General features: G+C 41.7%; 10 protein-coding genes across 13 annotated transcripts; 4 read left to right on the top strand and 6 right to left on the bottom strand.

The window, feature by feature from the left end:
• The first annotated feature begins 15,510 nt into the window (after positions 1 to 15,510).
• On the top strand, positions 15,511 to 35,917 carry LOC106642768 (uncharacterized). The gene is made up of 6 exons (XM_023390171.2): positions 15,511 to 15,565; positions 25,748 to 26,064; positions 26,143 to 26,369; positions 26,452 to 26,796; positions 26,884 to 27,262; positions 35,495 to 35,917. Exons 1-6 carry the CDS (start codon positions 15,511 to 15,513, stop codon positions 35,759 to 35,761), a joined length of 1,590 nt encoding a protein of 529 aa, XP_023245939.2. The 3' UTR covers positions 35,762 to 35,917.
• Positions 35,918 to 39,381: 3,464 nt separating this feature from the next.
• LOC106642769 (alpha-amylase-related protein) lies at positions 39,382 to 44,815 on the bottom strand. The gene is made up of 6 exons (XM_089593299.1): positions 44,536 to 44,815; positions 41,558 to 41,988; positions 41,237 to 41,474; positions 40,220 to 40,624; positions 39,842 to 40,039; positions 39,382 to 39,672 (listed from the first exon to the last, which is right to left on the bottom strand). Exons 1-6 carry the CDS (start codon positions 44,803 to 44,805, stop codon positions 39,658 to 39,660), a joined length of 1,557 nt encoding a protein of 518 aa, XP_089449425.1. The 5' UTR covers positions 44,806 to 44,815; the 3' UTR covers positions 39,382 to 39,657.
• A 5,895-nt stretch (positions 44,816 to 50,710) lies between these two features.
• MED1 (Mediator complex subunit 1) lies at positions 50,711 to 58,133 on the top strand. Of its 3 annotated transcripts, none has more exons than XM_014357688.2 (12): positions 50,711 to 50,923; positions 51,014 to 51,238; positions 51,339 to 51,484; positions 51,599 to 51,732; positions 51,823 to 51,970; positions 52,042 to 52,261; positions 52,345 to 52,570; positions 52,648 to 52,879; positions 52,958 to 55,363; positions 56,065 to 56,784; positions 56,986 to 57,121; positions 57,269 to 58,133. In XM_014357688.2, the coding sequence occupies exons 2-12, from the start codon at positions 51,172 to 51,174 to the stop codon at positions 57,274 to 57,276; spliced, it is 4,443 nt and encodes a 1,480-aa protein (XP_014213174.2). In that variant the 5' UTR covers positions 50,711 to 50,923; positions 51,014 to 51,171; the 3' UTR covers positions 57,277 to 58,133. The 3 variants fall into 3 exon arrangements, with proteins under 3 accessions (XP_014213174.2, XP_014213173.2, XP_014213175.2); XM_014357687.2 differs by having other exon boundaries at positions 51,011 to 51,238; XM_014357689.2 differs by having other exon boundaries at positions 50,711 to 50,986; positions 51,089 to 51,238.
• Positions 57,999 to 60,693, bottom strand: LOC106642808 (sterol O-acyltransferase 1). The gene is made up of 7 exons (XM_014357690.2): positions 60,258 to 60,693; positions 59,984 to 60,154; positions 59,704 to 59,852; positions 59,489 to 59,628; positions 59,178 to 59,353; positions 58,807 to 59,080; positions 57,999 to 58,720 (listed from the first exon to the last, which is right to left on the bottom strand). Exons 1-7 carry the CDS (start codon positions 60,329 to 60,331, stop codon positions 58,265 to 58,267), a joined length of 1,440 nt encoding a protein of 479 aa, XP_014213176.2. The 5' UTR covers positions 60,332 to 60,693; the 3' UTR covers positions 57,999 to 58,264.
• Positions 60,694 to 60,920: 227 nt separating this feature from the next.
• LOC106642770 (uncharacterized) lies at positions 60,921 to 69,210 on the bottom strand. The gene is made up of 6 exons (XM_089590598.1): positions 68,903 to 69,210; positions 68,594 to 68,790; positions 68,340 to 68,531; positions 67,988 to 68,260; positions 61,497 to 67,912; positions 60,921 to 61,259 (listed from the first exon to the last, which is right to left on the bottom strand). The coding sequence occupies exons 1-6, from the start codon at positions 68,920 to 68,922 to the stop codon at positions 61,116 to 61,118; spliced, it is 7,242 nt and encodes a 2,413-aa protein (XP_089446724.1). The 5' UTR covers positions 68,923 to 69,210; the 3' UTR covers positions 60,921 to 61,115.
• A 1,347-nt stretch (positions 69,211 to 70,557) lies between these two features.
• On the top strand, positions 70,558 to 77,109 carry cert (ceramide transfer protein). 2 transcript variants are annotated; one of them, XM_089590658.1, is made up of 8 exons: positions 70,558 to 70,998; positions 71,168 to 71,471; positions 71,557 to 71,676; positions 74,033 to 74,599; positions 75,227 to 75,394; positions 75,467 to 75,895; positions 75,968 to 76,100; positions 76,178 to 77,109. In XM_089590658.1, exons 2-8 carry the CDS (start codon positions 71,211 to 71,213, stop codon positions 76,303 to 76,305), a joined length of 1,806 nt encoding a protein of 601 aa, XP_089446784.1. In that variant the 5' UTR covers positions 70,558 to 70,998; positions 71,168 to 71,210; the 3' UTR covers positions 76,306 to 77,109. The 2 variants fall into 2 exon arrangements, with proteins under 2 accessions (XP_089446784.1, XP_089446788.1); XM_089590662.1 differs by having other exon boundaries at positions 71,118 to 71,471.
• A 45-nt stretch (positions 77,110 to 77,154) lies between these two features.
• Positions 77,155 to 78,597, bottom strand: Gas41 (YEATS domain-containing protein 4 Gas41). Its single transcript, XM_014357700.3, has 5 exons — positions 78,405 to 78,597; positions 78,117 to 78,179; positions 77,706 to 77,987; positions 77,448 to 77,628; positions 77,155 to 77,363 (listed from the first exon to the last, which is right to left on the bottom strand). Exons 2-5 carry the CDS (start codon positions 78,177 to 78,179, stop codon positions 77,191 to 77,193), a joined length of 699 nt encoding a protein of 232 aa, XP_014213186.1. The 5' UTR covers positions 78,405 to 78,597; the 3' UTR covers positions 77,155 to 77,190.
• A 374-nt stretch (positions 78,598 to 78,971) lies between these two features.
• On the top strand, positions 78,972 to 100,368 carry nudC (nuclear distribution C, dynein complex regulator). Its single transcript, XM_089589195.1, has 7 exons — positions 78,972 to 79,151; positions 79,288 to 79,365; positions 79,456 to 79,677; positions 79,754 to 79,927; positions 99,505 to 99,699; positions 99,793 to 99,995; positions 100,078 to 100,368. The coding sequence occupies exons 1-7, from the start codon at positions 79,077 to 79,079 to the stop codon at positions 100,127 to 100,129; spliced, it is 999 nt and encodes a 332-aa protein (XP_089445321.1). The 5' UTR covers positions 78,972 to 79,076; the 3' UTR covers positions 100,130 to 100,368.
• Positions 80,219 to 84,888, bottom strand: LOC106642816 (uncharacterized). The gene is made up of 4 exons (XM_014357701.2): positions 84,653 to 84,888; positions 81,293 to 81,481; positions 80,954 to 81,218; positions 80,219 to 80,868 (listed from the first exon to the last, which is right to left on the bottom strand). Exons 1-4 carry the CDS (start codon positions 84,722 to 84,724, stop codon positions 80,837 to 80,839), a joined length of 558 nt encoding a protein of 185 aa, XP_014213187.1. The 5' UTR covers positions 84,725 to 84,888; the 3' UTR covers positions 80,219 to 80,836.
• Positions 100,369 to 100,418: 50 nt separating the features above from the next.
• Positions 100,419 to 104,843, bottom strand: LOC106642813 (uncharacterized). Its single transcript, XM_023390170.2, has 12 exons — positions 104,545 to 104,843; positions 103,101 to 103,182; positions 102,728 to 102,858; positions 102,525 to 102,641; positions 102,306 to 102,442; positions 102,084 to 102,214; positions 101,823 to 102,001; positions 101,680 to 101,738; positions 101,511 to 101,586; positions 101,194 to 101,418; positions 101,011 to 101,119; positions 100,419 to 100,930 (listed from the first exon to the last, which is right to left on the bottom strand). Exons 1-12 carry the CDS (start codon positions 104,629 to 104,631, stop codon positions 100,740 to 100,742), a joined length of 1,524 nt encoding a protein of 507 aa, XP_023245938.2. The 5' UTR covers positions 104,632 to 104,843; the 3' UTR covers positions 100,419 to 100,739.
• Positions 104,844 to 106,172: the final 1,329 nt, after the last annotated feature.

Raw genomic sequence — 106,172 nt, 5'->3', positions numbered from 1 at the left:
GGTCATTGTCCAATGAGTTTTTTTTTTTTCAACGTTGGGCTGATGATGATTCGATCATGAGATTAAATTTATGCGTACCTAATCTTGAACAGAGAAGGACACGTTGAACTTGCAGACAATACAAATATCGGGAGATCTTCCTTTGATGATACTCCCAATTTCTTGCCCAACAGTCCATCGGTAATCACGATTGTGAGTATCGTTTCACTAAAAAGTATAACTATCGAATTAAAAAAAAAATGCTGCGTATGCACCGGCTCTATTGTTTGCTTGCTCTGCTTGTGCTAATTGTATAAACAGAAAAAGAAAAAAAAAAGAAATGTGTACCCTTTACTCGGAAGTTGTATATTATACGTTTAACTCTATGCACCGTCTATATGCTCAAAATGGTCCACATGGCGCTGTATCACTGACATCGGTCTTTTCGTTTATATATTGCACGCAATCAGGGGATATAATCCGGAATACGATGCGCATGTAAAATATTTATACATCGGTAGCCAATGCCGGAATGTGGATGAGTGCGCTCACACACACGAGCGGCCTATAATTTTATTTGGCGCTCGGTCGCGATATTTCACGCGGATTGCCCGTTGAGCGCGCAACTATCTCACGGCTCGATCGCCGTATCTTGATCGGTATACTTACCACCGGACGCTACCATACATGTATATAAAATACGTATACAGTAGGTGTATGTATACATATATATCTTTGCACGCTGCCACCTCAGCAGGCCCACATTTTTTCTCTCAGCTCCACCCGTGTGCAGGTATATAGGTACACACACATATATACATAATAGCAGGCGCGTGCGAGCTCGTGCCTAAAAATTATTCAGCTCATCGTGATGAGAAGATAAGCTGGTAGCCCCTCGCTTTGATAGCTGCACGTGCATAACGGCAGGAAGGGGGGTCGAAAGGAACGTATGAAGCGTATAAACATGCACGAGCATCCAGATAACGTATTACGGGGGACAAATTACTATTGTAACACCCTGCATTGTATACTAGACTCCGTATGGGGATGATGTTTAAAAAGTATCAAGTATAAGGTCCTGTGTGTTCAAAGCTTTTTTTTTTTTTTTTTTTTTTTCAAGGCTTTTAACAAGTTGTTCATATCATGTTACTCCATACAACGTTTGAAGTGGATTTTTTTTTTTTTTTTTTTTTCAATGCAACAGTTTTACAGAAGCGACGTTTTACAATGATTCGAGAACAAATTTTGCTCAAAATGTTGAAAGAAAAAAAAAAAAAAAAAAAAGAAAAAAAAAGTGGTATATGCAGCTTTTGTACATACAGAATGTAACCCCTACGGTATACAACAAGCTTCACCGTTTTTACCCAACACAGCTCTCGGGCATACTGTTACAGTCAAGAATGTGATATATATATACGCTCGCCAACGTTATTGTAGTGGCACATCGTGATCTCTGACTCCTCTTGTTGCAGTTATATATACCGACTCCCATGGCCTCTGACTCTGGGCTCCACTTGTACATTCAAAAAAAAAAAAAAAAAAAAAAAAAAAGAAAAAAAACACCCAACTCTTACGACACCTCGGTCGTCATGATCGTCCGACCAACCGACACTCGACCTCTCTCTCGCGTACACAAGCCAACAATATATTTATGCGTATCACGCTTATTGACCTCGCGGAGTCGTCACATTACGTATAAATATATATACACGCGTTGTTCCCTGCCGAGAGTTCAAAAGAGCAACGATGAATTATTTCCATCGATCAATTGTCGCGAGTACCCTATATTATACCTACCACTTTTTTTGTACATACAATGATACATTATTAGGTATTATGTATAGTCGTGAAATTATCAGAGAGGAGGGGAGACGATAATACGCGGGCGCGCCATGCCCGAGGTAAAGTAGCTCTAGGTCGAGGTCGTTATAACGGCGCTAATCTCGGGACTGCCTCTCTGGACGCAGCGTCGCGCGCACACCAGCTTCTTCTATATTATATGTATGTATATATGCTTAGGTACTCGCGCGCTCTCGTTGCAACGTATATAACGACTTCCTAATCGACTCGGGTCTATTTATATATACCTATAACACGTATAATCTGATACGGTTGCGAGCGAAGGAGTTAAAAGAACGCGGGCATAAATATATGCAGCCACCAGCAGAGCGAAGCGGTGTGTATACGGTAGACGCGCGCTTATTATACATATATATATGTGATGGGGTCAGCGGAGGTGCGGTGCACGCGAGCAGTGAACGCTCCGACGCTCTCGTTCCTCATTAAGATCATTGTTCTTTTGCGGCTATTTTTTCCTCGCACACGTACAACGTGCCCGACGCGCTTCTTCCTACATACTTTGCGGGCACCATCGTCCACGGGGACGCAGAGAAGTAAGTAACAGCTCTTTTAACACGTAATCGTATGGGTGAAAGAACGACGGACGAGATCACTCAGTTTCGCAGACAAAATTAATGATCGAAGGAAATAAAGGAAGGAAGGAAGAAAAACATTCGCTCTCTCATTAGCTTCGAGTTCTTATGCATGTCGCGAGTCCTCGTATATAGGTATATACAAAAGCTCCCGCCAACAAAGGGCCAAAGAGAAGATAAAGGCGGAGGAAGAGGACGATGACGAAAAAGAATGGGTGCATGGGGTGGGGGTGGGGGGCAAAAGTGTATCGTGGTATATTATGTATACACAGCACGGAGAAGGAGATCGGCGGAGCAAGGATTTCGGGCATTATTTCCGCCGAATCAATTACTATCGCTCCTCCTCGCGGAGGGAACGTATATATATATGTAAGATTCTGCTCGTGGGAGGAAACTGCAGGAGGCGGCTCCTCTCTTCTGCCCCTTCCCCAATGGATCGGGGGTGGGGACATGCGAGTATATATACGGACGCATTGTGCCCGAGAGAGAGAGAGAAAGAGAGCCAAAAGGGAAAGAAGAAGAAGAAGAAGCCGGCGCTGCTTTGCATATACACAGGCAAGTTCGGCGGGCCTTTGTCGGGGGCCCTTTGTCGCTATAAAGTCGCGTAGCTTCCGATTTCGCTCGATTCCCTCTCCCCAACCCCTTGGCACACACACGCACATACACGTACTCGAGACGATACAATTCTTCCGATGTATGGCTACTGGTATTACCTTTGCCGAAGGGAGACTCCGTGCAATGCGTGTGAGGTATATATATATATGTATATGTATGTAGGGGTAATCGAAGCCCAAAGGAAACGAGATCAAATATAATGAGTCTCCGAACAATATAGCCGAGCATTTATGTATATATGTATATATAGATGCCCGTAGACAATGTCATTATACAGAAAAGGATATCTACATGTTGTATATGTATATACGGGGACTTATATAATTATACGCACGTGCCTATACAGTTAGCTCCGGTATATAGTGATGATGATGGGTAATCGTCGAAGCGTACAGTATAAGGTACAATATACCGGGCACACGTAAAAGTTTCTATACTTGCAGCTCCCTAATGAGCATCAAAGTATAGGTATATTGTATGTGATACTCCTCGCGGTGCAACTCCTCTTCGTAAGTATTATCGCTCGATAGAGGATTGCGCATCATCAGCAAATGCGTGCAACAATATCGGGCTAATATATATACCTCTACTTATGTGTACGCATGCCTTTCCTGTCCGATCTTTTTTTTTTTTTTTTTTTTTTCTTTTTCTCTCTTCTCTCCCCGGTGCTTCGATTGATCCATCTACACCCGAATTTCGGGCACCGTTTTTTTTATTAACGTTTTTGGGTGTCACCCGCATGCGTGTAATATACCTCTATACGGCTGAGCGAAAAGTCAGCTTTCTGGTACAACGACGTGTATACCGATATAAACGATGTGTCGACCACGAGAGGTAATACTTAGACAAATGTGTGCAAAATTTATCTAGCGAAAAGTGTAATAATAATAATCGCGTATACGGCGTATAAGAAAGAAATGCATATCCTGCGTACACCAAACAGTACATCATTTCTATCTCATGTGCACCCATTGGAGTTCGGCTATACACGCGCAGATATAAAACGCGTCCGATGTGCACTCGCGAAAATCGTATAAGGTACATACATATATATATGTATACACACACACTCCATCTACCCAACTAGCCGTGCACCTCCCCGTTGGCTCGATCTTAATTAGCTGCGGCAATTTAATTAATACGTGCACGTCCGCGGCTGCGTGACGGTGTGGTTTTAGCTTCCTCGGATGCTATATACCTATCATACATACATACATGCATGCATGTATACACAATAGGCACATAAACAGGTACTTACGATCCTCCTCCTACTCCTATACTCCTTCGTATCTCTTGATGTGCATGGCCGCGATAATTGAGATCCTCCCTGACTAATGTATATAGGCACGACCGCGACTTCTCTCGGCTCATCCGTACCTATATACATATATACTTGTTACTAACGAATTCAGATGTCTTTGTGCAGCGTCTCGGTAACTTTTGCATATTTTTTCTATCTTTTTTTTTTTTGGTGCCGGGTATTTAACCCTCTGACGTGTATAATATGAGTACCTCGTACATAAGAAAGAAGAGCAAAGTTGGGGTGGAGAGAGGACAGAGAGGGTATATAGGGAGAGGTGAAGTGCATCAAAAAGAAAAACAGCAAACGCATATATATATATACATACATACAATAATATACAAGTATGCGGGGATCGGCATCGGGAGCGGCGACACACAACCGGTTGGACCGGGGAGAAGGAGCCGATGCAGCTGCTCCCTCCCTGTGTATATATACACGCGCACTCTCGTATATAATGTGTATATATACATATATTCTTTATCCCCCGAGATCCGCAGTATCCTATATCTATATGCACGCCCGAGATTTGCTATCGCACGCACACAGATATAGATATAATATGTATGCATAGGTATATAATAATTGGCGTGCGCGCACGGGTTGCCGCGGTGCACGGGGGGATGAAATGATTGTCGCGATCGCGGAATCGATCGCCCGCTGTTGTAAGTATGTGTATACGGTGTCACCGGGGCTATTATATATATGCCTATAATCCTTTCCCCCCCCCAGGGGCAGACAGAGCCAACCGATACGATGTACATTATTAGATAAATGTATATGATTTGCCGACAAGCTCACGCGTCCAAATATATAATGTATACGCGCGCGTACACCTATAATATTGGATTTTGTCGTTGAAACGTTGGAGTCACGAGGGGAAGAAGAAGAAGAAAAAAAAAAAGAGAAAAAAAAAGAGAGAAGCATATATATGTACATTATACCCATATAACGTGCGTGCGGAGGAGCCTGGACTGCTTATATGGTGCGATGGTCACTGCGTGTCCGAGAGGATCAGGGAGCGGCCGCGGTTAGGTATATATATATATTTGCAGGTACACGCACACACAACTTGATAAGTCGACAGGATGAGGGACAAGGACCCGATGCGATATTTATATACAAGGTCGAGGCATTTTTCCCCCCCCCTCTCTCTCTCCCCTTTATTTTATTCACACACAGGTATGTATATATATGTAAGATGGTCCATATGCAACAATATCACTCATTCCCGTTGCTGTACATAGCAGATAATATAGGATCGAATGGGAGCGAAGAATTTAGATTCTGTGCCCAAATGGGTATAGGTACCTACTTGTATAATATATACATAAAAGTAAAACAGTATTGTGGGATTGAGTGAATCGTTGTAGGTGTACGTATATATAGGTATATATACATAAATGCAAGGATATCGGCGCATATAAGTTAGTATATATATATATATATATATATATATATATATATATATATATATATATATATATATATATATATATATACAGGAAAAAGTGAAGGGAGGAGGGGTTGCACGGCCGAGCGCCTGCACGTCGTAGCAATACTTAATGCCCGGGACGCCGATTGGTGAATGAACCCCCCCCCAGGGGGGAAGCGAGCGAGCGAGTGTGTGTATACCGGCCCGCAATGCCTCTCGAGGAGGAAAAGCTCAATGGGCGCGAGCCGAGCTTGAATGGACAAGCCAGCTATATATACTCCGGTACTCCCCGCGAATACTTATAACTCCGGTACTCCTGTGTATAACTGCATGGGGTACTTGTACTGTACTTAACTACTGCTGATATGGTGCCTTGTGTACACTTTTTTTACGCATGGTACAATTTATTATAATATGGCTTTGCTCTCTCTGCGTAGGAAAGACATATTATGTGTAGATATAGGTAGCTTTTTTCCCCTCTGTTGACGTTTATAAGTCAATCGATTTACAGCAAGTTATTGATACAACAATATACATGCCTGGCGCGTACGTTGAATGAGTTCAAACAGCTAAAGGTCGATATACCAATTGTACAACGTATAGTATATACATGTATGTATAGAATTACGTTACCGTGCATGAATTACGCATATGTAATACGTATGTGCTCACTCTCCCACAACGAGAGGAGAGGTGTATAGGAGAGGAAGAGCGCATATATGCGTACACTTATTGCCAGCGGAGCACGAGACGGAAACGGAATATAATGTGAGTTGTGGGGAGCAAAAAGGAGGAGGAAGAGGACGCCGGATGGTACAGAAAATTAAGAAGAGGAAAATAGAAGAAAAAAAAAAAAAAAAGAGCTGACGAGACGATGGCGAAGTCTATAATGACGTTGCCCCTGTACGGTCAAGAGTTGGCGGAGTTATGTTATATATACACACGTGTACCATTATAACATATACATATAATATATGTTATGCACGGATCTTCGCATGGGGGGGCCCTCACATCCATATACAATATTAATATATTACGTCCTGCGTTTCGTATATACACGAATTTCTATTTCTTTTCCTTTTACGTGCTTTATACTTATTTGCATATAATATATAACATATGTATTTTATGTATCCCCAAAGAGAATGACTCTGTTTTATTATTATACGCGATCGACTCGCGGCTCCGACGATCGCGAAATCGGAGAAAGCAGGAAGAAGGACTTTTTTATCCTCCTTTTTTTTTTTTTTATATACATTGATATTATAGTTTAACCGCATTAACCGCTACCGCTAGTTCTCCCGACTAATGGATCAAAGGATTAATGTATAGTAATCGGCAATCGGGAGCGCCGAACTCGGGGCGAAAGTCGTCGCGTGTATGCCGAGGAGGAGGAGGAGGCGAATGAAAATCTCCGCGGTGTGTCTCTCTCAAGATGCTTGCACTCGTGTATATATGTATACATATTGTTATTATATATACATACATATGTATATATACATTAATCGAAGGGGAATAAAAGATATAGTGGGAGGAGAAAACGCAAGGGCGGGGGAAGAAAGAAGGAGCGGGCAATGAGGGTCCATTGGAGCACGCGGCCGCTGCAGGGCGGGATCTGCGCCAATAAAGGCGTACATATCGGGAGGGATACGCGCGTGGACCGCTGCATCGGCTATACTGCGTCGGTGGCCTTGTAAGGTGTATATATACATATACAGTGTCTGTACATAGGTTGCTCTCTCTCTCTCTCTCTCTCTCCTCTTGGAACAATAGATCCTCTTCTGCGTGCTGATCCAGCGGATGGGTGTGTGGTTGTACATAATATACACTAGTAGCAGAGGAGGAGGTAAAGTGCGTGCGGTAACGAGGAGCTCCCGCGCTACCCATTGCATATCTCCGGATAGGAGAGAAAACGCTCCGTTAGTGCACAGGACCGCAACGAGAGAGAGAGAGAGACTCGCTTCTTCTTTATACGTGTCCAATGTATACATGTATATATACACACGTGAGAGGGAGATCGCGGCGAAATCGAAAGAAACGACTGGCTCTCGGCCATATATCAAGGCGTGTACCGAGCGAGAGAGCGCGATAACGAGCTCACCCTCCACGAGCATGCAGCTGCTTGTTGCCACCACCACCACCTCCCTCTCCTCGGCCCTTTTTTCTGTTTTTTTTTTTTTTTACTCCGTGCGTCCTGCGTGCGTCCGATACTCGGCCAATTTTTCTAGCTGGTGATGGCAATAACCGGTATATATGCATACCGATCTCTTCTGCCGTATACCGATCTTGCCGATTTTATACGGGTACACCGCGGCTCCTCGTGCGCCTCGTTATTCGAAGTGCCATGCACGTCCTCGTATACGTCATTCGCACCCTCGTGCATTGCATATATCTATGCGCAGAGATATATGGTTGAATAGGTACAGAGACGCGGCGGCGAAAGCTCTGAAAAAGCTCGATACGATGATGATAATCACCCCGGCTGATATGTATGAATTTATATTAAGGAATAAACGAAGCTGTAGGTAATACATGTAAAATATATGTGCGTATGGTATACCTACCAAACAAAAAATTCGTGTATGGAAAAATTTAAAAGAAAAAAAAAAAAAAAGCGAGAATGCGATCATTTATACGATTATATACACGGGTTGTACGTAAAATATAATGCTCCCTGGAAATTGAGGCAGAATACTTATAGCTGTAGGCACAAATCAATGCGCGCATTATTATACGTACGCGATACGTGCATAATATACAATATATACAGCAAGACAATGTGCTCGTGCATAATATAATATAATATAATATATAATATATATTGTACGTATACCTTGGCGATTAAGGTGTCGTAGTATGCGTATATAATAACATATACCATAAACACTGCACACATGCACTTTTACACATATATATGTATATGTATATATGTGCAATATAAGTAGCTCTGCCTCTCCGCGAAACGGTTAAAGCTCGTCCTCCTCGCTCTGGTGCACTGCATGCACACACTACTTATACACCCGTGACCGTATATACCTATATGTATATATAATATATCTTACGTGGAGTGCGCGCAAGTGGTACACATATGTAGGTACGGAGTAGGTACGGACCGAGCAAGCGGCAATTATCGTGCTTCGCCCGCGGCTTCTGCACTTCCCCCCTGTACTATATAGTCTTTCTCTCTCCCTCTCTCTCCTCGCTTCTTCCGTGCAGCTCTTCTCTCGTGTGTCCGGTCAGTATTTCAACACATACAAGTAGGTACCCAAAGCCCTCCCTTTTACTTGTAGCCAACAGCAGCAAAAGCAGTGGCTATATAATATTATGAACCCTGCACCTCCGTAGGTATATACATATATATATATACATATATATATATAAAACAGCATGCGCGGCCGAGGAGGTGATATTACTGCACGGTATACATTATGTATCATATAAATATATACTATATAGGTATATAAACCCGCGCCATTAAAGGGGTAGGAGAGAGGCTCTCGTCCTCGCTCACAGCACTTTGGACCCCCATCCCGACTATAGTCACCCCTTCTATACAGTTATACATACCTATACGTACACCCATATGTATGTATGTATATATATATATATATATATATATATATATATATATATATATATATATATATATATATATATATTTATATTGTAGTGCTCTACGTCCGGCTCCTTTAATAAGGGCACTACTATGGGCACTTAGCACTTGGGAAAGGGATGGGAGGCCTCCCATTACTGGGAGGGGGGTAGGGGGAAATTAGACAATTTTTGCTGCGAGAAGGTCGCCTAAAACCCTCCTCGAGGAGCATTGCGTGGTGAAAAAGCACATATGAAAAATCACATACTTAGGTACTTGCCCGATAAAGTCGCACAGGCCGGGAATCGAACCACGTTCTCCCCCGCGTGCCAATCCACGACCTACAGTCGACCGAGCCACCGCGCACTCAAATGTATATATGATTGCCGTATTAGGATTGCCTATATATATGTATGGGTGAAAAGTAACGAAAAACTAATGAAAAGGGGGAATCGCGCGAGAGTCGAGCTTTCGGTGAAAATCGGCGTCGAGTGTATACGATTGTAAGTATAACATAATATAGGGTGGACGGGCCCGCGTACAAGTGGGAACCGGTAGAGCCGCGGATCGGCCGATTGTCCTTCGGTTAACTACCGGCACTGCGCAAACGAACAAACGAACGCAACGAAAAAAAAAAAAAAAAAAACGACGAATCTCCCTGCTCTCGTTCGAAGCCGCGCTGACGTAGAAGAATTTAGGAGCGACGGCGACAGCAAAGGGATGCGCTGCACCAGCTATATATACATGCAGAGAGAGAGAGAGAGAAGTACGGGAGCGTGTGTAGCGCTGTGGACCCTTTGAAGTCGAAAAACAATGGCATTGTCTCTTCACTCCAACTCTCGTCCGGTGGCGCGACTCCTCCTGCCTCCCCCCAGCCCCTTTGGCCGCTACCTTGCTCCCCCCTCCCTCCCTCGTATAATCGTCCAGTTTAGGGAAAAGAGAAAGGCCTCGCTCCTTCCTCTTGCTCGGACGTAAGTATACATGTATAATCGGCCGCAAAAGTATACGCACACGTGTAGCGATCAAAAGCCCGACCCTTATTTCGCCCTCCTCCCTATTATATTATACACTTTCCCTCCCCCCCCCCTAATGCTGGTGTATATGTATATATACTCATGCGACTGACTCTCTTCTTTGCGGGTATATATTAATTAATCCAGCCTAATATATACATTAATAGCGCAGTGTGCATTAGATATGGTTTTATAAGGTGTTAAAGCGATGTTTTTTGGGACGTAAACAGTGCGCTGGCTCCACGCGACTAGTCGCCTGCACAGCTCTTGCAAGTATATACATAAGTTCGGTGGTGTATCATGCAAATCGGTTCGCGAGAGGAGAAAGAATCGACATGGGGGACGGTCGGGGACAGGTAGAGTCGGCGGAAAGAAGGTAGATATATACACGCGCGAGTGTGTAAGGAGACAAGGGGGGGGGAGGGTCGTTGACGGACTCTCTCGCTGACAGAGAGAGTATACCCGGTGATCGGTCGATGGTTCAAAAAGATCGATACAGCGGAGAACTTAAGTATAGGGAGGACGCGGACACGGTAGGCTGATTTGCTATACCTATATACTCCTCCTCTTTGTCGTGCAGTTGTCGTGTCTGGGGTATTCTTCGTTTGTTTGCCGGATGGCAAAAAAAAGAAAAAAAAAAAAAGGACCGCGAGAAAAGAGAGTGAGAGAGGAGACCATTAAGCTCCGCGGCGTAGTGTCTTTCTTCGATTGCGCGATGGCTGATCGGTGTACGTATCAACGAGTGTATCTGTTGATGTTGGCGCTGTTACTTACTGCTGATTTATCGGGTCGAAAGTATTATCCAAAGTTATAGCCACGTCGTGTCAAAAAGCAGGGAAATTTTGTCGAAAATTGATTTCAAAAAGTATATATTAACGCAAAACGAGATGATCTATTTTTTGACTGTACAAGAGAGGAAAAACCATGCATCACCAATTAAAAAAGTCGTTAATGTTTTTTTTTTTTCTCCTGGAGGGGGGTGTAATTTTTTACCTGATGTTTTGCTATGTTCGGGGGAATATCGATAATTTTAAGTGTTGAAAAAATATCATCGACACGTTTGCCATTTGTGTTTTTTCCTTCTGACGCAGGAACATTGGAAAACGAGGAGACAGGCCGCGGTCCACGACATGACGACCAATCCATCGGCTTCCGGGATCGAGACGCCGGTAAGCTGTATATACATAATATATTTACAGTAATTCGCACTTTTAGCGTGCCTATATATACAAAATTCCTACGTAAGTATTTATATATATATATTTGCAAGGGAGAAAAAAAAAGTTAGGTATGCATACTATATACACCTATTGTAATCGAAGTATATGACCGTCCGTGTCTCGTGAGCTAGTAGTAACAGCACAGTACGGTAGTACATATTATACAAGTAGTATCAGCACGACAGAGGTAGGACCCGTAGGACATCAGGTGGTTGCACATCGAGACGTATGTATACGCACCGAGTCCCCACACATACGCACGCACACACACACACATATATATATATATACCAAAGTACTCCTCCGAAGGCAGGTTTCCGTGGACTTGTCAACTGGTTTTTGCTGCCATATGCGCCATGATACACTGCACACCTCGAGAGTAACCTCTCCGCTCTTGTATATAGATGGGGTATGGGTGAGCGGCCGAAGGAAGCCGATGAATTTCCAAGTTATACGCGCGCGCGTATACCCGTGATTCTATAGGGTTTTTTGCCACTCGCGTGGCCAATCCCCCCCCTCTCGCGAAGCTTGTACTTGTACTGACCTAAGCAGAGAGACTCGTCACGGGTTAGGAGTCGGCTCGCGCGTGCATTAGGAGGAGGAGAGAGCTCTCTCGTTTCCGCAACCCTCCCCCCCCCCCTTCTTCTGCATCGCGCTTTTGTCGGTTATATACTTACCGCGTGGCTTTTCTCGCGAATTGTTTCGAGTATTGATTTTGTTTTTTTGTTTTTTTTCGTTTCGTTCAGTTTCCGCGCTATGTAGCATGTATTGGTTGCAGTTTCTGCCCTACAGACAATTGCGTCCCAAGATAAGGTGGGATTCATCGTTGAGCCAAAGACGGAGAAAAGACCGATACACATTGGGTCCGGTCAACCGCTGATGGATGACACGAGCAAAGATAGGATCTGACTCCAAAGTTACGCAGAGAGAGAGAGAGAAGAGTCATATATGTATAAACCCTTTACACCGACGTATCATATATAATATATTGTACGGGAGGGGCACAGCAGCAGCAGGAGGAGGAGGAGGGTAAAAAAACGAAGGGTTTCGTTGGTATGGGGCTCGTGTGGCGACCGGTGCCACTGGTTGCACGCGACCGAGCAGCGAATAGAAGAAGGATGCCTGCGTGAGTCCCATACATGTATATATATATAGATGTGTGTGTGTATGTACGTGCAGGGTATAAAACACGCCGAGGGCTAGAAGCTGCATGTATGCACACAGCGGAGCTTATACTTCCTCCCCCCCCTTCTCATCGGGGGCTCATCCTCTTCTGGCCCCTCCTCCCACCCCCCGTGTCCCCTGCATCTCTCGCTGCTGCTTTTATTCTGCCCCGGGTGAGGCATCTCCTCGTTCGCGTGAGCAGCTCCGCATCAACGAATATTCATCTCTCGATGCTGCTGTACGGTCGCGTTGCATTGAAATCTCGAGCTGCTGCCCTGCCGAGGTGGAACAGCCATCAGAGAAGAGGGTATAACGTATACACATCGGAGAATGCGCGTGTAGCCACAGGAGGAGTAGGAGGCAAGGCCGGTCACAGGATGTGTGTTTGCGAGGGGAGGGGGGGGGGCAGCTTGGGCGGAGGCTGGGCGAGAGAGGAGCGAGAAATAAAAGGTGGCTGCGCGTCGCACGAGAGGAAGCAGCGGCAACGGAAGGTTGTACATCGGGAGATACATATATATATATATATGTATAGGTGGAGGGAAGAAAGGAGCCACTGCTTCTTCCTCCTCCTGCTCTCGGTGCGTCTCCGTGACACCTGCTCTTGCTCTCTCTCTCTCTATACCGCTGTCCTCTGGCCTCATATAGCTGCGGCGGCGGGGAATTAAAATTCCTCCCGTATCTCCGCTTCGAGATCCGACGTTGATTTACTCACTTTCCGTCCTGCTCGAGTTAATCGAGTTTTCGTGTCTTGCCGGGGCTAAGCTCCGCGCGACATTTGCGCCCCCATGTTTTTCTCTTGCGCACAATTGTTTTTTTTTTTTTTTTTTTTTTCTCTTTTTCTTCGTTTATTTTATGTATTGTTTGCCACTCGCGAATCCCGGGGAGAGCAAAAAGGGACCACTTCCTCACAAACAAATGGACAAACTATGACTTTTTCTTATACATATACGGCTTGCAAATTTCATGACAACAAATATACAGCGCTAATCGTATGAACTCATCTTAAGCTCTGGATGTCACAGTATATGAACTAGAGTTGCGTTCACGTTTTTTCCAAAGACCGATTTTTTTCCGATTCACAGATCATGCAAGAACCATTCGATAAATTGAAATAACAGCCAAAGCGTTTTTTTTTTTGTTTTTTTTTTTTTTATTTTACCCATGTACGTACACGCTACGAAACAATACGAAAGTAGATCGGTATGCATTTACAACGCCGATTTCCGAGTAAAGCTTTTTTGTCCATCGGTAACCTTGCGGACGAATGGCGAGCAACAACAACACCGGGGTAAAAAGTCTGCGCCGTAATGCCTCTCGGTCGGCTTTTACGAGGTAAAAATTCGAAAATTGCCCTTTGCACCGAGAGAGAGAGAGAGAGAGAATACAGTGGGTATAGGTTGCCGCACTTACACCTTGTACTTTGAACCTCCCGGCACCGGGAATCGCAAAATTACGCGCTTATATACTTGCGAAGACATGGGCCGTCAAAACAAAAGGCTTGTAAATAATCCTGCGCAAGTTTTTGCAAAACAATTTGTAAGTGGATGATATATAACTCTACGGGGAAAAAAATCGGCAAGGAATCGGTACGTATACTCGGTTGTGAAAGAAGAAAAAAATACCATTGGGCTGCGGTACAAAAGTATATTACAGGCATCGGGTCACGGAAGCCTGCAGTCGTAGGTACATACATATATGTGCGTATGGACGCGTCCGTGGATCGTCTCGGGGTTGACACTCGAGGTAAAGGGGGATGGCCGAGCCAAACTTCAACTCGGATGTACAGCACATCCACATACTCATATTGCGGCAAGTTATATACGCGACGCGTACGTAATAGCAGCAGTGGCGGAGAGAGAAGCGACTTCCACCACCTTGTGTATACCCATCATATATCTCTGCACTCTTTGGCTTCGAGAGTATTATATTATAGAGGAGTCGAGCGAGCTAAGCAGGAAGAGCGAGAGAGGGAGCAAAAAGTCTACACACACACCGCTCTCTTGGGCGCTACCTGCGGTGTAGAGCGAGAGAGGGCATTCGGCATGTGACTGATCCCCTCCCACCTCTCTCTCGGAGCTCCTCTTCTCTCTTTCTATCTCGTCAACCTGAACCTGTTGCCGCCGAGAGAGAGAGAGAGAGGGGGGACTGTGTATAGAGAGGAGGGCCCCGTGGAGGAGCTCTTCTCTGGGGTCCCAAGCTCTACAGCCATGCCGGCCTCTGGCCCGCTCCCATTACGGCGCGGACAACTCGCGCGGCAGGTGCACGGCGCATACATATATACCATACAACAGATTGTGCTCCCGATTTCACTGACGATGACAGTTCGCGGCTACGTGGGCAATTGAACACACGTTTGTAAGTAATTACGTCGTATATCGGCAAGTGCGCAACTCTACTTTTCTTTCTTTTTTTCTACGCGAAAATACGTATAAACGGCAAAAATAACGTGCCGTGTACACAGTGTAGCGTGTATAAACACACGATTTACGCGTATACTTAGGGAGGGAGCATGTGACGGTGGAGTACCGATCGGTTGGGATCGGTGCGATCGATCGATCGGTCGGATCTTGTGCTGGTGCCTTTTTGACGCAAGAAGAGGAGGAGGAGGAGGAGGAGGCAAGTAAGGGTGGTTAGTAGTCGCGGGTGTGCCTGCACCCCGGAGTATAGCTGGACCAGCTGGACGTCATTCTGGCGCTGAGGCCGGCCGGCCGGCCGGACGAGTGGCGATGCCCGAAGCGCCGGCGCCGGCTCTCTGAGAGGATGCGCGAGCTCGACACCGAGAGCCCAGTCGTCTGGCCTGCGTGGTGCTACACCGGTACGTTATACACATTGCCTTATTCTCCAACCCGCCTGTCGCGCCGCCTGATAACGATCGTGTGTCCGTGCGTATAACCTGTTGACGCGTCTGTTTGCGTAACCGAGATTTACAACTCTTTTATTTACCCACGCGGTATAACTATACGCATACATAGGTATACATCTGTTGACGATTTACATCTTCCATACGCTACGTCCTTGGAATCGCAATGTATACACGGGGAGTAAATTGAAAATCGGCAGTGGTCCACCGAGAGATGATTTGCAAGCAAAGACGGACATGGATGGGTGATACGAGCGCGCGAACAAAAGTTGGCGATTCGAGCGTCCATGTATAATATATATGTATACCTGTATAAGTGTTATTTAAAGTCCGTAAGAGCGAGCACGTGCTGCGCGCACATTTATATTATGTACAGGTATTAATGCAGGAAGGAGGCATCACACTCGGGAGCAACAGCGCGCCGAGTCATCTTCCTTAATTGCTAGTTCTCGCCGCCTATTAGCGCACGGGTGTACCTATACACGTTCACTTGACCGTTTGCCTCTTTGGTTCCCCTCGATTCGACCGGCGTACAAAATGTATTATAATCCCCTTTCAACCTTTTTTTCTTCCGCAGCTTCTTTTTTTTTTTTTTTTTTTTTATTTTTTTTTTATTACTTATACTGGTGTCCCGAAAACGCGAGTCTTTTAACTCACATAAATCGTTGATCGGTACATGTCACTTTGATTGTTTCATTCACACTAGATACGATGATCGATGGGTAGATACATGTACTTATATTCGTAGTTGTCCTGCGTGATGCAAAAAGCCCAAGAAGCTGTACAAACGGTGGGTAAAAATGAGCCATCAACGAACAAATTTTAAAAACGCCGAAAAGAGAGAGAGAAAAGGGGAGATGGAGTCGTCAAACCATACACGAATGTACCACCTATACGTATATAATATATATGTACAGGCTCTCATCGTTTTAGTATATATACTTATTCCTTCTTCTCCTTCGATTCTTTAATTGAGCTATCTAATGGTATCACCGCCGACGGTATATGTATATACATAGGTATTTATACGAATGCATAAAACGCGCTGTTTATGGGGGATACGCTTATATACATAAGCTTCGGGTGAGGCTCGTCTCCGCTGCCTCGTTGTACCAAAGGAAGGACCACGTATATACAGGGGAGGGAGGAAGAAAAGCCGGTTCGCCCCGATAGAGACGTGTTTCCGAGCGTTATCCCGCTCGCGGGACAGATACGAGCCTCTTAGTGGCAAATCTTACGAGCCCATGTTATTCGAGGAGGGGACGAGCCTCCCTCGTTCCTCGCTCATACCCTCGGTATACACACGCACACACGTCAAGCTTTTTCATTCCTTTTTACACAAATACAAGCTTTTTATTTCCGTAAGTGCAGTGTGTGTGCGAAAAGGGAATATCGAGCAAAAGCCATCAGGGGACACCGAGACGCCATTATAACAACCTCCTCCTCCTCCTCCTCCTCCTCTGGGCCCGTTGTGTGTATATTAAGTGCCACGGTGTTAACGAGCCACACCGGCCAATCATCTGTTGAACTTGATATTTTTCGCTTCGTATATCCTTTGTACGGCTGCCGCCCCAATACTGTCGTGTATGTACACATCACCGCGAGAACAGATTCTGGCTCTATACGGCCAGTGCCGTAACGACCGGCAATAATATTCATTCCCATATATGTATAAGTGTATATCACGACGTGGATAACGTAATTCCTTTCCAACTGAAATCACACGTTTGCCCGCAGGTATCTCCGTTTTCGTGTTCCACCCCGTACATAATATAATATACGCGCGTAAAGCGATCATCCCCACGTGTGTGTATAGCTGCGGTAATTTGGCCAAGAGCACACCGACCTTTGTTACACGTACAGCAAGTGGGTTTGGTATATACGCATAAATTGTCCGCTTTTTTCCGTCGAATAAATAATATATATATATGTACATTGTATAGGCGTACAGTGTGCCTAATACATGTATAGAGTTGAGTGAACGCGAGGGGCATAAAAGAGGGGCATCCGTTACCAACGGCCAGCAATAACAATAACGAGGGAGAGAGATCGAGGCTGCGGTCGTATCGCCCGACCGCGACTGTGTATATACCCACGCAGCAATGGACCGAAGCCAGCGGAGCTACTCGTGCGTGCGGCCTTTTTTTTTTTTTTTTTTTTTTTTTCTTTTCGTCGAAACTCTTGACTTTCAAGTCCCAAAGACGGATCTCATCGTATAGCGGATGTGTGATTGAATGCACTCCTTTGCCCGAATAATAGAGACGAGTAATGGTCTCGGGTGTGCGTGTACCGATATAATATAATATATATACACTGATACATCGGAACGAGAGCGAACGCGGATCGGCGTCGCTCGGCCTCCCCGTAATAATATTATACGTACGAAAGTGGACATTGGAGACATCGGTAGCCGGACGGACGGGCGGTCGGGTGCACACGGAAGGGGCAAAAAGTCGGCCGGGCCGGTGGTGGTGTAAATATGCAGGCACCATGAGAGATTCCTCGGGTCGAGAGAGAGAGAGAGGGGCGGGGGTTTTCTCGGAGAGCCCGTGATGTATACTCGTATAGAAGTTGACAGACGGCCGGGGCTGCCGCCGCCACAGGAGCAATCTCCCGGACAATTAGCCCGCAGTTCGTGACGGTTCGCTCGACCTCCTCCTTCCCCCCACCCCCTTCTCTCTCTCATCCGCGAGTTCCAGATCTCGTCCCTCTCTCTCTCTCTCTTACCTGCCGTTTATATACCTAATGACCCGGCAGGTGTGCACCGGTGAGCAGCTCTCTCGCGTCATCTTTCCTCATCTCATCCTCGAAGCTATACATATATACATACTCCGGCTTGTACCCGTACACATACATACATACATACAGGTGTACCAAGAGCGCGAGGCCACCCGGCCGGCGTTCATCTATATACTGCAGGTCTCTCTTGGGTTGCGATCGCGAATATATATATATACATGTATATTCGGCCGAGTCACTATATATGTATGCAGTGGTAAAGGTACATCGGGTAGCGAATCGCAGTCGGGAGCGTCAACCGATGGTTCCAGCCTTTATATATATATAGGGTACATACAGTTGTACGCCCCAACTCGATGGCTCTGATCCCTTTTTTTCATCCTGTATACGTAGCAGCTCTTGTTTTTCTTCATACCACCACGAGCGAGGATAGTGCGGGTAGGGGGTGTATGTATACACAAAGTCCAGCCCGCCGGGGGCAATCGTCCCCGTCATTTCCTCCTTTTTGCTCCGTGTAACGACATTACACGCCTCCGCGCGTCCAATCGGATACTTGCTTGCTTGTATACAATACAATACACCTGCGGATGGAGTAATATATATGTATACCTATCCCTATAGGAATCGAGTTTGACCATTGAACGGTGAAAGAAAAAAACGACAGCTGGCTGTCTCGGAGCAGAGTTTTCTCGCACTCGTGGGTTCGTGTCAAGTGACGCTTAAGCTATATTTTATACATATATATACGTATATATCTAACTTGAACGATCCGCAATTGCGTACCCCCGTGCATATGTCTATATTAGCTCTGATGCCGTATTGTATTGGAGACATCGTGATTTTAAACACCGTTAATAATTCCAAACCGAGTCGAATCGTTGTCGAGGCTTTTGTAAATATATGTATATACAAAAACAGTAGTATACACCGGCCGCTCTCGATGCATACAACGCGAGGTATGTGTCTTTTCTTTCGCCCGGAAAGCGAGCCCAAGAGCTGCGACACGAGTCGGTCTACCTTCACTATAGGTGATGATAAAACAGAAGATTAGATAAAGCTTTGTGGCGTTGCTGTTGTTGGTCTAGAAAGCCAACCGATTCTTCCAAAGTAGGTATATATAGTGTATCGTGTATGCACATATTATAATACTGGAGCGATCGAGAGAGCTACGAATGGACGTTACCGATTTTCTTTATTTTAGAGTCACCAGATGCCTAAATATAGAATACGAAAAAAAAAGAGAGCTGGGCGTTCACATTTTCTTCGCTGCAGCTCACCCAGGGGCGGGGGGGGGGTCACAGTCTCTCTTTCTGCAGCTGTGCAAGTGTATACGTATATAGTGTACCTTGTACCTATACCGATCTCTCCGCGAGCTAATTTTAATCGGCTACAGGTATACATCTACGTGCGCGCCTCGGAAACCAGAGCAAACTTCTCCGTCTTGTGTATATACGTATATGTATAATATACATATAGCGCGAACGGACGTCAGATGCATCGCCCGCAGCTAGGACGAAGCTGTATCCGTTCCGTTGGTACATATACACGTATATACGTGGGATGGGGGAGACGAGCCGACCGCACGGTAGGCGCAAAGCGCATTCCATCGCCTTTAGCGGTTATCACGTACATATATATACATACATAGCGTATAATACACGTATATATGTACGCGCCCACTCGGACTCCTGCGAGTGTATACATACTTTTAACGCGATCATCTACCTTTTTTTTTTTTTTTTTTTGCGTAAGTATTTATGCACCGGGGACTTGTACATTTTGTTACATGTACATAATATGTTTGTAAAATCGGTATCTACTTTACGTATAATTTCCGTCCACCCTATGTACCATACCACACAGTTGCATTGTCATTTTATTTGACAATCTAAAGAACATTTAATGAAAATTAAAAAAAAGATAATGTACAATATGTATGGATACGTGTCCGCTGTTACATATAGAGGACTCTCTTTGGGCGCGCAGCCACACGTGTCTCTTTTACCTTTTACCTGTCTCGTGAGAGCCGTGTCCAACCGGGTATACCTACTTACCCACACATTTTTATTGAAAAACGCGCGCCTAGACACATACGTTATATATGGTCATCGGACACATGCACGTAGGTATTTGTGTATATATATATATTATATCGTAGACAGGGGACAGAAAAGGTGGAATCGGGTTTCGAGTGTGCGTGTCGGGGACCCGCTCCCCGGACTACTATATACTCGACCGGTCGTACACACGTACATTATGTGAATCGACGACCCGAGGAACTTTCGTGACCCGAACCGGTCCGCCTAAGATCGGCGTACTCCCAACTCCCGAGCATAATCAGGAACACACGAATCCAGTGATACTCAACTTGTGTGTATAACCCGCCTGCTCCTCGGCACCAAATATTAAGTTGTCAACGGATGTAGTCTCGACTGTGTGCACTTTTTTAAACGTTTTTACACCCATGCAATCGCCCTCCACCTCGATCGTGTGCCATATAATATATGTATACCTACGTATAAAAAACCGACGCGTCGTAACAATTAATCCCAAAAAACCAAAGTGTTGAGCAAAAGAATAAAGGAAACGAAAAAAAAGGGCGATTGGAAGGAAATGATAAAATAAGGGGGGGGGAAAGGCACTCTTGGCAATAATACTTAATGAGGATGTGCGAACAGGGTATATACATATACATACCCACACGAGAGAGAAAGAGGGAGGATAGCGCGATGGGGGAAGAGGATAAGGAGACGGTGATCATCGCGACGACGGCGACAACGGCGCGAGGATTGTCGTAAATGTCTTCATCCTTGTATAGGTACATACATGCCGAGTGAAAAAGAGAGGAGGAGAGATGAGCTGCTGAACTTGTGGTGGGCGTGTGTTACCTGCACGTATATACATGTATATATATATGTTGGCCATTGCCGCAAGCAAATAAACTCTCGCACCTACGTATATCTCTTACGCGTTGTATGTATACCTTTTTGCGCCGCTTATTCCTGCACATAAAATACACATAAGTATATACACATAATATAGGCTAACCGAAGCGCTTGTGCTCTTTTTTTTTTTTTTTCTTTCCGGTTCCTTATTTCCTCGGTCAACTGCACCTCTTTTTTTTTTTTACCCTCGCAGCCGCGACTTTATTATGCACGCGCGCATCGTGTATAGTCTCGATTAAAAAATAGGCATATAGGTATATAGGCATCATGTACAAGCTATACATGTATAATGATTCCTAGTCCAGTTGGGGAGGGTATCGGTAATATATACGGGTGTATAGAGATCGGTACAGGTATACAGCGGTGGTTCGACCTGTTTCTTCGTCGCCGTCGTAATGCATAAATTATATTTATAAAAGTTGTAAAACACACTCTTACACGCCAGCCTATACGCATACATACATGTATACACATATTGTACGGGTGTAACGAATGAGCTGCACCAATAAACCTGATTGCCCGGGTGTGTTCAACCGATAGGTGGAGTATACGCGTGAGTATGGGTATATGTATGTACTTACGTATGGGCAGGGCATTGCCTTGATACGGCCGGGGTCGTCGAAAATTCCGGCTCGCGTTGGCGTCGCCGGGAACCTCGGCAGACGCAGGACATACATATTATGTACACGTCGTGGGCTGCGAGAATCTTTCTCTCTCTTTCTCAAGATTAGGTGTAGGTATATGGGTGCGCGCGTGGAGTATACGTATACGGTTTATATGTACAACGTGTTGCCGTGTCAAAGGTGAGTGGAGAGCCGCGCCCTGGCATTGTGTAGGCTGTCCTCGCGCGATCGCCCGATGGGCTGCGTCCGTATAGCAACGAGTCTTTCAAGTCTTTTTCCTTCGTATCGGTATACTTACAACGTGTCGCTTCTACAACCCATCCTGTATGCATATACAATGACACTGCACACACACACTTACCAGACGTATGGGCTCTTGTGAAATATTATACATGAGATTGCCCTCGTGTGACACTCTCTCCCTTTGGTACTTATTATCGGGCATTTGGGCTATATTGCATAAATAATAAACAACGATATTTTATTCGGTCGATTTGGTAGTGCATACACATGTGTGGTAGTTGAAAAAACTCTTTTTTTTTTTTTTTTTTTTTTTTTTTTTGGTAGGACCAATTTTTGGAATAAAGCTCGTAGAGAATGGAAAAAAAAAAAAAAAGTAAAGAAAGAAAGAAAAGAAAGAGGCAAAGGTATACGAACTCGTGTCTCGTCGCGGTGGCACATGCGCGTCCGGCATTCCTGTACATCGGGTGGGATGGGATAGTCAAGTTCAAGGTGAAAAAAAAAAAAGGAGGGACTGGCATCGGTTTCCATAGCCATCACCCGGGCGGTGCTTCTCGACGTATCGACATACCCATGTATATATCTCAAAATCCGTAACGCGTCTATTCTTTCGGCGCTCGATCGTATACACGTTGCACGGGATGATTTTTTTCCCGCGGGTTGTATATATATATACAGGACAGGAGCCAAATTGTCGAGGGAAGAATTTAATAATCTCGCGCGTCGCCTGCCACCTGCCGCGGCTACATTACACCTTTTGCGCTTCCCCGGCGCTAATGAGAGAAAGAGATACGTATACACGCGCATCCGCGAGCTATTAGAGGAATCGCCGGGCTTCACTCGAACTTGCCGCAATTAAATTCGCATTGCACGTAATGACACGTAATACGTGCAGATGCACAACACAATGTAACTACTATATAAATATACATACACCTGCACGACGGCTGCGGTAATCGTTTGTATCTGGCAAGCAATATTACGGCCTATATGCGTCCCCTTTCTTATTATTGTCGACTAAAACAGCAATTATATTGTAACTTATGCCGTACATGTATATAATAATCGTGATGGGCTTAATGACGATGTATATACGCGATGATGCCGGTCAACAATTATTATCCACAGTAAGCTACATTGCAGACCTCCAGCTACCTGTATAAGCGTATATATTATATAGTATAATTATATGTATACATGAGTTCGCGCTTAATTAGTTTGCAAAGTGTACAGAATATAATATGGCGTATAGCAGATCGGGTGTAAGAGGGGGCGACCGCGCATATGCGATCGGCAAGGACGGCCGGACGTATATATATATATATATATATATGGGGAGAGGAGGCCATGCAACAGTGTCGCGTCACGACATTGAGGAGAGATTAACGCGCCCGTAGGTGTACATACATACATATATATATATACAAATGGTGGATTACCGATGCTACGATCGGCCGTCGGGCAATCGCTATTATCGCTGGTTATATATATATATATGCACACGTAGGTGCAGCAACAGATTCCAGGGCCGTACGTATTATAACGTATATGCTCGCTTTCGTCCATCATGTATTAGTTATACATACATATATCTACTCACACATAATATTATATTGTTAGTATCGATGTTACATATACACGTGCTGCTTGGTGCATATGCATGAATGATCCCGTCGCGGGTGGTCTATATACGCAACACATTTAGCTCAACTATATATATATATATTCGTAGAGCCCTGTGTACCCATGGTGTACACCAGAGAGACGATCGATTAATTAGCCCAATCTCGTTAGGTCGCAGTCAATCACCCATACATCATCATACATAGGTATATAGAGTTATGATCATGTCCTTGCGCTACGCGCTACCGATCTATTTATTACACGATACAGTGAAATTTCGCGATTCCGATTTTCGGCGGAGAGCTCTATAGGTCGTAAATGCGAATTAAAGAGCACCCACCTACACCCACACACACACACACAACCAACCTTATACGTAGGAAGGAGAGTACAGAGATAATGATGGGCTCGTTTCGCGGTGGAGGGCGCACGATATATACATATACACAAGGGGGTATACGCGAGGCGCGTGCCGGTGGCACGTCGGTGGCGCGGTGATGTTAAGGCCCCGATCTCCGCGTGTATTAAGCAGGTACGGTATATAGCATCTCGGGTGCATCGGGGCTGCACTTATATGCATTACGCCTGGCAAACGATCGGGAGCTAACGAGCTGGCTGATTAACGGAGTCGGGACCGCGTTGAGACCGCGCGCGTGCTGCCGCAACGCAATGTATACATACATGTATATATGGATATATACCTATGTATATATAAAATATATGCTCTCTCGGGGGAGCCTACTTAACCAGCCTGCCGATTTATATACGTATATATACACGCACGCTCGCCAAGGAGTTCTTATAAGGAGGAGGAGGAGGATGTGTGTGCGCGCTCGCTCGGGTTCAACACGCGCCGGGCGCGCGAATCGGCTCTCGTGCTCTCGTCTTGTGTGTCTTACCTATGCATATATATATGTGTACTTATATACACGTGCCCATCACCTACCGAGCGAGAGCAACCCCACTCGCTTGTAAATTATTTACTCGTTTACGCCGCTGATGCTGATGCACATCGGCCAGTCTCGCTCTTTGGTTAAGCGTACGCGCGCTTATATACCTGCGTGTGTATATGTACCACGGGGCCCACACTCTGATCGCCCCCCCCCCCAACCCTCATTTCTCTCGTTCGCCGACGCTTCGTCTTTATAAGTACAATATATACGCGTTTGATTTCATTACCGTATTGTCTATGATAAAAATGTACATGGTAAAGGAAAAAAAAAAAAAAAAACAACGTATACAACAAGATCATCGTTATATCAATTGACCCTCTGCACCTGAGTATAAGTACATGCGTAGGTACATTCGGTGGAGGTGAACGACGAGCATTTTTGGCACTTTCCTATTGGGGGTTTCACTGCACATCACGATCTGTGCTCCTCGTCGTATATAACATTATGTCCTTTTACTCTTGTTGAACATAATATGTTGTGCGCTATGGGTATATATACAATATACTACTGTGCACGTGATTTATGCGCTTAGTCTGACGACACATTAGGGGGGAAGGAGGGTGAGAGATGAACAAAATACATACGTGGTATAACATTGATACACGAAGTGCACGGAATCGCTGATCGCGTAATCTTACGAAACTATACTCATTTAACTTTTTTATTTTTTCTCTCGCTCGATAATCCAATGTTATTAATTTTTTTTACACTTGATTCGATGTAATTGCAGAGCTGTACGATTACGTTGCAAACGTCAATGATACCTACTCCGGATGTATACTTTGTTTGTTTGTCACGAAGGTGGAAACATTAGCTCGATCGATCGTATCATCGGTATCACAATTATAATTTCACCATACACGAGTTGTCCAATATAATAAATGTACAACGATAACTCAATATTTTTACCGTAGAGCAATAAGTAATTTTTTAGCCGTGGCATGAGTATATAATAATAATATAGTAATGAGTAAAAGCATAGACGTGACGTCTTGGGTATACCTACTTGTATAGGCGAAGTGCCCAGCGAGAATAAGACGACGAGCGGGAGGGCGAGCCGCGGCGAGGCGGCCGATCTAGCGACGACAGGGGCCGCGCGCTCGGAGCGCAACAGCGCAAGCAGCGCCACACCGGCCGGCAACACGGCGACGGCAACGCCAGCGGCCCCGGCCCTCGAGAGCCCCCAGGGGGCCAGCCAGACCACGACGACAGCCACAACGGCCCTCGTAGCTGCCACCGCGGCCACGACCCCGAGTACCAGGCAGCCCCGGGGCCGCGGTAGGCGTCCACCCAACAACCAAAACGGCCTCGACGGACCCACCGCCCTACAGGTATTGACCTCTCTATATGTTACACGCACACTATAGCACTATATTATACGTTTCTCTCTCTCTCTCTCTCCACCGCAGGTGAAAACGGAGAGGCTCACCCCCGACAACAACTCGACCTCCTCGAGGAGCGTGACGCCCTCGTCCTCGGGCCACCCGGCCACGCCGCCCAACGACCATCACCACCACCACCACCACCACCAGCAACAACAACACCTCAAGCACATGGAGCTGATGATGGGTCGCAACTACAGCGACTTTATGCGCAGCCTCGCCGCCAAGTACAACAACGCCAATCCCCCCACAGAGTACGTATATATTATAATCTATATACCATTCCAGCCATATATTTATAGTAGGTATATTTTCTATTTGTGCGTTTGATGTTAGGTTCCAGCTGGGCTGTGGCTCTCGAAACGGGTATCCGGGGGGAGGTGCCGCGGCGTTGGAGACCCCGGTGGCCGGGCGCTTCGCCTCGGGCTTGAAGACAGTGGCGGCCCAGTCGCAGCCGGGCAAGGAGCCGCGCGAGCCCAGAGAGCCGGCCGGTGGTGTGTTCGCCTGCGGCCCGGGTGGCTTGTTCCCACCGATGCTCGACATGTCCTCGACCCAGACGCTCCTCTACATGGTCCGCACGGCCAACGCCGCCCAGAGCGCCGCCGAGCTCGAGAGCTACCTCAAGGGCGCGAGCAAACGCGAGCCCGGCCTCACCACTCCCCTCGATCTATCCAGTCCGAGGTGCAAACACAAACTATACCCTCCGAATTTCCACTTTTTCCATTGCTTGTGGCTGTATGTGTGTTATGCAATTCGTTTTGTTGGCAGCCTCGTGCCTCGGAAGCGCGCGAGAGGTCAGGAGCCGCGTAGGCCAGGCAGCGTCTCCCCGAAGCCGAGCAAGTTGGCCCATCTGTCGGTGACGGCGCTCGTCGCGGCTGGGACTGTCGCGACGACGAGCCAGGGGACCTCGACCACCACCACCACCACGACGACGACGACGATGCCGACGACAGCCCCAACGATACCAACCACGACGACTACGAGTACGTTGGCTACGTCGGCAGTTTGCGGGACGCCTACGCCCGTGCGCTGTCCGTCGCTTTGCGGGCACGCGCCCTGTGGTGACGGCCAAGCCGTGGGCCGTTGGAGCGTCGAGGAAGTCGCCGCTTTCGTCTCCTCCATCGACATCTGCTCCGAGTACGCGCAGGTACTTGTTGAGCCCCCTTTCTTAATCTACCGGCGATCCTTTGAATCGTTCTACACGAAATCGGCTGGCAAAACTTGAAATCTCGACTAAATAGAGCATAATGTATATACCGCATCGGCAAAAGTGTATATATACAGTTGTCGGCGACGACGCAACCGATCGCGAGAATCGGCAGTGCATAAAGATTTATTGCCAAAGCAGCGTGTGTACACGGAGGCGCGTGCACGATGTGCAGATCACCGCGTGAGATATTTGCTCTCGGTTAACGCAAAACCCCATACGCGAGCGACTTTTGGCTTTTCTCGATCGGTATACATAATATATATGTAACCCCCACATCCTTCGATCACGACCTCGTGCAAATCCATCGTATACCCGCGACTCCGTTGTACATTATACATCCCGATGTAAAAGGCATCGCGAGGCTCGCTTCGGAGCGTCGACACGCGCGCTCCATTTATTATCCTGCGCCTACGCGTTTGCATCTCTGCATAATGTATAACATATAGGGGAGAAATTAACATTTTTTGCGAAATAACATCGGCAAACGGTCGATGCTTTGCATTTTCGAGTATTTCGTTCAAAAGTATAGATTATATATATATACGCCGGTTAGAGGGGGGTGGAATCAACAGCCAAAGAGAACAAAGGCCCCCGGGGCAGGGGGGGAGGCACTCAAAATGCGGCTACGGAAGAGAGAGAGAGAGAGAGGCGCGCGACTAAGCATTTAAAAAGGCGAAGGTTAAAATTACGGGTCGGGGGGGTGGGTGGAGATATGTCCAAGGGCGTGTGTGTATATATATATATGGACGTGGGTATACTTACGGGCACACACAAAGCTAGGAATTTGGTCTCCCCGTTTTTTTTACCTCCGAGCGAATCTCGGACTCGTGTATGCGATCGGCATACACATATACACATGTACTAATAGCCTCGAGTGCGGCTTTTTTTTGTTGTTTTTTTTCTCGAGATAATGCAAAAATATCCAAACACGGAGCTGGAACGCGAACAAATCATCTTTTGGGTCCGATTATACAACTTGCAGGCGTTGTATGAATGAGTAATCATCGCTTGTTACAGATGTACGATCGACTTTACGACGGGTGCTCTCGTAAAATCAGAAAATACCCCTTGAAAGGGGAAAAAATAGAATATCGTGGGAAAGCGCAAACGAACAACCAAAGTAACGATGATGATAAAAAACAAGATGCCAATAACTTTTGTCGAAAGGCCGTTGTATAATATACATGCGTATTATAATATATACGAGAAGAGGGACGAAAGAGGGAGGCAGTAAAAAAAGAAAAAAAAAAAAAAAAAAAAATATGCAAGGAAATAATAAAAAGAGAGCGCGCGTCGGGTACCTGTAAGAGGTCTCATGCACGGGTTGGTTATTGGGTTCAGCGGGGGGGGGAGGGATGCTGCTGCCGGCGGGGACAATTACGCAGATGGCAGGCAGAGCCGAGAGGGAAGGTCCCGATCGCCGCTTGGCTGCATTTTCTGCGCGGCGCGTGCGTGTTTGCTATGCGGTTGTTGTTGCGGCCGAAGGCTCTATACGGTCCCTAACGCCCGTTCGTCTGCGCACACCGTATACACTGCACACTGATTATAGAGAACCAAGTCCCCCGATGCTCTCTCGGCTCGCACGCATACGCCTTCAAATTTCCGACTCTCCTTTTTTTTTTTTTCTCTCTTTTTCTTCCATCTCTCGACGACTTTAATAAAACATTCGGAGCAACAGGGCATTCTTCTTTTCCCTCCTATCGATCAAGAAAATCGGTTAACTAGCACCACTAGGGGGGCATTATATACATGTACCATCACTGTACGCGGTATACGCTACATGGAATGCAGCAGCCAAATTCTCGATCCGATTTCGCGATGACCGGTACATATATCGCATGTGTGGTACAGCGCGTCACGTCGACATTTCGCGTCGCAGGAAAATAAAAACAAAAAACCAACTGGTACTTGTATAGAGATGCATCATACCCATATCAAGGATATATACATATAATATATATGTATGTTATCGGGGAAAGCTTATACAGCCGCGCGCACGATTCGCTCTTATTTCGCTCGGTGGAGCGGAAAAAGATCTGTTACGACGTTACAGGTATACATACAAGTAAGTATATGATAAAAAAAAAAAAAGGAGGCGTAGGTATACATGTATATATTATGTAGAGGCAGAGCGGGATTTGCCTTCGGTTGATGCGTATCGAGGACGGGTTGTTCTACATGGGATCGTCGCTCACCGCCTCCCGGAATGCGACTCTATAATATACAATATGCATGTGTATATATTATACCTACACCTACAAACAGCAATAAGCCCACGCGCATATATAATTTGCACGACAAATCTCGTATGTATATGTACATACATGTACCAATGTTGTATATTGGTGCACGTATGAAATATACATCAGAGGCGGCTTAATCCTGCAGATCGGTATTAAGTGTGGCGCACCGCAACATTAGCCGGTCTAATGGTCTACGCGTGTTTCCGTCCAACGGCGGCTTATCTCGCGACCGAGCGTCACCGTATGCTCCTCTATTTCGAGAGCATCTCGTACGTAATATATATATATATGTGTGTGTGTGTATGTACAAGTAACGGCTAACGGCGATTGCACCGCGTGTATGTATATAAGGTACGCGCGGTCGTGCCCACATTATTATTTGTTTATCCGAGTTTCGGAAGGTCACCCAAGACGATTTAAATGGATTTATGTAGAAAAGGGGAATAAATTATTGTTCGCGTTCGTTGTAACGTTGCATCGCGCCTGGGGTGTGAATCGGGAGTGCGCGATCGGTCGAGCATAACCGAGGAAAGGTCGATATACGTATGGTAATATGCTACGTCTCGTGCGCCGCGTGCCCGGTACATGCTCGGTATGACGTATACATACATACATATACAAGTACAAGGATATGCCTCGTGCACTTACATTAATTGGCAGATGTTGAGGCCTTACGGGAGTTGGCGCGCATCACCGCGATATACATATACATACCGCGATATATATAACCCCGCGCGCACGCGTTCGCTGTTAATGCGCGCTTGCTGTGTTGTTATCATATACACATTCCTTGTGCCCTTGGGTTTAGCGTAAAGCAGGTATATATTATGGTATATATACGCGCTCGGGGGCACGCGTGCGTTTTCGTTTATACGTGTTTACGCTCGGGTGGTGCTCGAGGGTATAAAAGGTAGTTTCGCCCTGCCGATCTGCCCGCTGGAGGATGCTAATCACTGCACGGCCTCGCTATACTTATATGTATATATACATAATATGCACGAGTGTATACATAATTCCTGTAGGGCACGCAACAGCCGCGTGCCTTACGTCTTGTACTTGTATACACCCGGGTACATTGGGTATACTTTCCTCTCCTCCCCCCTCCCCCAACCCTGCAGTGGGCCGGCATTCTACACAATACTCTACGATTCTTGGGGTTGCTCCCAATATAAATATATTACCGATTTTTTGTACATCGTAATATTATAATCATACCTATATGATCATACTGTTTGGTCGTTTATCGTATGCGTCTTTCTTCAAAGATCGTGCTCTGTTTGTTTCTTCCTACAAGTATCGTACACATATATATCTATAATGAATCAATTGATAATTTTGTATGCATATACGTAATTATATATATAACATCGGAATAATAACAACGGTAGCGTCAACCAATAACGGATGATCCAACGAAATCGCGAACTACCGATCTCTTCTTTCGTATATATGCGTTGCCATCGACACAGACCGGTAATTACATATACTGCTCGCGCACACACATACACCCAATTTATATTATCATGTACGGGGACGGTATATTATGTACCTGTAACGTGTAATACAATAATCCGAAATAACAATCACAATGATGATGACGAAGGTGAGCTTGAGAGTGGGTATATATAGCTTATAAACGTGCGACGGCAGCGAGATGAGCAGGAGCAGTCGCCTCGATGGCCGCAAACTAGTAATTTACTGCTTAATTATATATACGACGCGATACTGGCGTGGATGGATATATATATATACACACGTGTGCTGATGAACTGTACACAATATATAAGGGGACTCGGCGTATACGTATACCTGCATGTACATATACGCAGGTACGTACCTATATTAAAAGGTAGTGCGTGCAGGGGGGAGGGCCGCGTGTGTGCCGACGCGTGCGCGATTCGGGAAGCCGCTCTTGTGGGCGGACACTCCGGGGGCGAACGTGCAGGTATGCGTGCCCTTTATTTTATCTCTCTCTCTCTCTCTCTCTCTCGTGTACTTAAGGCGCGAGGGCTCTCCTTCCTTATATATATATACATACATATTACTTTCTTGCTGGTTATGCGATATGATACCGCTACCGCACGTATGTGTACACCTGTACTCAAGCGACTTTCAACCAATTTTGCAGATCTCGCGTTGCAAGCTCCGTGGGGAAAAATAAATCGGTTGGCGGTATAGGAAAATCGGTATGATGGACTCGACCGTTTGGACGTTCCTTTGTACTCGTTATCATGCCAACTCTGGACGATGAAATCGAGAGAACCAAAATTGAGGTAATCAAATAAATTGAGAACGAAGGGGGGGGGGGGAAATTGGGAATAATCGTGCCGAGGGGGCGTCTTGTCGAGAGAAATGTAAAGGGAAAGGGCCGTGTTGCGCTTTCGTATTACACGTTACCCGCGGTGGACAAGAGCCATGTCGTACAACTAACGTGCATATACATATATATACGTGTAGACATTCAGTTACATGCGAATACGGGCGCGCTTCGTACGTATACATGTATATACTTAATGCACGAAAAGTGCATGAATTAACGAGGTTGCAACAATTTATACACCCCGGTACGGCCGGTCCTTCGAAAGGACTGGGCGGCGCAAGAGCTTATACCTACTTACACGCTTGCTCCTCTCGTTCGAAATGACGTTAGGGACTCGATGCGTGCATGGGGGATATTTTACACGTGTAACGTGGCCGATGTATCAGTGCGCTCGTGCTTCTTGTCCTGATAATAAATATCGACGTGGGTACTTGTCGAGAGCGCAAATTTTTTTTTTTTTTTTTTTTTTTTTTTTTCCCTTACTTTGCTTTCTTGCGTAAAATTTTCAGACTACCCCGGGGTCGAGCACACTTTGACTGTTTCTTAATGGTTTTGTTTTCTTTGGTAATTTAACGTAATTTACGTGCGTCAGATCAACCGGAACACATATCCGTGCATCCGATTTTTACGTGAAGTCACGTGTTTTAGAAAAAAAAAAAGTCTATCAAACTTTTCCAAACTTGCAAGTGTTTATACTCGATACAACAATTTTTTTTTTTTTTTTTTTCCATAAAACTCGAAAATCCTTTAAAATCACTAAAATTGCCTCTATATTCGACTTCCCTTGGAAGGGCAAGCTCATATAGAGGATCGCGGTCGAAATGTGCCCAGCTGCCGGGTGAACATAGGCGCAAAGCAACAAAGGGTCCACGTTATAATATATGTATATGTGTGTGTGTGTGTGTGTGTAATAAATAATACAATGCAAGCCGGTATATAAATATACGTGTGTACGTATGTATATACACACATATATATGTATAGAGGAATGTCGGCTTGAGTTTTCTTCTGGTGGCGAACAGCGTGTAACAAGTGGCAGTATCTTGTATCTCCCTTATACACCACCGTATACATACAACGTGTATATACGCGTATATATAGGTATGTAGGCCTGCCGCTGTGTTGTTGCTGCAAAACATACGGTAGGAACGAGGGGGCGAACTCTCCCGGCCGCGCGCAGATGTAAGCGCGATGTAGATATGCCGTGTATGTATACCTTTTGCAAACTCCCTTCCTCCCCCACCCCCCACCCACCCTCTCTCTCCTGCACCTACCTACTACTTCTCTTAAGTATATACACATCTCTTTCTTTCGAGCGACGCAGATTTTTACTCTGATAAAACGACGACATCGCGGAGGTCTTGCTGCTCTCCTCTCTCGCGTGCTGCAGGACGCCTCTCGCCTCTGATTCATTTTTATGTGTGTGTATGTGTATGTATACATATTGTATACGCGTCGATTAATTTGATTGAGTCGAGCAAGTCTGCATACGTACACGACACGCTCTCGGATGACGACGCCTACGCCTTCAGTATACATATATACTTACACATTATGTTAATCTCTGCTAAACTCATTTGCGTGAGGATTACACGGGTGAACGATTTTTTTTTTTTTTTTTTTTTTTTTTTTTTTTTTCTTTCCTTTTTTCAACTCGATCCAAATATTAATGGCAATCAAATGAATAATACAAGTACTCGTATACTTACCCAATGCAGTACAATTATTGTTATCATTACGGGGTACATATTTATAATATACGATAAATCGTCGTAGCTTTTGCCAATACACCGATACACCCTATACATATGAAACATCATATATGTATATTTATACCGCTTGTCGCTGGATCACCTGAAAAAGTATGTAGGTATAGATATAAAACTGCAACAATAACTTGTCATTAGGCCATAAGTGGGGGGAGGGGGGGGTATGTAGCGGGGCCCCATAAATTATCCCCTGCAATTCGACACGTGTGCGCCGCCACCGCTGATGCCGCTGCTGCCGTTGTTGCCGCCTTCTCTCCTCTTGTATACGCTCGTCTTCTTGTTTTATCTTTCTCCCGTTCTGCTTTTATATATACGCCGTACATCATAAATATACATATATATATATTATACCCACTGCTTCCTTCCCTCCCTCCTGTTTCCCTTTATCCTCGCGATGGCTTCGATCTTATTTATTTTCTTTAAAATTTCATCTCGCCTCCCAAGAGAAGGGCTCACTGTATGCGCATGCATACAGCATTATACTACAGCACCCTCAGTATGAAAAAAAAAAAAATAAATAAATAAAAAAAATAAAAAAAAGTGCGGTACATTATAATAGTTGTATATATAGAAGAAAGGGTATACGAGTATATAATAAATGGTAGAACCAGTGCAGTATATATAAAATACGTAACGCGGCAGGGCGTGGCTGCAGCGCAGGAGAGAGAAGACGCGTGCGAGAACGGCCTGCAAGCCCGAGCTATAAGGTCATCGGACAGTCTCAGCCTGCGGTTGCTCTTCCTCTCTTTGCTTCGTTCCCTCCCCATACGTATATACTTACGTGTACATATATATACCTTCGGGTTATTCAATGCTCATTTCCAACACTTCCTACCGTGATTTTTATGCCCTCCCATGTTACACTGTATTATATTCTACGGACGCTCGATCCACCCGCAACTTTGGCCAAACTGATAAATGTATGCGGCGAAAGAGCCGTTTTTCATCATGTAGCTCGAATTTATTTTGCAACGGGAACCATTGCACATCTTCCATTTATCCTAAAGATCGGCAAGAAAATCGGTAAACTTGTAGGGGAAAAAAAAAAAAAAAAAAAAAAAATCTAGTCAACGACACAAAAACTGCCCGTTGTACCAATTGTAAGGAACATTGCAACGTGAAAATATTGATGAGTAAAATTATTTGTCGAAGATTCTTTTTTTCTCTTTCCCACGTCGCTGCATCGGCGACAGGTGCTGACGTGGCTATATACGTGTATATATACTTATAGCTGTCAGCGCTCCGAGCGAAAGTGGAGGACAGGAATTCGCGGTCGGTCGATCGAGGCTGTGGCGATCCGCTCGAGTTGGCTTCTGCCTCCCCTGGCTGATGCGTATATACATACGCACACATTATATATATAAAATGCTTGCTGATCTGGCTTCGATTGCCATGATGCGTATGATGCATTATTTCTCAGGACCCATGGGAAAGGGTTATTATGGGGAGGTCAGCGACTACGATGATGTATTTTAGCGCTGCTGATGTGCGACATGTTTAAAAAGAGACTTTGTGTATATTGTACGGTATGTCGTAAGATCATTGAAACGACAAAATATGCATATGTTGTATAACAGCCGATTTTTAGCAAGTAGGTATACCTACGAGTGAGCTAAATGCTTTGTATACTACAAAACCCGGTGCTCCGCTCTCGAATGACAAATCATCTGTAGTTTTGTTGAAAAAAAAAAAAAAAACTATATTATCCTATTAATTTTTATTTTTTGATTGAATTGAACTTCTCCTTCGATAAAAAGTAGAGCATTGCATTGTACCCCTTTCATACACGTGCACGTGGTATACAATACCATATAAAAGGGCTCTCGTCTGATTTCAGAGTTTCCGCGAGCACAGGATCGACGGATCGGCTCTACCCTTGCTCTCGGAGGAGCACCTCACCGGCCCGATGGCCATGAAACTGGGACCGGCCCTCAAGCTGCGAGCCATCCTCGCCCGCAAACTCGGGGCCTGCACGGTCTGCTTGCACTGCGTCCACTGCCACCAGACGCCCCTGTCCCCGGCTCTAAGCGCCGCCGCTGCCGTGGCCGCAGCTGCCGCGGCAGCCGCCCACGCCCAACAGCACCAGACCCCCGTCAACAAATAACGAACAATCGCTCGTATATGAAAATTACGAGTACGCCCATGTGCATTTAACTTGTTGTCAAACCTGCCTGCACTCGCTATACTGTACTTACGATTATGTACAAATGACTCGTATGGGTAACTTGCAGCCCGCGCGTGCTTATATGTTTTTGCATACGGGTGCGTTATGATGAGTCGCGCGCTCTTGAAGCCGTTAAAAAGGACTTGACGAGTCCTCGGACTTTTTACAGGGAATACAAGAGTGCATGTAGCTTAAAGTCATTAAAAAAGACTACAAGTCTTGCGAAGATTTCAGAAGTCTCCAAAAGACTTTGGAGCGCGCAACTCCTCGTGATGAGGAGAGAGAGAGAGAAGAGGACCGAACGACTGCTTTGTATTTACATTTGCAGTAGCGAGCGAATGATTGTATCAATGTGCAATAAAACAGAACAAAACAAAAAACTGCCATCGCGCGTTATTTGCGGTGGTGACGAGGATTTTGCCGTCGTCTCGTTTGAACGAGATTCGGTGAGGAGCGAAAGTTGACTTGTTGGCCATCCAACGCTGGTTTACCTATACTTATTTCACAATGACACTGTGACGTACAAGTGTAGGACTTTTAACAACTACGTCCTCGTGAGCGGCGAAAAACGTTTGATCAATATCATTTGGGCGACGTTTTTACTCGATGCTGATGTTTGTGCGTCGGTTGCTATTGGTTTTTTTTTACTTTCCATCTTTTTATCATTACTTACACGTTCGGATTGTACGATTTTTTAGTGTTAAGCTCGAGAGAGTTATTTTTTATGGATGTCGTTCATGTGATCAAACGAAATCGTCGTGTAGTCGTAATTACTTCATTTCACTGCTTGAATGAAATTTGCAGGTCAGGCGTGTATAAGATATGCACGTAGGAATTTTTGAAAAAAAGGATCATTGTAGGGCGCCCTCATTGTTATCGAAACGAAGGAAATCTGTAAAAAGACTACTTAATAACGAACGAGCAGTATTTTTAGATGTACATAATTTTTTTTAAAATATTTTATTCGATACTTATGTGCCTGGGTTTACTATATATTGCATCAATTGTGCGTAAAAGTATATATATATTTATATTTATAGAATAGGTCAATATCTTGTAAATGAGCGAGTTATCGGGCGCGTGAGTGCAAAGACAATATATATAATAATATTGGAGTAATTGCTTAAGCGTGGAATGTGTAAACGCATTTATTTATAGAATGTTTTTGAAGAAGAGAGAAAGCGGTTGCTTTTTTTATTTTTACGACTTTTCAACTGCCGACATCGAGTTAAATAGTAAAAAGAAAATTTTTTTTAAAACACTCACATGTATACATACTTAACACTATTGACAATCATTAAATGCGTAAATGGAAAAAATTTTAAAAAGCGATTTTTGTGATACTATTAAGCGCTCCTATCATAAGTTTTCGCTGTATGACTGCCGCGGTCTTTTACGATGTCTCAATCTGTCCAACTATGGTAACTATATACGCACATATAGTTGACTAATGGGTGTTCTCTTATTTTTGTTTCGTTTTTATTATTATTATTGGGCTCGTACAGTCTAATTTGTGAAATTTTATGAGGACACCTACATCTTACTGTGTATATTAGCGAATGAAAAAAAATGACAAACAGCTATATAGTGCATTGTTTCTGTTGAAATAAATTTGTTGAAAACTAGACAAAGAATATTATATACCCTTTCGATTCCCTATTATGTTTAAATTCACCTTTTCCTTCATTTTTGATTCTGGAATAGCTTATAATATAAATTGAAATTGAAAGACGGACAACGAAGAGAAATTTAAATTTCAATGTATTGTTTATTTGGTTGTTCAATCGTTACAAAGTTGTTTTACAATAATTTTTAAAAAGGCACGCTATCAAGTTTGGCCAGATCCTATGACTTGCAATCGCAAATGGGCACGCGACCATGCTTGTTGCCATTTAAGTCGCGATAAAACAAATCTGATGTGTAACATTCGCCTATTTCCCCTTTTATTATACACTTTTTTGTACAGTCCTGGCGATCTTTGTCGAGACACGGCAAACGCAGTGACATTGCTGTAATCAAAGATAAAAGTCATCGGAGAAATTAAAAATAATAAACTCCATGACTCAATTTTAATACACTTTTTTTCATTCAACCGAATTTTTTTACGAATTCAACCCACTTATTGTAAAAATTAAAGTTGAACTGTACGCACTTGTTGAAAAAATTACTCTACTCGTGTATAATTGAAATACAACTCGTACTTAAAAAAAAAAAAAAAAAACTCCGTATTTAAAGAAAATTGTGTTGAAACAATTAATTACACTCGTTATTCAGAAAAAATTTTATGCAAAATAAAAATTACTTACAGCTTGATATCAAAACACTCAGTATTACAATGAATACCAAGAAGGTATTAATTTTTCTTGTTGCACCCATTTTAGGCTACTGTTGAAGTCTTTCTCCAGTACTATTCTCTGTCGAGTACAGCAATAACTGACTAGACGTGTTTTTTAACCCAATATATATATTGCCGTGCGAGTCGGCTGTACCTGGTACTACGAGTGTAACAAGTTCCCACTTCTATACGGATTCAAACGAGGATGATAATAAAAATAACCAGCCGTACGCGCAGGCTATTTCATCAAACTCTAATTAACTGATTAACGTTCAGCAATTTGTTTGCAAGCTTGGGCTACACTTACATTCTATCATTTCTCTTAGTGTCACTATTCTATTTTCTCGCGTTACTATTTACACGGCATCGGAATGAGCTCATCCGATTGCTTTTTAGTGCTCAATTGCTTCGTTGACATCATGCTAGGAAAGTAAAATATTCAAATGGTGACGCAAGTGTTTATTTGAACAAGCAAATAAAAACAAATTTGAACTCTTTCAAAGGTGGCTTAAAACCTTTGCATTTTCCGTAATTAGATAGCTTCGTGAAATCATTAAAAATTTTTGAATAAAGAAAATGCAATAATCGCACATAGTGTATATTCAAACGCACCCACAGTTTCCGTAATTTTACTAACAATAACTTACCTTTGGAAAACGTTTATTCAACAGTAGCGATTCGAAGGGTTCGGAAAGCACGGGGAGAAGTGAACTTTGCTCTTTCTCAGACGGAAGCCGCGATTTATTTGTTAGTTGTTCATTCCATATATTTTTTTTTTTTTTTTTTTTTTTTTTGTTAACTTGGGTGCTATGACAATTTTGAATATTCAAATAGATCCTCAAACGATTCCCAGGGATTATTTCCGTGAAAGTCTTGCGAGTAACTCTGTTATGTGTAATACAAGAGACTCAACCTTATTCGGAGTATTTTAAATAAAAAAAACCTCACTCTCAGTCGTTCGATTCATTTAATTTGTAACAAAGGTATACTCTCAATTGAAATATCGCGTTATGTCTGCCTCGGAGGACGCGCATTCTTATCCTTATCAGGCAAATACCTGCATCCTTACCGTATAAATTGTACAGTAATTTTTTTTACTCGGTTAATAAACAGAAAACTGGCTTGTTTTTGACTGGTTTTATAAAAATTTTTCATACAAGAAGTTGTTAGCGCAGGTTTTCCTTTTTTTTTTTTTTTTTTTTTTTTATCATACGACGTATTTTAGATACGTCTACCAGATAACAACGTTATTTAAATATATATTCGATATCAAAGTACTGCAAAAGCATGAATTAAATTGTTCGATACTACATCATCATTCTCCTATTTTGAAATAAAATAAGTTCATTAACAAAAATTGGTCAAAAAAAGATTAAATATTCGCTTGGTGTAAATATTAACGTTGTTGATAATGCGTTGAATTTAAAAAGCCCTAATCTTGGACAAAGTGAACAATGTTGCTGCTGACTCAAGTGGAGATGACATCACCAGTCGGGTCGTGTCACGATGCTTTGGCCTGGAAAAAAAAATATATATATATGTATAATAATTTACTTTGGTCACAGAGTATACTATAACGAGGTCCTAAATGTCATGATTTTCCAACCATTGAAATTAAATAAGATCAGCAATGGTAATTAAACCACACGAAATATTATGGAACAATATTTGTGTTGATGTATTACCCCAACGTGGATGGCAACGACGCCGTCCTCGTCCCTTGGTCGGATCTGTATGTGGGCGGTGCCATTTTCATCGACTTTGATGGACTTTCCGGTACAACGGCCATCACGCAGCTCACCCGAGATGACGTCGCAGTACGTACCCTTAGCCACACACACCTTCAACCTCTGGCTCAGCACGGCGTCCTTCTCACCGTTTATCTGGCAAATTCATACACCCCCATGAAAACTTATGTAAAAATGACTAGGGATGCATAAAATATAGAATATGGTAATATTCGCACGATTCCATTATAGGATTAAGTAAAAGTGAAAGTAACGATTGCACGAAATATCCCGTGAGGTGGAGAATCGGGGTGAGCATGTGTAAGGGGAGCTTACAGCCAAGAAGCCCCGGTCGCCCCTGCAGAAGCTGATCTGGTTGGAGCCGTTGTCCCACCAGGAGTTCAAGTCCGCGTTGGCCACGCGATTGCGAAACCCGACCATGTTGTAGATCTGCCGCCAGCGGTGCTCGCAGATCCAGGGCCCGGAGCAGCTGCCGTCGGGGCGTATGTTGGGTGAGGTGGTAGGTGGGCTGAGGGGGCCGGATAGGTCGAACGAGCTCATGATCCGTGGCCAGCCGTACGGGTGGGCCAGCATGAAGGCCACGGACATCTTGTAGAGACGGGAGCGTTGGTAGGTCAGGGGTATCTCGTTGCCGGAACGCTGCGTGTCGTGGTTGTCGATGAAGACGAGCGCGTCGCCCGGGGGCATGAACCCCCAGTCCTGGCCCCAACTCACCAGCCACTGTCGACAGACACCGACCACTTTACCACTTTCAATCTCTCGTCTCGTTGATTTTCGTACATTCATGTGTATTTACATATATTATGTGATCGACGCGAGTTTTTTTTTATCATTCATTCACGACCCACTTTTTTGTATCTTCAATTACGATGTTGTACCGCCAACTGAGAGAAAGAAATACAATAAAATCAATTAAAACTATCGAGAAATTACCATTACGCACAGGTAATCGGATGCAAGTTGGCAAAAAAAAAAAAAAATTTTTTTTTAATGCGGCTAAGTAAAATTGTATCAACCGACCCTTTTAAGGTTTACCGTTGCAGCGTGGTCATTTTTACTGTTTAAAATAACAACTTTTCCCGTTTTCACCACCAGCTTTCATTCAATTTACTGTGCACAATAGTTATTTCTCTATAATACTTGTTATTGTTGTTTTTTTTTTTTTTATCTCAGAGTACCGTAGCGATAAAAGTATATACGATTGCCCAGAATCGAGTGCCGATTGTCGCATGTATCATTAAAAAATTGCTTCGAGCGTGATCATCATCAACAATCATTCATGCAAGTCGATAATGATCGAGAGGTGTAAGTATATATATGTATATTATGTACCTTGAGCTGGTTGTTGCCGATCATGGCGTTGCTCAGCTCGTGACCGTAACGGAACTCGGTAACCACCCCGAGGTCGCTGTACTCGTGGTTCTTGATCCCCTCGCCGCCGTAATCTATCACCTCTTGGAAGAAAAACGCACGGCTGTTCTCCGGGAAGCTGTGACTCGTGTTGAGCTCGCGCGTGCTCGAGTAAATGTACTTCAAGTCGTTCGGCCACATGTGCTTGGCTGCGTCGACCCTAAACAATCGACAATTGTGTTACTAGTCCATATACACATATTATGTATATGATTTATGCATTTGTATGTTGCAATGATTTACCGGAAACCGGCGACCCCGGCGCCGATGACTCGGTTGAGGAACTCGAGCTGTTTGGCGCGCACGTGGGGGTGCCTCTGGTCGAGGTCGTGTAGCCCGACGAGCTCGCAGTTGCGCACCTCGTGGACGTTCCCGTAGTCGTTGATGGAACAAGTGTCGTGAAAGTGCTCGCGGGAGTAGGGCACGGCGGGGTAGTGGCGCTCGTGCGGCCGGGCCGGGGAGCCGGCTGTGCCGGTCGCGTCCTCGTGATCGGCGCTCATGTGGTTCAGGAGCACGTCCACGTAGATGCGGACGCCCACGCGGTTGCACCGCTCGACCATACCCCGGAACTCGGCTTCCGTGCCCGAGCGCGTCTCCATCAAGTAGCTGATGGGCTGGTAGCGCTCGTACCACGGGCGGCCCTTTATTATCACGTTTTCCTGGACCGGTGAGACCTGGGGCGTAACAGAACAATGACAAACTATCGCCACTTGCCGATTCATCGTTTTTACGAGCAAATATTTTGTTGGGACATTTCGGCGATCGTTTGAAAAAACCTCCGAGTGCAAGGGTGTTTTCCGAAAGCGTCACGATTTTTTACATTTACATTCAACGTTAAATATATAAAAACAAAGCAATCGTAACTAAAGAGTGAAAGCAACAACAACAAAAATCGATTATATCTCAATCGAAGAGTAATCCGATCGATGGTATCACAATTTTCGTAGCTACGATAATTGCATTCTGGTATGAAAATAATAAGCCAAAAGGTTTATCGAAATCGATCAAGGAAATATTAAGATATATACAATCGCTTACGTGCGTGTACACTCATGCGTCCACACACGTGGATCAATTCTTGTCTTAATAATAATATTTTTGGAACATTCCGATAAAAATTTATTTCTCTAAATCGGTAAAATCAACATTTAAAAACCGATAAAATAAAGTAAAAATTTTATTTTTCAGTGGTAATGAGTGTGCAAAAACAAAAAAAAATGAGCCAAGGTTGATTGCAATCGGTGTCTAGGGAATCCAGAAATATGACTGCATGATTACACACACACACACACACACACACCTCAATAAGTGATGTTCCGTGCATTACAAAGCTTCTTCTACCCCATGAAAAAGCGAAAAATCTATTCTCGTAATTTCACTTCGAACCCACATTTAAAATCCTACTATACGATACCTCGGCGAAATTTTTAACGTCAAACAAACAAAATACAATATTTATTCAACGCTTCAAAAGCGCTAGACATTGAGGATAGTTTCTATTTTAATTTTGCAAATTTGAATTTGGATCAATACACCTAAATGTCAAGTCGATTATAATTATCTTATCTACTTGGCCAAAGTGGATTTATGTAACACTGATCTTGCACTTGATCTCTGCATTATGAGATATAACGTTAAAGTCCTCGTAAACATGAAAGTTTTAAAAAAAAGTAACTGCGATCGCTAGTGTAAGTGTTTAAGCGAAATTATAACGATTGAAAAAATAAATTATCAATTGTAGTTTATCGATTAATAAACATTGTGAAATTAATTTATAAAAAAAAAAAAAAAAAAAAAAGAATTGAAAATATTTCCTTACATAGACTTGGAAGTAAAAGATTGGAATTGCATTGCCATGGAGATAAGATCGAGGATAAGATAATTGACCTGCAAGTTGTTAATCCGAGTTCAAGGCCATGACATTGAATGATATTTTTTTTTATCGCATTATTTTTTTCTTGCGAACAATATGTTCACGTTGCGAAATAGTAGATTTGCGCCCATCAATTACTTTGTTTATATACGGAGGGACTCAATTTTCGGCCTAACTGGTATATCGAATGTAACAGTAACTGCTTTATTGTCATTGGCAAATCTTACATCAAATTATCGTAAACAACCGCGCATTGTAAAAATGAAAATTTTAACAGGGTCAGAAAAGTTGAGAACAACCTTATCACCATGTTATATCGAAAACATGTAGAAAATTGTTCTGAAATTAGAATATATCTTTTAAACGGTATGGTATGTTTTAAAGTGTAGTGTAATGTACGATACATTCGTCTTTTGGAATAATCGTAAGAATGATGACAAATAACCGTATTAGTATAAAATATCATCTATTATACCGATTGAAATATCCGATTGGCATAGAGATTAGGTGAAATTTTCAAGTCGAAACATCCTGTGAATTTTTTTGACAAAAAAAAAATATTTACACCGTTTACATGTTTTTAACGCGTTTTTAGTGTAAACAAGTCTGTTTACGATTAAGAGAACATTGATACGAAGTTATGTGTTTCGTTACAAAATTTCGATTATCATAGCAAATATGCTGTTTATCGGAGTCCAAGCATAATATGTTTTCCGTACGAAGCGTCGATACTACCGACGCACTTTTATGTCATAAAAATTGAATAAATGCATAAAACTATTTTTTTTTTTTTTTTTTTCACTTTTCCACTGAATTTTCAATGCTTGACCTAGCCAATTTCTTATTCGAAAAAATACATCTACAAAGGCTCCATTCGGGAACGAGGAACCAGATATTACCATTCCGCACAGTAAATCGGATGCTAGCTGTCAAAAAATGAAAAAATTATTATTTTAAATTGTAAAGATTATCGTTTTAATAGTTAAAATTACGGGTTTTAACAGTTGTATGGTTAGAACAGTAAACATTTCTGTGCGGGATGGTAAAATTTATCAACCGATCCTTATAAAATTTACTGTTCCAGTATGGTAATTTTTACTGTTTTCACCATAATTTCAACTGTTAAAACCCGTAATTAGAACTATCAAAACAATAATCTTTCAAATTATAATTTTTTTCCTTTTTTTGCCAATTTGTATCCGATGGAATGGTAATTTTTGCTGGTAATTTCTCTATGATTTTTATTATTTTTTTGCTCATTTCCGAATAGGGCCAGAATGTATTATATAAAAAAAAAAAAAAAAAAAAAACTCTTGAGTACCGATCAGATGGAGTAGTAAGTGTATACCTGCACACCAGCAAAGCCCTTGGGCCCGAGAAAGTTCTCGCACTCGTTCGCTATATCGTTCCACTTCCACTCGAAGAGATGGACCATCGTTGTCCGATTGGCCGCGTAATTCGGCACTTTTTGGGCACCGCCGGCACTCACGAGAAGCACCAGCAGCGGTACAACCGCCATGGACGCCCGTCCGGACATGCCACCCACTTTGGATTTAGACCTTGTGATTTTTGCACTAAAAAATATATTTTTACGTTGCCGTCTGTTTACAGTGTACATGCGTACTTGCTCGGCCGCCGAGAAATTGACTGATTTTATAACGCGAGATAAAAATGACGAGCTGCGTCAGCCGGTTTTATCTCGGACACCATCGACCCGCTGGTCTTCCCCTCGACTTCTGTCAGGAAATGAGAAGAAGGTAAGTATATTTTTTGCACCTTTTCTTTCTTTTCTTTTTTTTTTCATTTGTATATATTCATTCTATTTGGTTATTCTCCTTTTTTAATTAATTGTTTTTACTGATTGCGGATTACGATATTGTACTTGAAGTGAGATTTATCACCGCAGTCATGATAATACGTGCGTCTGTTAATTCCGGGTGGAGTATACAAGCCAATGTTTATTATTTGCAGCCTCAATAATACGAATTATACATTTTTTTTTTTTGTTTTTTTTTTCATTTTTTTTTTTTTTTGATAAATAAACTCAAGTCATGTACGAATAATATTTACAATGTGTTGGATAAAACAGCGAGTATTTATTTATTTATTTTTTTTTTGTGAAATTGAAGAAAAACATCAAATAAACAATTGTTATTCTTTAGTATACAAAAAAATTAATTTTTTTATGTTTGAAATCAAATTGTGACTACAGCCCCATACCAAAAATATTGATGATTGGATCCTTCGTATACAGTTTTATTGTGTTGGATTCTAATTGAAAACTAATTTGATCAACAAATTAAAATTAATCTCATCATTGTGTGCCATTTTTCACTAAAAACAATTAATTTTTTGGAGCTTGAGTAAAAAATGGGACTCTTTTTTTGTAGAGTTACCTTGTAAGCGTTAGGTGAGATACTATCAAAAAATACCTTCAAAGCTCACATTGTTATCGGGTGATGACAATCGATTTAGTCATACATATGTGTGTGTGTATAAAATCAGTCGTGTCTCAGAAATTCACTGACCGATTATAATCATCCAGAGTTTCAGATTTCTGTTTTTGTATCTTTACAGGGGTTTTCATGTCATTCGCTTCGAATAAGTGCAGTTATACATATGCACCGTATTTAACAAAGTTATCACAAATAATTATTCGATTATCGAAAACTAGTTTTTTTTTTTACAATTAATGTGTCAGTGAACAAATTTTTAATAGGAGCATAAAATCAATGGCGTTTTATAGAACAGAAAAAAAGCTCCTTTTTTTTCATTTTGTTACATAAAATATTATTTTCAGTGTAAATTTCTGGTGATTCCATTTATCGATTATTAATAAAACTAGTTTTTTTTACAACTTACAATAGATTATTTACAAAAGAGTTGAATGTATGTATATTACAATTTTTGTGTTTGTAGGTATCCCGCATAATCACGAAAGATTATACAATTTAATGTATCTGTTGATCAAATTAGAAAACTACAAGTGACAAATACAATAATAAAAAATAAACAAATAAAAGAAAACCCAGAGCTTTCGGAAGGCTTATTTGTTGTGAATATACGAGTGAGGCGTGACCCGATGTGTAGGATTTAATTAGTTGATAATTTAATTTTTTTACTAACAATAAAAGCGCTAGTTATTAAAAAAAAACGGAAATAACTTGTAAACCATTAAAATGGTATTGGTAGGATATGAAAAAATAATGAATAATTGAAATAACTCGATTAGCTTATAAATAAAAATTATTAACAAGCATAAACTTTCACTCCAAATCTCTAGAGCTCCTTATAGTACTTGGGGTAAAGGTTTCGAGGGCTTAAGAGCTTAAATTTAAGTTGATTGATTTTAGAACGTTTGAATTTTCCGCTAAGGCGTGGCCACGCTGACTTGGTTATCAACAACGAATGGACGCTGTAATGGTATAACTGAATCTTCGACCGCGTGGCGGCATACGGTTAACACTTTTCGACACTTTTCATGAATATCATCGTTTGTGAAATACCGAACGGTTCAAACGAAAAGAAAAGTTGAGAGGAAATTAGAAAAACGTGGTTTCTGCTAGATGCATCCACTTTAAACCCTCCCAACGAGTCCTTGATTCGATCGCTGTTTTTCCAGTTCGCTCCCGCATGTGGCGAAAAAAGTGTCTGGTTAGTATATAAAGACCAAATTGTATGCAGATGTTCAGAGATGTGTGCACACTGGCTCATGACGTAAGTCTACAGTCACCCACGTGGACGGACTTGGTTTGAATAGTTTGCTATCGTTGTAGTAGCTCACCAATCCTGACCTACAGGTAAGTGAGGTAAGTACATAGAGATATTATAAATAGAGTAGGCAAGCCGCAGAATGTCCCGTAAGTGAACGCGTTGACACGAAAGAAAAGGATGCAAGATTGAGCTTACCCGTCTGTCTCTGTCTTTCGTCGCTGTTGATTGGCTGTGGATATTTCGCATATATATATATACAAGCATTGTACAATACAGCTGAGTCCTAAGGAGGGAGTCGTAGCAGAAAACTATTAACAACGCGAATTATTTGTATTATTGTATATATTTGTATTATTTTGTATATTGTATTATTTGTTGGAACAGCCGGTAATCCATGACGTAAATTATTTACGACGTTTGTATGTGTGTTGTTAAAAATGATGATTCAAATACAAAAATGATTGTACGTAAATGTGTTCTTCTAACTCCTGCAACAAAAACTGGTTTTCTCGGACTAATCATTTGTTTAACTAATCTTTACTCATTGTGTAAAACTGTACTAGAAAATAAAATTTCTTCATATTTCTTATCGTATAAACTATCACAAGATCATGTGGAAATGCTTTTTGCTATTATTCGACGAATGAATGGATTTACCATCAACCCAACAACCGTTCAATTTCAATCTGCCATTAAAAAACTATTGTTGAATAACATGGACGTTATGATTTCTCGTAATGCTAATTGTTTGCCCCAAAATGAAAGTTCAACGGCATCTAATTTTTCTTATAAAGGCTGTGTCGAAAAAATAAAAGAAAATAAGCATGATATTTGTAGTAATAATAATGAATTGAAGTCGATAAATAAATCACATGTAGAAAAAGCCACGAGTAACATAAAGGAAAACAAAGTTACACTTTCTCATGTTGAAAAATATTTACACTTCAACTCTAGTATAATAGAACATGATTATGCCAAAGAAGATACATGGGTTAAGTCTGAGTATTTAGAGCACGTAATGAAACATACTGCTGGAGCTGTTGTATTTTCAATAACAAAAAAAATAAATTGTCAACATTGTTTGCATTTGTTAAATGGAGATGTTTCATCAAAATCGAAATTGACTGATTTGAAAAATCGTGGTTCATTGAAATATGCTTCCGATGATGTAAATTACATTTGTCGACTAACCGAAAAAATTATAAGACAAAACAAAAATTTATTATTATCTAAAAATATTAATTTTAAGCTGGTGACTGAAACACTAAAAATTATTCCAATGCACAAATTGGATGATAAAAATCATTTTTTTTATTATGATCACCAAACTGCATGCGAGCATCGACAAAAACTAATTCATCTTATTGTACAAAACTACATTGATAAACGCTTAAAACACGAATCGGATAAGTTGGGGGACATTAAGTATAGAGTAAGAATGTTATACAATAAGCTCACTATTTTCAAAGGCGAATAAAAGATGTTAGATTTGTTATTGTACAAGTTTTTACATTATAACATTTTTTCATTGAAAAACATTTTTAAAAAAATTTTTAATTTACTTCTAATTTAATGCATGTAATAAAATGTTTTCTTACAGAATCTTCCTTCGATTGTAATAATTTATTTATCTTAAACTTAAGTACACTTTTATTATTAAAAATTATTAAAGATAAAGTTATTATACATACATTGTTTTAATAAATCATACGAAATTCCTAGTTTCATTATACGTACAACTTTTTTTACTCTTATTTTAACTACAGTTAACATTTTTATAATTTTTTTTTTTATTGATAGGACAGTTTACAAAATATTTTTCAAAAGTAAAAAAAATGTTACAAAATTAGTTTGTTATTATTAAACATAAAGTAATGTATGTATGTATATTTTTTTTTGTATTGGGTTCTGACCTCAACTGAGATATGAACTATATATATATTGTCCTTATTAAAAACAAATTACTCTCTTACATATTGTTTTGTACTTCATATAAAAAAAGATCAGAAAAAAATCATGAGTACACAATAGATTAATAGTTGCATTGCAGTAATTTTATCTAAATATATATTACAATTTTTAAATTGATAATTAAATTATTTATATGCGACTATTAAAGGCTGTAATTAGAAAAAAAAAAAAAAAAATCGGCGAAGATTCGAAGCCACTATCTTCGCGCACTCAAAACGATTAGTCCTCTCAGCTATCGAGTATACTCTCAGAAATTGTGTGAATGGCATATTTAAGGTGTGCCCCAGGGGGGGAGAGGTTTAGGTTAAATTTGGGTGGGGAGCTCTCCCTCTACTCCTTGTCCGTTGGAGTTCGAGCCCCATCCCCCTACTCTGGCTCAACGCGCGTCTCCCGTATATCTATATATACATTTGCGCAGCAGCCAATCAGCGTAAGCCCAAGAGAGAGACAGACGGGTATCTCGGTCTAGCATCTCTTTCTACCATGGCAACGTGTTTCTGGGCTGCTTGCCTACTCTATTTATAATATCTCTATGGGTAAGTAGGACGTGGGTGACTTGCTGGTGCGCACATATTTTTTTTGTTTTTATTTTTACATTTCTGTTAAAAAACCAGTGTCCTGCTTTATTATTTACGTTTTTCCAAAGCAAATTCCTCTCTTTTTTTCATTTTTTCTTACAAAGGGTGAAAATTCTGAGAAATCAAGAAAAACATACGCCCGCTGCTTTAACTTAATATAATTTTCCAACATTAATCAACTTACATATTGTAATCTGCCCATTTAGTGTAAAATTATTTTTTTCCAGTTATAATTCGTTTAAACAGCTTATCATATATTTGCTCTTTTGTTTGTTTTCTCTCTTGAAAAATCCTTTTGTGTCCAACATATTCTTTTTTTGTATACGTACTAAAAAAACGGCTACTGAATATATTATCGTTATTATTTAACATGCCTTTAATTTAAATCAGATGAGATTTTTAATAAAGTCTTAAAATTTTATATTTTTGAATCATTTTTGTATACGTACACAAAGTAGCAACCTAAATAAACTAATTTTCCAAAAAAAAATGCTAGAACAATTTTATCAAAAAAAATTTTTTATCTTTATGCAGCATAAAATTTTTAACTTCGATTATTTTTAATTAAACCATAACATTATAAAATATTAACACATGTCGTATACCGATATCAATTTATATGGTTACTGTCACTTTTTTATTTTTTTATTCATTTTTTTATTCTTTTTAAAACGTGTAAGTTATTTCTTTTTTTTGTGACGAGTAGCTCTTTTATTGTTAATAAAAAAATGAAATTATTAACTAATTGAACTCTACACCTCAGGTCATTTGGTTTAAAGGCTCAAGAGTACAGGAATATGGGGTTAAAGCACTCGGGGTAAAGGGTTTAAAAAGCTTGAATTTAAGTTGATTGGTTTTAGAACATTTGAATTTGCCGCTAGGCGGATGTCCCATTTGGCTATATATATTTGCACGCTGCTTTTACCATATATATATATATATGCTGCTCACAGTGACAGCTGGAGCAGTGTGTGGCGTCTGCTGTGCGTCTGCTCGACTGTTTGTTATTAATATAAAAATAAACTATTTAAAAGCCTTGAAAGATTGTTAGTCATTAATCTTTAAAGATTCTATTTAAAAAAAAATATTACTATTTATGTGTATATATATACACATATTCTTGGCAAAATATTATGATCAGACTCTACCTCCAGGACTCCACATAGTCCACATCTAAACGCGCCCTTATATACTTTTACACGCAATTAAGATCACCATCACCAATTGGTATAGTTCGTGTGTGATGCTGTGGAGTGTGGACACTGGACGTAATGTACAAGTTATAGTATAAGAGATACACCATCCCCGAAGTTTCGTTTTCTTGTACTTAAATTTAAGTATAGTTCCTAATGTTTCTATCGCTCTCCTATTTTTTCTGCTCAGTTTTATATACTTCAAACTGAATACTCATAGTGCAGAACTATTTTTATAGTTTAAATCATACTACCTATGTAGTTTATACTTTGCAAGTAGGTGAGTATAGGTTATCCGAATTGACTCTTGAACTTCCTATTGACGCATAGGCGATCATAGCAGGTAATGCATACATATAATAGACAGTAGTTTCTTGGTGCTCGAGATTGCAACGTGGATGGTTATAGGCTATATGTTAGCGTTCATTTTTTTTGCACTACGAAGGATGATGGCTTCGTTCTTCGCGCTACGTCGTCAGCTCCATCGTCAACAATAGCAGCAGTGCTGAAGCTGAAATTGGAGACATCATGACCGGGGCCTTACCACTCAACGGTTTCATGAATCCGGCTACGGGTCAAACGGCCCCGTCTCTTGGTGAGTTAGCTGTGCGATGAGTATATGTGTACTTACTTTGCTGTTGCATCTATTGGACCCACAGTTTGTAACACCTCGATATACTTACGTCTCTTTGCAGCCGATCAAACGACTGGTGGAACAGCCGTTTCCTCGAGCAAGAACAAAGAATGGCAAATGGAGCTACTTATGGAAAAGCTACGCTCAAAAGCGTCGAGTTTCAAGAGTCTCGTTGAAACTGCCAAAAACATGCGCATGACCATGCTGGTGAGCAAAGAGATCAATATTGTTAATACTCACAGCTTACATCAACCGCTATTATGTATTCTGAATGGACAGTGGCTCTTTCTCTAGCTTAATTTATTTTTCTTCTTGTAACAGGATAAAAGGTTTGGCATGGACAGTGTTGAGAAAAGCCAGCTTCAAAAATGCTTGGATGCACTACAACACTCCATCAAAGTTACTTCTCTGCAGTCTATGATAGAAAGATTAGAAAGTCTTTCTCGACAGTTGGGGTAAGAGTTCTGCATGATTAGTAATCGCTGTCTACTGATAACACTAGCTCTTTCACCACTTGCGTGACTTTTTTTATTATGCTGATGCAGATTGAAATTCATGATGACTGGACCTCCAACGGGCACAACCACTGAACTATTTATATCCTCTGACATGTTTTTTTTGGAAGTCCTTTTAGAACCATCAGGGGCTATAAAAGACGTCAAAATTCATCACGAAGGCAAAGCCGAACAACAGGTGATTGACCAATTTTTTATTTACATTATTTTTTTCTTGGCTTGTTCATCACATATTTTATGAATTTTCAGAGTTGTGAGGAGTTAGTTGCATGTCTCTCGCGTGGTGATTTCGTTGATTTTACCAGTCAACTAGAAGGTTTAGCATCGATTTACCAATTGAATGCTGATAAAAAAGTCAAATGTAAAGCATTTAGTGCTCTGCAGTCTCTAGAAACTGATTTAGGAGTTCTAGCACAACTGCAAACATTCATGAAAGAGCCATTTAACCTTGTACATAAAAGCCCTGTTGGTGAGTCGTTTGAGTCTGCAAAAATTGTATTTAATCTACTTCTTTTTTAGAGTAAGCATTAACAGTTAGCATATATCTTTCAGGAATACTCGAAAGGAGGAAAGGTGGACATGCCATGAAACTAACGTATTTCGTGTCACCTTATGATTTAATTGATCAAGACAATAAAGGCTGTGATGCTTTAAGTTTAGAGGCTGTGATATCTAAGAAAGTTGGACATTCAGTTACAGTTTGCATGGAAGGCTCCACATCTCACAAGTTGCCAACCTCAAGTATTATTACCGTTAATAGAAGTTCCACCGGAAAAAGGTATTTCTAAAGAAGGAAAATTACTTTATCGCTCTTAAAATATGACAAAAATACTACAACAATTATTTCTTTTATAGTACACCTTCGTATGCTCCGTTAACAAGTTCTAATTCGTCGATGCTGCCGGCATGCTTCGTTCTGAAGTTGGCTAAAAAAATGCCCATGTGTTTAGAATTAATTCGTCGTATACAAAAAGTGACAGACCTCGAGTGCACTGATATATCAGCGCCCTATCCTCTTCTTAGTATGATTGTTCAACACGCGAGTGACAAACAATTAGACTGTCAAAATAACAGAGGACTCGCAGTTGTGAGTATTTAAATCATTATTTTTCTCATCCAATTATCAAAGAAAAATTTCTAAGTTAGAATTTATTAACATTTTCAGAGTCTCCCTGACCAACAGCACTGTTACTTTATGACGGAAAATAAAAGCATGGAAGGGGTGTTGGTGGGCAGCATACCCTTCACTCATCCAGCGCACGTTCCGCAAATTTTGGTATTCCTTCGTCAGCAGGCGCTATTTAATACTTTGATCTCAAGTTGCGTGAGGCCCATGGCTCGTCAAGATCCCGAACACATGACAATTTTCGAAGTAAGTGCCTTGTCTTGGCAGTGCATATCCGTCAGTTTGGAGCATCCCTTTGAGGAGACCCTGGCTACCGCCGAATTAGATCTATCAGACATATCCGCCTTGAAATGTAAACTGTACGGAGTCAGTATTACTAACACAGAGCAGACCTCGGAGCTCGCAGGAAAAGTATTGCAACGGTGCTTGAGCATTCCATTAACAATGAGAACCTTACTCAAAGTTTGGGAGGGCCGCACTTTCATTTTGAACACAATGAGCACGGGAAACGGCAATTTCAACAACAATCTTGGCTCCGGTTCGCATCAGCAAAATAATCACCACAATGGCTCGGGTATGTCCGAGTTTGGTAACGAGGACGACAAAATCAAACAAGAACCAAGCACTATGAACGGCACGGGAATGCAACAACAGCAGCCATCTCAACAACAGCAGCAGCAGCAGAGGAACCAACAGTTACAACTGCAGCAACCACAGTATCAACAGCCGCAGCAGTCTTTTTTTGAAGCCGGAGACGGAAATTGTATCGGGTTTCCGTCGTTATCCGGCCCCTCCGATACACCCTCGGCTGCCAGTGCTGGACCACTGCTGAGTTCCTCGATGCATCAGAATGTACTCGTCGGTGCTCTGACTCCCCCCGGCATATCGCTAGACGTCAAAGCTAAAAAATCTCGCAAGCGCAAGGCCGCCGCCGATGGCGCATGGAAGAGCCCGAAGCGTAAGGGCGAGTTCGATGCCGCTGAGATCCTTCTGGAGAGTTCGAGCTCGGACTCAACGCCCGTGGGCACGCCGACCGGAAGTAGAGACGCAACCAGCGACGGTCGCACGCCAACGCCTGCGTCGTCCGGAATAATAACGGGCCTCGATCTCTCCGGCCTCGAAGGTCTCGAGTTACTCGGCACCGAGCGCACCTTGGACCCCGACGGCGTCACAGAGCTCATGCCGGTGGAAGCCTCGAGTACCGAGGAGGCGCTGCGTCGCGAGCGCAAGCTCAAGAAGCGCGCCGAGGAGAAGGCCGTGGTAGCGCTCTTCGAGGAGGGCAAAAGCCTCGTCTCGCCCTCAGTCAGCATCACACCCATCACCCCGAGCGGCTCCAGCAACCCAAGCTCGAGTACAAACTACAGTGCGATGCTCTCGGGCATGGGATTGGATCGACGACCTGGAATAGAAATCATTCCCATTAGCTCGCTCTCGCAGACGCAGCTGCCCAGTTCGATCACGATAACGGCCATCTCGAGCTCGAGCACCAAGTCCAGTCCACTTGGTGACGAGCGTAAAGAACGCAAGAGCTCCAAGATGCGGACGCCTGGTTACGACGACAGCAAGCTGCGACTCGAAAAAAAGCGCAAGCGTAAACGGGATACGAGCCCAATGGGGCCCCCGGACAAGTTGCCGCTCAAACAGACGGATCCTCTGTCCAAGCCAGTGTCGCTCAGCATAAAGCCAAGCTCCGAGTCTCCGCCCAGGCACTTTTCGCCTTCCTCCAATTCGTCCTCCTCCTCGTCGTCGTCGTCGTCTTCGTCGTCATCGTCATCCAGGCCCTCCTCGCCGGCAGGTATCCAGCGCAAGTTCAGCCTCTCGCCAACGCAATCGAGCCTCCTGGTGGGCAAGTCGAGTCCATCCGCGCTCAGGCAATCGCCATCCGGGGGCTCCGGCAAGTCCACGCCCAGTCCCAAGCACTCACCTGCCTACAGAATGAGTAAGCAGGACACCCCTAGGCCGAAGCCAGTGCCATCGCCTGGTCTATCGGGAGCACTGAGCGTCAGTCCGGTCTCCTCCGCAGTCTCCCCAGCCACCGCTGCAACGGCCTGTCCGCCTGGCAAGGACAAGGAGCGCAAGCTGGCTGTGACAGAGCCACAGCAACAGCAGCAAGCGAGGAACCGGAAAGGCTCGCTCAGCGCCGTGATCGACAAGTTGACGAGCGCTCGGCACTGCAGTGACGATGGTTCGAGTCCCGGGGCGAGTTTGGGAGCCGGCACTGACTCGAGCTACATGGTGAAACCGAGCTCGGACGGGATGAAGATAACGATCAACAAGGCGCGCGCGAAAGATCTGAAGTTGGGCAGCGGTGGTGGACTCAAGCTTCCCGGAATGGGGCTGAGCGGCTCGGGCAATGGGGCCTCCAGCAAGACTTACACGGGACTTAAACCTGGTGTGATATCTGGACCAGCTTCGAGGAAACCGCAGAGCCAGACTTCGACGAAGGTCTTTACTTTACCTTTATTCGTTCCTTATGATCTCTTATACTGTTGAGTTTAACGGCACGATCGGCCCATTAAATGTGATCCCGAGCGTTCGATTAGTGTTTAACTACACCACGTAAAATTACATTATTCAAATAATATCGTGCGACTCGCATTACTTTTATATAAGATTTACCTTTTTTTTTTATACATATATTAAGATTCGTCATCTGGTGATACAATATGTCAACACAGTTGATTTTTCTCAAATAAGTATTTTTTTTTTTTAACTACTGATAACTAAATAAAATATTTTAAAATAACTCATGTATATGTTTTATTCTCTAAATTATAAAGCGCACGTATCAAAATTACAAGATTATAAAAATACTGCACAAAATTTTTATTTTCTGTGCAATTTATTTGACTAACATTATTTACGAAACGCGGTCAATAATTTACCAGTAAAAATAATCGTGGTACAAAGCAAAAGCAAAATCACAAAATAACAATAGTAATAAGTCGATACTAGGCCTTATTTATACTTGTTATTCAAGTCAAAAAATCAGTACGATGAATGAACCATTTCAAAGTGGAATGGCATAATTACTTGAAAAATAGAGAAAAAAAAAAAAAAAAATCATTTACCAAGTTTCTGTGTACAGCACGAATACGTGTGTATATAGCTTATAGCGGTTAAACGATTCTTAATCAATGAATCAGGTGCGTTCGAGTCCACCTTTGGCAGCATCCAGCAGCGGTATCAGCGTCGGTGGTGGACTGGCGGGCAGTGGTAGCGGCGGCACAAGCTCATCAGGCGCCAAGACATCACTCGCATCCCTGCAAAAGCAGCTTGGCTCGGCGGGCCTTAAATCCGCAACCTCCTCAGGTGGCACTGGTCTCGCCGGCAAATCGAGCGTTGCCAAGAGCTTCGACAAGGCCCGCTTCAAACCTGCCAACACCGCTGCCGCCGCCGCTGCTGCTGCCTCTGCTGCCTTGGGTGGCCTGGCTCTCATGAAGCAGCTCGACACCAGCTTCCAAATCCCCAAGATCTCGGCTCGCCAGCACGCCGAGGCTGCTAATCCGGTTGAGAAGCGCGACATCCCACCCGCCAAGGAGTCGCTGCCCCCGGCCAAGCCGGCCAAACTCGACGATCTTCCGGATCCGACAAATCTGTCCCTACAGCCGGACGACCTCGCGTCCAAGGACCCCACGGCCACGGAAATCGAGCCGCGAGAAACGAGTTCCACGAGCCTCGAGGGCCTCACCTTGATCGCAAAGCCACCGGTCCCGGATCACGTCGTCGTGGATCAGTCCTCGTCACCCCTGCGTAAGACCGCGACGTCCCCGCCACCGCCACCGCCACCACCCCCACCGCTACCTCCACCGCTGCCGCCGCCCTCTTCTTCGATGGCTGCGACTTCTCCGATGCCACCTGGCCTGGTAACATTGGGTTTTCCACAAGCGACATCTCAGCAGACCGGCTTCAGTCGCCCGCGCTTCCTCGAGAGCAATCTGTCGAAGCTAAATATTACTTGGCAAAGACAATCTGTCGTCAAGTTCTGCTGTGATTCGCTTGAACGCGACGAATTTTAGCCGAACGGCACACACACGCCCAACTTGTGAAAACCCTTTTGTTAACAGGGCTTCCCGCAGAGCCCCTCAGTCAGCGGTCAATTCATCGTCAAGAGTCCGGCGCCCTCGCCGCGGGTCATCCCACCGTCCCCCCACTCGGCTTCGCCCTGCATCACCGACGAAGAACTTGAAGAAGCTCTAGTTGGTACGTTCTATTATAACTCTCTTCTGAGCTTCTTTTGCTTTTTTTTTCCCCCTCCTCGTTACCTTACCTTTATAACGAAGAAAAAAAAAAAAGAAAAAAAAAAAGTGTAGTGTTTCAACATTTTCATGCATGTTTTTGTCAACGCAGGGTCTTGAAAATCCAAGTTGACAGTGCACTTGCGACGTTCACCGCGTGCGTGCATCACGACACTTCCAGAAATGATTATTCCACAAGAATCCGGAGTATTGGTAAATTAAATGAAATTTTGATGTAAGTCTGTTATTGACGCCATAGGAAAAACTTTACCGTGATGTTGACGATTTCCCAAAATAATTGTACGATGAAAAATAGTGTGTTCAAACGATTAGTATAATTTATACGAATGTACAAACAACGTTTTACTACAGGAGTTGACCGTAAGTATAAGACAATCATTATCTTTCAACGTGCTTCTCGTACATGAATTTGTAGCAAAACAATTACAATCAAATTAATGATATTTATGACATTTAATAATTTTTTAAACAATTACTCGTTAGAATACTATTCCTTTGCTTTTTTTTTTCTTTACAAGTGTGTAACTATTTCGTATTGATCGTGTGAATTAGCTGGGCTATCTGATACCAGTGAAAAGCGTAATTGCTGAAGCCTTATTGTTGAAAAACTACTTGATGGATATGACATTTGTTGAGATTTTGACAGTCAAAACGATTCGGTATTGAAAAATTTTTTTAAAAAAAGGGATAATTATGGATTTGTTCCAATCAATTATAAGGAATCCGTTCTTTCGACAACTTTGCAATCATTGCGTCTAAAAAACAAAAAAGTTCCAAAAATACCGGATCGCTTTGTGCTAAGCACAGAAAAATATTATATATATTATATATATTTAATTGTATAGACATGTACATACATACACATACGCATTTAATGATACATCTCTATATATTATAATTATTGAATTGCGTATACACGTATATGAAAAACACAATAAAATAACTTTTTTACAAAATTAATGTTAAATCTTATTTCACAAGGTAGTATTCGTAGAAAAAAAAAAAACCTTATGCATATAAGTACGCGATGTGTGAACACCTAAATGATAAAAAAATAAAAGACAATAATATAGTTAGGTCTTATCTTTCAAGCGTGTAGGTGCGATGATACGTTATTCTTAATCTCCTGGCAAATCCAACTTCTCGGTAACAACAAGTCTTGCAGTTTATCGTTGTAAGGCGGGCAACGTAATCTTGCGTAATACTCCATCGAATAAAGAGTTATCATTATACCGTTCCCGGTGATAATACTGAACCACACGAACATGTTCCCGGCCATTTTTGGAAAATTCCTCGTGACAAACAGAACAAGCAAACCAATTCCTCCGAACATAAACGTCATCACGGGGTAAACGAAACGCAGAGCGAATCCTATGATGTATTCGTGAACTACTGCCGAGATGAAAAAGACCGCTACGGTGGAAATAATTTTGCTCCTGTATAGATCGTAAACATCTCGGTATATGTAATGGTAGAGCCAATCTTGGACTAGAATATTCCAAGATTTGTAAAATGCGCTGTAATTCGTGCAATTCCACCAGTCCTGCAAAATAGTAATAATGATAATTTTTTTTTTTTTCTTTTTTTTTTCAATGCTGAATGTATACACATAGAGAGTTTTCCCCAAACCGTGTAGAACAACTTGTCGGCGAAACCAAGGAGCTCTGCCATAGCATTTTGCCAAGAGTGTAGCAAGACGTAAAATCCAAAAATGTAGATGCAAACGGAAGGTAAGGTCAGGCTGAATACCGTGAGAATCACGGTTTGCGACTCGAAGATGCGGATGCCGTGTCTTTCAAAAGCCGATATCACAAAGTGCTCAAATATAAAAGCCGAGTACAATATTACAATGGCCACTTCTACGAGGTACCACAACACGTTTCGCCAACTGATGCACTTTGTTCTGAAAACGATTCACGTGTCATGTAATAATAATAATCTCGATTTGTTTACAAATGTGTTTATTACGTAATCGTCACGTTTTGCAATTGCAAACAAACCTTGGGTACTCGTCCCTGTATATCAAGGTCGGTGCAAACATAAAGTAGAAAAACTTTGAAAATTCCGGACAAAGATTGACATTTGCGCCACGATTTTTGTCCCCATCAGCTTTTCGTTTCAACACGTTTGGCGCGTTACTCCGCACAAACGCATACAATTTCATCAACATGCGGACCTTTTGTCGTGCAACACAACGTATGAGACAGTCATTTTTATGTATTTAATCGAACATCATATGTATATACTGTACGATCGATCGATCAAGTGTATATTATATATATATAAATAATAATATAATATAGACACATACTTGTTCCATCATGATGATGAAGCTCGAGGCCGGTGGGAAATATTCCTTGATAAGAAGTTTGGCCGGCAAGAGAACGAACACCACCAGACTCGCGATAAAAATCAACAAACAGCCGTAATCCAAGATAGTTTTAACGAGCGCTGAAACAAAAAAAAAACGAAAATGGGCCTGTATTATGCTATTTCGCGGCTGCCTTGGCCAAAGTAAATATTTACATTTTTGAGGAAAGTTGACGCGCGCTCGGGCCCAAACGGAAAATCCCACGTACACGAGGAACGTTGATATTTTCATGAGGATCCATACGCGGCAGACACCCGACAGATTTCCAAAACTGTACCTCACCGTATTCAAACCAAAATTTATCCTGTTGATGAAAAAAAACAAAAAAAAAAAAAAACAGTACCATCATTACATCGCATATAGTTACATAAATTAGATGAGATGGCTATCAACGACTGGAATTCCAAAGTTTGTAAGTAATTCGCTCATACTTACTGTCCTTTTTCGATGTAATCGTGAGTAATAACGGTCATGAAAAGTATTATAAACATGACCAGGAATATGTTGTAAATGGTCTGTATGTGATTTATTTTGAAGAGATCGGTAAGCAAAGAGTTTCGCGGGATGAACTCTTTGTCACGTGCGATCTGATTTCTTCTTTCTTTTCTGTGAAAATAACACGACATTGTACAACCGAGAAGTGAAACACTATATATTCATCAGCATCGATAAAATACAATGTTGAATGATCGTGAACATATATACTTACTTGTTGTCATCCATTGATTTTTGCCCATCGTTTTTGCGAGCATCCACCCGTGATTTTTGAAGTGTCGTCGGCATTTTTACTCGATCCACTTGACGTTAAATTACACACGTTTTATCCGCAATGATATATTTAAATTTATATAAATAAAAAAAAAAACCGATATGTCACTGTAAAATCGGAAAAAGCCTTTTCATATTTATTTCGACGTGCACTCGCGCTATTGCTTTGCTTTGTTACGTACACCACCGATCTCGTTCACTTTTCCTATACTCGTGATAATTTTCGCCTCTGCAATTATTTATGACCGGCCGCTCGGATGGTTGCTTTGCCCCCGACTGTGCGTCGATAGAGTTTTTTTTTTTTTTTTGCGCTCATACCGGAAAAAATTGTACAAGAACGACTCGTGATAAACACGACAGCAACTTTACTCATCAATGAAAAAGGTCGTTCATCTGACTGCGAGTGCACGCGTACTCGCTTCCTTCTTTTGTAATAAATCGTTATGATCGATGCGTACAACTGTCTATAGCATTGCCAACTTGTTTATTGTAGGAGAACACACGCATGCGGAATAACGATTTTATGAAGAAAGTTTTTCAACAACAAACATTATTTTTGAAAAGTATATCAAAATAATTAGACAGGGTTATTGTGTTGCTCGTTTATTTACTTACAATGTAATAATTTTTATGTACAATTTTTACAAATCACTTGCAACACTTGTAGTGATGCTGGATGATAAATAAAGTTTAATTAACTAAAGGCAATCGATCGACAGTAATGTTGCTATGGTACATTATGAGGTTGACGTGTCCGAGTCGAGGTCGAGTGCCGATTTATTTTTTTTACGGAAAAACCTCAATGCCGATTGACCATTTGACCCAGTGGATCTGTGTAATTGTTTCGATGCGAAAAGTTGCTGTTGGATGCGTGACTGCTCGCTGGTTGTGTTCCACTTGACGCCATCCCGTTTGATGACGACTTGTAACCCGAAACTTGAACCTGTAAATTTAATTTTTCAATAATCACGTCATCAGAGCGATGCTTTCAATAACGAAGAGTAGTAAAAAAAATACGAGGCGTGAACTAGAATGATTTCACAGGGTTCAAGCAAAGTACTTTCAGTTAAAATCAAACCCGATGGTTTCTCGTAAATAAATATTAATAAGACCGAGGTGGCAAGGGTGTTTTGAAAAATGTTAAAGATAAAGAACCACAAGTACGTGAAAAAAGTCTTACCTTATCATTGATCTCTGGAAAAATGGTACTGAGGTTGAAGTTCGTAAGACTAGTGGTGCCAGGCGGGTGGTGGTGATGATGATTGTGTTGGAGCTGCTGGTGCTGCTGTTGCTGTGCCATAATCATGGCGTTGGTCCCCAATGAGCTCGCGGTACTACTTGTAGGCACTGTAGCAGAGGTTGACGTCGAGGAGGACATCATTGGAACCGTCGGTGGAGGTGGTGGTGGTGGTGGTGGTGGTGGTCCGGACAATGTCGTTTTACCATACTGATTCCCATAGAGGGAATTTGGCGGCGCCAAGTAGTTCGGGGCATGCTGATATTCGTCCAGAGGTGGAAAATCCAGACCCTGTGCCGCGCCAGCAGTGTTAGTGAGTTCGGGCCTCCGTTTGCTCTTCCTCGACTGTTGTTGTTGTTGTGGCTGTTGCTGCTGCTGTTGTTGCTGATGCTGTAACGGCGTCTGGCCAAAATACATTCTCTTGTCGGAGCAGCCTTGTTGCTTACTCGAGGCGTACGACTGCTGCTGCTGCTGTTGCTGTTGGTGGTGTTGCTGGTGCTGCTGTGAATGCTGCGGCTGTTGCTGTTGATGATGATTACCGTGGTGATGAGAAATACTATGGTGGTGGTTGTGATGGTGTTGCGGCTGAATTTGCTGCTGCTGCTGTTGACTCTTCGTCTCGGCCACGTTGCTACTCTGCAGAAGAGGTGCAGTCGACGTCATCAACGTTGACGTCGACGATGGAGCGTTGGTCACCAGCAAAAAGTTGTTGGTCTCGAGATAATCTGCAGCTACATTATCGTGCAACGACATCATGTAGTTGCCCGAAGCATTGCCCGGAATGTTGCCAATGAAATTGCTCGTTGGGTATATGTTGGCGTTGGAGGAATAGGCATACGGATGATTAAAGTTCTGGTTGACGACTTGTCCATACCCAGCAGTCGTGCTCGTCTCGTCCACATTGGGAAAATAATTGAAGGACATGGTCGCGTCCGAAGGAGGCATAGTCGCCAAGTTGCCCGTGAACTTGTTTTGCACGTAATTCGGGAACTTGGGTGTGCCCTTGTCCACGTGACTATTTGTATCCGATGGACCTATCAAAGCTTCGGCCGTGTAATTACTCTTACAATTTCTACTTCTCCACTGAACCTCGTTTTGTTGATTGTACTTTGGTTGTTGTTGCTGTTGTTGCTGCTGATGAGGCTGCGGTTGATAACTATTGGTAAGATCGGCAAAACTAGAATTTGCTTTCGCATCGTCGTGTTGACGATGAACTTGCTCGTTGCTAGTCGACTGCTGTTGCTGCTGCTGCTGCTGCTGCTGCTGTTGTTGTTGCTTGTGCCTCATGTCCATTTGCCTTTTACTACTTGCTCGCGGGCTACTGCTACTTTTTCGTTGTTTACGCGAGGGCTGCTGCTGCTGTTGTTGTTGTTGTTGATGTTGCTGCTGCTGTTGCTGGTGATGGTGATGATGAATCTGATGATGGGAGTGAGTTGGCTGATGAAGGTGTACCTGCTGATGCTGTTGGCTCTTTTCAACCTTATTCTCGTGCTCAACGAGCTGGCTGACCGACAAAAACGCCATGCTGTGCGATGAATTGTTCTGAGGATTGATTTGAATTTGATAATCACGAGTGGAATCTTTGCCTCTGAGCGAGTCCTTTCTGAGCTCGTTCGCTCGTAAAGTCGCCGTTTGGGGATACGTGAAATTCTGTTGTTTATCGGTCGTCGGGGTATTGGCGCTGAGAGCGAGATCGGCAACGAGAGTCGGTATCGTTTCGCCGGACGATGAGCTCTTGACTTGACTTTGTTCGCTCGACTGGGCGAGATTTTTCGTTGGTGACCACGAGAACTGCTGGTCCTCTGAGTAGTAAGTCGCATCCGTGGTCTTCCTCGTCTCAGCGGGTAGTACCGATATGTTTGGCAGACCATGGCTGACGTTCATTTCGTAGTTACCGTAAAATTGATGGTTCGAGCTGCTCTGGTTGTAATTTGACGTTTGAGAGAACAAATTGTTTTGACAAAATTCCAGCTCTTTCCCAAAAGGCGGCAGAATAATATCGACGTTCAGGTTGTGCTTGACGTCGGGTGTCATCATCCAGTTGACCGGAGGCCTTACCAATTGAGTCTGTTGTTGTTGTTGTTGTTGTTGTTGTTGTTGTTGCTGTTGTGGTTGGTGGTGGTGTTGTTGTTGTTGTTGCTGCTGTTGTTGATGAACCTGTTGATGTTGATGGAGTGTTTGTTGTTGTTGCAATTGTTGTTGTTGTTGTTGTTGTTGTTGTTGTTGTTGCTGCTGTTGCTGCTGAGTCTGAACTTGACTGCTCAAATCGACTTTAGTTTTGCCTTGGCTGGAGTGGGGCTGTTGCTGCTGTTGCACTTGCTGGATTTTATTTTTGTACATTGAATTCTCTTGCGAATGATGCAACATCGGCGCCGATTGTTGCTGATTAACTTGATATTTTGGCTGCGCTTGCAATGTTTTTTCCGCGTATTTGAAATTCGTTGTCGAATAAGAATTTTGACTGGTTGAAAATCTGTTTGACGCGTCGCTGCCGTCTATCGAGAAGTTAGCATGAGTCTCGAAATCCGTGACCGTAAAATTTGTACTGGACTTATTTGGATTGGGTTTTACAGACTGATGCGACGAAGATTGACTTAACGTACTGGGCTTCGTGATTGAAGACTCGAGATGTTGTTGACTTTGATGCTGATTTTGATTGTGCTGGTGTTGCTGGTGGAGATCGCCCATTCCGCCAATGGAATAGTTATTTGCTGAGTAGTCAACGTCCATCGGATATTTATATTTGTTCTTGTTATCCATGGAAAACTTGTACGTTTCAGCTGAAACTGCAGATTGCTGATTGTAAGAGCGATTTGATTTATTGTTTATCGATGTAGCTTGTAGCGTTCGCATATTCCTTGATTTATTGGTCAAGTCACTCTGCGATCGTTTCGATGCGTCGAGCGGAAATTTGACTTTGGACTTGTCGAAGACAGGCAATTGGGAATCCACGACGGAGAATGTCGTTTGGGTCAAAGCATCGACATTGCCTGCAGGTACGTTGTCCTTTGCCAAAGAGAGATAATTGTAGTTGTCACAAGCAACTTTTGAAACTTGATCGGAAGATAATGATAAATTATTGGTGGTGCTGGAAGATGGAATTTGCTCGCACTGTGGAAAACTCGTACTGTTGTTGTTATTGTTGAGTGGCGAAGAGAGCATGGTCCAAGACAATATACTGAAGTTTGAGTTGTTTGCTACGGTAGTCGTTGACCTACTCGTGTCTTCGTAATTCGTCGAGGTATTGACAAATGTTTCTGGCTGTTGGGAAAATGTGTTACTAGATCTGCTACTATTCACATTACCGTTGTTGTTGTTGTTGTTGTTGTTTGAAAGAACATTTCTTTCTGTTGGCTGATTGGCTTGCAAAGAAGCAGTTGTGTCTTTTTTATTTATTTTGTTTGAAATGTCACCACAAATATCATTAAAGGAATCCGAGTTGGGAAGATCATTGTTCTTTGGATGAATGTTCTTATCCAAACTGTTATGACTGCTGTTGCTGCTATTATTATCATCATTGTTTTTATTGTCAATTTTATTTTGGATAATATCGTTACCATTATTGTTGTTGCTGTTATTAGTATTATTATAATTTTTCTGGTTTTCAAGCTTTTTCGAGGAATCAAAATTTTCAGTGTTGCTTGTGTATTCAGCTAAATGAACTTTGGAAAATTGTTTTTGTTGACACGTAATTGAATTTGCCTCTTGAATTTGATTTTTGGTCAAAGATCCGGAATCCGCGGTTTGAGAGGATGGTAAAGTTGAAAATGATGGTGTTGGATTTTTTTTATTTTGTGAGGAATTCACGACACCTTGTTCCGCAAAATCATCCATCGTACAAATTTGAAGTTTGGAGAGATCATCCCTATCGGAAGGAATATCACTGGAAGTCTGACATCCAAAATTGAATTGACCACAAATACGATCGGCACTCACTTCCTTTGCACTCGTGCAGCTGGATACAGGAGGTTGGCAGTCTTGAGTCACGTACTGTGAAACGGTATCGTGATACTTGCCTAAAGTTTCCGTGGTTGATAGCGAAGTCGTCGAAACATATTTGTTTATCATCGCATTTTCCATCGGATCGTGGGGTGCAGTTGATAAAGATACGTCTTTCGCATAACTATAATCGACATCTGATTTACCTTCTAATGGATAATTTTGGAGTTTAGTATCAGTCGTCTTATCAATACAATTTGATACTTCTGAAGTCTTTAGAGATTGAGTCAAACTTGAGTTGTCGACTTTACCGGTAGAGGATGGATCGTGATTATTTTCACTACTTGGAGCAGATGTTACACTTTCAAGATTGTTGCTAACTTGACCAGTGAGTTGTTTATCATTCAGCTGTTGCTCCAAAGGTACAGAAACAATTTTAAAAGGCTCTGTGAAAGTTTGATCGCTAATAATTCTGGGAAGAGCTTTTGGTGCAACCAAAGATGTTTCTACAACAGGTGCTGAGCTTACAACATTATTACCACTGGTATTTAGTACTTGGTTGGTTGCATCAAGTTTAACCAGAGATGACGAATCGGATGCATCGGTTCCTTCAGGAACACCTGTTTCCACAACGTTTCGATCACTCGACGAATGTTTCGAATGGATCTTGAAATTATTTGGTTCTATAGCGCCGATTTGTAGCAACATTGGTGGTGTTTGACTGCTGTACTTAAACTCATCTTTCATATCGTCATCAAGTACTTCCGTCTTTCCGCTAATGGACGATACAATTGGAAAAGCCATTAAAAATGCAGCTGTTGGAGATATTGACTCTGAATTATTGGAACTCGAAGGTACGTGAAGCGATGCAAAAATATCATTTGATAAGTCGGAGTGTAACGAGTCGTTTTTATGGTTTATCGGTATGAAACTATTGTTAGGACTATACGCAATTGTTTTTGTTGCGTGAGTAATTGCGTTGTGATTATCTTTTAAATTTTTTTTCGTTTGAACCGATTCATCTTCTTTGGACAGTTTTACTGACAGAGTATTAGACACATGCAATGCTTCGTTTTTATCTTCGGTAGGATCCAGTTTCATTGTAGTTGTCGTGTTGGTGTCTAAATTTAGAAAAACTTTGTTATTTTCAGGTGGAATCGTTGTTTCGTACATTATCGCTTCAACAGAACTTGAACTATTATCTAATGTACTGTTAGTTTGAGCAGCAACGCTCTCACATTTATGATTATTAGTCTCACTTGACAATTGTTGGTCATTTGTTTCGATATTAGAAATTAATTTATCGATCCGAGTTTCAATTTCCATTAAACTCGAAGGTTGTTTTTTATCGACGTCGTCTATTGTTAGTACTTCTTCATTAGTTTTTACATTTCCAGAAAACTTTTCAACATTCTCAAGAGCGTTTGAATTTGACGACTTTTCAATGCACAGTTTTTCTTCTTTACAGTTACCACAAGCCAACGAAATGTCGTTTGATTCATTTGACGAGCTGATTTTTTCTTTTTCCGATAAAGTTTCTAAATTGCTAACAGTTTGATCCTTTGATTGTAATTTAGTAAAAGATGAATTTTCGCCAATCTTTTCGACAACTTGCTTTAAATTCTCAATCGACTTACACGTTACAGTATTGTTATACTGTACATTTTTTTGTTCCTCAACATTTGCTTTCTTTTCATTCTCGTTAGGTTTTAGTTTTTTCTTTTTACTTTCACTAACGTGACTACAACTAGAATTCAAGTTTCGTTTTATCGATTCACTGTTTGTAACTTTGCACGAGGTATTATTACTATTTAAAGCGTTTTCTTTGGTATTTTTCGCAACTTTTTGATCTTTTGTTACAGACGTTTCATTTGATTTCGTTGTTTTTACGGCATTTTTCGATCTTACTGATTTTTCGTTTAAAGACATGGCTTTGTTAGCACCATTACCATCGATTTTTTCTTTATGAATTGCCGGTATGGGAACTTTGTATGTCATGGTTGTTTCAGTAACTTCTCGTATTTTAGGTAAAATCCCCTTAGTACCTCCAATTTTACTAGAATTAATAATTGTTTTTACATTTTTTGCCCAATCTTGCGGGTTCACTAGCACATTCGTTTGAATACTTGGCACGTCATTCATTGTCATTGTTTGCACTGTACTAACCGTTTGAAAGGGCTGAACCACAATCATTTGACCTTGTTGTGGACTATTTAAAATAATGGAATTGGCAGGACAAGTTTGAGCATTGACAAACAGGTTTGATGGTAAACTTTGCATAGGTGTTACTAAAGGCATTAATTTACCTTTTGAGAGCAACAGAGTACCTGATAATGGATTATTTATCTCCATGACATCTTGAGTAATTAGTTGCTTCATTTGTTTATTTTTCTTGTTCAATTTCACCTTGTTTTGTTTTTCTAAAATGAAATTTAGGAATAAAATACGTTTAATTATGAATTTGGATGAAAATCAAATTAAAGTTGAAAATTTACTTGTGGTAGATGTAAAAGATTTTCCGCTTGTCAAACCATCATTAGTCGACTTTTTACTAGGCAAAACTGAGTCATCATTTTTTTCTGATTTTTCACTAGAACCGCTATTAATATCGTTTTCTTGATTTTCACTGGTACTTTCCTCAGAAACGTATTTATTACGATCGGGTGACTCTTCAATTTTTTCATTCTTTAGCAATTTTTTCTTATTATTAATTTTTAAACTTTTAACGTTTCTTCCCTTTTTCTCTTTTTTCTTTTTTTCTTTTTTATCTGAACAAAGAATAATCAAAATTGCATGATTGTGAATTAAATAAAATTAAATTGAACTACCATAGAATATTAATCTTACTTGTTTCCACTTGGGTAACGATTCTAGAACCAGGTGAGACATTGATTCTATTGGACCACTTGAGTGGTGAAATTTTTTCCAAAGCAGGTTCTTCTGGAATGCTGATGCCTGCATTTTTCAAAAGTTCAGAAAGCAAGTGAGTTCTGGATATGAGTTGAGTTACAAGTCTTTTCAAACGAGTCAATTCTTCTCCTATTTAACAAAAAACAGTTTAAAAATATCTTAAAATCTGTTTACCAACAACATGTACTTACTGTGAAGGTCTGATGCTTGAGCATTGAACAATTCGTCAGTTTTACTTTGCAGATCTTTGATGTACTTAGATGCATGGATAAGTATGTCAATTTTATTTCTCTTACGACCTTCTAAAAGAGGAGGTAAAAGATCTGACAAATTTTTGAAGTAACCATTCATGCGATTTCTTCTGTCTCTTTCCCATGTCTTGGCTTTCCTAAAAAAAAATAATAATAAAATAAAATAAAATAACGTTTTCAATGTTTATTCAATTATAATAGCTCTTCATCGTTAAAAACGTTTATAAAATAAAAGATTTTTTAACTTACGTATTTTCCTTTCGAGGCATAATATACTCGACTTGGCCTATCTAACATTGTTCTCTTCTTACACGAAAATTCTTGTAAAAATAGTACTTTATCTACACATTCTTGTTTATTAATGTTGTGCTCAGTAGGTTATGTATAAGTATGCAAGATAAAAAACCATCGAGAGGCAGCTTGTATATTTAATAAAAAAAAAAAAAAAAAAACCATTATTTACATTATCACGAGGTCACTTTTATTTCATTTATAATAAAATTTATTTCTAAGTAAGTAGCTACCGTACGGATCGACCAAAAAACTCTAATCTTTCAACAAATTATACCTCCATATGTGTATCTATACTAGGTATACCACATATATACCAGCAAGCAGACTACCAGTGTGGCAGTGTGGGGCACATCACTTTTGCACCTTTAAATTAATAAAAGAGGGGGGGTAAACGTGGTATATATTGACTGGAGAGGGGGGAGGCTTTGGGATATATATCAAGAAGTGGTGAAGGGGCCATTTGTTTACGTTTTGGTCTTGTGGTAGTATAGGTGAAATTGGTCAATGAACTTTTATATGGCGGTCATCAACTAATCATAGTAAATTTTGATATTTAGCTTCATTTTTCTCTGCGTAAATGTGTCATACCCATTCCCAAGCTGCCATTTCGTTTAAAGAGATGAAAAAAACGCAGTTGTCTAACAAAAGCAACTTGTAAAATGTTCATGTACTTTACTGTTTTGGAAACTAATGGCGTTACAACCTGTATACTAACTGTCGGTGGAACTTCCGCTTCCGCATGTCAACGAAATATCGGGTGGCATTCCCATGCCAAACAGCAAAAAATATATCAAAGTTTGTTGACATGCGGAACCCACCGATAATTATTACAGGTACAGTGGGTGTATCCGTAACTTACTAAAAAAAATCCACACTGATTTTTGAAATTATGTATTAAAATATACATACATTTTAGGGCAAAATGTAAATGCTACAGGTATGAATCAAATGATTTACAAAAAATAAAAAAGCGTGGGTATCACTGTGATTTTCTGTAAAATCAAAAAACTTTCTATGCGATTAATCCTAATCTATAGCTGTACTTTTCGAATATTTGCAATTGAAGTACTTCTTTCATATATTACGTACACGAAATGTTTAATTCTTTATGCATGGCAAGTATATACCTGCAACCTGAAAAATTAAATATTTTATGCCCCACAGCTCGAAGTAAAAAATGCCACTAATAGGCAATTTTACATTTTTATTAAGTAAGTACCGACCTAATGGCTTTCAGCCTCGGAATTTGTAATTCTTGTAAATAAGTACGTAAAAAAATAACTTTAATGTAATAAGTACATAGCAAAGTGATGCATCATACTAGATACTGTAGTAAGATTTGCTCATACCTCATTACATACTTATCATTGAAATCAACTCTAGCTCATATATAGCTATATTAAGTATAGCATATTTCATACATTACGTTCATACTATAGTTCATATTCATATAGCTCGGCACTCGGCAGCTCCGCAGCTCGTTCGCACAAAACACACCTCTATATAAGTACACGTAATGCAGCTGTCTCTTTTCCTCCTTCAATTTCTTCGTTTCTTCTTCTTTCATTCCTTCGTGTGTGTACAATTTGTATGTTGTTGTGCAGATTCACTATTCGCAGTATTCGCAGTATTCGCACTGATCGCAGTTTGCAGTTTTATTGCGCATAAATAAAAATTACATGGTACCATTTTATGTTGGATAAGTCGATTGCTATAACTTTAATTGTGCATAAACAAAATTGTTCAAGTGCGATAAACACCATTAAACGAAAAATGATTGTGTAGTTACAATTGTAAATTAAATTATACGTTCTACAATGGCTATAGCAGGCTAAATTTTTTGCCAACTACCTCCATAACAAGTGGCTGAAGTAATGGGTGGAGTTGATAGTGTATCAAACGTTAATATGAGTTATCTATTACTCACCTTGGTTCGATATTTTTTGCAACTTTGAAAAACTACTTTTACACGGCATTCAAGTGAATGGCTCATACATTTATTATTTACCTCCGTCATTTCAATTAAATGATCGCAACGTCATTTTTTTGAGGTTAGCTCTCTTTATTTATCTTTTTCCTTTTCGTATACTTAGGCACTCCTACATTTACGTCATTTTGTTATAGACAATTACTTGCCTTTTCTAACATTTCATTTATATTCATCAAATAGGTAGCTTCTCGTGTCGAAGCCCACTAAATTCAGGATCTGTCTCGTTGCAGATTAGTGTCTGGTGCTGAATATTGAACAAATTGAGTATAAGAAATGTCTGACGAACCAGAAAAGGTGATACATCAAAATAATGAAATAGATTATGGTGATGTGACAGCAGATGACGATGAAGGCTCTGATGGTGTCGTTGTGCCTGAACTTCAGGGAACTCTATCAAAATGGACTAATTATATTCATGGGTGGCAAACTCGTTTTATTGTTTTGAAAGATGGAACATTATCCTATTACAAATCTGAACAAGACAGTGGTTTTGGTTGTAGAGGTTCCATCAGTCTTTACAAAGCAGATATAAAGGTACCTACATAGAAACATTATCTACATGGTTTTAATTTTTTTTTTACGGCTCCATTAATCAACACGAATTTTTTCGTTTCACTAGGCTCACGAGTTTGATGATTGTAGATTCGATGTATCTGTTAATGATTGTTTGGTGTGGTATCTAAGAGCTAGTCATCCAGAAGAAAGGCAACGTTGGGTAGACGTCTTGAAATCGTACAAGGTAATGCTTTTAATTTGAAATCATTTGGTATAGTATACGTAAATGTTATTGACACAAATTTAGTGGTTTAAATAGGTGTGCTATCGTATGTAACAGGTGCATGTTGATAGTTAGCTTTAATTTTTGTGTTTTAAAAATTTTTTTAATTGTATTAATGTAAAAAAATTAAGTAATGGTGTTATTTTTAAATAAACTAGGCAGTGTTTAAAAATTGCAATAAAGAATATTTTCAAAGTAGTAATCAGAATTCTATTGTGAAACGTTAAAAAAAAGGCAATTCGTGCTCTTTGTAGTTTGCAATTTTATTTCTATGCTCAATACACAAATCTACAGTTATTAATATTGTAAATAAAAAAAATCAATTCAAAACAAACTGTATATCATGTACTGTTTTATCAATTGATAAGCAAAAAAGTTTCGAAAATATTAACTGTTAGTCGATCGAGATATCTTTTATAATGATCGATATCTGCAGATAAAAAAGATCTTGATTATCGCTTTGTGCAACTCCGATTATGTAAACAAGATTTTTCTACAAAAAAGTACTGAGTCTACATTAAATTGCCCAAAATATTTAAATACTTGCAATCATGAGTTTTCAAAATTAAATGCTACGTCAACGAAAAAACAATTTCAACTATTTTCAGCCGAAGGCTCGAATGTTTGTTTCGTTTTTCAAACTATTCTTTTGATGCCTATTTTCTTTTTCAGATCATTTCTCAGTTTCCATTCAATCGAAGGAAACAACAACACTAAGCTAATAATTAATTTTTTTTTTGTTATTGATGCAAGTACGGATTCTGTACTTTTTTTTTTCATTCCCGAATAAAATATTTCATTATTTTTGTCTCGTACGTAAAAGCTGTACTGCTACATATACTATGAAAAATTCTGGCAAAAAAAGCTAATTAAGAAACTGTTGCTTAAAAAAGCATTGGTATTAGAGTCTTTTATACAAGTATTTTCTACAAAACGCGATTGACGTAACGAGGAGTAAGTAATAACGATAAAAAAAATGTTAGATGGAATAAATTAACGGTGGACCACGACCAAAGTGAAGGAACCGAATCCAAAAGCTCGCCGTGTCGAAAGAGTTTTATGTAATCTGATTTTAATGGTCGAAAGGAAGAAAAACAAAATATATACACATGTGTCAATTTATGATGAATTTCAAGGCGCAATGTCGAAAGATCGCGCCCATGTATCCCGTCCTCCACACTGGTGGTGGTTGCCGGCCAAGCTGTATGGGCCTGTATATATCGATTTTTGTGTATATTGTATATATATAATTTGCCTACCATCGTGTTTTATGCGCACCTGTTTGATCAGATCCGTATCTTGTGTGCAGATAACATAGGTATACATGCCCACGTTAAATTGACAAAGAGAAAAAAGGCTTTGCAATTTATTGTGCCACAGTCGATTTTTCCGTCCCGTTCGCTCATTCGATACAGTTACCTATATACATACCGAGACATGTATGTGTATATATAAAACATAGATATATATGTAACGTGTAGTACGTATACGTCTTTTACGTAATAAATATCGCCATACGTATTACGTATGTATACTTGTATCGGTAATGGTATCTCACAATGACTGTACTTATTAGGTGTGTGTATATACACATATGTATACGTTTGTTCCTCGCGTGAGCTCAAGAGGCTCATCAAGTACTTGCACGTAATATGTAATGTACAAAACTGACACTTGCTCGCGCTCGTGTCCTTTCCTCGTACCGGTCGTCAACCGGTGTCCCCTATAACATGTATGCCAGATTTAAAAGGAAAAATTAACAAAATAATAACCACACCTCACGCAAAGTACACCTAGGGGCTACAGGAAAGCTCTTGAAATCCAATGAAAAAGGTTTTTTTTTTTTTTTTTTTTTTTTTAGATCTCCCGTATTTTTTATTTGACGAACGTGTGAAATTTTCAGCGCAACTTGGGGTAATTGTTTGCCTTGAATCGAGCACTCAAACCCCTGTATTTCTTTGTACAACTGATGATATTAACTGATAATGAAACAACGTGTGTGTACTTTATTGTACGTATACTCAAACTCAGCTTGTGCATAATACGCATTCATAGGTACCTATACATGTCACGGACGAGCTCGTGAATGTTAAAACGTACACTTTAACGCACATTGTTTGTTTCTTTTTTTTGTTTTTTTAATCATCGAGTCCCCGGTTAAAAGATAGTATTTTAACACACTCGATCGAACCTGAATTTCCCCGTATTTATAAATAAACGATGACTTTGAAACCCGACGTTTGATAATATGTATATTCATAAAAAAAAATAAAAAATAAAATAAAAATGTAAACGCAGAGTTGATGGTGTTTTGCAGGCCGAGTCGGGCTACGGGAGCGAGAACAGCCTAAAGCGCCACGGGAGTGCCATTTCCCTGGTGTCCAACAGCCAGTCGACGGCGAGCGTGGGGAGCTTGAGCCGACGTGGAGCCCGGGGCCTGAGGGAAAAGCTCGCCGAGATCGAGACCTTCAAGGACATCCTCGTCCAGCAGGTCGATGGCCTCCAGAAGTACTTTGACGAGTGCGCGGCCGGCAAGCCCGATAAGAGCGCGGCGGATCGCGACGGCCAGCCGGAGTCGGCGGGTAGCAGCAGTAGCGGCGACAGCTGCGGCGACGGGAGCACGGCGCTAGAGCAGGCCATCGACTTCAAGGGCGAGGCCATCAGCTTCAAGGCGACCAGCGAGGGGGTCGTCGCCACCCTGCAGCACTGCGTCGAGTTGATGCTGCAGCGCGAGGACGCCTGGCGCAAGCGCTGCGAACGGGAGATGGACAAGAGGCGCAAGCTCCAAGAGATCTGCAAGTCCCTCAAGGACCAGCTTACCGCGGCCAACCAGGGACTCAACGCTCGGCCTCGGCTGATTATCCGCGGTGGACCCGACTACGAGGTACGGGGCCTTTTTTGTTCACCCCACCCGTCGGAGACACGCGTAACTGCTTTTTTTACATTTTCTAATCAGTACCATACGTCAGGTTTATATTCGAGTCGCGTGAATCGAGAGATTGTCAACAAATGAACTGGGCAATGAAAAGTACCCAAAGCGCGTCGATCTATGGTGTGTACGCGTATATGGAAATGGAGAAAAAACAAACAAAAAAAAAAAAAAAAAAAAAAACGTATTAATGAACTTGAAAAAGAGACGGAGAAGCCAAGTGTAATACGTAATAAAATGAACCGTGTATATACTTAGTCCCCGCTGTACTCGTCGCGTATGTTATGACGTATGGGATTGCTTTCCCAATCTCGCGAGCGAGCGAGCGCTCCTTTGAATTCCCAATGCTTGCCGGGCTGTGCTATTCCCTCTCGTACCATGTGGTCCGATGAGCCATGTTTCTCAACCGTGGCTTGCCTCACTCCCGAGAGTGCCACTTATGCACGCCTTGCCAAAGGAACATATAACTTACTTACTTGTCCGAAAAAAGCAGTCAGTGGTTTTTCGACCGCCGGGGCCATGTGTACCCGGCTCCATCGTCGTCGTCGTAGTCTCCAGCCTTGTTCTGTTTACCGTTCGCAGGAGGGGCCACACAGTGCGCTCTGCGATGAGGAATTCTACGACGCCGTGGAGACCGGCCTCGACAAGATCGACGAGGATAACCAGATCAAGGACAGGCTCAAGCAAAAGTCCGTGGCGATTCCCGCGACCCTCAATACCCCGGCTGTCAAACACCGGCTTTGGCCCGAGGTGGGTGTATCAAGTTCGTTGCTTCCCTCGGTGTTTTCATCCTCCAGAGTCATTCGTTAATTTGTAATGCAGATCGACAGGATAACCCTTGAACAGCTGCACTGCGCGAGGTTGGGTGTCGGAGCTGGGGGCTGGCAGTTGTTTGCCGAGGACGGTGACATGAGGATGTACAGGCGGGAGGAGGAGGCTGACGGACTGGTGGTCGATCCTCTCAAGGCGTGTCACGTGGTCAAGGGTGTCACCGGCCAGGAGGTTTGTAAGATATTCTTTAGTCCCGAGTACCGCAGTGGCTGGGAAACGACGTTGGAGGACATGACCGTTATTGAGAACGTGTCCAAAGATACTTTGATATTTCTTCAAACTCACAAGAGAATCTGGCCCGCGAGCCAGAGGGATGCCCTCTTTTGGTCCCACATACGCAAGGTACCCGATGAACAGGATTCGGACGCTCAGGACTTGTGGATTGTCTGCAATCACAGTACCGAACACGCGGACTATCCGGTAAGATGTCGTGTTTTTTTTTTTCAGTGGTTGGTTGGGAAATAATCGCAATGAAAATTTTTTCGTTGTTAGCCAAACACTGGAAAGTGCGTCAGAGTCTTTTTGACTGTTTGCCTTGTCTGTCAGACACATGTCAAACCTCCAAAGGAAAATGAAAAAATCAAAAGGGAAGATATTACCTGTAAAATAACTTATTGTTCAGTTGGTTGGTACAATTTTATTATTTTTACTTGCCAAGTGTGTAAATTTAAATATTAAATCTTTTTTTTTTTTTTTCCTCAGTCAATCCCGGTGGATGGGCTCCTGCGGCAGTTCTCCGTGCTGTGTACAAGAAGGAGTACCCAAAGTTTCTCAAGCGCTTTACTAATTTTTGTATTGAACAGTGCAAAGACAAGCCAATTACATTCTAAGTCTTTAACAACCAACATTTTTTCATTCTCTCGCGTGATGGTGAAGCGCAATATTGCTAAGTATGCCTACACGTTACAATTCTTATTTTCAAATTATTTTTTCACTTTGTTATTAATTACAATTATGTACAATTTTCAATCATGTCAAGTACAATATTGACGTTTACAAATAATGCACCAGTAATATAAAATTGTGACTAGGGCACGAATACAAAATGTAGCAGAGTAATTTTTTGTACAATAATGCTGAGCACAAACATTTCCAACATTTTACCTTACGAATTGTGTTACTGCCCCAAAAAAATTTACTCATTTAAACATTTAGATGAGAAAAAGCACCTGCCTGTGATCAAATTGACATAACTTCTCACTTCAAAATTGAGGAACTCAAAAGTGATGTAAATATGAATTTCGATGAAACATTGAATCTGTGAATTTTTTATTGTAAGAAAATTAATGAAATTATTCATAATGAATGTATTACTCTGCTTGATTTTTCAATTCGTATCCACTTCATAGCGTATTTGTCGTTTTTGTACATAAACTTACAAGAACATTTTTCTATCCCGACTATAAGAATTCTTTTTCTTATCATACGTCGGGATGATGTCCAAGTTGTACAAATTTTCTGATCTAAATACATAATATATGCACTATGTGTACCTATTGTTACACTTTGCCATACACAAAAAATTGTATTATAAAATATTGCGAATTAAATTGTTATTTTTATTTATATAAAAAAAAAAATGTATGTATATGGAACATATAATAAAGACTGTTAGCGTATTGCTTACTTTTTAATATAAAATTTTATTACATTATAAATTTATTTACATTAAACTGAATATTAATTCAAATGGTTTGTAAGTAAATACTGAGTCATCAAGTTACAGTAGAAGCTCCACTGTTTTTCGAAATTTTTGCTATTTCGTCTTTAAACTTAGCAATTGTTTCCTTTGCTAGTGTCAATTTTTCTTTAAACTCTACGATCTCGTTTTTTATCTTAGTCTTAGCATCTAATATTTCCTGGAGAGCTTGTTCTTTTTTAGCTTCAACTGAAAAATTTTGATGTTTGAGCTAGTTTTTTTTTTTTTGAAAGACAAGAATTGTATCATCTGTAGTATATTAAATATACTTACAGTCAGTTTCATGTCGCCAGACACCGTTGGTCAGTGGTTTTGTTGAGTTCAACAAATGTTGCATGAGAGCGGTAGGATCTTGAAATATGATTTCATCGTACGACTCGGATACCAAGCTCTTTTTTATGACTTGGCCATCAGGTGACGTTTGAAATAATTTTAAGACGTGGTAGGCCGTGATCTGAAATGCAATAAAAAGGTCAGTAGTGAAGAAAATTTTCAAACAGGAACAATAGATCGGACACATGTCTGACTAACAGGTCTTTCGTTGGGATCATGAAAATAAATTTTGATGACAATTTCGAATTCTCCCCAGCCAGTTTCCGTCAATTCGTAGGGTGGCTTTGTCACTATCCTATTTGGATTGTTGTAACTCTCGTGAAGTTTGAAATGAATTTTCTTAACGTAAGCCGACATATCCTCATTGTTGTAGGGCTTGACGTAAACCGTCCACTGATGGGTATGGCCATCTTCTTCCCTTTTTTTGCCAAAATAGCGTGCAATATTACCATACACAATTGGCTTAACAATAGTCACACCCTAAACAACGATATATTCCATGTTATCACAACTGGCATTGTTATTATCAATGAATCATAGTAAAATGATAAAAGTGTAAAAGAAATACTATGTGGAACAGATACTTTTAGATAATAAAAACATATTAACCTTTACTCTGCCTCCCGAGTCGGGACCAAATTCAGTTGTACATGACATTTGTGAATATCTCATCTATTTGCAAAACAAACAAAAAATTACTTGTGCTTTATATGATCACCATTTGTGGAGATGAGGATAAATGTTGGATTTGTAATAATCAACATGTTTATTGTTTATCGGAGTGCTTCGAGTCGTTCGGTGTGTGTTATTTTCTCTTGCACGAATCGCAGCAACCCCAACCAACCCCTAAGAATAAATATATAGATATACAGAAAAATAAAACGACAATATACTTACCCTGAAGCAGTAGAGATAAACTCTCGATTCGACTAACGGTAACGAAAAGTTGCAAGGTGAAAAGTATATATGTATGTATAGGTATTATGTTTATTAGTTGCTTATTTGAACACCGTATCAGAGATCAACTGATCAGAACTATCCAGTAAATCGCTTCTGCAGTCCCCGTCCTATACCACTCCAATGTCCAATCTCCAATCCACATCAGCAAATAAATAATGCAGCCGCTGCAGTTTCAGACAGCCAATCGGACAATTAAAATATTCCATTGCCGACTGCCAACATGTTAGTATTGGTGGGGTCTTTTTTTTATTATTATAAAATAACTATTCTCCTCGGTACTGTTGCAAAAAAAAACCATTATCATGGCTACTTACAATATTGATTCATGTATATATATAATGGTGTAAAAATTATTTCTATTATTCACCTTTTTTTTTATCGGTACACGCATTTGGGTAGCTTACATTACCGACTGTCAAGTGTCAGGAAGGTTGCGATCGATCGCTCGACGTGGAGGGGGAGGGGCGAAGAGGCAAATATAAATGCTACCAATAGCAACTTCTACAGAGGTAAGAAATAAACATCCGCATGCGTTTGACTTGATCAAGTATTCATTTCAAAGGGAACGTCTTGTGAATTGTTGGATTAAATACTTGAAAAGACCTAAACATGACGACCGACGAGCAAAAATTCGATGGGTTATTGTTGTCGTTGGCTCAACAGCACGAAGGAGGTGTCAAAGATGTAAGTTCAAATCGTTTAAATTACGTTTACCGGCTTTTTCACATTACTCTTTGTAGGTTATCTTTCACTTTTTGTTTCCTCTTTTTACTCCTTGATCAACAGCTCAGTTTTAACAATAAGTCAATTCAATTTTCAGCTGCTTGAAACGATATTCAGTTTTTTGGCTAGAAAAACAGATTTTTACACAGGTGGAGGAGAAGGAGCAGCAGAGAAGGTATTATTGCATTAGCCAATTTTGATAACACAATGTGGTACTTTGAGGCTTTTGTGCAGTTATCTTTCAAACTGAGCTATTTTTTTTCAGCTTGTTATGAGTATACTAAAAAAGTACGAAGCCACAGCAGTAGCTAGGACAGAAACAGAAAAAGCTGAACGAGCTGAACAAGAAAGAAAGAGGAAGGAAAAACTTGAAAAAAAGAAAAAAGAAGAGCAAACTGCATCGTTTGAGAGTCTAACTGATGATGCAAAAATTGTAGAACTCACGGATGAACAGGCCAGCAAACTTCAAAGTGAAATAGATGCCAAAGTATGTGATTTTTTTTTGCGTTCTCTATTAACAGTTTACATACAAATGTATCTTGATCCTTGTAATTTTTTTGCAGAAATCGGTAGAAGAAAATAAACCTAGTGTCAGTACAAGTAGTACTGAGGATAAAAAAGATATTAAAGTAGACGAAGAAGAAGATGAAGAAGAGAAGAATAAACTGAAACCTAACATTGGCAACGGTGCTGATTTGCCAAATTACAAATGGACACAGACTCTTCAAGATCTCGAGGTAAGTCAAAAAAATTTGTTTCTGCATTGCTTTTTTTAAAACGCATGTGTTCAACTTTCATACCATCAAATAATAGAAAAATAAAACGGTATAGCTCAGTTGGCCAAGGGACACGTTATAGTCAAGTTGCCATTCTGAGATATGGCTCCTTTAGTAAGGTGCAAGTTCGAATCTCTATGTTGATTGCGTTCACTCATTTATTTGAGGTTTTTTTATGACTTGCGTTCTTATAGGTCGTAACAGAGGATAGGTGATGGGGGGGGGAAAAAAAAGGAGAAATAATTCAATACATGATATGAAAATTTCTTATTGTTACAATAGTTACAGTAAAAATAATCAATTGACTAATACATAAATAATAATATCACAGATACGAAAGTTTAAGATGAATAACAATGATGATAAATCGCTCAAATCCACATTGTTTTTTCGGATGAACAGAAAAACAAGTGGACATTAATATACGTTTCAACACATTTCGATGCCGAGTGGCTGTGATGCGCCAATAAACGTGGTGTCCGTCGAATCGAAAATACCCGAAAAATCGTTTGTGCATCTCCGATTTGAGAGATCCACGTGGCACGAAAAGAAAAGAAGAAGAAAAAAGTAGATAAACTCCAACTCGCGTGTCGTAGAGACTCCGCACAATTAATTAACGCATACAAGAGAGCAATGAGAATTAGTTTAACTACGTGGAATTTTCAGCTATCAACGTAAATTATAAACACGCGAGCGCTAGGTGCACGAAGCCCGAGTATAAAGTCCTCTGGACCCGTCATACTGTACTCGGGCGTGCACCGTTCGCCATTACGTATAAAAATACTGCTCAGATTGCTTGGAATTCTCCGGACTCGCTCGGCATACAGCGACGAGAGAACGAACGCCCAGTCCGATGCGTTATCCTCGGGCTCAGTTGTAGGAGGACCTACTCTTGACTCTCACTGAAACGACAAGAGAGAAACAATATAAAATCACGACTCCACTGTGCCAGTAGTATATTTATATACAAGCGTGTACAATACTCACTGTCCATGTAGATGACACCAGCAAGAAGCCCGATCATGAAGAGGAAGCTCATCGTGCACACGAGAACGGTGAGCTGGTTGCGGGCGCACCAGGACTTGCGGTAGCCACTGTTTGGCCGGCTGAGGCCGTTCACCATAGTGAAGTGGGTACTGCTCGCGACGGAGGCTGTATCAAGCTGCTTCGGTGCGGTTATCCGGGGCGGATGCAACGCCGCCAGGTTGGCCAAGTTCGCCGCGGTCAGCAACAACGTGCCCGAGGCCGCGCTCTGCGTGCATCACATTTCAGATCAAACAACATTCATACGAAGCAACGTGCGGGTAATACGTCTCAATGACTTACGTGAGTACTGGCGTTGGAGCCCTGGGAGGAGGTCGAGCCCCGGGAAGGCACGTCCAGCTGCTCGGGTCGTTTCCACGTGCCGTCGACCTCGCTGCCGGCGCTCCTACCGAGCAGGGAAGGTCTCGGGATGTGCCAGGTTCTGTCGCCCGTTGTCTGTTCGGCCAGTGTTGCGGCGCTCGGCCTGTAGGCCTGCAAGCACAATGGAAAACACGCCGACATCAATATTTAAAGCATATACACGCACGAGAAATCTTATTGGCCGAGATCGCACGCGGTGGAGGATCGAATCTCTATTACGGAGCCCCTGGGGGGGTCGAAACCGGTGAGTTGCGTCACGGCTGTCGTGGCCTATGTGCAGCGTAACCCGCGTGGGCAAGTATTTAGGTAAGAGTCGCGGCCTTCGCTCGCGTGGAAGCTCATCGAGAAAGTTCCGGTTTCGCTTTTCCCTGATGGACTCGTTAGTTTCGGAAAATACACGGCCTTTTCATCCGTACGTGTACGCGTGTGGGAGCTGTTGATGGGGAGATGGCCCGAAGCTCGTTTAATTGATTCTCGGCTCGAAAACTCGGTCGGGACCTTCTCTAGGTCGTCCGCGATTCACGTCCGTCGAAATTTATGATCCTCGAGGCGCCGAGAAACAAAAAAAACCGTACGCCGCCAGTTTCTCTCTCTCTCTCGGCGGCCGTGTCTCGCTGGGACTTACAGTTTTTGCCTCTCCCATTTTTTTTACTCGTCTCCGTTGTATAGCGCTACCGATGTTTTTTTTTTTTTTATTCCTTCGCATTTGGGAATCTCCGCGAGTTTTTTTTTTTCCACCGTCGTTCCACACATTTTTGCCGAAACTTTAATCATTATCATTATCAGGGTACAGTACGAAAAATTCCCGGCGTTTCGTACATATGCACGTTGTTGGCGCTACTTTTGCGTTTTTCGTTCCACCGTTTTGATTTTCTTCGTGGCCTGTGGAGAAAAAGACGCGTTTGTAATATTTTCCAACTTGGAGCGAAAAATTTTCAAGTAGAGGTACTACTTGAATCGAAACGCTTCTAGATTGTGCAACTCAAGGCACACCGTCAATATATCCTGAGGTCTGCATCGATCAACGGAACAATTCGAGCCGAGAGTATACTTATATCTACCAATGAAGGATCCGGATGATAATGCTCGTTGTATACCAGCGTAGTTTGCGCAATCGAGTAAAACAGCAACAACGAAACTCGAGGGGGAAGTTCATACCGCACCCGGTGTACAGAAGACGTACGTTCATAGAAGAAATTGACAAGTTGCGATCAGTCCCGCTCAAGCCGCAAGATTTTTCTTCCGACGCGGAATTCATTTGTTTCCCGTTGTACGAAATAATGGTGGTAGTTGGAAAGTCATGGACGACGCAATGATTATTTCCCCTGCCTTCCTCAAGTATTTATCGCGCGTACAAAGGCCCTTTTGTACAGTGTACTTTTCAAGTGTATATTTTCGATGCCCGTGGAAATAGTGTACAAGCGCGTGGTCTAATCAGTCCCGTAGAGTGCGTTGAACCTCATTTCGTATTCAAGAGGGAGAGAAAGGAGCAATAGAATAGGCAGGACGATAATCGAGATGAAAAATAACGGTGACTCGCGAGGATGAGCCAAAAAGAGAGAGAGGGAGGACAATCTACAATTGCGAGAGGTGTAACGTGTATTATTTGTACTACTACCTTGGAAACATGGGGGACGCGCGTACACAACGCGTGTACCTGTGTATTTATAGTGAAAGTTGTCAAATCGTTACGTGCGCGGAGATGGGTTTTTTTTTTTTCCCCTATCCTACCTCGTCTTCTTATTCAAGATCACTCAACGCGACAAGAGGAAAAAAAAAAAAAAAAGAAAACGAAGGATGCATTTCGCAACGGCGCTTCCGAGAGACGCCCATTTGCACGTAACAGCTGCAGATTAGAAAAGAGGAAGCGCTGGTCCACGACCGCTGCCGATGTGGGTGTAATCCCGAGCTCTTTCCGCGCGCGATAGAACAACCGAAACCATAATTGTATCAATCCAAAAAAAACAAATGTATGTAATCGGTACGCGACAAACGATCTTACGAATCGGCTTACAGCTCTGGAATACCTCGTGCGAAAAGTCACGTTCGCGCGTGCACGTAGAATTTCACTGTTAGCAAGTATCAATCCAAAAAAAAAAAAAAAAAAACAAATGTATGTAATCGGTACGCGACAAACGATCTTACGAATCGGCTTACAGCTCTGGAATACCTCGTGCGAAAAGTCACATTTGCGCGTGCACGTAGAATTTCACTGTTAGCAAGCGAATAAGATCTCCTTAAAATAAATAATACACATGGCCATCAATATTACCAAAATGAAACACATGTAACCGATTTAACGGATGACAAAATCCAACCGCCTTTTGTCTTCGTTCCTCAACCTTTTCCATCTTCCACACGCGCACGAACGACAAGAAAAGGTATACGATCGCGATCTACAATATTAATACGAACAACAACAATAGCTCTCTCGCCCCCGTGCACAATGCACCGAGCCGATCGATCTCGCGATCAGTTATCGTTATCTTGAATGATCGCTCGACACGCATACAGCGTTTCTCAATACTTGTTAGTTAAGTACCACCAAATTTTTTTTCTTTCAACGTATAGCGCACGTTATATATACTTGTGGTCTTACAAGCTGTCACGGCTAAGAAATCGATCGATCGGTAAGCACCACCGCGTGCGCGCACTCTCGGTCCAACTTGACATTCGTACGCGTGAAACTCGGATACCCACCCCTCTCGCTCACCGAAATCTCGCGTGCCAAGGATTGGATTAGATTAATTCTTTATTCAATCCTTGTGGAATAACCACGTATGGTTCTCAAATAATTTACAGATAATTAATAGAATAATAGGATACATAACAATTAATAACAATGGATGAAAAATACAGTGAAGTTGACAAAAGTAATAGTTCGCAATATACATATAATTAGAATTGACAAAATAATTAATAAAATTGGTAATAGTAATAATCGTGTAATTTGGCAATAAATAAATTTAACGCAATTGATTAGACTTATTTTAACACTATTGTAAGATTGTATAAGTTTGTTTTTATTAAAAATAAATAATTTTAAAATGTTTTTAGAGTCGTGAGATAAGGCCTTGTTCACGGTTCCAATCTTGGGAATCAGAATCAAGCAATTTATTAAAAAGAAATGTTTGAAATTTATTTTTTAACCTTATGTCGGAAACTGTAATGCCCAGCGAATTCAGAAGGAGAGTGGATTGGATGAGAAATGAGTGCCTGTAGGTTTTAGGATGTAGATGTTTGTAATGAAAAAAGAAAGAAAAAAAAAAGGCGTCTACTTACATTGAAGCCGGGCGCAAGCTCGTGACCGGCAAACTGATCGGTCGCGTGAATGTTGATCCTGACGTCGGACATACCGGTGACGGGCGCACTACTATGCGTGCTCGATCGTAACGATAAAAAAAAAAAAAAAAAAACGCAATCTGCGGGTCGAGGGTGTAGAGCTTTGCAAGCCCGTGCGTGCGAATGAACGGTTGGTTCGGCGCTATAAGGATACACGCGAGCGCGACGCTCTTTCTCTCTCGGCGTGCCGACTGGCTCAACTGTCGGCTGCGCGTGGCTTTTATACCCTCGGCTCTCCCACTTGCGTGTATGGCCGACGCGCGTTTCACGCGAGAGCTGCCCGCGGCCCAGCATCCCCAGCATCTCGAGGATATCCTACCCCTTCGTCGCTATGCTCGTTGTTTTCTTCGCGCTCGCCCGCTGCTTCTTTCGATTCGTTTTCCCTGGATGTGCGGGTTTCAATTACTCGAGTACTTATACTTGTTTCTGCCGCGCCGGGAAAATTTGGAGTTGGGCGTTTTCTCTTTTACTTTTGTACGAGCAGGTCTCTGTATCTACCCTTTAGGGGGAGAAAAAAAAAGGCTCGTGTACTGTTCGAGCGAGTCCATGGCGATTTTTCGTTCCTCAAACTGGTCATGTATGAAAATCATCGGTGGATCGGATCGTTGAGCCATTTCTTTCTGTTTTCGAAATTTGTCAAGTAAATTGTGTTTTGCCACTTGTACGCGCGTGTACTTGACGTATCCCACAACCGTTAACGAGTGGGGCTCGTAGCTGCATGGTCTCGAGCTCGCAAAAACATAAATCATCAAAACACAAATCTTCGGGGTGTTTGTTTTTCTTTCGTCGCCTCTGATATTCCCGATGAGCTAAGCACGCGTCATGCAAATTTTCAAAGCGTCGATGAACTTTGCAACTTTTGCATTGCAATAAGGTAACGTATGGAAATGGGCACAGAGGTCACCGAGGACCCTCTATTTTTTTTTTCTTCTTTGTTTAACGGGTAAACAAAGGACTCAAAAAAGCCGAAAACAACAAGTAGCTGTGTTTCGAGTTGCTTCATTTGTTTTCGACAATTTTACGATTTTAATGCAGGTTAAAGTCGCTACACAAATGCAATGCATTACATATACCACAAGTTACGCTATACAATATACCTATACTTATACAGTGTGTAGTGTTGAATATGTTTTTTCGTCTCCTCTGACGAGACGTCTGACTTACGTCAGTCTGGTTTTTTTCCTTCTCTCTCCCATATACCCGGCGTCCCTCTCTTTCTCTCTCGCCAAGTTACAACGTATATAGGCACGTTGCTTTCGTGGCGCCGAAAATAATTTTCAGCGCCGCGTTAAAGACAATATTAAGGATAACACGCCATCAATCACTATATCGGAAGGAATGCGACGGTGTGCGATGTCTTATTTGCGTTATTGGCCGTTCGCGCGCTCGAAAAAACCTTGACAATCACATTCACGTGTGTACATTTGCGTGTGTGCGCATGGCCTGAAAACTCAATGTGTATCATTATAAAATTACCCCGCGTCAAAGATCCAAATGGGATTTACGAATAACGAACCCATCCGGGTCTATTATAGTTTTATATACGACGCCGATAAATTATGCCAATCGATCACGGTGTGTGGATGCCGTTGAAAGCTAGATTGAACCTTTTTTTTTCCTTTTTTTTTAGACTCTATTGGCACTCAGGTGGGCCTAATTTTTTTTTATTTAGAGCAAACAACTATACCCGTGAATGGTCCATTTTTTTTTTTTTTTTTTTTTTTTTTGGTGAAAAAAAAATAATAATAACACGGGAGTGGTATCTACTTGGTGCATTTGACCGAGATGTGTATAGTAAACAAACAATCTTTCTTGAAACATTTACATTCAATTGGAGCTCAAACCCAATTTGTGGGCGGCTCAGTAGTCGTACCAAATTTTGTCGACTGTGAAAAACAAAAAATAATTATCATCACTCAAACTGTGTACACATTTATGTTGCTTTTTGCCCGTAAATTTTTTGATTAATGTACATAATCGATAAAAGTTGCAAATTTCCACCAGTACACCATGACCTTATTTTTATGTAATTTTTTTCCCCCCTGAAGATACATTTTACCGAGAAAAGTTGTAAAAAAAATTTTTGGGTCGTACATTTTAGTGGAGGGTGCGACACTGATGTTATCAGTGCCAAAAAAATAAAAAGTAGAGAAAAAAAAACGGTTTACATCCCTTGAAAGTGAGAAACAAAAATTGCACCAAAGATCCATATATAGATCAAGATATTATATCTCCTAAACAATGAAAATATATATAAACGTTTAGAACATTTGGCTGTTGTATAAGAAACAGTGACAGTCTCATGTGCGTGAAAAAAAAAAAAAAAAAAGTCATCTCGTAAAATACACGTACAGAAAACAAACAGACAACATCATGATGAAAAAGCCCGCACGAGTTAACATAATCGACGCAACGCGCCTTACGCGAGCAATGAGTTGGTACTTGTATACTTACAATGTATACCTACTCGAGTAACGCATAAGTAAAAGAGCGGCACTCATCGTCCCAAGAGATCAACCTGTAACGTAATGCACAACGGCGGTTCTTTCGGTCCACTGATAGATACGCATCAAGTACCGTGTATATTCGTCACTCCTCGTCGAGCGCCTCCGGCTGTAAATACACGACACACACACGCGCACTCAACTCGAAAGAAATTTCAGAGGCTCGCGACTGTATATGACAGGTATGTATACACTCTGGTGGATGTACCGTTGGCTCGCGAGCTGGAAAACGCGAGGGACAAAATACTTTGCCGTTGTCCCGAGATGCTGATCATGCTGGCCGTCAAGGTTTTCCGTCCTCGTAAAAGGCTACTTGCCTACACCTCATTATCTATCCGCGCATTTGTATGTATATATATTGCACACATTGTACGTACATCATTTGTGTACAACACCTTGGTGGGCCCGGCGCTGCACGAGTCATCCCACTTGTCTTGTACAATGCTCGCGTATCGGTAAAACCCCGCTTGGAAATACCCCCGAACTCACTGCGATAAACAATAACAAATAACGATAAATAGACGATCCCGAGGAGCCGTGACGTATATGGGTACTTGAGTTGGACGAAAAAACGAAGCTGACGGATGTGAGTACTTATATATATTATGGAGCCGCAAAAAAAAAAAAAAAAAAAAATGGACCAGATCGCGCCGAGGCAAACAAACAAACAAAAAACCCTACCACTACGTTCTCGAGCTTTTAGGTATAGGTGTGTATATGGTACGCCTAATATACTTGGGGGGGAGGTACAATTTAATACAATGGGTATAGTGTATATATATGCATCAATCAGTGCGAAAATGTACCGGTGTGTAGTGTGAGTCGAGTGACGCCAAGGTCGAGGTGTCGTATCTATACCGATTTACAGCCGATTTCCTCATACGTCAGCAGCACCTCGGTGCCCGGCCAAAGTAATCTAGATATACATAATACAAGTGCTGCGTTTCAGTGGGCCCATGTGTGTGTGTGTGTGTGTGTATACCCATTACAGTACAACATTCAACATATTATCCCTTGCGCTACACGCGTGCATGTGTAACACATGGACGTAAGGTCGAAAGGGATTGGCTTGCTCTCTCTCTCTGTCCATAAGTATACCCATTATATCCTGCATCACGTGCGCACACCGCTCGTTTATCCCCCTCAAATACGTCATCGGGTGGATTTTTTTCTTCTCTCTCTCTCTCCTTATTCACTGTACATACCGTTTCTTTTTCCCTCCCCTCTACACCGCGCTCTTTGTGCCCCTTATCTCTCTCTCTCTCGAACATTTAATCGCCTCGCTAATTGCGCCAAAAGCCATGAGGTCGCGGACAAACGTTTTTCCACGTGATTATCCGCCGAAACGTGATACTTGGTCGAAATGAGGAAAAAGCTCGTCTAGCAAAAAAAAATCATCTTTCCTTTGTATAATACATCACTCGCTGTTGTGGGTTGTATACACATTGTAATGACGATACTTAGTCGGTGCGCGTGCATCCCGCGCGATCAGCCACCGGGGCACAATTGGTCCGTGGCTATATTCATGTATACATTACACTGGTGACGTAAACACGTGCGTGCCAATTTATGAAAATTGATAATTGCATATGAAAGGAAAAAAAAGAAGAAGAGAAGAACGAGGTGCAGCAACCGCAGCAGCAGAGATTGCATTTCCGCGTCTGATGCTGAAGTATACATACGGATGCTCATCACCCGTACAATTATTATTATTATAATATAGGTGCACGTGTCGCGGCGCACGAGACACAGGCGGCAAAGGAGCTAATGTGGATAATTGTCGGTTCCCAATGAGCCGGATCTTACATATATACACAAAAATTACTAATCCCCGCAGCCAATCGATGATGATGGTTATCGACTCATTCGGCACCACCTCGAGAGTACGTGTTCAATAAACGCGGGCACATAAGGCTCCTTTCGTTTTTGTTTCGCTCCGCGAGATCTTGAACGTATAGTAATGACAACATGACCGGGGCGTGCGGTAATATATACTGTTACTTTTTCTCGACTACATGCCCCCCCACCCCCCTTGCACGCCGTTTTTTTTTTTTTTTTTTCATTTTTCTTATGAATCCTTAATAATCGGCACCATTAACATTTAATGGCCATCAGGAAATTGTAAAAGTAATTGTTTTGCGCTCTCTTTGTTCGAAAAGTGTGCAATATAATATACACGTGTGTTTGTATAAGGTGATTCTCACACTCGTTAAATGATTTATTGCTGCTCTGCACACAAACACACATCGCGTCAGCATCATTCATTCATTTATTCCTCCGAATGTGCGATTGTTCGTGTATACCCAATGGCACGGTCGCTGTCTTGTTAGTTGAAAATCATTCTTCCCGAGCTCAACTAGCGTTATTATCATACAATTTTTTTTTTTTTTCCTTCCTTCTTTTTCCCATGTTATACAGTGCACACCGAGTTATAAAAGCCAATTGCCGTTCAAGGCGCTTGTACGGCTTGTGCGGTGGTTTCGCAAAAAAAAAAAAAAAACTTTGTTTTGGCTTGTTTATTGTATTCCCAAGTTGTTGAACGATCCGCCGAAAGATGATGAACTGTCCCGCGAGTGTTGCTGTTTCTCCAGCGCTTTGTAATGATTGGGACAAAAAGCGCGTCAGTGCCGAGGGGGTTGGGTCGTCGAACGGAAAAAGATGCAGCCAAGGAGTGTCATTGAGGGGGGGAAAAAAAAATAAAATGAGAGGTGTGTGTACGTGCTACATGCGAACCGAGGTATATATTATTGGAAGACTAGGGGCCAGGAGTCATCATATAGGCGAGGCCTTCGAAATTTGCATCGCGTTCTTGGGTTACATAAATCTCATTGCGAGCAAGAGATCGTTAAGTTTGATTTTCCATTTGAGCAAAAAAAAAAAAAAAAAAAAAACGAGAGGGACAAAAAAGATGTGTATTAGGTATATATATTTGAGTTTTTCTTTGTGCGAGCGATATCGTGCGCGATTATGTTGTCTTGTAAGTACTGCGCGTTTCGAGCCTATATCATCTAATAGCCGTTATAAATGTGCCTCGCTGAAATTGCCACACATAGTGTGGTTTCCGCTGACAGGTGTATTCACGGAGGTGTGCTCCGCTCGTTTCATCTGATTAATCATTTTTCCGTTACTTCGACACGTATACTTCACTTACGATCGAATCGATCGCCTTCGTTGCTTCTCTCTTTTTTTTTTTTTTTTTTTTCGTTTTCTCTATCGCGAATGTACGGCTAAGTATTTCCTGACGCCAGTGTAATCAATCAGTCGACACAAGTAGGCGTTTCAGTTACCAAAAAAAAAAAGAAAAAAAAAAAAAAAAGGTTTTTAGGTCCGTTCCATTAGGCTATGATGGTGGATGTGGCTGCACATAATATTTATCTGGACGAAAACAAAGAAACGCGCGTGTGTATGTATATATATATAACAATTTGTATGATGGTTTAGGCAAACGTTATAAATCAATTGTCAGCGCGTGGCCTTGCAGTAGCATCGCTTGACTAAAACTCGAGCGTGTGCCCAATGTGGATACGTATCGAGACAAAGCCTATTGACATTTAACGCGTCTAATACGTAAATAAGTGAAGAGCAACTTCATAAATGAAAAAATAAAAAAAACTTCGATTATGAGTATCGCTTCCGGGAAAAAATAAAAAAAAATTTGCACACTTTGATCCCAAAACTGTAGAATTGGAAAAAAAAAAAAAAAAAAAAAAATAGTTTAACTTATAAACACTTTCTTTCCCGCATGGAAAAAATCAGATTGTCATATTTCTGAATAGTATAATTTTGTCCGGAATCTGCGCGAAAAAGGAAAAAAAAAGTGTGTCACACGCCTTACTCGTACCGCGCTCCCGAATTTTTTCATCCCCCCCCCCGTACATTATATACATGAGGCACGTGAAAGATAAAAATTGCCGAACATGCGCGTGCCCATCCTCGCTGCTCAATTGAATAAAAGGAGTTTGGTCGAATGTGGAATCGCTCGTGTAACCCGCACCCGTACTTACACACGCGCGCGTGTCGAAAGTCGTGGTGCAGGCCAATGGGCTGCCGAGCCTCGAAAAATTCAAACTTGGAAATCCCAGCAAGTCCGGTTTTGTCATCCGCTCACACGCACTCTTGTAGTATATATACCTACACCAGCGTGCTCCTCAAGATCAAGGCTTCTCTCACGCATCTATATATATACAGGGGCCTCCGGGGAATATGCTCGCCACCGCATGTATGTATATATGATATACCTACGTTTACCACACGCCCGAGTATAAAATCCACTTTATCGAGGATTCCCATCGGTGAATCCCTTTCCACCTCGGATGTGTTCACACCACGGCGTACCACATATGTATACACGTTGATGACCATCACCAGGAGCGTCGGCAGCGGTGGTGGGTTTTTTTTTTTTTTTTTTTTTTTTTTATTCGCATTTTCAGGATTCTCGAGTCATCTCTCCCATCATCCTCTACGCATATTATGTTACACCTTTTATACGCTATGTGGCAGACTATATAGCTCAATCTTTTGTACCACAAGTATATACAGGTATAGGTGTAACGACATGTATATCAATATACCCAAGCGCGCCCGTTCTTTATTCCGCGATTTCATCGGAGCAATCATTATCGCGTCCAACAATGTATGCTGCAGCGGCGATCGAGTGACGTCCGATGATTTTTCTCTTTTTGTTTTCCCCTATATATCTGCGGTGGCTCTCATCGACGGAAAAACCGCAATTCTAATACGCGGTCGGGGGATGTATATATATGTATGGGCGCGCAGCCTTGTGATGTCGGCCGCCATACAGGAGGTTGCACGCATAATACCTAATCTGCCGCGTGTGTGTGACTCATTGTGCATTATATAGACACGACGACACGCGACATTTACGTATGTAAGTATACTTATGTGTGCGACTGCAAACGCGCAAAGAACAATGCCGTTCGCTCGCGCCGTAAAGGCCAGTCACCTATGCGTGCTCTGCAGCTACGTGTCACACCCACACAACCCCTCTGGGCGACCCTCCCCGAGCTTTTTCTTTTTCTCAATTTTGCAAGGCGGATAAGTGCACCAATGACTATATTGTTTTATACAATCCCATGTATATAAATATATTGATTACATTCCTCGGACAAGCACCACGAGACGAGCCCTTGTGGGTATGAGTGATGGTTTTTCTCCATCTGCAAGTTACATGAATTTGCCGTATAATGATACGATATACCTGTACTGCAGCCCATTGCTGTCATTTTATAGTAATGGGGCTCCGGGGAAAAAAAAATAGAAAAGCCAGTGGCAAAGGGAGGGGGGGTGTACAGACGCGGAAAAAAACAGAGATCGGGGGATGCTCGCGCAGACAGCGGATAAACGGTGGGTATATAATATGTATATACATATGTAGACCGGAGCGCGGAGAACCAGTCCGGGGTCCAGGGGACCTTGAAAGCCAACGGGCTCGTTGGCGCGTTGTACGTGATGGCTCTCGCGAAAAACTGCACGCATCCGATGTATACAACACATGGGTGTAGATATATATAATATAATATATACCGGGAGACTGTAGCTGAAAGAGTGAAAGGATGTATTATACGCGATCTATTGCATACCTGTCCGTCTGGCTATTGGATCCTGCGGTGTACCGGTTCATTGTTTTATTATAAGAGGTAATAATACATTATGCCGGTCCCTAGTATCAGTAGCTGTACATAGGGTGCTTGCAACATGATATTGTGTATACACGTTACAGATAAGCTTGTTAACGGCGAGCGGGTCTCTTTTGTTTCGATTTTTACGAGCCCCGAATTTTTTTCTTTCCACCTACCCCGTATCTGGTATAGCGGCTAATATGATCAAACGCGATTAAATTTTTTTTCTTATCGGCCACAAATGCCGTAGGTGGATATTTATTTGCCGGTTTATCTTGACTTTTTACCGTTACAATGTTACATCCATGTATACCTGTACAAGTATACTCGATACAAAGTGAAATACTATACAAGTCCGATACGAAAATTTTACTCTCTCTTGCAAAAAGTACATTTCGTTTGAGGGTGTTTCGAGTGCTTAATCGACTTTTTAGACTGACTCGAGTAATTTTTTTTTTTTTTCGATCGGTATCCAAAATTTTGCGTTTGTGTATATACTTGCCGATGATGGTGGATTTATTTTTGTACTTTATGACCATAAATAAAGCATAAAAAACTTGACGCTTTATCTTGTTCCAAGGAGATTTACTTATACCGTAAAGTTAATTACGACTGTTTTTCGTTTGTTTCCTCGTTCAGCAAACAGCACTCGATCAAGTGTTACAATTTTTTCACGAATCTTGTACAGGTTTTCACCTATAGTTTCTTGCGCCAAAAAAAAAAAAATTATACAAAAACTCGAGCCTCGTCCATCTTCGTAGCGCAAACATTGAGATGTCAACCTAAAAATACAACGGCCAAGCAAAAGCTTATCACTATTGTAATCCGAAAGCGCAAACAAAGTTCATCGTTCGGAAATAAAGTATAGTGTAAAGAAAAAAAAAAAAAAGAGAGATATCTTTGCCTCAAATCTGCAAAGGCTTCAACAGTAAAGCGAAAAACAAGAAAGAAAACAATTTCGTTATTTGAGTATATATGTATACATGTTCGCGATAACAATATTCATCAATTTTTTTTTCCCATCCCGAAAAATGTCAAATAAATTTCCTTCGAACACACCGCTCGCCACTTTATTACCCCTCACACTTGGAAATGCCTGTATTTGTTTACTTACCCAAATTTGTTGTTGTTGTTGTTTGTCAAAAACAAAATCAAAAACCGTGCGAGTATTTTTCCCCTATTTTTTTTTTTTTACCAAAAAATGTAAAATGATGTCGAGGATGGGGGAAAAAAAAGTCCATCAAGTTGGCGGATCTTGTGCGCAAGTAAGTAACGCTGGGTGTTGTTTTTCTCCGAGACGAGAGCAAAAGGGCCCATCGGCGCCCTCCTCCCTTGCACGAAGGAACGCAGCCACGTTAGTGACGCACGCAGTCGCATTGAGCGGAGGGGAAAAAAAAAAAAAAGCGCGAATCGCCGTGGCGGATCTGCTACACGGCAACGCGCCTACTACGTCACATTTCTCAGATCTCGATCAATGAGCGAATGACGCGCGTTACAAGATCAAGGTCTCCTCTCGCGTATACGTATACCTATACACATGATGGGTATACCTGTACCCTCTCCGATGCTGGGAGGGAAAGTCACGTATATATGTATAGGATGTACGTATCGATACATTGTTCGCAGCACATGTGCCGACGTGCTCGCGTCTTTACTTACGCGTATCTATACGTACATCTTCTATTTTTCCTACGGAAAAAGGCTTCTTTGTTCCGTATAGATACGGTCCAGCAGCATCCATTGTTTTAATGTCATAAATATTACTTTTTTTTATTTTTTTATTTTTATGGTCAAAAGGCCTAACAAGATCGAGCCTTTCAAAGGGAGCATCCGGTCGGTCGAATTTAAGTAAGAATGAAAATTTCCAAGGGTAAGACAATAGACAAACTCGTATACAAAGAGAGAAAAAAAAAAAAAAGAATCAGGAGGTCGAGTTTATAGTTAAATTCTTTTTTTCCTTTCAATCATATACATCTACGTACAATATACGAACTTTGTTCAGTATATACAGAAACAAAACAAAAGAGAGGCTAATGCAAGGCTGTACGTAAATCCTCGAGCGTCCGAAAATCGCGACACGCTCACCGCTCGCGCCTCCCATTGTTATACAAGTCACGCCGATCAGACACCCGACAGTATAATATATAACACCCGTGTCCCTCGTTTTTTGGCACTGTAGCTCACACCAATTTGCCCCAATGGAGATTTACTACATTATGTTGCGTAAGCGCGCACACACATATAACATGTATAATAATCGACACACCCCTTGGTACACACCTTACCGATTTAAACAAAGTACAGGACGATTAAAAATGACGAGGATCTATATAAGTAGTCAACGTCTGGGAAAAAAAAGGAGGAATCTTATAGACGATTCTCGAGAGTGTGCACCGGTGATGTGACTATGGACAGACATATACTTACGTGCGCGCGTGAATCGGCGATGATCGGGAGGGACGATTAATCGGCGTTACGGGTCGCGATGGGATGCCTGTAGAGGCTCGTCGGCGTCGATGGGTGTACTTAGAAAAAAAAAAAAAAGACTCGTGGCTTTTCTCTCCTATATAAAATATCCGTCGCCGAAGCATATACATATACTTGTAAACCAGCAGTAGCAGCGACCGTAAGGACACGTAAATTATGAGCAACGGCCGATTCTTCTCTGTGCGGCTGTGTGAAAATTACAGGCATTAATTCTATGCGTTTTCAAGGCGATGCGAGATTCATTGTCGTTATTATCCTTTACTAAGTACAACCGCGAGGTAGGCGTCCCACCGTTGCCAGTTACAAGAGAGAGAGAGAGAGAGACGTTACGTTTTTGTCTCTCCGTATAATATATACCTTTATATGAGAATGTATCCCGACGCGCATCACAACTTTATATCTATATATTTATACGCGCATATAAAATGTACATCACGCGAAGCGCGGCCTCAAGCGCGCCTCTAACTCGTCCACGGACTAATTTTTTTTTCCTTTTCGAGTCAAAGTAGCCGATCGCCAATGCGCTCTCGTGTTTATTCTCATCGAGGCACGGTACACGCGTCTATTATTTTAATTACTCATCTCCGCGCGAATCGTTTTTTTTTTTTTTTTTTTTTTTTTTCGCTCCTTCATTACGCAACCTTTGGCAGATGGGGAAGGCTCCCGCGTTACCATCATTGACTCGAGCGATCCAGCGTTACATGGTATACTTGTACTTGCTCGGGCGTTGGGAAAATGCTTAGATTTTCGCTCGTTGTTTGACTTTGAGGTGTACATCCAGATGCTACAGATGTAGAGGATTTTTCATATAATATACCCGCGTGGTAAAAAGCCTCGGGTGTGGCTTACCACTGACCTTTGCAGGGTAGAACAAAAAAAAGTACCGCATAGGCATGGTCGTTCAATAGACCCATTTAAAGGGGGAATTTTCCAGATTCATTTACTTGCCAACTCTAAAGATGCAAAAGTTATGCTGTAATTAAACTTTTCGTTCTGGCGACAGCATCTTCGTTTATTTTATTTATTTATTTATTTTTTCTATAAAAATTCAGCCACTTGTTTGATGTTAGGTACATGTATATATTAGCTGTGCAAGCATCGTCACACGAAGTTCATTGGCAACGGCGGTGGCCTATATGCTGCATGCAGTTACGTCGGGACGAACGGCCGCGACGATTTACAAAGAACCACCGCAGAGCCCAAAAAAAAAAAGAAAAGAAAAGGAAACGTGTATTATACGTGTACGTCGTGACATTGAATTCCCCCGCTTGTGGAATCATCGCCGTGGCATTTCCCCTAAAACTCGGGGACCTAACCGATGCTTTATTTCAATTTTATTTTGACATTCCTCGTTCTGCGCGTGTCTACGGGCCTGCGTGTATTATATAAATAAATAAGTATACAGTCTCTATATCCTTCAGCTCTTTGTTTCTTCAATATAATTATGTCCCATATACCTATAATGTCACACGTACATTAAATATATGCGGACATTTCGACGGAAACTGCCGTTGTTTTGTTGGTTTTTTAACGGATAGGATATGGCTTTGCGCGTCGCATTAATCAACCGAGAAATTTTCCGTCGGGCGATGTTAACGGATACATCCCACTAAAAACGTTTGAAATACATCATCTGGAAGTTTGCCTGAAGGGTCATTCATTGATCATAAATCAAAGCCAAAAAAAAAAAAAAAAAAAAAAAAGACGAGAAAAGGACCGGTGTAAACAAAAACAACTCGAGTTAATTGGTAGATCATTTTTTTTTTTCCCTCTTCACGTATACTGTAAAAATACTTACAATGCAAAGCAAAATCAAATCCAAGCGCTGAGCCACAAAATAAAAATACCCATACCTGCTTACGTACTTGTATACGCGCAGAGAGTCGTGAATTACGTACATCCAGATCCATCCCGTGTTTTGCGCGTATCTTATACCATATTTATGTATATACGTAAAACACCTATGATTAGATGCATATATATATAATATGTGGACGCAAAATAAATATACATATACGTTGTACAAAGGCGTGCGCGGTGTCAAGGTCCTCGCGGAAGATGAGCCGGGCCCAAAGACCTCCGATACAAAGATTTATTGGATTATTTGCACGTACGTACCCTATTTGTTACAAGGCCGTTCAATCACTCCGTTCATACTTATATATATATATATGGAAACACTTGTTGGCTCGCGTCCCATACATTCTTGTATACTTATAAGTTGTGTCGCTCATTTGTAAGCTGCTCGACGCTATCGAGTATACATCATCATCAGCCACCTAAGTTTGACGATTCGCTCGTGCATCCTTCCTTACTCCGATTGCCTACGAGGAGATAAGCGATCCTACGTGCACCGGGATAAGTATATATACATATACATATACAGGCTTTGTATTATTAGTATGTACTCATCATCGTCATCATTACCGCGGGCCTCGGCTGTTTTCGTCTTGTTATTTATTTTTCCATTTGTCACTGCACGGATGGCGCAAAAAGTAGCGGTTTTGTGTTTTATGGTAATGCATCAACGGTATGTGGACGATTATCATCATTGTTGTCATTGTTGTTGTTGTTGTTGTTGTTGTTTGCGCGGCTTGTAATTAGGCAAGCGCGCGCGACACTCGTTTTACATAAGTGCGCGAGAGAGAGAGAGCACCGCAGAGAGGCGCGCTGGTGCGCGGAACGAGAGACTCGAGTAGGTATACATATATATACGTGAGAGCGAGGGAAGGACGAGGAACGCGAGGACGCGGAGGTGGAACTCAAATTCGGCAAGGCCGTTCTTTGACCTGACGTCGACTATACGGCAGATGGCTCCTCGTATACATATGTCTATACAATGTATATGATGTACGTCTTGTAAAATCCTCTGTTGCTCGACATGGGCGTTTTTTTTTTTAGCTAAAAATTTTTTTTTTCCTTCCCTCTCCTATTATTTATTTCCCCATTCGTGAATATGAGGTATTTTTACGCGATTTTTGAGCGATTATTCATGCAAATTCCGATTATCTCTGTTGTGTCCCTCGATCGCTGCGTCGTGACTTGCGAAACTCATCACATGTTACCTTCCAAAGGATTGATAAAATTCAAAGTTTTCCTGCACCTTTTTGTTATTTAGCTGCTCGGTGTACTTATTAGGTATACAGTGCAAAATTACAAACGGGCTTGAAAAAAAAAAAAAAAAAAAAAAAAAAAAGGTCTTACGATCAATTGATTCCATAAAACATTCGTTTCAAAAACAAGAAAAAATATTGTCTTACGCTTGCAACTGTTTTCCTAATTTCTGTGAAGAAATTTGTTTTCTATATTTCAGTGTGCGCATGGTTTGTTTGAAAGACGTGAGTTTTGGCACGGAAAAAAATTATACGTGCCACCGCTACAACGTAACTTTATGGCCATGTGAGATAACACACGCCTTCGCTGACGAGGGGATATCCCCGTAGGAAATTTCACTGGCCTTCCGATCGCCTTCGCGTCATCTTGGTATTGCGCGACATACGTCTGACATTTCCCACATTTGCGTCTCTTCACGTAACATTTTATGTAGTAATCACTCCCGGGATAATTTCTTTGCCTATACGAAACTCTGATGAATTTTTTTTTTTTTTTAATGTACACACGCGAAAGCGTAAAAAACAAGAAAAAAAGAAAAAAAATTATTACCTTTGAATCGATCGGAAGATTCCTTTGTGTTCCGAAACGGTGTGTAGGCATGTGCGTATGTATAAAAATTTTTAATTAATTCCAACGAAATCTCAAATGCATTAGGTAACATCTTTTTAAAGAATAATTAGACAGAGGAAGGAAGAGAGAACGTTATAGTCGCATCGCGTATAAATATAGCCGTGATCCATTTCCACGCATCGTTGCTTCCCCTTCGTGTACGTATACTTAGGCTTTTTCTCTCTTCTTTTTACTACTTATGTACTTAAGTACCTGTATAAGATGTGCGCAAAACTGAAAGCACATACTCACAAAGTCACCGAGTTATTGTATTATTGCGCGATATCGCGTGTATTTTTCAATTAGAGTAAAGTAACAAAGGTGTAGATTTGATTTCCGACACGCGCGTTAATCACCACCATGGAAATGAAAACTTTGCTCAACATTGGATTTTTTTTTTTTTTTTTTTTTTTTTTTTTTTTATTACCCTTGCTTGCAGATAAGAGTGCCGCTAAAGGTAAACTTCAGCGTGCGACCCAGGGATGTCCAAGTGTCCATAACAAAGAAGCACTTGACGTGCGGCATCAAAGGACAGGCGCCGATAATCGACGGCGAGTTTCCCCAGGAAGTCAAACTCGAGGAGTCGACTTGGGTCATCGAGGATGGCAAAGTTTTACTCATCAATCTCGAGAAGGTATAGGATTTTCCTTTTTTTTTTTTTTTTTTCTTCGATTCAACCGTACAATCCGCTCTTCGAGTACCTGTAACGGACAAACGTTGTCTGTAGGTGAACAAGATGCAGTGGTGGTCTCACGTTGTGACCAGCGACCCCGAGATCAGTACGAAAAAGGTCAATCCAGAGCCGAGCAAACTCTCCGATTTGGACGGTGAGACGCGAGGTCTCGTTGAAAAAATGATGTACGACCAACGACAGAAGGAGCTCGGTTTGCCGACGTCCGAAGAACAAAAGAAACAGGATGTCATCAAAAAGTGAGTTCTGTTCGACACCCTATCCGATCCATCGCATCGGTAGTGTACAAAATGCATTCAACGTTGCTGGTTTTATTTTCAGGTTCATGGAACAGCATCCGGAAATGGATTTTTCAAAGTGCAAATTCAATTGAACATCAAAAATCTTCATTTAAACTTGTTCGTTTCGAAAAATTTTCACTTTTTTTACGTTTTTCGTTTTATACATGTTTTTGCATCAAACTTCATTTTATTGTATTCAATGTTTGACGTCAAGTTTCAAAAGGACATTATTCCTTATAGTAAGTAATGCAAATAAAAGTTTTTACAATTTTTCATAGCTCTCGCTGCTTCAGTCTTCTGCTCGAACAGCTTTTTTTTATATTTTTTGTTAAATAATGTAATATTGTTAGCGTGATTTCATAATAAAATTAATCTCACACATTTCAGCTTACGCTCACTTCCAAGCTGTTATTTATTTTGAAAAATCTCATACAAAAAATAGTTAATGTTTTTTGCCACCTTGTTAAACTAGCGAGACCGTTGTACAGGAAAAATTGGTCCAGTATACATGGTTTTACGAAAATCTAAAAGGCAACTCTTTACATGCTAGTCAACTTTTTCGATGGCATTACGATTTGTTCGATAGTAAAAAATAAATTAATATTTATAAATTACTGACTTCTCTACAGAGACAAACACATATTATTAAACACTGTAACTAATTCACTAACTCTTGCACATTAATAATTAAGTAAATTTGAACTATCGAACCGTGTAGGCATCTGTTTGCTTAATAGTTTTGACTATCCAATTAACGTAATTGGATAGACGCGCATAAATTCCGTACTTGCCGCGTTTACCACAGCCTTCACCGAAACTAGTAATCCCAAAGACTGTCCAAGGATGATCTGTTTTTTCCGGATCCTTGCAAAGAAGAGGACCTCCACTGTCACCTGAAATGAAGGTTATTGATTAAATTTGCAAGAGTTAGGATGGCAATTAGATTCATTATGTTCGATAAATCATACTGTACCTGCACACGAATCCATTCTTCCTCGCCGATAACCGGCACAAAACATGTTACTCGTAATTTTGTAGTCAACGTACACATTTCTACACATCTCATCCGAGACTATTGGTATCTAAAAATTTTCGATTCAATTGAATAGTTGGATATCACAAGTTTTTTTTTTTTTAATTGACGCAATTCGCATACCCTCGCTTCGTGGAGAACGTCGGTACCAAATTCATGCGACGTGTTTGACTTGCCCCAGCCGATAATCGTGCAAAGCTGATCGGAGGGCAAATCTTGCCAAGCAGTTGGCAAACACGCGATACCTCTTGTATCCGACGGCGTCAGCGTCACCGGTAAACGTAGTAGAGCAATATCGTTATCCACAGTATGTGCATTGTACTTTGGATGAGTAATCGAATAGTCGACCTAGCAGTAAAAAAAAAAAAAAAAATGATGTGGGTTTTAACCGATCGACCTACAAAATGTACAATCACAAGCCAATAGCGAGAGAAACGTACCTTCAATTCAATTTCAGAGCCCTCTATCACCGAGAGGTTGTACTCCCCGATGCGAACGGAAAGTCTTTTGCGAACACTTTGATTTTTTCAATTTTTTATTATAACAAAAAATTTTTTTCAACATCATTTGTAAATTATTGATGAAAGAAAGAAAGAAAAAACAATTTACCAGTGAGCGGCAGTCAAAACCCAGCGCGGAGAAACCAAGGTACCACCGCAAAAAGCCTCCTGAGAACCAGCAACCGTAGATTTAATAAGTACATGTCGTGTGTGAAAAAAAATTAAAATGATAAAATCGAGAAAGTGGCTTACTCCGTATCGATTCAAGACTGCAACTTGCCAAGGCCAGCTGCCGGGTGCCGTAGGACGGCCACCAATGATCCTCGTTAAGTAAGCCAGTCCCGAATTTTTCCTCGACACCCCGCACTTCCAGTTATTTTCTTCTTTGGTGGTCGAATTTTCTATCCCATTCAAGCTTAGATCGTAACGATCTACCGACAAATTCAATAAACAAATACTTGCGATTTACGCTCCGGTGGATAAATAAACAAACAAAAAATCCCCTGGACTCACCGCCACTCGCATCCTCGTAATTATTGCGAATTATCCTACTGATCCATGTTTGACAGTAACTCCCCTCGACGTAACAGTAGGCGCTTTGGCGAATGACTTCCTTCCAGCAAAAGCCGGGCATCCTGCACCACCTGCGTAAATCGCACAACCGTTACGGGCACACTGTATACGTAATGAAAATTGTTGTCACGGAAATAATAATAGAAACGGTGAAAATGTCACCTGCGTCGGTGGGTGGTGCAAGACTTGGTGCACTCTGACCATTTGCTCCATTTTCCGTAGTGGCCGCCGAACCAGCCGCCCACGGTCTCGTCCTCGTCTTTACCCCGTCCGTGGCGCGGTCTCGCTTTTTCAGGTACCTGTGCATTGTACACGTCCGTTAGCTTGGGAGTAAATAAATAAATAAATAAACAAATAAAAAAAATATGCACGTAGAGTCACCTGTACAATGTGAAATCGGTGAGCTTTTCGACGAGCCGCCCTCTGCTGGTACTGCTGGTTGCAGTTTCTCGATCTGCGGCGTCGCGCGCTCCCCTCGTGAACGCAGGGTCTCTCATCCTACGGACATTTATCAAGGCAAGCCGTGAGAGAGATGAAAAGAAAAAAAAAAAAAAAATGGCACGAGCTTTTCTCGGACGACTTACTCGTATCACCGCGTTTCCGCATTTGTTTTTCGATTTGCACCTTCGCACGCGATTTTGCGTGCAGTACTTGTTGTCGCAGACCGACCACTTGCTCCACTCGCTGAATACTGTTTCTAGTGACGATGATGATTCTGCGTTATAATATAATGGTGTCGTTAGCAGAAAAAAAAAAAAAAAAAAAAAAAAAACATGATCAACAAAATACTGCATCGATCCGAATGATTCGACAACGGCAATTATTTTTATCCGTGCCATTTTTTGTCCCCCTCATCCTTCTCGTTAACGAATAATCGGAAAACTCCGATGCTAAGCAGTTTTTTCTCCGCATGCAATGCAAAAGAAGAAAAGAAAAAAAATAGCGTCTGTATCTTACTTGTGCTTTGGCTTTCATGGCGAGGCCTTTGGTTTGGGTAGACTCGATCATTGAAGACAGCCACTGCCGTCCGATCGGGATTCTGCAACGAAAGTCGCGATCAATTCCAAAAGAAAAATAATCCTTCGATCGATACACGATTATACAGGCTGTCAACGATTTTAAATTCGAACGACCGACGGCAAAACAAATCAATTGACCGGTGCGCGCTAATGACAACCGCACGGGTCTCGGGATCGCTAAACAGGTGCGTCGAGCCGAGCGCGCGTAAGACGACCCGATCGACCCAACGCGCATTGCAATTCAACGCTGCGGAGTATTTTATCAGTACTTTTCTTTTTCCTTTTTTTTTTTTTTTTTTATTTCGTCTGATCCCCCCTTTCTCATTGTTATCAGCAAAGAGCCGACATTCCAATTGGACTCGCGTTTGTATATGAATATAAAACTGTGACGCGTAAACGTATACGAAGGTATCCGGTTGCCGTTAAATTTACGTGCGAGTATCCGACGCTCCGAAACGTATGATAGATGCGAGCGTATATGCGTATGAAACAAAACGAGCGCAATTAGCAAAATTGATGCAATTCGTTTGCACCAACAGAAAAAGGGGAGGGAGAGAGTTTCGTGTACGCATTGTTGATATACGCGGCGGGATGATTTCGTTGGTTTTGCGCGCAGATTCGACGGCGCGTGTATATAAATATCATTTGCAGAGGGAGGAGGAGATCATCCGCGAGTAGTGTGAGAAACGGAAGCTGAAAGCAGTTAAAGACGAGGCCGAAGGAGGAGGAGGAGGAGGAAAAAAATAAAAGGGAACGAAAGGGAACCCCGGCAGTCAGAGAGATACCGCCGCTGTGTACCTACTCTCTGCTAAGTGTATGACTGTATATACCATATTAAATCGGTATAGGTATAATATACGTGTATGGGTATATATACCACTTGCAGGGAACCGGGGATAGGTATATATACGTGCCGCAGGAAGCTATGGGAGCCGATGACGCTCGAGTCGGGAGAATTTAGCGCTCTCCTCCTCTCGATCTCCTTTTCTTTGTGTCCTACAGTAGTTTTTCTCATCTCCCGATTCGTATCATCTATATATATATATATATATGTATTACACGCACATTGTATACCGGCCATGCACGATATGATTTTACCTTTCTGCGTTTGTTCACGTTAAATGGGTATGGTAACGCCGCAGGATATTGACCCTATACGAATACGAATAATGGCCCTGTACGCGTGTGTCTCAATGAAGGAACGTTCCACGAAAACAACAACAAAAGAGAGGCGTAAAAGGATATGCACTTGCGAGGGAGGAAAAAAAAAAAAAAAAGAAAAAGAAGAAGAGTAAACGATGACGAAAGATTGGTAAAAACAAAAAAAAACAAAAAAAAACTTTGACGGTTGAGGAAAAAAAGTTGTAAAACAATAGACTCACCGTTGCGGGAATGGGGGGTGGCCTGGACCACTCGGCGCTTAAGCCGAGAGCGAGGAGTCGGAGCAGGAGGAGGACGCCGAGCATCATCCTCGCTGGTGCGGGCTGGACCCGCGCCTCATGCTGCCCACCCGTTGCATTAAATGTACATCAAATACGTGTATGCGCACCACCTCCGCAACGCGCTAATATATAATTATATCGTGTGTACTTGTGCGTGCGTGCGATGAGTGGACCCACGTGCCGATATACGACGAGACCGGAGCTCATCAGCCCGAGCCGCCACTCTGCCAGAGCACTAATAAGCGATGCAGCGGCCGATCTCTCTTTCACTCCTCTCTCTCTCTCTCTCTCTCTGTTTCAGCTCATTCTCCAGATGAATATCTCTCCCGCTATACACTCCCTCTCTGAGATGCTTGCATGTGTAGGTGGTATATATGCACTACTATATACACCTTTTATTTTTCGCTCTTTCGGAGTCCCCGTCTGATGTCCCGTCGTCGAGCCGACCCGGCCCCTCTTGTACCATATATACCGATGTGCCTCTCTGCGGTCGTCTATAAATACCAGTCTATATTGTCTCTCTCTTTCCCTCGTCGTCTTCCTCCTTTCCTCTCTCTGTAGCGGCTATCTCTTAATGTGTGTAATACACCCTCCTCCCCCGGTACCCATATACTTTTTTTTTTTTTTTTTTTTTTTGTGCCCCTCCTTTTGACTCTGCTCCCAGAAACGCACTCCAAAAGGCACGCTTTTCCGCGTATTTATCGCGCCCGAAAATCTCTCCCTCGAGAGAGGCTCCTCATCCGCTCTTTTTCTCTCCCAAAGAGAGAGCTTTGTTGTGTACACGTGTATATAGGCACGTCTTCTTCTTGTGCACCGTGTCCTCTCTCTGTCCTCCAATGATGACTGTATACCCATTGTAAACATAAATATACCTATGTAGGATATTGCATGTACCAAAAAGTGTCCTGCTGCGTGATGTGCGGCTCGAACCCTCCCGGGCGATCGTTAACCGATTTCGGAGCAATGCCTTTAAGGACCCTTCACTCAAGTATGTGTATAATATACATGTACACGGGTAAGTCGCCTCGGTTGAATCATCGTTGACTTATTGTGCGGTTCATTTTTTTTTTTTTTTTTTTCCATTTTGTCGCTCTAACAATAATACAATACATTTTGACTCATTTGTTGCACGTGTTACAATGTATTTTCATACGCAGGGAAATAGATTTACATATTACATGTGCTCGCTGTACGTATAATTAATTACGGAGGGAAAAAAAAAACATCGTTTGAAATCGTTTAGCTACACCACACAGAGACTTTCTCACTAATTTCTTGTTTGAAACATTTTCATTGTTAAATGCACCCGTGACAAAAGTATACAAGAGAGAGAGAGAGAGCGTTTTTGACGTCTATCGTGTTTTCTAACTAGCTGTTGTGTTCTCTTCCACCCACGAAAAAGTTTGCTAAATTTTCAAGGCAACATTGACTATGCAGTGTGTGCTAATTCGTATTAATTTTATTTAAAGTCACAAGAGGTAAGCAAAAACTCGCTCCAAACGTGTTGTCTATACAATTCACATCTTTCTCGCATACTTATACATAACAATAGTGTCAAAGGATGCAAG

The sequence above is a fragment of the Copidosoma floridanum genome, unplaced genomic scaffold, assembly GCF_036245765.1.
Source record: "Copidosoma floridanum isolate Cflo_tuat_1 unplaced genomic scaffold, Cflo_Japanese_pri ptg000001l, whole genome shotgun sequence".
In the NCBI taxonomy this organism is placed as follows: domain Eukaryota; kingdom Metazoa; phylum Arthropoda; class Insecta; order Hymenoptera; family Encyrtidae; genus Copidosoma; species Copidosoma floridanum.
This window is presented reverse-complemented; position numbering and strand designations above follow the sequence as displayed.

What these genes read in the sequence shown, in the direction of transcription:
- MED1 (XM_014357688.2), top strand. Translation starts at nt 51,172, where the DNA reads ATGACCGGGGCCTTACCACTCAACGGTTTCATGAATCCGGCTACGGGT. An exon ending in TCAAACGGCCCCGTCTCTTG is followed by an intron (nt 51,239 to 51,338) that starts GTGAGTTAGCTG and finishes GTCTCTTTGCAG; the next exon opens with CCGATCAAACGACTGGTGGA. An exon ending in AGAGCCAGACTTCGACGAAG is followed by an intron (nt 55,364 to 56,064) that starts GTCTTTACTTTA and finishes TCAATGAATCAG; the next exon opens with GTGCGTTCGAGTCCACCTTT.
- nudC (XM_089589195.1), top strand. Translation starts at nt 79,077, where the DNA reads ATGACGACCGACGAGCAAAAATTCGATGGGTTATTGTTGTCGTTGGCT. An exon ending in GAGAAGGAGCAGCAGAGAAG is followed by an intron (nt 79,366 to 79,455) that starts GTATTATTGCAT and finishes ATTTTTTTTCAG; the next exon opens with CTTGTTATGAGTATACTAAA. An exon ending in AAACAGGATGTCATCAAAAA is followed by an intron (nt 99,996 to 100,077) that starts GTGAGTTCTGTT and finishes TTTTATTTTCAG; the next exon opens with GTTCATGGAACAGCATCCGG.
- LOC106642770 (XM_089590598.1), bottom strand. Translation starts at nt 68,922, where the DNA reads ATGCCTCGAAAGGAAAATAC. An exon ending in ATGCCTCGAAAGGAAAATAC is followed by an intron (nt 68,791 to 68,902) that starts GTAAGTTAAAAA and finishes ATTTTTTTTTAG; the next exon opens with GAAAGCCAAGACATGGGAAA. An exon ending in CGTTACCCAAGTGGAAACAA is followed by an intron (nt 68,261 to 68,339) that starts GTAAGATTAATA and finishes TTCTTTGTTCAG; the next exon opens with ATAAAAAAGAAAAAAAGAAA.
- LOC106642768 (XM_023390171.2), top strand. Translation starts at nt 15,511, where the DNA reads ATGCGCGAGCTCGACACCGAGAGCCCAGTCGTCTGGCCTGCGTGGTGC. An exon ending in GCCTGCGTGGTGCTACACCG is followed by an intron (nt 15,566 to 25,747) that starts GTACGTTATACA and finishes CTACTTGTATAG; the next exon opens with GCGAAGTGCCCAGCGAGAAT. An exon ending in CTCGATCTATCCAGTCCGAG is followed by an intron (nt 26,797 to 26,883) that starts GTGCAAACACAA and finishes TTTTGTTGGCAG; the next exon opens with CCTCGTGCCTCGGAAGCGCG.
- Gas41 (XM_014357700.3), bottom strand. Translation starts at nt 78,179, where the DNA reads ATGAGATATTCACAAATGTCATGTACAACTGAATTTGGTCCCGACTCG. An exon ending in ACTCGGGAGGCAGAGTAAAG is followed by an intron (nt 77,988 to 78,116) that starts GTTAATATGTTT and finishes ATCGTTGTTTAG; the next exon opens with GGTGTGACTATTGTTAAGCC. An exon ending in ATGATCCCAACGAAAGACCT is followed by an intron (nt 77,629 to 77,705) that starts GTTAGTCAGACA and finishes ATTGCATTTCAG; the next exon opens with ATCACGGCCTACCACGTCTT.
- LOC106642816 (XM_014357701.2), bottom strand. Translation starts at nt 84,724, where the DNA reads ATGTCCGACGTCAGGATCAACATTCACGCGACCGATCAGTTTGCCGGT. An exon ending in GCTCCAACGCCAGTACTCAC is followed by an intron (nt 81,219 to 81,292) that starts GTAAGTCATTGA and finishes TGATGCACGCAG; the next exon opens with AGCGCGGCCTCGGGCACGTT. An exon ending in TGGTGTCATCTACATGGACA is followed by an intron (nt 80,869 to 80,953) that starts GTGAGTATTGTA and finishes TTGTCGTTTCAG; the next exon opens with TGAGAGTCAAGAGTAGGTCC.
- LOC106642813 (XM_023390170.2), bottom strand. Translation starts at nt 104,631, where the DNA reads ATGATGCTCGGCGTCCTCCTCCTGCTCCGACTCCTCGCTCTCGGCTTA. An exon ending in CCATGAAAGCCAAAGCACAA is followed by an intron (nt 102,859 to 103,100) that starts GTAAGATACAGA and finishes ATTATAACGCAG; the next exon opens with AATCATCATCGTCACTAGAA. An exon ending in GTTTTGACTGCCGCTCACTG is followed by an intron (nt 101,587 to 101,679) that starts GTAAATTGTTTT and finishes AAAAAATCAAAG; the next exon opens with TGTTCGCAAAAGACTTTCCG.
- cert (XM_089590658.1), top strand. Translation starts at nt 71,211, where the DNA reads ATGTCTGACGAACCAGAAAAGGTGATACATCAAAATAATGAAATAGAT. An exon ending in TTTACAAAGCAGATATAAAG is followed by an intron (nt 71,472 to 71,556) that starts GTACCTACATAG and finishes TCGTTTCACTAG; the next exon opens with GCTCACGAGTTTGATGATTG. An exon ending in ACGTCTTGAAATCGTACAAG is followed by an intron (nt 71,677 to 74,032) that starts GTAATGCTTTTA and finishes GGTGTTTTGCAG; the next exon opens with GCCGAGTCGGGCTACGGGAG.
- LOC106642808 (XM_014357690.2), bottom strand. Translation starts at nt 60,331, where the DNA reads ATGCCGACGACACTTCAAAAATCACGGGTGGATGCTCGCAAAAACGAT. An exon ending in CGTCAACTTTCCTCAAAAAT is followed by an intron (nt 59,629 to 59,703) that starts GTAAATATTTAC and finishes TTTTTGTTTCAG; the next exon opens with CGCTCGTTAAAACTATCTTG. An exon ending in TACAGGGACGAGTACCCAAG is followed by an intron (nt 59,081 to 59,177) that starts GTTTGTTTGCAA and finishes AATCGTTTTCAG; the next exon opens with AACAAAGTGCATCAGTTGGC.
- LOC106642769 (XM_089593299.1), bottom strand. Translation starts at nt 44,805, where the DNA reads ATGTACACTGTAAACAGACGGCAACGTAAAAATATATTTTTTAGTGCA. An exon ending in GCCGGGGTCGCCGGTTTCCG is followed by an intron (nt 41,475 to 41,557) that starts GTAAATCATTGC and finishes TCGATTGTTTAG; the next exon opens with GGTCGACGCAGCCAAGCACA. An exon ending in GCGACCGGGGCTTCTTGGCT is followed by an intron (nt 40,040 to 40,219) that starts GTAAGCTCCCCT and finishes TGAATTTGCCAG; the next exon opens with ATAAACGGTGAGAAGGACGC.